Source organism: Taudactylus pleione, unplaced genomic scaffold (assembly GCF_031769625.1).
Source record: "Taudactylus pleione unplaced genomic scaffold, aTauple2 ptg000393l, whole genome shotgun sequence".
In the NCBI taxonomy this organism is placed as follows: domain Eukaryota; kingdom Metazoa; phylum Chordata; class Amphibia; order Anura; family Myobatrachidae; genus Taudactylus; species Taudactylus pleione.
The window spans coordinates 8,462,438-8,606,616 of NW_028284794.1; the positions used below are offsets into that span (position 1 = coordinate 8,462,438).

General features: G+C 48.3%; 1 protein-coding gene across 1 annotated transcript; it reads right to left on the reverse strand.

The window, feature by feature from the left end:
• Positions 1–53,785: 53,785 nt before the first annotated feature.
• On the reverse strand, positions 53,786–101,329 carry LOC148507448 (galactose-3-O-sulfotransferase 2-like). Its single transcript, XM_088446105.1, has 5 exons — positions 101,220–101,329; positions 95,531–95,716; positions 91,934–92,041; positions 64,331–64,625; positions 53,786–54,592 (listed from the first exon to the last, which is right to left on the reverse strand). The coding sequence occupies exons 1-5, from the start codon at positions 101,327–101,329 to the stop codon at positions 53,786–53,788; spliced, it is 1,506 nt and encodes a 501-aa protein (XP_088302231.1).
• Positions 101,330–144,179: the final 42,850 nt, after the last annotated feature.

Below are 144,179 nucleotides of genomic sequence, written 5' to 3' on the forward strand. Positions count from 1 at the left end.
CCCTCTGTCGCTTTCCCCACCTGTCCCTCTGTCGCTTTCCCCACCTGTCCCTGTCACTTTCCCCACCTGTCCCTCTGTCGTTTTCCCCACCTTTCCCTCTGTCACTATCCCCATCTGTCCCTCTGGCACTTTCCCCACCTGTCCCTCTGGCACTTTCCCCACCTGTACATCTGCCACTTTTCCCACCTGTCCCTCTGTCACTTTCCCCACCTGTCCCTCTGTCACTTTCCGCATCTCTCACTCTCACTTTCCCCACCTGTCCCTGTCGCTTTCCCCACCTGTCCCTTTGTCACTTTCCCCACCTGTTCCTGTCACTTTCCCCACCTGTCACTCTGTCACCTTCCCCATCTGTCCCTATCACTTTCCCCACCTGTCCCTCTGTTACTTTCCCCACCTGTCCCTCTTTCACTTTCCCCACCTGTCCCTGTCACTTTCCCACCTGTCCCTCTGTCACTTTCCTCATCTGTCCCTCTGTCACTTTCACCACCTGTCCTGCTGTCACTTACCCCACCTGTCACTCTGTCACTTTCCCCACCTGTCCCTCTGTCACTTTCCCCACCTGTCCCTGTCACTTTCCCCACCTGTCCCTCAGTCGCTCTCACCACCTTTCCCTCTGTCGCTTTCCCCACCTGTCCCTCTGTCGCTTTCCCCACCTGTCCCTGTCACTTTCCCCACCTGTCCCTCTGTCGCTTTCCCCACCTTTCCCTCTGAGGCTTTCCCCACCTGTCCCTCTGTCGCTTTCCTCAGCTGTCCCTGTCACTTTCCCCACCTGTTCCTCTGTTGCTTTCCTCAACTGTCCCTGTCACTTTCCCCACCTGTCCCTCTGGCACTTTCCCCACCTATCCCTCTGGCACTTTCCCCACCTGTCCCTGTCACTTTCCCCACCTGACCCTCTGTTGCTTTCCCCAGCTTTCCCTCTGTCACTTTCCTCACCTGTCCCTCTGTCACTTTCCCCACCTGTCCCTGTCACTTTCCTCACCTGTCCCTCTGTCGCTTTCCCCACCTTTCCCTCTGTTGCTTTCCCCAACTGTCCCTCTGGCACTTTCCCCACCTGTCCCTCTGTCTCTTTCCCCACCTGTCCCAGTCACTTTCCTCACCTGTCCCTCTATCGCTTTCCCCACCTTTCCCTCTGTCGCTTTCCCCACCTGTCCCTCTGTCGCTTTCTCCACCTGTCCCTGTCACTTTCCCCACCTGTCCCTCTGTCGTTTTCCCCACCTTTCCCTCTGTCACTTTCCCAACCTGTCCCTCTGGCACTTTCCCCACCTGTCCCTCTGGCACTTTCCCCACCTGTACATCTGCCACATTTTCCCACCTGTCCCTCTGTCACTTTCCCCACCTGTCCCTCTGTCACTTTCCGCATCTCTCACTCTCACTTTCCCCACCTGTCCCTGTCGCTTTCCCCACCTGTCCCTTTGTCACTTTCCCCACCTGTTCCTGTCACTTTCCCCACCTGTCACTCTGTCACCTTCCCCATCTGTCCCTATCACTTTCCCCACCTGTCCCTCTGTTACTTTCCCCACCTGTCCCTCTTTCACTTTCCCCACCTGTCCCTGTCACTTTCCCACCTGTCCCTCTGTCACTTTCCTCACCTGTCCCTGTCACTTCCCCACCTGTCCCTCTGTCACTTTCTCATGTGTACCTCTGTCACTTTCCCCTCCTGTCCCACTCTCACTTTCCCCACCTGTCCCTGTTACTTTCCCCACCTGTCCCTCTGTCACTTTCCCCACCTGTTCCTCTGTCACTTTCCCATCTGATCCTCTGTCACTTTGTCCCTCTGCCACTTTCCCCACCTGTCCCTCTGCCACTTTCCCCACCTGTCCCTCTGTCACTTTCCCCACCTGTCCCTATCACTTTCCCCACCTGTCCCTTTGTCACTTTCCCCACCTGTCCCTCTGTCCCTTTCCCCATCTGTCCCTATGTCACTTTCACCACCTGTCCAGCTGTCACTTACCCCACCTGTCCCTCTGTCACTTTCCACACCTGTCCCTCTGTCACTTTCCCCACCTGTCCCTGTCACTTTCCCCACCTGTCCCTCTGTCACTTTCCCCATCTGTCCCTCTGTCACTTTCCCCACCTGTCCCTCTGTCACTTTCTCCACCTGTCCCTATCACTTTCCCCACCTGTCCCTTTGTCACTTTCCCCACCTGTCCCTCTGTCACTTTCCCCATCTGTCCCTCTGTCACTTTCACCACCTGTCCTGCTGTCACTTACCCCACCTGTCACTCTGTCACTTTCCCCACCTGTCCCTCTGTCACTTTCCCCACCTGTCCCTGTCACTTTCCCCACCTGTCCCTCAGTCGCTCTCACCACCTTTCCCTCTGTCGCTTTCCCCACCTGTCCCTTTGTCGCTTTCCCCACCTGTCCCTGTCACTTTCCCCACCTGTCCCTCTGTCGCTTTCCCCACCTTTCCCTCTGAGGCTTTCCCCACCTGTCCCTCTGTCGCTTTCCTCAGCTGTCCCTGTCACTTTCCCCACCTGTTCCTCTGTTGCTTTCCTCAACTGTCCCTGTCACTTTCCCCACCTGTCCCTCTGGCACTTTCCCCACCTATCCCTCTGGCACTTTCCCCACCTGTCCCTGTCACTTTCCCCACCTGACCCTCTGTTGCTTTCCCCAGCTTTCCCTCTGTCACTTTCCTCACCTGTCCCTCTGTCACTTTCCCCACCTGTCCCTGTCACTTTCCTCACCTGTCCCTCTGTCGCTTTCCCCACCTGTCCCTCTGGCACTTTCCCCACCTGTCCCTCTGTCTCTTTCGACACCTGTCCCAGTCACTTTCAGCACCTGTCCCTCTATCGCTTTCCCCAGCTTTCCCTCTGTCGCTTTCCCCACCTGTCCCTCTGTCGCTTTTCCCACCTGTCCCTGTCACTTTCCCCACCTGTCCCTCTGTCGCTTTCCCCACCTTTCCCTCTGTCGCTTTCCCCACCTGTCCCTCTGTCACTTTCCCCACCTGTCCCTCTGGCACTTTCCCCACCTGTCCCTCTGGCACTTTCCCCACCTGTACCTCTGTCACTTTCCCCACCTGTCCCTCTGTCACTTTCCCCACCTGTCCCTGTCACTTTCCCCACCTGTACATCTGCCACTTTTCCCACCTGTCCCTCTGTCACTTTCCCCACCTGTCCCTCTGTCACTTTCCGCATCTCTCACTCTCACTTTCCCCACCTGTCCCTGTCGCTTTCCCCACCTGTCCCTTTGTCACTTTCCCCACCTGTTCCTGTCACTTTCCCCACCTGTCACTCTGTCACCTTCCCCATCTGTCCCTATCACTTTCCCCACCTGTCCCTCTGTTACTTTCCCCACCTGTCCCTCTTTCACTTTCCCCACCTGTCCCTGTCACTTTCCCACCTGTCCCTCTGTCACTTTCCTCACCTGTCCCTGTCACTTCCCCACCTGTCCCTCTGTCACTTTCTCATATGTACCTCTATCACTTTCCCCACCTGTCCCACTCTCACTTTCCCCACCTGTCCCTGTTACTTTCCCCACCTGTCCCTCTGTCACTTTCCCCACCTGTTCCTCTGTCACTTTCCCCATCTGATCCTCTGTCACTTTGTCCCTCTGCCACTTTCCCCACCTGTCCCTCTGCCACTTTCCCCACCTGTCCCTCTGTCACTTTCCCCACCTGTCCCTATCACTTTCCCCACCTGTCCCTTTGTCACTTTCCCCACCTGTCCCTCTGTCACTTTCCCCATCTGTCCCTCTGTCACTTTCACCACCTGTCCAGCTGTCACTTACCCCACCTGTCCCTCTGTCACTTTCCCCACCTGTCCCTCTGTCACTTTCCCTACCTGTCCCTGTCACTTTCCCCACCTGTCCCTCTGTCACTTTCCCCATCTGTCCCTCTGTCACTTTCACCACCTGTCCAGCTGTCACTTACCCCACCTGTCACTCTGTCGCTCTCACCACCTTTCCCTCTGTCGCTTTCCCCACCTGTCCCTCTGTCGCTATCCCCAGCTGTCCCTGTCACTTTCCTCACCTGTCCCTCTGTCGCTTTCCTCACCTTTCCCTCCTTCGCTTTCCCCACCTGTCCCTCTGTCGCTTTCCCCACCTGTCCCTGTCACTTTCCCCACCTGTCCCTCTGTCGCTTTCCCCAACTTTCCCTCTGTGGCTTTCCCTACCTGTCCCTCTGTCGCTTTCCTCAGCTGTCCCTGTCACTTTCCCCACCTGTCCCTCTGGCAGTTTCCCCACCTGTCCCTGTCACTTTCACCACCTGTCCCTCTGTCACTTTCCCCACCAGTTCATCTGGCACTTTCCCCACCTGTCCCTCTGGCACTTTCCCAACCTCTCCCTGTCACTGTCCCCACCTGTCCTTCTGTCACTTTCCCCACCTGTCCCTCTGGAACTTTCCCCACCTGCCCTTGTCACTTTCCCCACCTGTCCCTCTGTGACTTTCCCCAACCTGTACATCTGTCCCTTTCCCCACCTGTCACTTTCCCCACCTGTCCCTGTCACTTTCCCCACCTGTACCTATGCCACTTTCCCCTCCTGTCCGTCTGTAACTTTCCCCACCTGTCCCTGTCACTTTCCCCACCTGTCCCTTTGTCACTTTCCCCACCTGTCCCAGTCACTTTCCCCACCTGTCCCTACCTGTCAATCTATCAATTTCCCCACCTTTCCCTCTGTCGCTTTCCCCACTATTCCCTCTGTCGCTTTCCCCACCTGTCCCTGTCACTTTCCACACCTGTCCCTCTGTCGCTTTCCCCACCTTTCCCTCTGTCACTTTCCCCACCTGTCCCTCTGTCACTTTCCCCACCTGTCCCTCTGGCACTTTCCCCACCTGTACCTCTGTCACTTTCCCCACCTGTCCCTCTGTCACTTTCCCCACCTGTCCCTGTCACTTTTCCCACCTGTCGCTCTGTCACTTTCCCCAACTGTCCCTCTGTCACTTTCCTCACCTGTCCCTGTCACTTTCCCCACCTGTCCCTGTCACTTCCCCACCTGTCCCTCTGTCAGTTTCCCCACCTGTCCCCCTGTCACTTTCTCATGTGTACCTCTGTCACTTTCCCCACCTATCCCACTATTACTTTCCCCACATGTCCCTGTTACTTTCCCCACCTGTCCCTCTGTCACTTTCCCCACCTGTTCCTCTGTCACTTTCCCCATCTGTTCCTCTGTCACTTTGTCCCTCTGCCACTTTCCCCACCTGTCCCTATCACTTTCCCCACCTGTCCCTGTCACTTTCCCCATCTGTCCCTCTGTCGCTCTCCCCACCTTTCCCTCTGTCGCTTTCCCCACCTGTCCCTCTGTCGCTATCCCTAGATGCCCCTGTGACTTTCCTCACCTATCCCTCTATCGCTTTCCCCACCTTTCCCTCTATTGCTTTCCCCACCTGTCCCTCTTTCGCTATACCCAGCTGTCCCTGTCACTTTCCTCACCAGTCCCTCTGTCGCTTTCCCCACCTTTCCCTCTGTCGCTTTCCCCACCTGTCCCTCTGTCGCATTCCCCACCTGTCCATGTCACTTTCCCCACCTGTCCCTCTGTCGCTATCCCTAGTTGTCCCTGTCACTTTCCTCACCTGTCCCTCTGTAACTTTCCCCACCTTTCCCTCTGTCGCTTTCCCCACCAGTCCCTCTGTCACTTTCCCCAACTGTACCTGTCACTTTCCCCACTTGTCCCTATGTCACTTTCTCATGTGTAACTCTGACACTTTCCCCACCTGTCCCACTATCACTTTCCCCACCTGTCCCTGTTACTTTCCCCACCTGTCCCTCTGTCACTTTCCCCACATGTTCCTCTGTCACTTTACCCATCTGTTCCTCTGTCACTTTGTCCCTCTGACACTTTCCCCACCAGTCCCTCTGCCACTTTCCCCACCTTTCCTTCTGTCACTTTCCCCACCTGTCCCTCTGTCACTTTCCCAACCTGTCCCTATCACTTTCCCCACCTGTCCCTTTGTCACTTTCCCCACCTGTCCCTCTGTCACTTTCCCCTTCTGTCCCTCTGACACTTTCACCACCTGTCCCGCTGTCACTTTACCCACCTGTCCCTGTCACTTTCCCCACCTGTACATCTGCCACTTTCCCCACCTGTCCCTCTGTCACTTTCCCCACCTGTCCCTCTGTCACTTTCCGCATCTCTCACTCTCACTTTCCCCACCTGTACCTGTCACTTTCCCCACCTGTCCCTTTGTCACTTTCCCCACCTGTTCCTGTCACTTTCCCCACCTGTCACTCTGTCACCTTCCCCATCTGTCCCTATCACATTCCCCACCTGTCCCTCTGTTACTTTCCCCACCTGTCCCTCTGCAACTTTCCCCACCTGTCCCTCTGTCACTTTCCCCACCTGTCCCTATCACATTCCCCACCTGTCCCTTTGTCACTTTCCCCACCTGTCCCTCTGTCACTTTCCTCATCTGTCCCTCTGTCACTTTCACCACCTGTCCTGCTGTCACTTTCCCCACCTGTCCCTCTGTCACTTTCCCCACCTGTCCCTGTCACTTTCCCCACCTGTCCCTCTGTCGCTCTCACCACCTTTCCCTCTGTCGCTTTCCCCACCTGTCCCTCTGTCGCTTTCCCCACCTGTCCCTGTCACTTTCCCCACCTGTCCCTCTGTCGCTTTCCCCACCTTTCCCTCTGAGGCTTTCCCCACCTGTCCCTCTGTCGCTTTCCTCAGCTGTCCCTGTCACTTTCCCCACCTGTTCCTCTGTTGCTTTCCTCAACTGTCCCTGTCACTTTCCCCACCTGTCCCTCTGGCACTTTCCCCACATATCCCTCTGGCACTTTCCCCACCTGTCCCTGTCACTTTCCCCACCTGACCCTCTGTTGCTTTCCCCAGCTTTCCCTCTGTCACTTTCCTCACCTGTCCCTCTGTCACTTTCCCCACCTGTCCCTGTCACTTTCCTCACCTGTCCCTCTGTCGCTTTCCCCACCTTTCCCTCTGTTGCTTTCCCCACCTGTCCCTCTGGCACTTTCCCCACCTGTCCCTCTGTCTCTTTCCCCACCTGTCCCAGTCACTTTCCTCACCTGTCCCTCTATCGCTTTCCCCACCTTTCCCTCTGTCGCTTTCCCCACCTGTCCCTCTGTCGCTTTCCCCACCTGTACCTGTCACTTTCCCCACCTGTCCCTCTGTCGTTTTCCCCACCTTTCCCTCTGTCACTTTCCCCACCTGTCCCTCTGTCACTTTCCCCACCTGTCCCTCTGGCACTTTCCCCACCTGTCCCTCTGGCACTTTCCCCACCTGTACCTCTGTCACTTTCCCCACCTGTCCCTCTGTCACTTTCCCCACCTGTCCCTGTCACTTTCCCCACCTGTACATCTGCCACTTTTCCCACCTGTCCCTCTGTCACTTTCCCCACCTGTCCCTCTGTCACTTTCCGCATCTCTCACTCTCACTTTCCCCACCTGTCCCTGTCGCTTTCCCCACCTGTCCCTTTGTCACTTTCCCCACCTGTTCCTGTCACTTTCCCCACCTGTCACTCTGTCACCTTCCCCATCTGTCCCTATCACTTTCCCCACCTGTCCCTCTGTTACTTTCCCCACCTGTCCCTCTTTCACTTTCCCCACCTGTCCCTGTCACTTTCCCACCTGTCCCTCTGTCACTTTCCTCACCTGTCCCTGTCACTTCCCCACCTGTCCCTCTGTCACTTTCTCATGTGTACCTCTGTCACTTTCCCCACCTGTCCCACTCTCACTTTCCCCATCTGTCCCTGTTACTTTCCCCACCTGTCCCTCTGTCACTTTCCCCACCTGTTCCTCTGTCACTTTCCCATCTGATCCTCTGTCACTTTGTCCCTCTGCCACTTTCCCCACCTGTCCCTCTGCCACTTTCCCCACCTGTCCCTCTGTCACTTTCCCCACCTGTCCCTATCACTTTCCCCACCTGTCCCTTTGTCACTTTCCCCACCTGTCCCTCTGTCACTTTCCCCATCTGTCCCTCTGTCACTTTCACCACCTGTCCAGCTGTCAATTACCCCACCTGTCCCTCTGTCACTTTCCCCACCTGTCCCTCTGTCACTTTCCCCACCTGTCCCTGTCACTTTCCCCACCTGTCCCTCTGTCACTTTCTCCATCTGTCCCTCTGTCACTTTCACCACCTGTCCCTCTGTCACTTTCCCCACCTGTCCCTATCACTTTCCCCACCTGTCCCTTTGTCACTTTCCCCACCTGTCCCTCTGTCACTTTCCCCATCTGTCCCTCTGTCACTTTCACCACCTGTCCTGCTGTCACTTACCCCACCTGTCACTCTGTCACTTTCCCCACCTGTCCCTCTGTCACTTTCCCCACCTGTCCCTGTCACTTTCCCCACCTGTCCCACAGTCGCTCTCACCACCATTCCCTCTGTCGCTTTCCCCACCTGTCCCTCTGTCTATTTCCCCACCTGTCCCTGTCACTTTCCCCACCTGTCCCTCTGTCGCTTTCCCCACCTTTCCCTCTGAGGCTTTCCCCACCTGTCCCTCTGTCGCTTTCCTCAGCTGTCCCTGTCACTTTCCCCACCTGTTCCTCTGTTGTTTTCCTCAACTGTCACTTTCCCCACCTGTCCCTCTGGCACTTTCCCCACCTATCCCTCTGGCACTTTCCCCACCTGTCCCTGTCACTTTCCCCACCTGACCCTCTGTTGCTTTCCCCAGCTTTCCCTCTGTCACTTTCCTCACCTGTCCCTCTGTCACTTTCCCCACCTGTCCCTGTCACTTTCCTCACCTGTCCCTCTGACGCTTTCCCCACCTTTCCCTCTGTTGCTTTCCCCACCTGTCCCTCTGGCACTTTCCCCACCTGTCCCTCTGTCTCTTTCCCCACCTGTCCCAGTCACTTACAGCACCTGTCCCTCTATCGCTTTCCACACCTTTCCCTCTGTCGCTTTCCCCACCTGTCCCTCTGTCGCTTTTCCCACCTGTCCCTGTCACTTTCCCCACCTGTCCCTCTGTCGCTTTACCCACCTTTCCCTCTGTCACTTTCCCCACCTGTCCCTCTGTCACTTTCCCCACCTGTCCCTCTGGCACTTTCCCCACCTGTCCCTCTGGCACTTTCCCCACCTGTACCTCTGTCACTTTTCCCACCTGTCCCTCTGTCACTTTCCCCACCTGTCCCTCTGTCACTTTCCGCATCTCTCACTCTCACTTTCCCCACCTGTCCCTGTCGCTTTCCCCACCTGTCCCTTTGTCACTTTCCCCACCTGTTCCTCTGTCACTTTCCCATCTGATCCTCTGTCACTTTGTCCCTCTGCCACTTTCCCCACCTGTCCCTCTGCCACTTTCCCCACCTGTCCCTCTGTCACTTTCCCCACCTGTCCCTATCACTTTCCCCACCTGTCCCTTTGTCACTTTCCCCACCTGTCCCTCTGTCACTTTCCCCATCTGTCCCTCTGTCACTTTCACCACCTGTCCAGCTGTCACTTACCCCACCTGTCCCTCTGTCACTTTCCCCACCTGTCCCTCTGTCACTTTCCCCACCTGTCCCTGTCACTTTCCCCACCTGTCCCTCTGTCACTTTCCCCATCTGTCCCTCTGTCACTTTCACCACCTGTCCCTCTGTCACTTTCCCCACCTGTCCCTATCACTTTCCCCACCTGTCCCTTTGTCACTTTCCCCACCTGTCCCTCTGTCACTTTCCCCATCTGTCCCTCTGTCACTTTCACCACCTGTCCTGCTGTCACTTATCCCACCTGTCACTCTGTCACTTTCCCCACCTGTCCCTCTGTCACTTTCCCCACCTGTCCCTGTCACTTTCCCCACCTGTCCCTCAGTCGCTCTCACCACCTTTCCCTCTGTCGCTTTCCCCACCTGTCCCTCTGTCGCTTTCCCCACCTGTCCCTGTCACTTTCCCCACCTGTCCCTCTGTCGCTTTCCCCACCATTCCCTCTGAGGCTTTCCCCACCTGTCCCTCTGTCGCTTTCCTCAGCTGTCCCTGTCACTTTCCCCACCTGTTCCTCTGTTGCTTTCCTCAACTGTCCCTGTCACTTTCCCCACCTGTCCCTCTGGCACTTTCCCCACCTATCCCTCTGGCACTTTCCCCACCTGTCCCTGTCACTTTCCCCACCTGACCCTCTGTTGCTTTCCCCAGCTTTCCCTCTGTCACTTTCCTCACCTGTCCCTCTGTCACTTTCCCCACCTGTCCCTGTCACTTTCCTCACCTGTCCCTCTGTCGCTTTCCCCACCTTTCCCTCTGTTGCTTTCCCCACCTGTCCCTCTGGCACTTTCCCCACCTGTCCCTCTGTCTCTTTCCCCACCTGTCCCAGTCACTTTCAGCACCTGTCCCTCTATCGCTTTCCCCACCTTTCCCTCTGTCGCTTTCCCCACCTGTCCCTCTGTCGCTTTTCCCACCTGTCCCTGTCACTTTCCCCACCTGTCCCTCTGTCGCTTTCCCCACCTTTCCCTCTGTCACTTTCCCCACCTGTCCCTCTGTCACTTTCCCCACCTGTCCCTCTGGCACTTTCCCCACCTGTCCCTCTGGCACTTTCCCCACCTGTCCCTCTGTCACTTTCCCCACCTGTCCCTCTGTCACTTTCCCCACCTGTCCCTGTCACTTTCCCCACCTGTACATCTGCCACTTTTCCCACCTGTCCCTCTGTCACTTTTCCCACCTGTCCCTCTGTCACTTTCCCCACCTGTCCCTATCACTTTCCCCACCTGTCCCTTTGTCACTTTCCCCACCTGTCCCTCTGTCACTTTCCTCATCTGTCCCTCTGTCACTTTCACCACCTGTCCTGCTGTCACTTACCCCACCTGTCACTCTGTCACTTTCCCCACCTGTCCCTCTGTCACTTTCCCCACCTGTCCCTGTCACTTTCCCCACCTGTCCCTCAGTCGCTCTCACCACCTTTCCCTCTGTCGCTTTCCCCACCTGTCCCTCTGTCGCTTTCCCCACCTGTCCCTATCACTTTCCCCACCTGTCCCTCTGTCGCTTTCCCCACCTTTCCCTCTGAGGCTTTCCCCACCTGTCCCTCTGTCGCTTTCCTCAGCTGTCCCTGTCACTTTCCCCACCTGTTCCTCTGTTGCTTTCCTCAACTGTCCCTGTCACTTTCCCCACCTGTCCCTCTGGCACTTTCCCCACATATCCCTCTGGCACTTTCCCCACCTGTCCCTGTCACTTTCCCCACCTGACCCTCTGTTGCTTTCCCCAGCTTTCCCTCTGTCACTTTCCTCACCTGTCCCTCTGTCACTTTCCCCACCTGTCCCTGTCACTTTCCTCACCTGTCCCTCTGTCGCTTTCGCCACCTTTCCCTCTATTGCTTTCCCCACCTGTCCCTCTGGCACTTTCCCCACCTGTCCCTCTGTCTCTTTCCCCACCTGTCCCAGTCACTTTCCTCACCTGTCCCTCTATCGCTTTCCCCACCTTTCCCTCTGTCGCTTTCCCCACCTGTCCCTCTGTCGCTTTCCCCACCTGTCCCTGTCACTTTCCCCACCTGTCCCTCTGTCGTTTTCCCCACCTTTCCCTCTGTCACTTTCCCCACCTGTCCCTCTGTCACTTTCCCCACCTGTCCCTCTGGCACTTTCCCCACCTGTCCCTCTGGCACTTTCCCCACCTGTACCTCTGTCACTTTCCCCACCTGTCCCTCTGTCACTTTCCCCACCTGTCCCTGTCACTTTCCCCACCTGTACATCTGCCACTTTTCCCACCTGTCCCTCTGTCACTTTCCCCACCTGTCCCTTTGTCACTTTCCGCATCTCTCACTCTCACTTTCCCCACCTGTCCCTGTCGCTTTCCCCACCTGTCCCTTTGTCACTTTCCCCACCTGTTCCTGTCACTTTCCCCACCTGTCACTCTGTCACCTTCCCCATCTGTCCCTATCACTTTCCCCACCTGTCCCTCTGTTACTTTCCCCACCTGTCCCTCTTTCACTTTCCCCACCTGTCCCTGTCACTTTCCCACCTGTCCCTCTGTCACTTTCCTCACCTGTCCCTGTCACTTCCCCACCTGTCCCTCTGTCACTTTCTCATGTGTACCTCTGTCACTTTCCCCACCTGTCCCACTCTCACTTTCCCCACCTGTCCCTGTTACTTTCCCCACCTGTCCCTCTGTCACTTTCCCCACCTGTTCCTCTGTCACTTTCCCATATGATCCTCTGTCACTTTGTCCCTCTGCCACTTTCCCCACCTGTCCCTCTGCCACTTTCCCCACCTGTCCCTCTGTCACTTTCCCCACCTGTCCCTATCACTTTCCCCACCTGTCCCTTTGTCACTTTCCCCACCTGTCCCTCTGTCACTTTCCCCATCTGTCCCTCTGTCACTTTCACCACCTGTCCAGCTGTCACTTACCCCACCTGTCCCTCTGTCACTTTCCCCACCTGTCCCTCTGTCACTTTCCCCACCTGTCCCTGTCACTTTCCCCACCTGTCCCTCTGTCACTTTCCCCATCTGTCCCTCTGTCACTTTCACCACCTGTCCCTCTGTCACTTTCCCCACCTGTCCCTATCACTTTCCCCACCTGTCCCTTTGTCACTTTCCCCACCTGTCCCTCTGTCACTTTCCCCATCTGTCCCTCTGTCACTTTCACCACCTGTCCTGCTGTCACTTCCCCCACCTGTCACTCTGTCACTTTCCCCACCTGTCCCTCTGTCACTTTCCCCACCTGTCCCTGTCACTTTCCCCACCTGTCCCTCAGTCGCTCTCACCATCTTTCCCTCTGTCGCTTTCCCCACCTGTCCCTCTGTCGCTTTCCCCACCTGTCCCTGTCACTTTCCCCACCTGTCCCTCTGTCGATTTCCCCACCTTTCCCTCTGAGGCTTTCCCCACCTGTCCCTCTGTCGATTTCCTCAGCTGTCCCTGTCACTTTCCCCACCTGTTCCTCTGTTGCTTTCCTCAACTGTCCCTGTCACTTTCCCCACCTGTCCCTCTGGCACTTTCCCCACCTATCCCTCTGGCACTTTCCCCACCTGTCCCTGTCACTTTCCCCACCTGACCCTCTGTTGCTTTCCCCAGCTTTCCCTCTGTCACTTTCCTCACCTGTCCCTCTGTCACTTTCCCCACCTGTCCCTGTCACTTTCCTCACCTGTCCCTCTGTCGCTTTCCCCACCTTTCCCTCTGTTGCTTTCCCCACCTGTCCCTCTGGCACTTTCCCCACCTGTCCCTCTGTCTCTTTCCCCACCTGTCCCAGTCACTTACAGCACCTGTCCCTCTATCGCTTTCCACACCTTTCCCTCTGTCGCTTTCCCCACCTGACCCTCTGTCGCTTTTCCCACCTGTCCCTGTCACTTTCCCCACCTGTCCCTCTGTCGCTTTACCCACCTTTCCCTCTGTCACTTTCCCCACCTGTCCCTCTGTCACTTTCCCCACCTGTCCCTCTGGCACTTTCCCCACCTGTCCCTCTGGCACTTTCCCCACCTGTACCTCTGTCACTTTTCCCACCTGTCCCTCTGTCACTTTCCCCACCTGTCCCTCTGTCACTTTCCGCATCTCTCACTCTCACTTTCCCCACCTGTCCCTGTCGCTTTCCCCACCTGTCCCTTTGTCACTTTCCCCACCTGTTCCTCTGTCACTTTCCCATCTGATCCTCTGTCACTTTGTCCCTCTGCCACTTTCCCCACCTGTCCCTCTGCCACTTTCCCCACCTGTCCCTCTGTCACTTTCCCCACCTGTCCCTATCACTTTCCCCACCTGTCCCTTTGTCACTTTCCCCACCTGTCCCTCTGTCACTTTCCCCATCTGTCCCTCTGTCACTTTCACCACCTGTCCAGCTGTCACTTACCCCACCTGTCCCTCTGTCACTTTCCCCACCTGTCCCTCTGTCACTTTCCCCACCTGTCCCTGTCACTTTCCCCACCTGTCCCTCTGTCACTTTCCCCATCTGTCCCTCTGTCACTTTCACCACCTGTCCCTCTGTCACTTTCCCCACCTGTCCCTATCACTTTCCCCACCTGTCCCTTTGTCACTTTCCCCACCTGTCCCTCTGTCACTTTCCCCATCTGTCCCTCTGTCACTTTCACCACCTGTCCTGCTGTCACTTACCCAACCTGTCATTCTGTCACTTTCCCCACCTGTCCCTCTGTCACTTTCCCCACCTGTCCCTGTCACTTTCCCCACCTGTCCCTCAGTCGCTCTCACCACCTTTCCCTCTGTCGCTTTCCCCACCTGTCCCTCTGTCGCTTTCCCCACCTGTCCCTGTCACTTTCCCCACCTGTCCCTCTGTCGCTTTCCCCACCTTTCCCTCTGAGGCTTTCCCCACCTGTCCCTCTGTCGCTTTCCTCAGCTGTCCCTGTCACTTTCCCCACCTGTTCCTCTGTTGCTTTCCTCAACTGTCCCTGTCACTTTCCCCACCTGTCCCTCTGGCACTTTCCCCACCTATCCCTCTGGCACTTTCCCCACCTGTCCCTGTCACTTTCCCCACCTGACCCTCTGTTGCTTTCCCCAGCTTTCCCTCTGTCACTTTCCTCACCTGTCCCTCTGTCACTTTCCCCACCTGTCCCTGTCACTTTCCTCACCTGTCCCTCTGTCGCTTTCCCCACCTTTCCCTCTGTTGCTTTCCCCACCTGTCCCTCTGGCACTTTCCCCACCTGTCCCTCTGTCTCTTTCCCCACCTGTCCCAGTCACTTTCAGCACCTGTCCCTCTATCGCTTTCCCCACCTTTCCCTCTGTCGCTTTCCCCACCTGTCCCTCTGTCGCTTTTCCCACCTGTCCCTGTCACTTTCCCCACCTGTCCCTCTGTCGCTTTCCCCACCTTTCCCTCTGTCACTTTCCCCACCTGTCCCTCTGTCACTTTCCCCACCTGTCCCTCTGGCACTTTCCCCACCTGTCCCTCTGGCACTTTCCCCACCTGTACCTCTGTCACTTTCCCCACCTGTCCCTCTGTCACTTTCCCCACCTGTCCCTGTCACTTTCCCCACCTGTACATCTGCCACTTTTCCCACCTCTCCCTCTGTCACTTTCCCCACCTGTCCCTCTGTCACTTTCCGCATCTCTCACTCTCACTTTCCCCACCTGTCCCTGTCGCTTTCCCCACCTGTCCCTTTGTCACTTTCCCCACCTGTTCCTGTCACTTTCCCCACCTGTCACTCTGTCACCTTCCCCATCTGTCCCTATCACTTTCCCCACCTGTCCCTCTGTTACTTTCCCCACCTGTCCCTCTTTCACTTTCCCCACCTGTCCCTGTCACTTTCCCACCTGTCCCTCTGTCACTTTCCTCACCTGTCCCTGTCACTTCCCCACCTGTCCCTCTGTCACTTTCTCATGTGTACCTCTGTCACTTTCCCCACCTGTCCCACTCTCACTTTCCCCACCTGTCCCTGTTACTTTCCCCACCTGTCCCTCTGTCACTTTCCCCACCTGTTCCTCTGTCACTTTCCCCATCTGATCCTCTGTCACTTTGTCCCTCTGCCACTTTCCCCACCTGTCCCTCTGCCACTTTCCCCAACTGTCCCTCTGTCACTTTCCCCACCTGTCCCTATCACTTTCCCCACCTGTCCCTTTGTCACTTTCCCCACCTGTCCCTCTGTCACTTTCCCCATCTGTCCCTCTGTCACTTTCACCACCTGTCCAGCTGTCACTTACCCCACCTGTCCCTCTGTCACTTTCCCCACCTGTCCCTCTGTCACTTTCCCTACCTGTCCCTGTCACTTTCCCCACCTGTCCCTCTGTCACTTTCCCCATCTGTCCCTCTGTCACTTTCACCACCTGTCCAGCTGTCACTTACCCCACCTGTCACTCTGTCGCTCTCACCACCTTTCCCTCTGTCGCTTTCCCCACCTGTCCCTCTGTCGCTATCCCCAGCTGTCCCTGTCACTTTCCTCACCTGTCCCTCTGTCGCTTTCCTCACCTTTCCCTCCTTCGCTTTCCCCACCTGTCCCTCTGTCGCTTTCCCCACCTGTCCCTGTCACTTTCCCCACCTGTCCCTCTGTCACTTTCCCCAACTTTCCCTCTGTGGCTTTCCCCACCTGTCCCTCTGTCACTTTCCCCACCTGTCCCTCTGGCAGTTTCCCCACCTGTCCCTGTCACTTTCACCACCTGTCCCTCTGTCACTTTCCCCACCAGTTCATCTGGCACTTTCCCCACCTGTCCCTCTGGCACTTTCCCAACCTCTCCCTGTCACTGTCCCCACCTGTCCTTCTGTCACTTTCCCCACCTGTCCCTCTGGAACTTTCCCCACCTGCCCTTGTCACTTTCCCCACCTGTCCCTCTGTGACTTTCCCCAACCTGTACATCTGTCCCTTTCCCCACCTGTCACTTTCCCCACCTGTCCCTGTCACTTTACCCACCTGTACCTATGCCACTTTCCCCTCCTGTCCCTCTGTAACTTTCCCCACCTGTCCCTGTCACTTTCCCCACCTGTCCCTTTGTCACTTTCCCCACCTGTCCCAGTCACTTTCCCCACCTGTCCCTACCTGTCAATCTATCAATTTCCCCACCTTTCCCTCTGTCGCTTTCCCCACTTGTCCCTCTGTCGCTTTCCCCACCTGTCCCTGTCACTTTCCCCACCTGTCCCTCTGTCGCTTTCCCCACCTTTCCCTCTGTCACTTTCCCCACCTGTCCCTCTGTCACTTTCCCCACCTGTCCCTCTGGCACTTTCCCCACCTGTCCCTCTGGCACTTTCCCCACCTGTACCTCTGTCACTTTCCCCACCTGTCCCTCTGTCACTTTCCCCACCTGTCCCTGTCACTTTCCCCACCTGTCGCTCTGTCACTTTCCACAACTGTCCATCTGTCACTTTCCTCACCTGTCCCTGTCACTTTCCCCACCTGTCCCTGTCACTTCCCCACCTGTCCCTCTGTCAGTTTCCCCACCTGTCCCTGTCATTTTCCCCACCTGTCCCTCTGTCACTTTCTCATGTGTACCTCTGTCACTTTCCCCACCTATCCCACTATTACTTTCCCCACATGTCCCTGTTACTTTCCCCACCTGTCCCTCTGTCACTTTCCCCACCTGTTCCTCTGTCACTTTCCCCATCTGTTCCTCTGTCACTTTGTCCCTCTGCCACTTTCCCCACCTGTCCCTATCACTTTCCCCACCTGTCCCTGTCACTTTCCCCATCTGTCCCTCTGTCGCTCTCCCCACCTTTCCCTCTGTCACTTTCCCCATCTGTCCCTCTGTCGCTTTCCCCACCTTTCCCTCTGTCACTTTCCCCACCTGTCCCTCTGTCACTTTCCCCACCTGTACCTCTGGCACTTTCCCCACCTGTCCCTCTGGCACTTTCCCCACCTGTACCTCTGTCACTTTCCCCACCTGTCCCTCTGTCACTTTCCCCACCTGTCCCTGTCACTTTCCCCACCTGTCGCTCTGTCACTTTCCCCAACTGTCCCTCTGTCACTATCCTCACCTGTCCCTGTCACTTTCCCCACCTGTCCCTGTCACTTCCCCACCTGTCCCTCTGTCAGTTTCCCCACCTGTCCCTGTCATTTTCCCCACCTGTCCCTCTGTCACTTTCTCATGTGTACCTCTGTCACTTTCCCCACCTATCCCACTATTACTTTCCCCACATGTCCCTGTTACTTTCCCCACCTGTCCCTCTGTCACTTTCCCCACCTGTTCCTCTGTCACTTTCCCCATCTGTTCCTCTGTCACTTTGTCCCTCTGCCACTTTCCCCACCTGTCCCTATCACTTTCCCCACCTGTCCCTGTCACTTTCCCCATCTGTCCCTCTGTCGCTCTCCCCACCTTTCCCTCTGTCGCTTTCCCCACCTGTCCCTCTGTCGCTATCCCTAGATGCCCCTGTGACTTTCCTCACCTATCCCTCTATCGCTTTCCCCACCTTTCCCTCTATTGCTTTCCCCACCTGTCCCTCTTTCGCTATACCCAGCTGTCCCTGTCACTTTCCTCACCAGTCCCTCTGTCGCTTTCCCCACCTTTCCCTCTGTCGCTTTCCCCACCTGTCCCTCTGTCGCATTCCCCACCTGTCCATGTCACTTTCCCCACCTGTCCCTCTGTCGCTATCCCTAGTTGTCCCTGTCACTTTCCTCAACTGTCCCTCTGTCACTTTCCCCACCTTTCCCTCTGTCGCTTTCCCCACCAGTCCCTCTGTCACTTTCCCCACTTGTCCCTATGTCACTTTCTCATGTGTAACTCTGACACTTTCCCCACCTGTCCCACTATCACTTTCCCCACCTGTCCCTGTTACTTTCCCCACCTGTCCCTCTGTCACTTTCCCCACATGTTCCTCTGTCACTTTACCCATCTGTTCCTCTGTCACTTTGTCCCTCTGACACTTTCCCCACCAGTCCCTCTGCCACTTTCCCCACCTTTCCTTCTGTCACTTTCCCCACCTGTCGCTCTGTCACTTTCCCCACCTGTCCCTATCACTTTCCCCACCTGTCCCTTTGTCACTTTCCCCACCTGTCCCTCTGTCACTTTCCCCTTCTGTCCCTCTGACACTTTCACCACCTGTCCCGCTGTCACTTTCCCCACCTGTCCCTGTCACTTTCCCCACCTGTACATCTGCCACTTTCCCCACCTGTCCCTCTGTCACTTTCCCCACCTGTCCCTCTGTCACTTTCCGCATCTCTCACTCTCACTTTCCCCACCTGTACCTGTCACTTTCCCCACCTGTCCCTTTGTCACTTTCCCCACCTGTTCCTGTCACTTTCCCCACCTGTCACTCTGTCACCTTCCCCATCTGTCCCTATCACATTCCCCACCTGTCCCTCTGTTACTTTCCCCACCTGTCCCTCTGTCACTTTCCCCACCTGTCATTGTCACTTTCCCACCTGTCCCTCTGTCACTTTCCTCACCTGTCCCTGTCACTTCCCCACCTGTCCCTCTGTCACTTTCCCCACCTGTCCCTGTCACTTTCCTCACCTGTCCCTCTATCGCTTTCCCCACCTTTCCCTCTGTCGCTTTCCCCACCTGTCCCTCTGTCGCTTTCCCCACCTGTCCCTGTCACTTTCCCCACCTGTCCCTCTGTCGCTTTCGCCACCTTTCCCTCTGTCACTTTCCCCACCTGTCCCTCTGTCACTTTCCCCACCTGTCCCTCTGTCACTTTCCCCACCTGTCCCTCTGGCACTTTCCCCACCTGTACCTCTGTCACTTTCCCCACCTGTCCCTCTGTCACTTTCCCCACCTGTCCCTGTCACTTTCCCCACCTGTACATCTGCCACTTTTCCCACCTGTCCCTCTGTCACTTTCCACACCTGTCCCTCTGTCACTTTCCGCATCTTTCACTCTCCCTTTCCCAACCTGTCCCTGTCGCTTTCCCCACCTGTCCCTTTGTCACTTTCCCCACCTGTTCCTGTCACTTTCCCCACCTGTCACTCTGTCACCTTCCCCATCTGTCCCTATCACTTTCCCCACCTGTCCCTCTGTTACTTTCCACACCTGTCCCTCTTTCACTTTCCCCACCTGTCCCTGTCACTTTCCCACCTGTCCCTCTGTCACTTTCCTCACCTGTCCCTGTCACTTCCCCACCTGTCCCTCTGTCACTTTCTCATGTGTACCTCTGTCACTTTCCCCACCTGTCCCACTCTCACTTTCCCCACCTGTCCCTGTTACTTTCCCCACCTGTTCCTCTGTCACTTTCCCCACCTGTTCCTCTGTCACTTTCCCCATCTGATCCTCTGTCACTTTGTCCCTCTGCCACTTTCCCCACCTGTCCCTCTGCCACTTTCCCCACCTGTCCCTCTGTCACTTTCCCCACCTGTCCCTATCACTTTCCCCACCTGTCCCTTTGTCACTTTCCCCACCTGTCCCTCTGTCACTTTCCCCATCTGTCCCTCTGTCACTTTCACCACCTGTCCAGCTGTCACTTACCCCACCTGTCCCTCTGTCACTTTCCCCACCTGTCCCTCTGTCACTTTCCCTACCTGTCCCTGTCACTTTCCCCACCTGTCCCTCTGTCACTTTCCCCATCTGTCCCTCTGTCACTTTCACCACCTGTCACTCTGTCGCTCTCACCACCTTTCCCTCTGTCGCTTTCCCCACCTGTCCCTCTGTCGCTATCCCCAGCTGTCCCTGTCACTTTCCTCACCTGTCCCTCTGTCGCTTTCCTCACCTTTCCCTCTGTCGCTTTCCCCACCTGTCCCTCTGTCGCTTTTCCCACCTGTCCCTCTGTCGCTTTCCCCACCTGTCCCTGTCACTTTCCCCACCTGTCCCTCTGTCGCTTTCCCAACCTTTCCCTCTGTCGCTTTCCCCACCAGTCCCTCTGTCACTTTCCCCAACTGTACCTGTCACTTTCCCCACCTGTCCCTCTGTCACTTTCTCATGTGTAACTCTGACACTTTCCCCACCTGTCCCACTATCACTTTCCCCACCTGTCCCTGTTACTTTCCCCACCTGTCCCTCTGTCACTTTCCCCACATGTTCCTCTGTCACTTTACCCATCTGTTCCTCTGTCAATTTGTCCCTCTGACACTTTCCCCACCAGTCCCTCTGCCACTTTCCCCACCTTTCCTTCTGTCACTTTCCCCACCTGTCCCTCTGTCACTTTCCCCACCTGTCCCTATCACTTTCCCCACCTGTCCCTTTGTCACTTTCCCCACCTGTCCCTCTGTCACTTTCCCCTTCTGTCCCTCTGACACTTTCACCACCTGTCCCGCTGTCACTTTCCCCACCTGTTCCTGTCACTTTCCCCACCTGTACATCTGCCACTTTCCCCACCTGTCCCTCTGTCACTTTCCCCACCTGTCCCTCTGTCACTTTCCGCATCTCTCACTCTCACTTTCCCCACCTGTCCCTGTCACTTTCCCCACCTGTCCCTTTGTCACTTTCCCCACCTGTTCCTGTCACTTTCCCCACCTGTCACTCTGTCACCTTCCCCATCTGTCCCTATCACATTCCCCACCTGTCCCTCTGTTACTTTCCCCACCTGTCCCTCTGTCACTTTCCCCACCTGTCATTGTCACTTTCCCACCTGTCCCTCTGTCACTTTCCTCACCTGTCCCTCTCACTTCCCCACCTGTCCCTCTGTCACTTTCCCCACCTGTCCCTGTTACTTTCCTCACCTGTCCCTCTATCGCTTTCCCCACCTTTCCCTCTGTCGCTTTCCCCACCTGTCCCTCTGTCGCTTTCCCCACCTGTCCCTGTCACTTTCCCCACCTGTCCCTCTGTCGCTTTCCCCACCTTTCCCTCTGTCACTTTCCACACCTGTCCCTCTGTCACTTTCCCCACCTGTCCCTCTGGCACTTTCCCCACCTGTCCCTCTGGCACTTTCCCCACCTGTACCTCTGTCACTTTCCCCACCTGTCCCTCTGTCACTTTCCCCACCTGTCCCTGTCACTTTCCCCACCTGTACATCTGCCACTTTTCCCACCTGTCCCTCTGTCACTTTCCACACCTGTCCCTCTGTCACTTTCCGCATCTCTCACTCTCACTTTCCCCTCCTGTCCCTGTCGCTTTCCCCACCTGTCCCTTTGTCACTTTCCCCACCTGTTCCTGTCACTTTCCCCACCTGTCACTCTGTCACCTTCCCCATCTGTCCCTATCACTTTCCCCACCTGTCCCTCTGTTACTTTCCCCACCTGTCCCTCTTTCACTTTCCCCACCTGTCCCTGTCACTTTCCCACCTGTCCCTCTGTCACTTTCCTCACCTGTCCCTGTCACTTGCCCACCTGTCCCTCTGTCACTTTCTCATGTGTACCTCTGTCACTTTCCCCACCTGTCCCACTCTCACTTTCCCCACCTGTCCCTGTTACTTTCCCCAACAGTCCCTCTGTCACTTTCCCCACCTGTTCCTCTGTCACTTTCCCAATCTGATCCTCTGTCACTTTGTCCCTCTGCCACTTTCCCCACCTGTCCCTCTGCCACTTTCCCCACCTGTCCCTCTGTCACTTTCCCCACCTGTCCCTATCACTTTCCCCACCTGTCCCTTTGTCACTTTCCCCACCTGTCCCTCTGTCACTTTCCCCATCTGTCCCTCTGTCACTTTCACCACCTGTCCAGCTGTCACTTACCCCACCTGTCCCTCTGTCACTTTCCCCATCTGTCCCTCTGTCACTTTCACCACCTGTCCAGCTGTCACTTACCCCACCTGTCACTCTGTCGCTCTCACCACCTTTCCCTCTGTCGCTTTCCCCACCTGTCCCTCTGTCGCTATCCCCAGCTGTCCCTGTCACTTTCCTCACCTGTCCCTCTGTCGCTTTCCTCACCTTTCCCTCTATCGCTTTCCCCACCTGTCCCTCTGTCGCTTTCCCCACCTGTCCCTGTCACTTTCCCCACCTGTCCCTCTGTCACTTTCCGCATCTCTTACTCTCTCTTTCCCCACCTGTCCCTGTCGCTTTCCCCACCTGTCCCTTTGTCACTTTCCCCACCTGTTCCTGTCACTTTCCCCACCTGTCACTCTGTCACCTTCCCCATCTGTCCCTATCACTTTCCCCACCTGTCCCTCTGTTACTTTCCCCACCTGTCCCTCTTTCACTTTCCCCACCTGTCCCTGTCACTTTCCCACCTGTCCCTCTGTCACTTTCCTCACCTGTCCCTGTCACTTCCCACCTGTCCCTCTGTCACTTTCTCATGTGTACCTCTGTCACTTTCCCCACCTGTTCCTCTTTCACTTTCCCCATCTGATCCTCTGTCACTTTGTCCCTCTGCCACTTTCCCCACCTGTCCCTCTGCCACTTTCCCCACCTGTCCCTCTGTCACTTTCCCCACCTGTCCCTATCACTTTCCCCACCTGTCCCTTTGTCACTTTCCCCACCTGTCCCTCTGTCACTTGTCCCATCTGTCCCTCTGTCACTTTCACCACCTGTCCAGCTGTCACTTACCCCTCCTGTCCCTCTGTCACTTTCCCCACCTGTCCCTCTGTCACTTTCCCCACCTGTCCCTGTCACTTTCCCCACCTGTCCCTCTGTTGCTCTCACCACCTTTCCCTCTGTCGCTTTCCCCACCTGTCCCTCTGTCGCTATCCCCAGCTGTCCCTGTCACTTTCCTCACCTGTCCCTCTGTCGATTTCCCCACCTTTCCCTCTGTCGCTTTCCCCACCTGTCCCTCTGTCGCTTTCCCCACCTATCCCTGTCACTTTCCCCACCTGTCCCTCTGTGGCTTTCCCCACCTGTCCCTCTGTCGCTTTCCTCAGCTGCCCTGTCACATTCCCCACCTGTCCTTCTGGCAGTTTCCCCACCTGTCCCTGTCACTTTCCCCACCTGTCCCTCTGGCACTTTCCCCACCTGTCCCTCTGGCACTTTCCCAACCTCTCCCTGTCAATCTTCCCACCTGTCCCTCTGTCACTTTCCCCACCTGTCCCTCTGGAACTTTCCCCACCTGCCCCTGTCACTTTCCACACCTTTCCCTCTGTGACTTTCCCAACCTGTACATCTGTCCCTTTCCCCACCTGTCCCTTTCCCCACCTGTCCCTGTCACTTTCCCCACTTGTACCTATGCCACTTTCCCCTCCTGTCCCTCTGTAACTTTCCCCACCTGTCCCTGTCACTTTCCCCACATGTCCCTTTGTCACTTTCCCCTCCTGTCCCTGTCACTTTCCCCACCTGTCCCTACCTGTCAATCTATCAATTTCCCCACCTGTCCCTCTGTCACTTTCCCCACCTGTCCCTGTCACTTTCCCCACCTGTCGCTCTGTCACTTTCCCCACCTGTCCCTCTGTCACTTTCCTCACCTGTCCCTGTCGCTTTCCCCACCAGTCCCTGTCACTTCCCCTCCTGTCCCTCTGTCAGTTTCCCCACCTGTCCCTGTCATTTTCCCCACCTGTCCCTCTGTCACTTTCTCATGTGTACCTCTGTCACTTTCCCCACCTGTCCCACTATCACTTTCCCCACATGTCCCTGTTACTTTCCCCACCTGTCGCTCTGTCACTTTCCCCACCTGTTCCTCAGTCACTTTCCCCATCTGTTCCTCTGTCACTTTGTCCCTCTGCCACTTTCCCCACCTGTCCCTCTGCCACTTTCCCCACCTGTCCCTCTGTGACTTTCCCCACCTTTTGCTATCACTTTCCCCACCTGTCTCTTTGTCACTTTCCCCACCTGTCCCTCTGCCACTTTCCACATCTGTCCCTCTGTCACTTTCACCACCTGTCCCGCTGTCACTTACCCCACCTGTGCCTCTGTCACTTTCCCCACCTGTCCCTCTGTCACTTTTCTCACCTGTCCCTGTCTTTTTCCCCACCTGTCCCTGTCACTTCCCCACCAGTCCCTCTGTCAGTTTCCCCACCTGTCCCTTTCATTTTCCCCACCTGTCCCTCTGTCACTTTCTCATGTGTACCTCTGTCACTTTCCCCACCTGTCCCACTATCACTTTCCCCACATGTCCCTGTTACTTTCCCCACCTGTCCCTCTGTCACTTTCCCCACCTGTTCCTCTCTCACTTTCCCCATCTGTTCCTCTGTTACTTTGTCCCTCTGCCACTTTCCCCACCTGTCCCTCTGCCACTTTTCCCACCTGTCCCTCTGTGACTTTCCCCACCTGTCCCTATCACTTTCCCCACCTGTCCCTTTGTCACTTTCCCCACCTGTCCCTCTGTCACTTTCCACATCTGTCCCTTTGTCACTTTCACCACCTGTCCCGCTGTCAATTACCCCACCTGTGCCTCTTTCACTTTCCCCACCTGTCCCTCTGTCAATTTCCCCACGTGTCCCTGTCACTTTCCCCACCTGTCCCTCTGTCGCTCTCCCCACCTTTCCCTCTATCGCTTTCCCCACCTGTCCCTCTGTCGCTATCTCCAGCTGTCCCTGTGACTTTCCTCACCTGTCCCTCTGTCGCTATCCCCACCTTTCCCTCTGTCGCTTTCCCCACCTGTCCCTCTGTCACTTTCCCCACCTGTCCCTGTCACTTTCCCCACCTGTCCCTCTGTCTCTTTCCCCACCTGTCCCTCTGGCAGTTTCCCCACCTGTCCCTGTCACTTTCCCCACCTGTCCCTCTTTCACTTTCCCCACCTGTCCATCTGGCACTTTCCCCACCTATCCCTCTGGCACTTTCCCAACCTCTCCCTGTCACTTTCCCCACCTGTCCCTCCATCACTTTCCCCACCTGTCCCACTGGCACTTTCCCCACCTGTCCCTGTCACTTTCCCCACCTGTCCCTCTGTGACTTTCCCCACCTGTACATCTGTCCCTTTCCCCACCTGTCCCTTTCCCCACCTGTCCCTGTCACTTTCCCCACCTGTACCTATGCCACTTTCCCCTCCTGTCCCTCTGTAACTTTCCCCACCTGTCCATGTCACTTTCCCCACCTGTCCCTTTGTCACTTTCCCCACCTGTCCCTGTCACTTTCCCCACCTTTCCCTACCTGTCAATCTATCTATTTCCCCACCTGTCCCTCTGTCACTTTCCCCACCTGTCCCTGTCACTTTCCCCACCTTTCGCTCTGTCACTTTCCCCAACTGTCCCTCTGTCACTTTCCTCACCTGTCCCTGTCACTTTCCCCACCTGTCCCTGTCACTTCCCCACCTGTCCCTCTGTCAGTTTCCCCACCTGTCCCTGTCATATTCCCCACCTGTCCCTCTGTCACTTTCTCATGTGTACCTCTGTCACTTTCCCCAGCTGTCCCACTATAACTTTCCCCACATGTCCCGGTTACTTTCCCCACCTGTCCCTCTGTCACTTTCCCTACCTGTTCCTCTGTCACTTTCCCCATCTGTTCCTCTGTCACTTTGTCCCTCTGCCACTTTCCCCACCTGTCACGCTGCCACTTTTCCCACCTGTCCCTCTGTGACTTTCCCCACCTGTCCCTGTCACTTTCCCCACCTGTCCCTCTGTCGCTCTCCCCACCTTTCCCTCTATCATTTTCCCCACCTGTCCCTCTGTCGCTATCCCCAGCTGTCCCTGTCACTTTCCTCACCTGTCCCTCTGTCGCTATCCCCACCTTTCCTTCTGTCGCTTTCCCCACCTGTCCCTCTGTCACTTTCCCCACCTGTCCCTGTCACTTTCCCCACCTGTCCCTCTGTCGCTTTCCCCACCTGTCCCTCTGGCAGTTTCCCCACCTGTCCCTGTCACTTTCCCCACCTGTCCCTCTTTCACTTTCCCCACCTGTCCATCTGGCACTTTCCCCACCTATCCCTCTGGCACTTTCCCAACCTCTCCCTGTCACTTTCCCCACCTGTCCCTCCATCCCTTTCCCCACCTGTCCCTCTGGCACTTTCCCCACCTGTCCCTGTCACTTTCCCCACCTGTCCCTCTGTGACTTTCCCCACCTGTACATCTGTCACTTTCCCCACCTGTCCCTTTCCCCACCTGTCCCTCTGGCACTTTCCCCACCTTTACCTATGCCACTTTCCCCTCCTGTCCCTCTGTAACTTTCCCCACCTGTCCCTTTGTCACTTTCCCCACCTGTCCCTGTCACTTTCCCCACCTGTCCCTATCACTTTCCCCACCTGTCAATCTATCACTTTCACCACCTGTCCCTCTGTCACTTTCCACACCTGTCCCTGTCACTTTCCCCACCTGTACCACTGTCACTTTCACCACCTGTCCCTCTGTCACTTTCCCCACCTGTCCCTGTCACTTTCCTCACCTGTCCCTCTGTCACTTTCCTCACCTGTCCCTGTCACTTTCCCCACCTGTCCCTGTCATATTCCCCACCTGTCCCTCTGTCACTTTCTCATGTGTACCTCTGTCACTTTCCCCAGCTGTCCCACTATAACTTTCCCCACATGTCCCGGTTACTTTCCCCACCTGTCCCTCTGTCACTTTCCCTACCTGTTCCTCTGTCACTTTCCCCATCTGTTCCTCTGTCACTTTGTCCCTCTGCCACTTTCCCCACCTGTCACGCTGCCACTTTTCCCACCTGTCCCTCTGTGACTTTCCCCACCTGTCCCTGTCACTTTCCCCACCTGTCCCTCTGTCGCTCTCCCCACCTTTCCCTCTATCATTTTCCCCACCTGTCCCTCTGTCGCTATCCCCAGCTGTCCCTGTCACTTTCCTCACCTGTCCCTCTGTCGCTATCCCCACCTTTCCTTCTGTCGCTTTCCCCACCTGTCCCTCTGTCACTTTCCCCACCTGTCCCTGTCACTTTCCCCACCTGTCCCTCTGTCGCTTTCCCCACCTGTCCCTCTGGCAGTTTCCCCACCTGTCCCTGTCACTTTCCCCACCTGTCCCTCTTTCACTTTCCCCACCTGTCCATCTGGCACTTTCCCCACCTATCCCTCTGGCACTTTCCCAACCTCTCCCTGTCACTTTCCCCACCTGTCCCTCCATCCCTTTCCCCACCTGTCCCTCTGGCACTTTCCCCACCTGTCCCTGTCACTTTCCCCACCTGTCCCTCTGTGACTTTCCCCACCTGTACATCTGTCACTTTCCCCACCTGTCCCTTTCCCCACCTGTCCCTCTGGCACTTTCCCCACCTTTACCTATGCCACTTTCCCCTCCTGTCCCTCTGTAACTTTCCCCACCTGTCCCTTTGTCACTTTCCCCACCTGTCCCTGTCACTTTCCCCACCTGTCCCTATCACTTTCCCCACCTGTCAATCTATCACTTTCACCACCTGTCCCTCTGTCACTTTCCACACCTGTCCCTGTCACTTTCCCCACCTGTACCACTGTCACTTTCACCACCTGTCCCTCTGTCACTTTCCCCACCTGTCCCTGTCACTTTCCTCACCTGTCCCTCTGTCACTTTCCTCACCTGTCCCTGTCACTTTCCCAACCTGTCCCTGTCACTTCCTCACCTGTCCCTCTGTCACTTTCCCCTCCTGTCCCTGTCACTTTCCCCACCTGTCCCTCTGTCACTTTCTCATGTGTACCTATGTCACTTTCCCCACCTGTCCCTCTATCACTTTCCCCTCCTGTCCCTGTTACTTTCCCCACCTGTCCCTCTGTCACTTTCCCCACCTGTTCCTCTGTCACTTTCCCCATCTGTTCCTCTGTCACTTTGTCCCTCTGCCACTTTCCCCACCTGTCCCTCTGTCACTTTCCCCACCTGTCCCTGTCACTTTCCCCACCTGTCCCACTGTCACTTTCTCATGTGTACCTCTGTCACTTTCCCCACCTGTCCCTCTATCACTTTCCCCACCAGTCCCTGTTTCTTTCCCCACCTGTCCCTATGTCACTTTCCCCACCTGTCCCTCTGTCACTTTCCCCATCTGTCCCTATCTCTTTCCCCACCTGTCCCAATGTCACTTTCCCCACCTGACCCTCTGTCAATTTCACCACCTGTCCCGCTGTCACTAACCCCACCTGTCCCTCTGTCACTTTCCCCACCTGTCCCTGTCACTTTCCCCATCTGTACCTCTGTCGATCTCCCCACCTTTCCCTCTGTCGCTTTCCCCACCTGTCCCTCTGTCGCTATCCCTAGTTTCCCCTGTGACTTTCCGCACCTGTCCTTCTATCGCTTTCACCACCTTTCCCTCTATTGCTTTCCCCACCTGTCCCTCTATCGCTATCCCCAGCTGTCCCTGTCACTTTCCTCACCAGTCCCTCTGTCGCATTCCCCACCTTTCCCTCTGTCGCTTTCCCCACCTGTCCCTCTGTCGCATTTCCCACCTGTCCATGTCACTTTCCCCACCTGTCCCTCTGTCGCTATCCCTTGTTGTCCCTGTCACTTTCCTCACCTGTCCCTCTGTCACTTTCCCCACCTTTCCCTCTGTCGCTTTCCCCACCAGTCCCTCTGTCACTTTCCCCAACTGTACCTGTCACTTTCCCAACCTGTCCCTCTGTCACTTTCTCATGTGTACCTCTGACACTTTCCCCACCTGTCCCACTATCACTTTCCCCACCTGTCCCTGTTACTTTCCCCAACTGTCCCTCTGTCACTTTCCCCACATGTTCCTCTGTCACTTTACCCATCTGTTCCTCTGTCACTTTGTCCCTCTGACACTTTCCCCACCTGTCCCTCTGCCACTTTCCCCACCTTTCCTTCTGTCACTTTCCCCACCTGTCCCTCTGTCACTTTCCCCACCTGTCCCTATCACTTTCCCCACATGTCCCTTTGTCACTTTCCCCACCTGTCCCTCTGTCACTTTCCCCTTCTGTCACTCTGACACTTTCACCACCTGTCCCGCTGTCACTTTCCCCACCCGTCCCTGTCACTTTCCCCACCTGTACATCTGCCACTTTCCACACCTGTCCCTCTGTCACTTTCCCCACCTGTCCCTCTGTCACTTTCCGCATCTCTCACTCTCACTTTCCCCACCTGTCCCTGTCACTTTCCCCACCTGTCCCTTTGTCACTTTCCCCACCTGTTCCTGTCACTTTCCCCACCTGTCACTCTGTCACCTTCCCCATCTGTCCCTATCACTTTCCCCACCTGTCCCTCTGTTACTTTCCCCACCTGTCCCTCTGTCACTTTCCCCACCTGTCCCTGTCACTTTCATACCTGTCCCTCTGTCACTTTCCTCACCTGTCCCTGTCACTTCCCCACCTGTCCCTCTGTCACTTTCCCCACCTGTCCCTGTCATTTTCACCACCTGTCCCTCTCTCACTTTCTCATGTGTACCTCTGTCACTTTCCCCACCTGTCCCACTATCACTTTCCCCACCTGTTCCTGTTACTTTCCCCACCTGTCCCTCTGTCACTTTCCCCACCTGTTCCTCTGTCACTTTCCCCATCTGATCCTCTGTCACTTTGTCCCTCTGCCACTTTCCCCACCTGTCCCTCTGCCACTTTCCCCACCTGTCCCTCTGTCACTTTCCCCACCTGTCCCTATCACTTTCCCCACCTGTCCCTTTGTCACTTTCCCCACCTGTCCCTCTGTCACTTTCCCCATCTATCCCTCTGTCACTTTCACCACCTGTCCAGCTGTCACTTACCCCTCCTGTCCCTCTGTCACTTTCCCCACCTGTCCCTCTGTCACTTTCCCCACCTGTCCCTGTCACTTTCCCCACCTGTCCCTCTGTCGCTCTCACCACCTTTCCCTCTGTCGCTTTCCCCACCTGTCCCTCTGTCGCTATTCCCAGCTGTCCCTGTCACTTTCCTCACCTGTCCCTATGTCGCTTTCCCCACATTTCCCTCTGTCGCTTTCCCCACCTGTCCCTCTGTCGCTTTCCCCACCTGTCCTTTCACTTTCCCCACCTGTCCCTCTGTCGCTTTCCCCACCTTTCCCTCTGTCACTTTCCCCACCTGTCCCTCTGTCACTTTCCTCACCTGTCCCTGTCACTTTCCCCACCTGTCCCTGTCACTTCCCCACCTGTCCCTCTGTCAGTTTCCCCACCTGTCCCTGTCATTTTCCCCACCTGTCCCTCTGTCACTTTCTCATGTGTACCTCTGTCACTTTCCCCACCTGTCCCACTATCACTTTCCCCACATGTCCCTGTTACTTTCCCCACCTGTCCCTCTGTCACTTTCCCCTCCTGTTCCTCTGTCACTTTCCCCATCTGTTCCTCTGTCACTTTCCACATCTGTCCCTCTGTCACTTTCCCCACCTGTCCCTCTGTCACTTTCCCCACCTGTCCCTCTGGCACTTTCCCCACCTGTCCCTCTGGCACTTTCCCAACCTCTCCCTGTCACTGTCCCCACCTGTCCCACTGTCACTTTCCCCACCTGTCCCTCTGGAACTTTCCCCACCTGACCCTGTCACTTTCCCCACCTGTCCCTCTGTGACTTTCCCAACCTGTACATCTGTCCCTTTCCCCACCTGTCCCTTTCCCCACCTGTCCCTGTCACTTTCCCCACCTGTACCTATGCCACTTTCCCCTCCTGTTGCTCTGTAACTATCCCCAGCTGTCCCTGTCACTTTCCTCACCTGTCCCTCTGTCGCTATCCCCAACTTTCCCTCTGTCGCTTTCCCCACCTGTCCCTCTGTCACTTTCCCCACCTGTCCCTGTCACTTTCCCCACCTGTCCCACTGTCACTTTCCCCACCTGTCCCACTGTCGCTTTCCCCACCTGTCCCTCTGGCAGTTTCCCCACCTGTCCCTGTCACTTTCCCCACCTGTCCCTCTTTCACTTTCCTCACCTGTCCATCTTGCACTTTCCCCACCTATCCCTCTGGCACTTTCCCAACCTCTCCCTGTCACTTTCCCCACCTGTCCCTCCATCCCTTTCCCCACCTGTCCCTCTTGCACTTTCCCCACCTGTCCCTGTCACTTTCCCCACCTGTCCCTCTGTGACTTTCCCCACCTGTACATCTGTCACTTTCCCCACCTGTCCCTTTCCCCACCTGTCCCTGTCACTTTCCCCACCTGTACCTATGCCACTTTCCCCTCCTGTCCCTCTGTAACTTTCCCCACCTCTACCTTTGTCACTTTCCCCACCTGTCCCTGTCACTTTCCCCACCTGTCCCTATCACTTTCCCCACCTGTCAATCTATCACTTTCCCCACCTGTCCCTCTGTCACTTTCCACACCTGTCCAAGTCACTTTCCCCACCTGTCCCACTGTCACTTTCCCCACCTGTACCTCTGTCACTTTCCCCACCTGTCCCTGTCACTTTCCTCACCTGTCCCTCTGTCACTTTCCTCACCTGTCCCTGTCACTTTCCCAACCTGTCCCTGTCACTTCCCCGCCTGTCCCTCTGTCACTTTCCCCTCCTGTCCCTGTCACTTTCCCCACCTGTCCCTCTGTCACTTTCCCCACCTGTTCCTCTGTCACTTTCCCCATCTGTTCCTCTGTCACTTTGTCCCTCTGCCACTTTCCCCACCTGTCCCTCTGTCACTTTCCCCACCTGTCCCTGTCACTTTCCCCCCCGTCCCACTGTCACTTTCTCATGTGTACCTCTGTCACTTTCCCCTCCTGTCCCTCTATCACTTTCCCCACCAGTCCCTGTTTCTTTCCCCACCTGTCCCTCTGTCACTTTCCCCACCTGTCCCTCTGTCACTTTCCCCACCTGTCCCTATCACTTTCCCCACCTGTCCCTATGTCACTTTCCCCACCTGACCCTCTGTCAATTTCACCACCTGTCCCGCTGTCACTAACCCCACCTGTCCCTCTGTCACTTTCCCCATCTGTCCCTGTCACTTTCCCCATCTGTCCCTCTGTCGCTTTCCCCACCTTTCCCTCTATTGCTTTCCCCACCTGTCCCTATGTCGCTAACCCCAGCTGTCCCTGTCACTTTCCTCACCAGTCCCTCTGTCGCTTTCCCCACCTTTCCCTCTGTCGCTTTCCCCACCTGTCCCTCTGTCGCATTCCCCACCTGTCCATGTCACTTTCCCCACCTGTCCCTCTGTCGCTATCCCTAGTTGTCCCTGTCACTTTCCTCACCTGTCCCTCTGTCACTTTCCCCACCTTTCCCTTTGTCGCTTTCCCCACCAGTCCCTCTGTCACTTTCCCCAACTGTACCTGTCACTTTCCCCACCTGTCCCTCTGTCACTTTCTCATGTGTACCTCTGACACTTTCCCCACCTGTCCCACTATCACTTTCCCCACCTGTCCCTGTTACTTTCCCCACCTGTCCCTCTGTCACTTTCCCCACATGTTCCTCTGTCACTTTACCCATCTGTTCCTCTGTCACTTTGTCCCTCTGACACTTTCCCCACCTGTCCCTCTGCCACTTTCCCCACCTTTCCTTCTGTCACTTTCCCCACCTGTCCCTCTGTCACTTTCCACACCTGTCCCTATCACTTTCCCCACCTGTCCCTTTGTCACTTTCCCCACCTGTCCCTCTGTCACTTTCCCCTTCTGTCCCTCTGACACTTTCACCACCTGTCGCGCTGTCACTTTCCCCACCTGTCCCTGTCACTTTCCCCACCTGTACATCTGCCACTTTCCCCTGCTGTCCCTCTGTCACTTTCCCCACCTGTCCCTCTGTCACTTTCCGCATCTCTCACTCTCACTTTCCCCACCTGTCCCTGTCACTTTCCCCACCTGTCCCTTTGTCACTTTCCCCACCTGTTCCTGTCACTTTCCCCACCTGTCACTCTGTCACCTTCCCCATCTGTCCCTATCACTTTCCCTACCTGTCCCTCTGTTACTTTCACCACCTGTCCCTCTGTCACTTTCCCCACCTGTCCCTGTCACTTTCCCACCTGTCCCTCTGTCACTTTCCTCACCTGTCCCTGTCACTTCCCCACCTGTCCCTCTGTCACTTTCCCCACCTGTCCTTGTCATTTTCACCACCTGTCCCTCTGTCACTTTCTCATGTGTACCTCTGGCACTTTCCCCACCTGTCCCACTATCACTTTCCCCACCTGTCCCTGTTACTTTTCCCACCTGTCCCTCTGTCACTTTCCTCACCTGTTCCTCTGTCACTTTCCCCATCGGATCCTCTGTCACTTTGTCCCTCTGCCACTTTCCCCACCTGTCCCTCTGCCACTTTCCCCACCTGTCCCTCTGTCACTTTCCCCACCTGTCCCTATCACTTTCCCTACCTGTCCCTTTGTCACTTTCCCCACCTGTCCCTCTGTCACTTTCCCCATCTATCCCTCTGTCACTTTCACCACCTGTCCAGCTGTCACTTACCCCTCCTGTCCCTCTGTCATTTTCCCCACCTGTCCCTCTGTCACTTTCCCCACCTGTCCCTGTCACTTTCCCCACCTGTCCCTCTGTCGCTCTCACCACCTTTCCCTCTGTCGCTTTCCCCACCTGTCCCTCTGTCGCTATCCCCAGCTGTCCCTGTCACTTTCCTCACCTGTCCCTCTGTCGCTTTCCCCACGTTTCCCTCTGTCGCTTTCCCCACCTGTCCCTCTGTCGCGTTCCCCACCGGTCCCTCTCACTTTCCCCACCTGTCCCTCTGTCACTTTCCCCACCTGTCCCTCTGGCACTTTCCCCACCTGTCCCTCTGGCACTTTCCCAACCTCTCCCTGTCTCTGTCCCCACCTGTCCCTCTGTCACTTTCCCCACCTGTCCCTCTGGAACTTTCCCCACCTGACCCTGTCACTTTCCCCACCTCTCCCTCTGTGACTTTCCCAACCTGTACATCTGTCCCTTTCCCCACCTGTCCCTTTCCCCACCTGTACCTGTCACTTTCCCCACCTGTACCTATGCCACTTTCCCCTCCTGTCCCTCTTTAACTTTCCCCACCTGTCCCTGTCACTTTCCCCACCTGTCCCTTTGTCACTTTCCCCACCTGTCCCTGTCACTTTCCCCACCTGTCCCTACCTATCAATCTATCAATTTCCCCATCTGTCCCTCTGTCACTTTCCCCACCTGTCCCTGTCGCTTTCCCCACCTGTCGCTCTGTCACTTTCCCCACCTGTCCCTCTGTCACTTTCCTAACCTGTCCCTGTCACTTTCCCCACCTGTCCCTGTCACTTCCCCACCTGTCCCTCTGGAAGTTTCCCCACCTGTCCCTGTCATTTTCCCCACCTGTCCCTCTGTCACTTTCTCATGTGTACCTCTGTCACTTTCCCCACCTGTCCCACTATCACTTTCCCCACATGTCCCTGTTACTTTCCCCACCTGTCCCTCTGTCACTTTCCCCACCTGTTCCTCTGTCTCTTTCCCCATCTGTTCCTCTGACACTTTGTCCCTCTGCCACTTTCCCCACCTGTCCCTCTGCCACTTTCCCCACCTGTCCCTCTGTGACTTTCCCCACCTGGCCCTATCACTTTCCCCACCTGTCCCTTTGTCACTTTCCCCACCTGTCCCTCTGTCACTTTCCACATCTGTCCCTCTGTCACTTTCACCACCTGTCCCGCTGTCACTTACCCCACCTGTGCCTCTGTCACTTTCCCCACCTGTCCCTCTGTCACTTTCCCCACCTGTCCCTGTCACTTTCCCCACCTGTCCCTCTGTCGCTCTCCCCACCTTTCCCTCTATCGCTTTCCCCACCTGTCCCTCTGTCGCTATCCCCAGCTGTCCCTGTCACTTTCCTCACCTGTTCCTCTGTCGCTATCCCCACCTTTCCCTCTGTCGCTTTTCCCACCTGTCCCTCTGTCACTTTCCCCACCTGTCCCTGTCACTTTCCCCACCTGTCCCTCTGTCGCTTTCCCCACCTGTCCCTCTGGCAGTTTCCCCACCTGTCCCTGTCACTTTCCCCACCTGTCTCTCTTTCACTTTCCCCACCTGTCCATCTGGCACTTTCCCCACCTATCCCTCTGGCACTTTCCCAACCTCTCCCTGTCACTTTCCCCACCTGTCCCTCCATCACTTTCCCCACCTGTCCCTCTGGCACTTTCCCCACCTGTCCCTCTGGCACTTTCCCCACCTGTCCCTCTGTGACTTTCCCCACCTGTACATCTGTCACTTTCCCCACCTGTCCCTTTCCCCACCTGTCCCTGTCACTTTCCCCACCTGTACCTATGCCACTTTCCCCTCCTGTCCCTCTGTAACTTTCCCCACCTGTCCCTTTGTCACTTTCCCCACCTGTCCCTGTCACTTTCCCCACCTGTCCCTATCACTTTCCCCACCTGTCAATCTATCACTTTCCCCACCTGTCCCTCTGTGACTTTCCACACCTGTCCCTGTCACTTTCCCCACCTGTCCCACTGTCACTTTCCCCACCTGTCCCTCTGTCACTTTCCCCACCTGTCCCTGTCACTTTCCTCACCTGTCCCTCTGTCACTTTCCTCACCTGTCCCTGTCACTTTCCCAACCTGTCCCTGTCACTTCCCCACCTGTCCCCCTGTCACTTTCCTCTCCTGTCCCTGTCACTTATCCCTCCTGTCCCTCTGTCACTTTCTCATGTGTACCTCTGTCACTTTCCCCACCTGTCCCTCTATCACTTTCCCCACCTGTCCCTGTTACTTTCCCCACCTGTCCCTCTGTCACTTTCCCCACCTGTTCCTCTGTCACTTTCCCCATCTGTTCCTCTGTCACTTTGTCCCTCTGCCACTTTCCCCACCTGTCCCTCTGTCACTTTCCCCACCTTTCCCTGTCACTTTCCCCACCTGTCCCACTGTCACTTTCTCATGTGTACCTCTGTCACTTTCCCCACCTGTCCCACTATCACTTTCCCCACCAGTCCCTGTTTCTTTCCCCACCTGTCCCTCTGTCACTTTCCCCACCTGTCCCTCTGTCACTTTCCCCACCTGTCCCTATCACTTTCCACACCTGTCCCTTTGTCACTTTTCCCACCTGACCCTCTGTCAATTTCACCACCTGTCCCGCTGTCACTTACCCCACCTGTCCCTCTGTCACTTTCCCCACCTGTCCCTGTCACTTTCCCCATCTGTCCCTCTGTCACTCTCTTACCACCTTTCCCTCTGTCTCTTTCCCCACCTGTCCCTCTGTTGCTATCCCTAGTTGCCCCTGTGACTTTCCTCACCTGTCCCTCTATCGCTTTCCCCACCTTTCCCTCTATTGCTTTCCCCACCTGTCCCTCTGTCGCTATCCCCAGCTGTCCCTGTCACTTTCTTCACCTGTCCCTCTGTCGCTTTCCCCACCTTTCCCTCTGTCGCTTTCCCCACCTGTCCCTCTGTCGCATTCCCCACCTGTCCCTGTCACTTTCCCCACCTGTCCCTCTGTCGCTCTCCCCACCTTTCCCTCTATCGCTTTCCCCACCTGTCCCTCTGTCGCTATCCCCAGCTGTCCCTGTCACTTTCCTCACCTGTCCCTCTGTCGCTATCCCCACCTTTCCCTCTGTCGCTTCCCCCACCTGTCCCTCTGTCACTTTCCCCACCTGTCCCTGTCACTTTCCCCACCTGTCCCTCTGTCGCTTTCCCCACCTGTCCCTCTGGCAGTTTCCCCACCTGTCCCTGTCACTTTCCCCACCTGTCCCTCTTTCACTTTCCCCACCTGTCCATCTGGCACTTTCCCCACCTATCCCTCTGGCACTTTCCCAACCTCTCCCTGTCACTTTCCCCACCTGTCCCTCCATCACTTTCCCCACCTGTCCCTCTGGCACTTTCCCCACCTGTCCCTGTCACTTTCCCCACCTGTCCCTCTGTGACTTTCCCCACCTGTACATCTGTCACTTTTCCCACCTGTCCCTTTCCCCACCTGTCCCTGTCACTTTCCCCACCTGTACCTATGCCACTTTCCCCTCTTGTCCCTCTGTAACTTTCCCCACCTGTCCCTTTGTCACTTTCCCCACTTGTCCCTGTCACTTTCCCCACCTGTCCCTATCACGTTCCCCACCTGTCAATCTATCACTTTCCCCACCTGTCCCTCTGTGACTTTCCACACCTGTCCCTGTCACTTTCCCCACCAGTCCCACTGTCACTTTCCCCACCTGTCCCTCTGTCACTTTCCCCACCTGTCCCTGTCACTTTCCTCACCTGTCCCTCTGTCACTTTTCTCACCTGTCCCTGTCACTTTCCCAACCTGTCCCTGTCACTTCCCCACCTGTCCCCCTGTCACTTACCCCTCCTGTCCCTGTCACTTTCCCCTCCTGTCCCTCTGTCACTTTCTCTTGTGTACCTCTGTCACTTTCCCCACCTGTCCCTCTATCACTTTCCCCACCTGTCCCTGTTACTTTCCCCACCTGTCCCTCTGTCACTTTCCCCACCTGTTCCTCTGTCACTTTCCCCATCTGTTCCTCTGTCACTTTGTCCCTCTGCCACTTTCCCCACCTGTCCCTCTGTCACTTTCCCCACCTTTCCCTGTCACTTTCCCCACCTGTCCCACTGTCACTTTCTCATGTGTACCTCTGTCACTTTCCCCACCTGTCCCTCTATCACTTTCCCCACCAGTCCCTGTTTCTTTCCCCACCTGTCCCTCTGTCACTTTCCCCACCTGTCCCTCTGTCACTTTCCCCACCTGTCCCTATCACTTTCCACACCTGTCCCTTTGTCACTTTCCCCACCTGACCCTCTGTCAATTTCACCACCTGTCCCTCTGTCACTTACCCCACCTGTCCCTCTGTCACTTTCCCCACCTGTCCCTGTCACTTTCCCCATCTGTCCCTCTGTCGCTCTCTTACCACCTTTCCCTCTGTCGCTTTCCCCACCTGTCCCTCTGTCACTATCCCCAGCTGTCCCCTGTCACTTTCCTCACCTGTCCCTCTGTCGCTTTCCCCACCTTTCCCTCTGTCGCTTTCCCCACCTGTCCCTCTGTCGCATTCCCCACCTGTCCATGTCACTTTCCCCACCTGTCCCTCTGTCGCTATCCCTAGTTGTCCCTGTCACTTTCCTCACCTGTCCCTCTGTCACCTTCCCCACCTTTCCCTCTGTCGCATTCCCCACCTGTCACTCTGTCGCTTTCCCCACCTGTCCCTGTCACTTTCCCCACCTGTCCCTCTGTCGCTATCCCCACCATTCCCTCTGTCGCTTTCCCCAGCCGTCCCTCTGTCGCTTTCCTCAGCTGTCCCTGTCACTTTCCTTACCTGTCCCTCTGGCAGTTTCCCCACCTGTCCCTGTCACTTGCCCCACCTGTCCCACTGTCACTTTCCCCTCCTGTCCCTCTGGCACTTTCCCCACCTGTCCCTCTGACACTTTCCCAACCTCTCCCTGTCACTTTCCCCACCTGTCCCTCTGTCACTTTCCCCACCTGTCCCTCTGGCACTTTCCCCACCTGTCCCTCTGTCACTTTCCCCACCTGTCCCTCTGTGACTTTCCCCACCTGTACATCTGTCACTTTCCCCACCTGTCCCTTTCCCCACCTGTCCCTGTCACTTTCCCCAACTGTACCTATGCCACTTTCCCCTCCTGTCCCTCTGTAACTTTCCCCACCTGTCCCTGTGACTTTCCCCACCTGTCCCTTTGTCACTTTCCCCACCGGTCCCTGTCACTTTCCCCACCTGTCCCTATCACTTTCCCCACCTGTCAATCTATCACTTTCCCCACCTGTCCCTCGGTTACTTTCCCCACTTGTCCCTGTCTCTTTCCCCACCTGTCCCTCTGTCACTTTCCCCACCTGTCCCTCTGTCACTTTCCCCACCTGTCCTTTTCACTTTCGCCACCTGTCCCTCTGTCACTTTCCTCACCTGTCCCTGTCACTTTCCCCACCTGTCCCTGTCACTTCCCCACCTGTCCCTCTGTCACTTTCCCCACCTGTCCCTGTCACTTTCCCCACCTGTCCCTCTGTCACTTTCTCATGTGTACCTCTGTCACTTTCCCCACCTGTCCCTCTGTCACTTTCCTCACCTGTCCCTGTCACTTTCCCCACCTGTCCCTGTCACTTCCCCACCTGTCCCTCTGTCACTTTCCCCACCTGTCCCTGTCATTTTCCCCACCTGTCCCTCTGTCACTTTCTCATGTGTACCTCTGTCACTTTCCCCACCTGTCCCTCTATCACTTTCCCCACCAGTCCCTGTTTCTTTCCCCACCTGTCCCTCTGTCACTTTCCCCACCTGTCCCTCTGTCACTTTCCCCACCTGTCCCTATCACTTTCCACACCTGTCCCTTTGTCACTTTCCCCACCTGACCCTCTGTCAATTTCACCACCTGTCCCTCTGTCACTTACCCCACCTGTCCCTCTGTCACTTTCCCCACAGGTCCCTGTCACTTTCCCCATCTGTCCGTCTGTCGCTCTCTTACCACCTTTCCCTCTGTCGCTTTCCCCACCTGTCCCTCTGTCACTATCCCTAGTTGCCCCTGTGACTTTCCTCACCTGTCCCTCTATCGCTTTCCCCACCTTTCCCTCTATTGCTTTCCCCACCTGTCCCTCTGTCGCTATCCCCAGCTGTCCCTGTCACTTTCCTCACCTGTCCCTCTGTCGCTTTCCCCACCTTTCCCTCTGTCGCTTTCCCCACCTGTCCCTCTGTCGCATTCCCCACCTGTCCATGTCACTTTCCCCACCTGTCCCTCTGTCGCTATCCCTAGTTGTCCCTGTCACTTTCCTCACCTGTCCCTTTGTCACTTTCCCCACCTTTCCCTCTGTCGCTTTCCCCACCTGTCACTCTGTCGCTTTCCCCACCTGTCCCTGTCACTTTCCCCACCTGTCCCTCTGTCGCTATCCACACCATTCCCTCTGTCGCTTTCCCCAGCCGTCCCTCTGTCGCTTTCCTCAGCTGTCCCTGTCACTTTCCTTACCTGTCCCTCTGGCAGTTTCCCCACCTGTCCCTGTCACTTGCCCCACCTGTCCCTCTGTCACTTTCCCCTCCTGTCCCTCTGGCACTTTCCCCACCTGTCCCTCTGACACTTTCCCAACCTCTCCCTGTCACTTTCCCCACCTGTCCCTCTGTCACTTTCCCCACCTGTCCCTCTGGCACTTTCCCCACCTGTCCCTCTGTCACTTTCCCCACCTGTCCCTCTGTGACTTTCCCCACCTGTACATCTGTCACTTTCCCCACCTGTCCCTTTCCCCACCTGTCCCTGTCACTTTCCCCAACTGTACCTATGCCACTTTCCCCTCCTGTCCCTCTGTAACTTTCCCCACCTGTCCCTGTGACTTTCCCCACCTGTCCCTTTGTCACTTTCCCCACCGTTCCCTGTCACTTTCCCCACCTGTCCCTATCACTTTCCCCACCTGTCAATCTATCACTTTCCCCTCCTGTCCCTCGGTTACTTTCCCCACTTGTCCCTGTCTCTTTCCCCACCTGTCCCTCTGTCACTTTCCCCACCTGTCCCTCTGTCACTTTCCCCACCTGTCCCTGTCACTTTCGCCACCTGTCCCTCTGTCACTTTCCTCACCTGTCCCTGTCACTTTCCCCACCTGTCCCTATCACTTTCCCCACCTGTCAATCTATCACTTTCCCCACCTGTCCCTCGGTTACTTTCCCCACTTGTCCCTGTCTCTTTCCCCACCTGTCCCTCTGTCACTTTCCCCACCTGTCCCTCTGTCACTTTCCCCACCTGTCCCTGTCACTTTCCCCACCTGTACCTATGCCACTTTCCCCTCCTGTCCCTCTGTAACTTTCCCCACCTGTCCCTTTGTCACTTTCCCCACCTGTCCCTGTCACTTTCCCCACCTGTCCCTATCACTTTCCCCACCTGTCAATCTATCACTTTCCCCACCTGTCCCTCTGTGACTTCCACACCTGTCCCTGTCACTTTCCCCACCTGTCCCACTGTCACTTTCCCCACCTGTCCCTCTGTCACTTTCCCCACCTGTCCCTGTCACTTTCCTCACCTGTCCCTCTGTCACTTTCCTCACCTGTCCCTGTCACTTTCCCAACCTGTCCCTGTCACTTCCCCACCTGTCCCCCTGTCACTTTCCCCTCCTGTCCCTGTCACTTTCCCCTCCTGTCCCTCTGTCACTTTCTCATGTGTACCTCTGTCACTTTCCCCACCTGTCCCTCTATCACTTTCCCCACCTGTCCCTGTTACTTTCCCCACCTGTCCCTCTGTCACTTTCCCCACCTGTTCCTCTGTCACTTTCCCCATCTGTTCCTCTGTCACTTTGTCCCTCTGCCACTTTCCCCACCTGTCCCTCTGTCACTTTCCCCACCTTTCCCTGTCACTTTCCCCACCTGTCCCACTGTCACTTTCTCATGTGTACCTCTGTCACTTTCCCCACCTGTCCCTCTATCACTTTCGCCACCAGTCCCTGTTTCTTTCCCCACCTGTCCCTCTGTCACTTTCCCCACCTGTCCCTCTGTCACTTTCCCCACCTGTCCCTATCACTTTCCACACCTGTCCCTTTGTCACTTTCCCCACCTGACCCTCTGTCAATTTCACCACATGTCCCTCTGTCACTTACCCCACCTGTCCCTCTGTCACTTTCCCCACCTGTCCCTGTCACTTTCCCCATCTGTCCCTCTGTCGCTCTCTTACTACCTTTCCCTCTGTCGCTTTCCCCACCTGTCCCTCTGTCACTATCCCTAGTTGCCCCTGTGACTTTCCTCACCTGTCCCTCTATCGCTTTCCCCACCTTTCCCTCTATTGCTTTCCCCACCTGTCCCTCTGTCGCTATCCCCAGCTGTCCCTGTCACTTTCCTCACCTGTCCCTCTGTCGCTTTCCCCACCTTTCCCTCTGTTGCTTTCCCCACCTGTCCCTCTGTCGCATTCCCCACCTGTCCATGTCACTTTCCCCACCTGTCCCTCTGTCGCTATCCCTAGTTGTCCCTGTCACTTTCCTCACCTGTCCCTCTGTCACTTTCCCCACCTTTTCCTCTGTCGCTTTCCCCACCTGTCCCTGTCACTTTCCCCACCTGTCCCTCTGTCGCTATCCCCACCATTCCCTCTGTCGCTTTCCCCAGCCGTCCCTCTGTCGCTTTCCTCAGCTGTCCCTGTCACTTTCCTTACCTGTCCCTCTGGCAGTTTCCCCACCTGTCCCTGTCACTTGCCCCACCTGTCCCTCTGTCACTTTCCCCTCCTGTCCCTCTGGCACTTTCCCCACCTGTCCCTCTGACACTTTCCCAACCTCTCCCTGTCACTTTCCCCACCTGTCCCTCTGTCACTTTCCCCACCTGTCCCTCTGGCACTTTCCCCACCTGTCCCTCTGTCACTTTCCCCACCTGTCCCTCTGTGACTTTCCCCACCTGTACATCTGTCACTTTCCCCACCTGTCCCTTTCCCCACCTGTCCCTGTCACTTTCCCCAACTGTACCTATGCCACTTTCCCCTCCTGTCCCTCTGTAACTTTCCCCACCTGTCCCTGTGACTTTCCCCACCTGTCCCTTTGTCACTTTCCCCACCGGTCCCTGTCACTTTCCCCACCTGTCCCTATCACTTTCCACACCTGTCAATCTATCACTTTCCCCACCTGTCCCTCGGTTACTTTCCCCACTTGTCCCTGTCTCTTTCCCCACCTGTCCCTCTGTCACTTTCCCCACCTGTCCCTCTGTCACTTTCCCCACCTGTCCCTGTCACTTTCGCCACCTGTCCCTCTGTCACTTTCCTCACCTGTCCCTGTCACTTTCCCCACCTGTCCCTGTCACTTCCCCACCTGTCCCTCTGTCACTTTCCCCACCTGTCCCTGTCACTTTCCCCACCTGTCCCTCTGTCACTTTCTCATGTGTACCTCTGTCACTTTCCCCACCTGTCCCTCTGTCACTTTCCTCACCTGTCCCTGTCACTTTCCCCACCTGTCCCTGTCACTTCCCCACCTGTCCCTCTGTCAGTTTCCCCACCTGTCCCTGTCATTTTCCCCACCTGTCCCTCTGTCACTTTCTCATGTGTACCTCTGTCACTTTCCCCACCTGTCCCTCTATCACTTTCCCCACCAGTCCCTGTTTCTTTCCCCACCTGTCCCTCTGTCACTTTCCCCACCTGTCCCTCTGTCACTTTCCCCACCTGTCCCTATCACTTTCCACACCTGTCCCTTTGTCACTTTCCCCACCTGACCCTCTGTCAATTTCACCACCTGTCCCTCTGTCACTTACCCCACCTGTCCCTCTGTCACTTTCCCCACCTGTCCCTGTCACTTTCCCCATCTGTCCCTCTGTCGCTCTCTTACCACCTTTCCCTCTGTCGCTTTCCCCACCTGTCCCTCTGTCACTATCCCTAGTTGCCCCTGTGACTTTCCTCACCTGTCCCTCTATCGCTTTCCCCACCTTTCCCTCTATTGCTTTCCCCACCTGTCCCTCTTTCGCTATCCCCAGCTGTCCCTGTCACTTTCCTCACCTGTCCCTCTGTCGCTTTCCCCACCATTCCCTCTGTCGCTTTCCCCACTTGTCCCTCTGTCGCATTCCCCACCTGTCCATGTCACTTTCCCCACCTGTCCCTCTGTCGCTATCCCTAGTTGTCCCTGTCACTTTCCTCACCTGTCCCTCTGTCACTTTCCCCACCTTTCCCTCTGTCGCTTTCCCCACCTGTCACTCTGTCGCTTTCCCCACCTGTCCCTGTCACTTTCCCCACCTGTCCCTCTGTCGCTATCCCCACCATTCCCTCTGTCGCTTTCCCCAGCCGACCCTCTGTTGCTTTCCTCAGCTGTCCCTGTCACTTTCCTTACCTGTCCCTCTGGCAGTTTCCCCACCTGTCCCTGTCACTTGCCCCACCTGTCCCTCTGTCACTTTCCCCTCCTGTCCCTCTGGCACTTTCCCCACCTGTCCCTCTGACACTTTCCCAACCTCTCCCTGTCACTTTCCCCACCTGTCCCTCTGTCACTTTCCCCACCTGTCCCTCTGGCACTTTCCCCACCTGTCCCTCTGTCACTTTCCCCACCTGTCCCTCTGTGACTTTCCCCACCTGTAGATCTGTCACTTTCCCCACCTGTCCCTTTCCCCACCTGTCCAGGTCACTTTCCCCAACTGTACCTATGCCACTTTCCCCTCCTGTCCCTCTGTAACTTTCCCCACCTCTCCCTGTGACTTTCCCCACCTGTCCCTTTGTCACTTTCCCCACCGGTCCCTGTCACTTTCCCCACCTGACCCTATCACTTTCCCCACCTGTCAATCTATCACTTTCCCCACCTGTCCCTCGGTTACTTTCCCCACTTGTCCCTGTCTCTTTCCCCACCTGTCCCTCTGTCACTTTCCCCACCTGTCCCTCTGTCACTTTCCCCACCTGTCCCTGTCACTTTCGCCACCTGTCCCTCTGTCACTTTCCTCACCTGTCCCTGTCACTTTCCCCACCTGTCCCTGTCACTTCCCCACCTGTCCCTCTGTCACTTTCCCCACCTGTCCCTGTCACTTTCCCCACCTGTCCCTCTGTCACTTTCTCATGTGTACCTCTGTCACTTTCCCCGCCTGTCCCTCTGTCACTTTCCTCACCTGTCCCTGTCACTTTCCCCACCTGTCCCTGTCACTTCCCCACCTGTCCCTCTGTCAGTTTCCCCACCTGTCCCTGTCATTTTCCCCACCTGTCCCTCTGTCACTTTCTCATGTGTACCTCTGTCACTTTCCCCACCTGTCCCACTATCACTTTCCCCACATGTCCCTGTTACTTTCCCCACCTGTCCCTCTGTCACTTTTCCCACCTGTCCCTCTGTCACTTTTCCCACCTGTCCCTGTCACTTTCCACACCTGTCCCTCTGTCACTTTCCTTAAATGTACCTCTGTCACTTTTCCCACCTGTCCCTCTGTCACTTTTCCCACCTGTCCATCTTTCACTTTCCCCACCTGTCCCTCTGTCACTTTTCTCACCTGTCCATCTTTCACTTTCCCCAACTGTCCCTCTGTCACTTTCCCCACCTGTCCCTCTGTTACTTTTCCCACCTGTCCCTCTGTCACTTTTCTCACCTGTCCCTCTGTCACTTTTCTCACCTGTCCCTCTGTCACTTTAGCCACCTGTCCCTCTGTCACTTTCCCCACCTGTCCCTCTATCACTTTCCCCACCTGTCCCTGTCACTTTCCTCACCTGTACCTCTGAAGCATATAGAGGGTTGAGTTCGACCGCGTCACAATTCTTGCTTCAGGTAATGGCGGGGCAGGTTCAAGAGTGTTTGCTGGCGCTCCTGTCTTCGGCACGCAGTCGCTGAATGGCGAAAGTGGCCAGAAATTTTTCGGGCCACCCAAAGCGTCTCCTGCACGCCCCTGTCGCTTTTCAGAAAATTCTGCACCACCAAGTTTATTGTGTGAGCAAAACATGGGATGTGCTGGAATTTGCCCAGATGTAATGCCCGCACAATATTGTTGGCATTGTCAGATATCACAAATCCCCAAGAGAGTCTAAGTGGCGTAAGCCATTGGGAGATGATTTCCCTCAGTTTCTCTAAGAGGTTGTCGGTGGTGTGCCTCTTACTGAAACCGGTGATTCCAAGGCAGGCGTAGCCTGCCTTGGAATGAGCTGGCATTTCTAAGATGCTGCTACTGGTGACGCTGCTGTTGTTGCTGCTTAAGGCGATACATCTACCCAGTGGGCTGTCAGTGTCATATAGTCCTTAGTCTGCCCTGTTCAACTTGTCTACATGTCCATATACATTGGGTACAACTGCATTTTTTAGGAAACTTGGAACACTTTTTCTGACATCTCTGAACATTCTCGGTATCGCCTGCCCAGTGAAGTAGAATCTAGATGGGATTTGGTACCGGAGACACACTACCTCCATCAATTGTCTAAGGTCCTCATTCAGAGCCGCTCGTTAGCGGCAGTACGCTCGTTCCGAGCGATGTTTGCACATCTGCGCATGCGTACGCTTTTTAGTACGCATGCGCGATCCAGTCAGTGCGACCGAAAATCGTTTGTACGCTATATAGCGAGTGCCTGCTATTTTGAGTGACAGAATGAGGCGTATGTGGGTGGTAACAGGGGAAGGTGCTTGAAAATGGGGAGTGGAGATCCGAACGCAGGCGTGCTTAAAGGTCAAAACGGGCGTTTTATGGGTGTGTATATTTAAAACAGCAGCGTCATTGATCACGTCACTGGGTTATTTTAGAGCCAGAACTGCTCGCAAATTTGTGGTAGCAAACACCAACCACAAGAATAGCGAGCAGTTCATACCCTTGTCGATGTACTCGATTAATCTAATAAATAGCGGACATGACGTAGGATGCGAGCGGCCAGGGGGCGTTTTTAACAAATAAACGAGCGTATGTTTTGCTCGTTCGTTCAGACTTAGAGGTGTGAACAGACTGCAATGTGCGTACGGATCATTTGAATAGCCACCCCTTGTTTTTAAACGAACGACCGCAAATAGCGAACGGCTCTGAATGAGGGCCTAAATTCCTCTGCACAAATGGCGGATACCGGACACATGTCTTACACCAACATAGCCGTCAAGGCCTCAGTTATCTGCTTTGCAACTGGATGACTGCTGTCGTACTTCATCCTCCACGCAAAGGACTGTTGGACGGTCAATTGCTTAGTAAAAAAAAAGTGGTATTCCAACTTCCTCTCTGGGATGATGAACAACTCCCAGCAGCAACGGCAGCAGCGGCAGCAGTAGGCGTAGCAATGCAGGATCCTCCAGAGGAATCCCAGATAGGAGAGGAGTCAGGCATGCCAGTGACATGGCCTGCAGGACTACTTCTGATCCTGATTGAAGAGGAAATTGATGAGGAGGGAGTTACTGGTGTGGTTTGCAGGCACTTGGATACAACATGATAACTGGAATTTAGGTGTCCCTGGACTGCTTACGGTCTTAGCCACAGTTTCTGAACTTGACAGTAACTTTTTATGAACACGCTGCAGGTGACATATAAAGGAGGATGTTCCTAGGTGGTTAACGTCCTTACCCCAATTTATAACACCTTTACATAAGGTACATATGGCAAAACAGTTGTTGGCCAGATTTGGATAGAAATATTGCCAGACCAAAGAGGTGGAATGTTTGGTCTTCCCCCAGGCATGACCGTGATGGGGTTTTTCATCCCACAGACAACAATTCTTTCCCTTGGTGCCTAATTTAAACAAACCACATCACCATCAGAATCCTCCTCATCAACGTCCTCCTCAGTGCCAGCTACACCAGTATCCTCATCCTGTTGTTCTTCAACAGTGACATCTTCAATTTGAATATCAGCAACTGGACTATGGGTACTCCTTCCAGCACTTGCAGACGGCGTGCAAATGGTGGAAGGAGCCACCTCTTCCCGTCCAGTGTTGGGAAGGTCAGGCATCGCAACCACCACCACACTTCGACTCTCCTTGGGGATTTGTGATATCTTATTAGAATGCACAGTTCTTTGCTGTGCTTTTGCCAGCCAAACATTTTTCTACCGGGAGGAGGAGGGCAAAGGCAAATGCAGGGGGGGTTTCTAGTTGCCTGGAAACCCCTCCCTAACCCACACCATGATGACCTTATTAGTAAGAAACAACATATAATACTAAAGTTGCATGTTTTTAAGATCCCCTCGGTGTCACAGATGAAATAATTAGCACCACCTGATGATCTTTTAAAATGAGTCAGCCAGTAATGAATACACTTGAACTAGGAGATCTGGAAAACATGCACTGTTAGGAGGGTACTGATATAGACCATCTATAGGGTCAATTATTAATACCATATACCAGGGCTCGACAAAACCCGGGGGCCAGGTCACCATGGTGACTAGATTTGGCTGCCTGGCGACCAGGTTTTCAGCAACCCCCGGGCCCTGTAGTGCAGACCGCGAGCGCGGTCCACACTACAGAGTAACCAACTTACAGTCATCAGCGGCGGCTGTGTTTGTTATAGCAGCTGATGAGATTCTGTCAGACTCTCATTGGCTGCTGCATCATTCACAGAGTGACCTGGCTGGAGCTCATTCATGAGCTTCACGTTCCGGCGCACCCCACAGCAGGTTGGGAGAGACAACATTACATCTCTCCCATAGTGCAGAGCGGCCAGGAGGAGCGGACAGTGGCAGTTATCGGCAGGGGCGGGGATCAGGTAAGTTGCATTTTCTTTTTTTTAAGGGGCACTGCATAGGGGGGATGGCCGCTTCTGTAGGGACACTGCATTGGGGGGATGGCCGCTACTGTAGGGACACTGCATAGGTGGGGGTGGCAGCTACTGTAGGGACACTGCGTAGGGGGAATGGCCACTACTATAGGGACACTGCATAGGTGGGGGAGGCCGCTACTGTAGGGACACTGTATTGGGGGGGATGGCCGCTACTATAGGGACACTGCATAGGTGGGGGTGGCCGCTACTGTAGGGACACTGCGTAGGGGGAATGGCCGCTACTATAGGGACACTGCATAGGTGGGGGTGGCCGCTACTGTAGGGGCACTGAATAGGTGAGGGTGGCCGCTACTGTAGGGACACTGCATAGGTGAGGGTGGCCGCTACTGTAGGGACACAGCATAGGAGGGGGTGGCCGCTACTGTAGGGACACTGCATAGGTGAGGGTGGCCGCTACAGTAGGGAAACTGCATAGGTGGGGGTGGCCACTACTGTAGGGAAACTGCATAGGTGGGGGTGGCCGCTACTGTAGGGACACTGCATAGGTGGGGGTGACCGCTACTGTAGGGAAACTGCATAGGTGGGGGTGGCCGCTACTGTAGGGACACTGCATAGGTGGGGGTGACCGCTACTGTAGGGACACTGCATAGGTGGGGGTGGCCGCTACTGTAGGGATACTGTATAGGTGAGGGTGGCCACTACTGTAGGGACAATGCATAGGTGGGGGTGGCCGCTACTGTGGGGGCACTGCATAGGGGGGGTGACCGCTACTGGGGACAATATGGGGGGTCACTACTGGGGTCACTGCATAGGGGGGACTACTACTGGGGTCACTGCATAGGGGGGACTACTACTGGGGGCACTGCATAGGGGGACTACTACTGGGGGCAATGCATATGGGGGTACACTTCTGGGGGCATTGCAGAGGGAGGATTACTACTGGGGGCACTGCAGAGGGGGGATTACTACTGGGGGCACTGCAGAGGGGGGATTACTACTGGGGCACTGCAGAGTGGGGATTACTACTGGGGGAACTGCAGAGGGGGGACTACTACTGGGGGCACTGCAGAGGGGAGGTTACTACTGGGGCACCCCGTTAGTGGTGTGGCCATGGAGGTTGGTTGTCAGGGGCGTATGTGCTCAGTAATGCTTCCTGGGCGGAAGGGGGGGTCTGGCTCCTACACTTTCATCCTGGTTTCTAAGTTTTAGAAAAATTTGTCAAGCCCTGCCATATAGTGTAATAATACTCTATTCAGTACATAAGGAAACCAATCTGTCCAGGGCACTGCAAGATTATTTTTCTCTCTACCCCCCCACCAGATTCCTGAACTTGCTCAAATGATCTTTAATGGAGCCCACATCTGAAATGAAAACATTCAGCGCAGGCAGGATGGCCCTACTTCCACATACTGTATAATGGCTTACTGTGATTTCTGGCCTGGTAATGTCAGAATTATTACATACCTTCGTATGACGTATATTATACCTGGTTAAGTGCTGATTATGCCATCTTCATGGACTGGGCACACTTGCTTTAAAATCAAGCATTTGGAAACCCCTCTCTAGAAATCCTGCATTTGCCACTGGAGGGCTTCCATTATCATGTGAAGCTGAACCACTAGTCATGAATATAGGCCTGGACCTTAGCCGTTCCTTGCCACTCCATGTCGTAAATGGCATACTGGCAATTTTACGTTTCTCCTCAGACGATTTACATTTTTTTGGGTGGACATTTTAATGAACTTTGGGTTTTTGGATTTTACATGCCCTCTACTATGACATTGGGCATCGGCCTTGGCAGACGATGTTGATGGCATTTCATCATCTATGTCATGATTAGTGGCAGCAGCTTCAGCACTAGGAGGAAGTGGTTCTTGATATTTCCCTATTTTATCCTCCAAATTTTTGTCCTCCATTATTTTTATGGAGTGAATAACCCCTATGAAAATTATTTGTTTGAAGAAGGGCAGCTTACTTCTACACCACAGAGGGCGGCGACTGTAAAAATGATTTGGATGAAGGACAGCTTACACCACACAGGACAGCCCCTGTAAAAATATTTGGATGAAGGGCAGCTTACACTACACAGGAAGAAAAAAAATCTATAATAATATATAGTGTATTAAATAATATATTAAATATTCAATGCCCATAATGTGATGCAAAATAGTAACTAGGGGAAAAAAATAATAATAAATAAATATAAATATAGTGTATATGTGATTAAATCATAAAATATATCGGACATCCCAATATATCACATTCAAGTAAACCAGTGCCATTCATCAGTAAATATGTGGTTTTCCCATACAGAGATCTTATATATTAAAACATGTGAATAGCAGATATAGGGCCTGATTTAGCAAGGATCGCTGATGCAATTGCGGCTGCAATCTTGTACGCAGTTCTGCTGCGAGAGTATACTAATATGTGCAATCGCAAAGCACTCGCACAACATGTAGACGCCCACTTCCCCTCTCGCACATCCGTAATACCTTGCAATACATCTATAACATCGGTAACATTGAGGTACATTGGAGCCACTCGCAGTTTTACAACAGGTCAGACCCTACTTACAGTATATATTGCTAACTCCCTGTACGCAGCGAGCACTCAAGCTGCGTGTGCCATCGTAGTGGCTAATTTATGGACACCCATCTAACGATGTTCAAACGTAGTCGCACAACCCCCCCCCCCGTCACCACCCCCAGATGCCACTTCCTGTCAATCACTCTGCTCTGCGTGGTCTCTGTGATCGAAGTGTAATCGTAGTCAGGCATTCGCACACATGCGCGGTGCCCAACAATCGTCCATCTGCGTACATGATCACATCAGCGATCTTTGCTGAATCAGGCCCACAATCCATAATAATGACAATCCAAATTACTGAAGGAATACCCCATAATTTGTATATGCATTTTAAACCCCTTGGTTGTAGTGCACCCATCAAAATGGTCCAGTGGCTAGCTCTTTTTTAGCAACTTCTGGGTAACATTTCCACCTCTGATTTCCAAGTGTATTTTTTCTATTTCAAAGGCTGTCAGTCCACTAGGATTGCTAGAGCGATGGTCATGAAAATGTTTTACTATTGAGGTTAGTTGTTTAAATTTACTCTGATTGACTTTGGAGTTGCTAATGGAACAGACATGATGAAATATTCTTTGCATGAGAGGCCTGGTAGAGATACCAATATACCTATTTTCACAGGGACACGTAACACAGTACACCATACCTGTGGTGTTACAATGAATGTAATCACATGTATTGTATTTCCTATTAAAGATTTAAACAAGATGCTGCGCTTATAAAACAATTGGAAAATGGCAGATAAAGTAATAGTCGGGAGGCTCCTATAGATTAATATTAATATTTAATCTCCTCAAATATACATACAATGTCATTGAAAAAAGTAATCTCAAAATATAAATACATAAAAGCACAGTAAACATAAAAATAAAAAAAGTATCACATCTTATACATGCACTGATGGAAAGGCTATATTAGGCACATAAAACTCTCTTGTTAGATGTTCTGCTGGCAGATAATATATAGTCTCTCTTATATATATGAGAGTATGGCCAGTTTATTGTGGATCCAAGTAGCAACCACATAAAACAGTCACTTAAATTTACTTGGTAAAGAGCAGCAAATCTAACTGCTAATTAGAAAAAAAGTATTCTGCTTAACTTTGGAAATAAAATCTTTGGATAGTTACCAAGTCTTCTGCTGATTATTTAACTCCCAATATGGGTCCTGCTGCAGCCAGGACCTTCCCTAGACTGCAATTGTGTGTGTGTTGTCAGGATCGCAGGAGACCCCTTAGGTTGATGATACGTCCATGATTGATATAGTGCCAATAGTGTTGGTATCCCTGTCAGTTGCTGGATGCATTCACAGACCAGGTGTATGGGTATCGGATGTTCACTGATGATTTTTGCCCCTCCAATATGTGGGGGCTTTTTCAAAGACTCTTTGAAAACTCCCCCACACACTGGAAGGGCAAAAGGCGTCAGAAAAAAGCTCCTATGATCCTGATTGCTGTAGTTGGAACACCACACACAATTGCAGCCGGCATAGCGGTATGCAGTCGGGAAGCCAATGGCCCTAATCCCGACTGCTGGCTTCCCAACTGTCTAATCCTGGCAAGGGTCTAAAGACAGGCATCGAGATGCCGACGCCTGTTAATAGACCTACGCCAGGAGCCCGACACCCGATGTCCAGCATCCCGATCGAAGGTACACCAGGCGCCGGCTAGCCGCAAAGGGGATAGGGATAGGGTTAGGGATCCCGGAGGGGACTTAAGGTTAGGCACCCCCCCGGGAGGTTAGGGTTAGGCTAGGGAAATGGGGGGTTTGGTTTAGGCACTCCCAGGGGGAGGTTAGGGTTAGGCACCCCTCCGGGAGACTTCGGTTTAGGCAGCAGGGAATGGGGTGGTTAGGTCTAGGCACTTAGAGTGGGGATTAGGGTTAGGCACTGTGGGGAGGTTAAAGTTAGAAACATCTAAGGGAGGGTTAGGGTTAGGGGGGAATTAGGTTAGTCAATACTTACCTTAGGACGATAGGGATTTTCAGCCCTGTCGGCCTCATGCGGCCGGCGGTAAAGCATACCGATCCCGGCATAATTGTACCACTCACTTGCAAAAATAATTTGTTATTAAAGACAAAAATATTTTTGGTTAATACAGAAGTCAATAATTCCACCAAAAGATGGGCAAAATCCATTACCCTTTCTTTTTCCAAGTAGACCTTGATGGAATGTGTACCTCTCTCATGTTGAATACTTCTAAACAATAATTCACCATCCCATGTAGTGAGTAGAACCTCCTTATCAATATGGATTCCTACAGTATTTACGTAATACATCCATAAAGTCTTTATATAAATTATGAGGGTAAATTGACAACATATTTCCTCAAATGAGTGTCCAGGAATTTGCTCGCCTTCTCCATAAGACTCTTAATTCCCGGCACTATTGGCCATCCCGGTGGTAATTTTTCATTCTTATGAATTTTTGGTAGCATATGAAAGGTGGTAACCACTCGGTCCACAACCTCTAAAAAATTAAGTTTTAGTAATAATGCCCTGTTGATGAGCTGATGTGATAATGTTGTCATATTGGGGTCTATGAACTAAGCCTTGGAGAGAGATAAAGTGAACGCAGATAAAGTACCAACCAATCAGCTCCTAGATGTCACCTTTCAAATATGGCCTGTAAAGTGACAGTTAGGAGCTGATTGGTTGGTATTTTAGTTCCATCCACTTTATCTCTCTACAAGGTTTAGTACACAGACCCCATTGTCTTTTATAACAATCCGATGGATTGAACACTCCAATGAACTGAACACGCCAATGGATGAAACATTTGTAGCAGGTCACATGTTTTAACGGTTTCATAGTCTCCACTACATATTGATCTTTTGCCCAAAGTACAACATTGCCCTCTTTATCTGAGGGTTTCACTACAATGTCGTCCCACAATTGAATATCCTTAACAGCCTTACTTTCTCCTTTATTAAGATGAATTACAGGTCTTTGTAGATTTGAACCTAGATGAACTATGGAACGATGGTTTTAAATCTCAAACAGCTCTAGAGAAGAAATATGGAGCTGTATGCATCTGATATATAAAGAACTTGATAACATTTGGTGGTCATAAATGTCAAATAACTATAAATGTTGGATTAACCCACTAGGAGCATGATATGGGATAATGTTATCCTTTGCATAATGGAGTCTTTTGTACCTTAGATGGAATTATAATGTGTACCAAGGTATAGAAATAACTCAGAATTAATACAAAAATTTTACAAATATGCAGTTACCCACAAAATACATAGGGGTAAATATTTACTAAAGTGAGAGTTTTTAGAAGTGGAGAGGTTGCCCATAGCAACCAATCAGATTATACTTAACATTTATCTAGCACTTTCTAGCTTTAATCTGATTGGTTGTTATGGGCAACATCTCCACTTTTAAAAACTCTCACCTTAGTAAATTTACCCCATAGTGGCTGTGATATTACTCTATTGTGACCAAATCTAAGAGCATCCTGTCGAGAGACAATATCAGATTGGAAGGTTGTGGTTTAAATATATATAGTATGATTAAATAAAAACACAGACTTGATCTTTTCCTGAATATAGTACTGTAAGTGAAATATGCACTTTAAAGTGGTCTTATGCTGTGCCCCAAGAGTACGTTGCTTTCATAGCTTATCTGGTCCTCTCACTGACCTGTAGCCCTTGTATTATTTTGTCCCCCTACTAGAAATTGACGTGCATGTAAGAGTTCCAGGTATTGCAGCTCTGGGGTCACCATTTTAACACAACGTAAATGGTCTTGGAGCGGAATGTTTGTCCTAAGATCCCATCCTAGGATCTTATGCTGTCCAGCTTGAAAGGGCATACTAGCTTTTTCTTTAATGTCTTCTGGTTTAACAGGCTTCAAGTCCGCAAGACAAAGTTCAGCCAACTGCTGTCTCCTGTCTCTCAATTTCCTCACCTCATTGTCCATCTTTGCCCTCCCAAAACGTCTCACCTTCCCCCAGAATGTACGGTTAAAGTGGGAATAGAGGTACCAGTCCAGCGCATTCCAAGCCCTCGATTTCTCTACTTCTATTTGCTTCAGTGGAATTGAGGCCTCACGCATGTTCAGTTTAAAGGCCACCACATCATCAAGTTCCCAACACAGCTCCTCTTTCAGGAGGATCATGGATTCATCAAAGTGCTCAGCTAGAAGGACCAAGTTAAAAGTCCCCTCCACTGCTTGGACACGTGTACTTGCCAGATCTTCTGTAAATGGGGCTTCTGGGTTAAATCCTAGATCAAACCACAATAAGTTGAGTGCAAGATGATTGTACTCTTCTCCCTGGTTATAGTAGCGTGATGGATTGGAAATAAATGCACTAAAATTATCGGCCTTCTTGAAAGCAGGTGATATAAAATGATTGTAGGAGAAGGAGGACTCGGCCATTGTAGCTGGATCCCGAAGAATTGTGAAGTAGAAGGAGTCTGATGGCATGACCTTCCGTACCTGAAACATATACAAACTATGTTTTATTTACATTTTAGCGTAATTATTCCATGATTTATGTGCACAGTGACTAGCAGCAGCCATGGCTCATGTCTATGCCAGCCAGGGGGGACTGTAATTGTGTGCATGGGCAGATTTGCTATTCCATACAGTGCACAAATTAACAAGTCACTCAGATTCTAGGGACTGCATCAGCTGCACCCATTAAAAAGCCAGTAAGGGCTGCCCTGATAGCATTGGAGTAACTTCCCTTGGGAGGCATTCTCTGCTATCACAGTCCAGACTGGCAGTCCCAGGGAGAGAAAACACCTTCCCTTAGGACTGACTGTCCATCATGTGATTAGCAGGGAGTGCTTCCAATGGCCACAGCCAGGGCCGGATTTACCGCTAGGCAACCCAGGCGTCCGCCTAGGGCCCGGCAGATCCCAGGGTCCCGCGACACTCAGGAATCCGGCCCTGACTAAGGCAGGCTTCTCTCATCACAAACTGAGGCTCCACGGTGCTTAGCGCAGTAATAACACTAACACCGCGCTGGGCGGCTAGGCTCTGTTAGCCTTTGCAAAATCTCTCCCAGCAGAGCACCGCGCGCACCGCATGACGTCATGCACACGAGAGGGAGGTACGGAGGGAGACTGTGCTGTGTGAAAGAGGCCAGGTTAGGGATAGAGATGGTCTCATATGATGGGCCATATTTAAGAAAGGAGAGTATACATATATATATATATATATATATACACACACACATGTGTATGTATGCATGTATATATAGATATATATATATATATATATATATTAGGGGTGAGCGGGTTCGGATTTCTGAAATCCGAACCCCCCCGAGCCCCCCCGATCCGAGTCCGATCCGAATCAGGCTCGACTTTTCCCGCCTGACTCGGATCTGAAATCGAGGCAAAACGTCATCATCCCGCCTTCCGAGTCTCGCGGGTTTTGGATCCTATATAAGGTACCCGCGTCGGCGCCATTTTCTCACTCGGCTGTGGACAGTGAAGAGGGAGGGTGGGAGTTAGGGCTGTGTAGTGTAGTGTAGTGTAGTGCTGCTGTTGTCCACTACTTCAAAGTCCATAGGGGCTGGCTGTGTTGTGTTGTGCAGTCAGTTCTCCATAGGGGCTGTGTCCACTCCAAAGTCCTGTGCAGTGTCCCAGTCCTAAAGGGGTGCTGTAGTGTTGTCCAGGGGGTGCTCTGTCCATCAGGGGTGCTCCCCTCAAGTGCTAAAAAAATAATATATTTTCTGTGTTTGTGAATTGTGTGCGCAGTAGCCGCACGTGCATCAACAAAGTAGTGCCAAGCGTGCGCCTGTGTCATAAGTAAAGGGCCGGCTGGCTTGACCGTTAAAGGGTGCTGTAACCCCCAAAGTACACTCCAGTCCAAACCGAAAAAAAATTATTTTCTGTGTTTGTGAATTGTGTGCGCAGTAGCCGCACGTGCATCAACAAAGTAGTGCCAAGTGTGCGCCTGTGTCATAAGTAAAGGGCCGGCTGGCTTGACCGTTAAAGGGTGCTGTAACCCCCGAAAGTACACTCCAGTCCAAACCAAAAAAAAAATTATTTTCTGTGTTTGTGAATTGTGTGCGCAGTAGCCGCACGTGCATCAACAAAGTAGTGCCAAGCGTGCGCCTGTGTCATAAGTAAAGGGCCGGCTGGCTTGACCGTTAAGGGTGCTGTAACCCCCGAAAGTACACTCCAGTCCAAACCAAAAAAAAATTATTTTCTGTGTTTGTGAATTGTGTGCGCAGTAGCCGCACGTGCATCAACAAAGTAGTGCCAAGCGTGCGCCTGTGTCATAAGTAAAGGGCCGGCTGGCTTGACCGTTAAGGGTGCTGTAACCCCCGAAAGTACACTCCAGTCCAAACCAAAAAAAAAATTATTTTCTGTGTTTGTGAATTGTGTGCGCAGTAGCTGCACGTGCATCAACAAAGTAGTGCCAAGCGTGCGCCTGTGTCATAAGTAAAGGGCCGGCTGGCTTGACCGTTAATGGTGCTGTAACCCCCGAAAGTACACTCCAGTCCAAACCAAAAAAAAAATTATTTTCTGTGTTTGTGAATTGTGTGCGCAGTAGCCGCACGTGCATCAACAAAGTAGTGCCAAGCGTGCGCCTGTGTCATAAGTAAAGGGCCGGCTGGCTTGACCGTTAAAGGGTGCTGTAACCCCCGAAAGTACACTCCAGTCCAAACCAAAAAAAAAAATATTTTCTGTGTTTGTGAATTGTGTGCGCAGTAGCCGCACGTGCATCAACAAAGTAGTGCCAAGCGTGCGCCTGTGTCATAAGTAAAGGGCCGGCTGGCTTGACCGTTAAGGGTGCTGTAACCCCCGAAAGTACACTCCAGTCCAAACCAAAAAAAAAATTATTTTCTGTGTTTGTGAATTGTGTGCGCAGTAGCCGCACGTGCATCAACAAAGTAGTGCCAAGCGTGCGCCTGTGTCATAAGTAAAGGGCCGGCTGGCTTGACCGTTAAAGGGTGCTGTAACCCCCGAAAGTACACTCCAGTCCAAACCAAAAAAAAAATTATTTTCTGTGTTTGTGAATTGTGTGCGCAGTAGCCGCACGTGCATCAACAAAGTAGTGCCAAGCGTGCGCCTGTGTCATAAGTAAAGGGCCGGCTGGCTTGACCGTTAAAGGGTGCTGTAACCCCCAAAGTACACTCCAGTCCAAACCAAAAAAAAAATTATTTTCTGTGTTTGTGAATTGTGTGCGCAGTAGCCGCATGTGCATCAACAAAGTAGTGCCAAGCGTGCGCCTGTGTCATAAGTAAAGGGCCGGCTGGCTTGACCGTTAAAGGGTGCTGTAACCCCCAAAGTACACTCCAGTCCAAACCAAAAAAAAAAATATTTTCTGTGTTTGTGAATTGTGTGCGCAGTAGCCGCACGTGCATCAACAAAGTAGTGCCAAGCGTGCGCCTGTGTCATAAGTAAAGGGCCGGCTGGCTTGACCGTTAAAGGGTGCTGTAACCCCCGAAAGTACACTCCAGTCCAAACCAAAAAAAAAATTATTTTCTGTGTTTGTGAATTGTGTGCGCAGTAGCCGCACGTGCATCAACAAAGTAGTGCCAAGCGTGCGCCTGTGTCATAAGTAAAGGGCCGGCTGGCTTGACCGTTAAAGGGTGCTGTAACCCCCGAAAGTACACTCCAGTCCAAACCAAAAAAAAAATTATTTTCTGTGTTTGTGAATTGTGTGTGCAGTAGCCGCACGTGCATCAACAAAGTAGTGCCAAGCGTGCGCCTGTGTCATAAGTAAAGGGCCGGCTGGCTTGACCGTTAAAGGGTGCTGTAACCCCCAAAGTACACTCCAGTCCAAACCGATAAAAAATTATTTTCTGTGTTTGTGAATTGTGTGCGCAGTAGCCGCACGTGCATCAACAAAGTAGTGCCAAGTGTGCGCCTGTGTCATAAGTAAAGGGCCGGCTGGCTTGACCGTTAAAGGGTGCTGTAACCCCCGAAAGTACACTCCAGTCCAAACCAAAAAAAAAATTATTTTCTGTGTTTGTGAATTGTGTGCGCAGTAGCCGCACGTGCATCAACAAAGTAGTGCCAAGCGTGCGCCTGTGTCATAAGTAAAGGGCCGGCTGGCTTGACCGTTAAGGGTGCTGTAACCCCGGAAAGTACACTCCAGTCCAAACCAAAGAAAAATTATTTTCTGTGTTTGTGAATTGTGTGCGCAGTAGCCGCACGTGCATCAACAAAGTAGTGCCAAGCGTGCGCCTGTGTCATAAGTAAAGGGCCGGCTGGCTTGACCGTTAAGGGTGCTGTAACCCCCGAAAGTACACTCCAGTCCAAACCAAAAAAAAAATTATTTTCTGTGTTTGTGAATTGTGTGCGCAGTAGCCGCACGTGCATCAACAAAGTAGTGCCAAGCGTGCGCCTGTGTCATAAGTAAAGGGCCGGCTGGCTTGACCGTTAAAGGGTGCTGTAACCCCCGAAAGTACACTCCAGTCCAAACCAAAAAAAAAATTATTTTCTGTGTTTGTGAATTGTGTGCGCAGTAGCCGCACGTGCATCAACAAAGTAGTGCCAAGCGTGCGCCTGTGTCATAAGTAAAGGGCCGGCTGGCTTGACCGTTAAAGGGTGCTGTAACCCCCGAAAGTACACTCCAGTCCAAACCAAAAAAAAAATTATTTTCTGTGTTTGTGAATTGTGTGCGCAGTAGCCGCACGTGCATCAACAAAGTAGTGCCAAGCGTGCGCCTGTGTCATAAGTAAAGGGCCGGCTGGCTTGACCGTTAAAGGGTGCTGTAACCCCCGAAAGTACACTCCAGTCCAAACCGAAAAAAAATTATTTTCTGTGTTTGTGAATTGTGTGCGCAGTAGCCGCACGTGCATCAACAAAGTAGTGCCAAGTGTGCACCTGTGTCATAAGTAAAGGGCCGGCTGGCTTGACCGTTAAAGGGTGCTGTAACCCCCGAAAGTACACTCCAGTCCAAACCAAAAAAAAAATTATTTTCTGTGTTTGTGAATTGTGTGCGCAGTAGCCGCACGTGCATCAACAAAGTAGTGCCAAGCGTGCGCCTGTGTCATAAGTAAAGGGCCGGCTGGCTTGACCGTTAAGGGTGCTGTAACCCCCGAAAGTACACTCCAGTCCAAACCAAAAAAAAAATTATTTTCTGTGTTTGTGAATTGTGTGCGCAGTAGCCGCACGTGCATCAACAAAGTAGTGCCAAGCGTGCGCCTGTGTCATAAGTAAAGGGCCGGCTGGCTTGACCGTTAAAGGGTGCTGTAACCCCCGAAAGTACACTCCAGTCCAAACCAAAAAAAAAATTATTTTCTGTGTTTGTGAATTGTGTGCGCAGTAGCCGCACGTGCATCAACAAAGTAGTGCCAAGTGTGCGCCTGTGTCATAAGTAAAGGGCTGGCTGGCTTGACCGTTAAAGGGTGCTGTAACCCCCAAAGTACACTCCAGTCCAAACCGAAAAAAAATTATTTTCTGTGTTTGTGAATTGTGTGCGCAGTAGCCGCACGCGCATCAACAAAGTAGTGCCAAGTGTGCGCCTGTGTCATAAGTAAAGGGCCGGCTGGCTTGACCGTTAAAGGGTGCTGTAACCCCCGAAAGTACACTCCAGTCCAAACCAAAAAAAAAATTATTTTCTGTGTTTGTGAATTGTGTGCGCAGTAGCCGCACGTGCATCAACAAAGTAGTGCCAAGCGTGCGCCTGTGTCATAAGTAAAGGGCCGGCTGGCTTGACCGTTAAAGGGTTCTGTAACCCCCAAAGTACACTCCAAACCAAAAAAATATATATTTTCTGTGTTTGTGACTTGTGTGCACTGTGGCTGCACGTGCATCAACAAAGGAGCAGCGCCAAGCGTGCGCCTGTGTCCCATAAGTAAAGAGCCGGCTGGCTCATTTCTTAAAGGGTGGTGTAACCCACAAAGTGCACTACTCTCCAGCAAAAATAAAAAAATATTTTCTGTGTTTGTGTGCGCTTTAGCCGCACGTATATATATCAATATAACATAAATGGAGGACCAAACTTTCTCTGATAAAAATAAAATAGGGAAAGATCAAGAACCACTTCCTACTAGTGCTGTTGCTGCTGCTGGGAGTTGTTCATCATCCCAGAGAGGAAGTAGGAACATCACTACTTTTACTAAACAATTGACCCTCCAACAGTCCCTAGCGATGAGGATGAAGTACGACAGCAGTCATCCTGAAGCAAAACGTATAACTGAGGCCTTGACTGCTATGTTGGTGTTAGACGTGCGTCCGGTATCCCACATTAGTGCAGTGGGATTTAGACAATTGATGGAGGTAGTGTGTCCTCGGTTCCAAATCCCGTCTAGATTCCACCTGCATCCTCAAAGCAGCAGCGACAAGCGTGCGTCTGTCTGTTAAAGGGTGGTGACACCCTCAAAGTGTGCTACACAAACAATTAAAATATTGTTCTTTTTTTTTCTGTCTTTGTGAAATGTGTGGGCTGTAGCCGCACCTGCATCCTTAAAGCAGCAGCGACAAGCGTGCGTCTGTCTGTTAAAGGGTGGTGACACCCTCAAAGTGTGCTACACAAACAATAAAAATATTCTTCTTCTTTTTTCTGTCTTTGTGAATTGTGTGGGCTGTAGCCGCACTTGCATCCTCAAAGCAGCAGCGTCAAGCGTGCGTCTGTCTGTTAAAGGGTGGTGTAACCCTCAAAGTGTGCTCCACAAACAATAAAAATATTCTTTTTTTATTTTCTGTCTTTGTGAATTGTGTGGGCTGTAGCCGCACTTGAATCCTCAAAGCAGCAGCGACAAGCGTGCGTCTGTCTGTTAAAGGATTACATCGGTGACAGCATCCAAGTAGGCATGTCAGACAGTCCGTACCTGTACTGGCAGGAAAAAGAAGCAATTTGGAGGTCCCTGTACAAACTGGCTCTATTTTACCTGAGTTGCCCCCCCTCCAGTGTGTACTCCGAAAGAGTGTTTAGTGCAGCCGGGAACCTTGTCAGCGAAAGGCGTAGGAGGTTGCTTCCACAAAATGTGGAGAAGATGATGTTTATAAAATGAATTATCAACTCTTCCAGGGAGACCAGCCTCCAGAACGTACAGAGGGACCTGTGGTTCCAGCAGGGACAAATTAATACTCTGTGAGGATGAGGATGTACACACTGAAGAGGGTGAGGAATCGGTGGATGAGGAGGATGAGGATGACATCTTGCCTCCGTAGAGCCAGTTTGTGCAGGGACAGATAAATTGCCAGCTTGTTTTGTGGGGGCCCAAACGAACCAATCATTTCAGCCACAGTTGTGTGGCAGACCCTGGCGCTGAAATGATTGGTTTGTTAAAGTGTGCATGTCCTGTTTATACAACATAAGGGTGGGTGGGAGGGCCCAAGGACAATTCCATCTTGCACCTCTTTTTTTTCTTTGCATTATGTACAGTTTGGGGCCTAGTTTTTCAATGCCATCCTGTCTGCCACTGCAGTTTCACGCCTAGATGGGTCACGTGTTTGTGCCGCCCACTCGTGTCGCTTAGCATAGTCATCCAGCTACCTCGGTGCAACCTTTTGGACATAAAAACACTATTGTGAGGTGTGAGGTATTCAGAATAGACTGGAAATGAGTGGAAATTAAGGTTATTGAGGTTAATAATAGCATAGGAGCAGAAAAACCTACAAATTCTGTGATTTTAGCTGTTTTTATGCTTTTTTTCAAAAAAATACAGATCCAAAACACAAAACCCAGAACCCAAAACACGGAAGGGTGGTTTTGGCAAAACCAATCCAGATCCAAAACACGAAGAAAGATCCAGATCCAAAACCAAAACACAAAACACGAAAAGTGGCCGGTGCACACCCCTAATATATATATATATGTATAATCTAGGACTCCTACTGTGATAACTAGGCAGTAAATGTAGGGTATTCACACTTTGGTTGGAGCAAGGTACACACAAATATACTGTGTATATATATATATATATATATATATATAAATATATATATATATCATATGTGTGTACCTCCAGCAACGCCTACTACAATATGTGCATAGTTATTACAGTAGGTGTTACTAGATCACTATATATATATAATATGTACATGTAGTATTGTTTGAGGGACCGGGGCCCCGAACCGGTATCTTGCCTAGGGCCCCATGGGGTCTAAATCTGGCTCTGGCCACAGCCACTGCTAGGCTGTCACTGGGGTGGTAGATTTTACTGGAAAAGTTGCAGTCCTGCAGCTTCTAGGTAAAATCCACCACTGACTAGCAGCAAGTACATGAAATATAAAAGTCACAGGGTAGATAATAATGGTAACCAGTGGCATTACTATGCATGGTATCACCTGGTGCTGTAGTGTGTAGCCTTCACATGTGAAAGGGGGCATGCCCTAGAGCTTGCAAAGCCACATCCTCTGGTTTGCAACACTTTTGGGGCGTGACAACCATTCTCGTCATGCTGGGGGCTTGTCCACCACTCTGGCAGCTCCCAGCCTTTCCGGGTACAGTGTGTGAATGACGTGTGCATCCACCACCATTGCCCGGTAACACCATCTGTGGGTACATGTACATTTCTAATTAATCAGATGGGGGCTCATGCCCAGACACTCAGATATCTCTTACACCGGAGTGGGCTGATACTATTATAAGTGGTAAGCAGCAGACAATTGCACCACTTCACCCCTGGCCTTTCAATTATATTTGGGTGGGCTACAGGTGCACTGATGCCAAGGGTAGACGGAGGCAGTGTGTCTGTGTTCCACCAGTGTGGGCCAGGGTCAGAGTGGAGGGGGAGACACAAGATCCTTCCTCTGTCTTGGTTGATGTCTAGTGGCTCCTATCAGGGAGGTCATTAAGCTGGTTGACACTCTATACGTCAGCTCAGAGTATAGGTTGTTTTAACCCTGGTCTATAAAGTTCTGGAAGGCTGGAGGAACAATAAGAAGTAATGATGATGACTATAGGCAGCACGGTCTAGGCTCTTCTGCTTGTCTGATTGCATGTAGATCGCCCTTTATGATAGTACTTAAATCATTAATGTCTCAGCCTTATTATATTAAGTTTTTGCTGTTTTTTCATTACTTTGTGTGATGTAAGAATTTATTGCCAATACTGCAGTCTTATCTCCATGGTATGGGTAGACATTGGTGTATCTGTAATGAGTGCAGAGTGTGCTCTGCACAAGGGTCACATTGATTACCTTCCACCCATATAATTGTACTTACCTCTCTGGAGTCCCAACCTAGCCGGCGCTGCAGGTCAGCAGAATAAATGGGTAAATGGCACAGCCAGATTTTCGCATGCACAGTAGAGAAGTCATCGGAAACATGACTGTAGGTGCCATTTTCCCAGAGACCCTGACTATGGCACATGGGTTCTTTCCTCTCTTAAACCGCCCCTGTGGTCAGGTATATGTAAACACACTTGTACAATGGGTATGCGTTTATGATGCCGGCGGTCGCTATGCTGACCGCTGGCATCTCCACTACAGAATCCCAGTGAGGGTTAATTAACTTACGCTGGGAGACCGGGCCCGGCATCCTGATCGAAGGGATGCCGGGTGCCGGGCGCGGACAGCCGCGGGGGGGGAGGGTAAGGTTTAGGGTTCCGGGGGGGACTTAGGGTTAGGCAATCCCCCCCGGAAGTTAGGTTTAGGCTAGGGGGAGGGAGGGTCAGGGTTTGGCAACCCCCGGGGGACTTAGGTTTAGATGGCAGAGAAAGGGGGGGTTAGGTTTAGGCACTTAGAGGGGGGATTAGGGTTAGGCACAGGGGGGGAGGTTAGGGTTAGGCACCCTAAAGGAGGGTTAGGGGGTAGATTAGGTTAGATCATACTTACCTTTTGCACAATCGGGATTTCCTTCCACGTCGGGCTGGCACTGCCGGGATTTGAACCATGCGGCCAGCAGTGTAACATATGTATTCCGTACAATGACACACGACATACTAAATAGTCAAATATTTAAAAGGAGCTTTCAAATACAAGCTAGAAAAATTAGGACTTATTCTGAATTTGATAAAAACAAAACAAAAAAAAAAGCAAGTAACTTTGTGTCTGGAACAAACCATGCTACAGTGCAAGGTGTGCAATTTTTTTTTTTTTGCATGCCGGGTAAATATTGCCTGCTTTTGCATGTAGCCCACTGATGTTAGACAGCTTTATGTTACACTGTCCCTCCCACATTTATATCTCTCGCACATGTTAAATCTCCCTAACGTGGTTTTGCCAAGGTATAAAGTTACTGCTTGGTTTGCTTTGCTCCCACTATGTTTAGCACAGTGGACAAATATTTATATTAGAACACAAGACTGAGGCATTACCTCTGGCAGGTTGAAGCGCATGTGGTGACACATTATGTCATACTTCTGCATCATGGAGACATCGAACCCCTTTACCATGTGAGAGTGGAAGAGATTGGGAAAACTGAAATGACTTCTTGAAGGTAATGCGAAGAGTAATCTGTTACTGTCTCCATAACGGTGCAGTAGGTTCAATACGGTGCTCGAAGCGGTTTTGTGCGTCTTTAGAAACATAATGTGTCTTTTAGCCTGGCATGTCCGAGAAGATGACGGAGGCTCAGCAATAACCAGGCGCAGATCAGCTGTCTGAGGGGACCTGACAAAGGAGTACAGACATTTACATCTCATTACACAGTACAGAGCATATATTTCTATTTGCACAGACTCCCAAAGATATGCATAGCATGGCCCTAGCAGCAATAATACAATTTATTTGTTGTCATAATGAAATCAAAGAGCATGTTTGGGAATTTTTAACACTGATCAACACAAAATGAATAGCTATGTCAATAAAAAATAAAATAAACTTAAAAAAATTGAATTTCAAACAAAAACAGACAAGAATTGAATACATATAGCAGCAAAATGAACTCTGAACAAAGTATCACCTCCCATAGCGACTTCCCCTCCTCCTATTCCCTTCTCCACAGTATATTTCACATTCTACCATTACCTTTTTCTTATACTTTTCTGATTATATAAATATGTATGTATACATAAAATGAAGACCGACGGCACTCTGTGTAAAATGCGACAAGAGGCAGCGCACCGCAGGTCTCTGACGGTCAAACGTGACTACTGGCGAAATCCTGTGGGACCCAGCACTGTCAGTATCCCAGCAAGTCATGTAAACAATCAAAAATATGCAAAGTAGGGCATAATAAACAAAACAAAGGATAACAACCCAATCCCCAAAAACCAAATACAGTATAGTGCCTGATTCATTATGGATCGCTATTGCGATCGCAGCTCTGTAATTGCACGCAGACCCACTTCGAAAATATGCTAAATGTTTCAATCGCAATTCCATCGCAGTCTAACATAAGGACGCCCACTTCCCCTTACTCACATCCGTAATATTTAGCAAGTATGCAAAAACATCGGTTCCAACAAGTAACATCGGAGCCTCACACACAATTGCTACAGGTCTGACCTTACTCAAAATTTGCCAACCTCATCGCATGCAGTGAAAGCTCAAGCTGCGTATGGCATTGCGGTGGCTAATTTATGTAAGCCCCTGGCACGGCTTCATTTCTCCAACCCCCCCCGTCACCGCCCCCAAACGGTCTCTTCCTGTCAATCACCCAGCGATGGGTCTGCATAGTCACTGCGATCATAGTGAGACCTTTGTACATGTTCACTGCGATGCTTACGTATGTGCAGAACATAATAATCAGCTATCAGCATGCGTAGTCACAGTTGCGATCTGTGATTACTCAGGCCTCTAGTGTAAAGGCATACATATCAAGGAGCATCCTGCCATGCAGAACACACTAAAGTGCATAATATGAAAATTGCAACCTGTCCTATAAAATACAACAAAGTGCTTACAATGTGTAAAAATGACCATGCCTCTTAAACAGATATGCAGAAGGAATTAAAAATTAAAAAAAAAAAAAAATTGATTTAAAACCATACAAACTCAGTACTTTGCAGGAAAATTAACTGGTACCTACTAGAATCTATATGACCAGAATGCTAAATATACCTAGAATATAAATCTAAATTTCATACTTATGTATATGATACACATGGTCCATAATATCTATGCAATTGCAGACTACACCCAAAAGACCAGAAAGTATATATATATATATATTAGGGGTGAGCGGGTTCGGATTTCTGAAATCCGAACCCCCCCGGGCCCCCCTGATCCGAGGCCGATCCGAGTCGGGCTCAACATTTCCCGCCTGACTCGGATCTGAAATCGAGGCAAAACGTCATCATCCCGCCTTCCGGGTCTCGCGGGTTTTGGATTCTATATAAGGTACCCGTGTCGGCGCCATTTTCTGTGGACAGTGAAGAGGGAGGGTGGGAGTTAGGGCTGGCTGGGCTGTGTAGTGTAGTGTAGTGCAGTGTAGTGTTGTGCTGTGCTGCTGTTGTCCATAGGTGCTGTGTCCACTATTCCAAAGTCCATAGGGGCTGGCTGTGTTGTGCTGTACTGCTGTTTTCCATAGGGGCTGTGTCCACTCCTCCAAAGTCCATAGGGGCTGGCTGTGTTGTGCTGTACTGCTGTTGTCCATAGGGGCTGTGTCCACTCCTCCAAAGTCCATAGGGGTTGGCTGTGTTGTGCTGTGCTGCTGTTGTCCATAGGGGCTGTGTCCACTACTCCAAAGTCCATAGGGGCTGGCTGTGTTGTGCTGTGCTGCTGTTGTCCATAGGGGATGTGTCCACTCCTTCAAAGTCCATAGGGGCTGGCTGGACTGTGTTGTGCAGTCAGTTGTCCATAGGGGCTGTGTCCACTCCAAAGTCCTGTGCAGTGTCTCAGTCCTAAAGGGGTGCTGTAGTGTTGTCCAGGGGGTGCTCTGTCCATCAGGGGTGCTACCCCAAGTGTAAAAAAATAAATATTTTTTCTGTTTGTGAATTGTGTGCGCAGTAGCCGTACATGCATCAACAAAGTAGCGCCAAGCGTGCGCCTGTGTCATAAGTAAAGGGCCAGCTGGCTTGACCGTTAAAAGGTGCTGTAACCCCCAAAGTGCACTCCAAACAAAATAAAAAAATATTTTCTGTGTTTGTGAATTGTGTGCACTGTGGCCGCACGGTTATCAACAAAGTAGCGCCAAGCGTGCGCCTGTGTCATAAGTAAAGGGCGGGCTGGCTCATCTGTTAAAGGGTTGTGTAACCCCCAAAGTGCACTCCAAACAAAATAAAAAATTATTTTCTGTGTTTTTGAATTGTGTGCACTGTGGCCGCACGGTTATCAACAAAGTAGCGCCAAGTGTGCGTCTGTCTGTTAAAGGGTGGTGTAACCCCCAAAGTGCACTCCAACAAAAATAAAATATTTTCTTCTGTGTTTGTGAATTGTCTGCACTGTATGTGCATCCTCAAAGCAGCAGCGCCAAGCATGCATCTGTCTGTTAAAGGGTGGTGTAACCCTCAAAGTGCACTCCACAAAAAATAAAAAATACATTTTTTTTCTGTCTTTGTGAATTCTGTGTACTGTAGCTACACGTGCATCAGCAAAGGAGCAGTGCCAAGCGTGCACCTGTGTCCCATAAGTAAAGAGCCGGCTGGCTCATTTCTTAAAGGGTGGTGTAACCCACAAAGTGCACTAGTCTCCAACAATAATTAAAAATAATGTTCTGTGTATGTGTGCGCCTTAGCCGCACGTATATATCAATATAACATAAATGGAGGACCAAACTTTCTCCGATAAAAATAAAATAGGGAAAGATCAAGAGTGCTGAAGCTGCTGCCACTAGTCATGACATAGATGATAACATGCCATCAACGTCGTCTGCCAAGGCCGATGCCCAATGTCATAGTAGAGGGCATATACAATCCCAAATGACAAAGTTCAGGAAAATGACCTTAAAAAAAAAATCTAAATCATCTGAGGAGAAACGTAAACTTGCCAATATGCCATTTACGACATGGAGTGGCAAGGAACGGCTAAGGTCTATCCCTATGTTCATGACTAGTGGTTCAGCTTCACATGATGATGGAAGCCCTCATGCCGCTAAAAAAATCAAATGAGTTAAGCTGGCAAAAGCACAGCGAAGAACTGTGCGTTCTAAGGAGATATCACAAATCCCAAAAGAGAGTCCAAGTGTGGTGGCGGTTGCGATGCCTGACCTTCCCAACACTGGACGGGAAGAGGTGGTACTTTCCACCATTTGCACACCCTCTGCAAGTGCTGAAAGGAGCACCCACAGTACACATGCTGATATGCAAATTGAAGATGTCACAGTTGAAGTACAACAGGATGAGGATACTGGTTTAGCTGGCACTGAGGAGGTAGTTCGCGAGGAGGATTCTGATGGTGATGTGGTTTGTTAAAATCAGGCTCCTGTGGTGACAGTTGTTGTCCGTGGGATGAAAAAGCCCATCACGGTCATGCCTGGGCAGAAGACCAAACATTCCACCTCTTTGGTCTGGCAATATTTCTATCCAAATCCGTACAACAACTGTCTTGCCATATGTACCATATGTAAAGGTGAAATAAGTAGGGGTAGGGACGTTAACCACCTAGAAACATCCTCCTTTATATGGCACCTGCAGCGCGTTCATAAAAAGTTACTGCCAAGTTCAGAAACTTTGGCTAAGACCGTAAGCAGTCCAGGGACACCTAAATCCCATTGTCCTGTTGTATCCAAGCACCTGCAAACCACACCATCAACTACCTCCTCGTCAATTTCCTCCTTAGTCAGGACCGGAAGTAGTCCTGCAGGCCATGTCACTGGCATGACTGACTCTCCTATCCGGGATTCCTCCGGAGGATCCTGCATTGCTACGCCTACTGCTGCCGCTGCTGCTGGAAGTCATTCATCATCCCAGAGAGGAAGTAGGAACACCACTACTTTTACTAAACAATTGACTCTCCAACAGTCGTTAGCGAGGAGAATGAAGTATGACAGCAGTCATCCTGAAGCAAAACATATAACTGAGGCCTTGACTGCTATGTTGGTGTTAGACTTGCATCCGGTATCCGCCATTAGTGCAGTGGGATTTAGACATTTGATGGAGGTAGGGTGTCCCCGGTTCCAATTCCATCTAGATTCCACTTCACTAGGCAGGCGATACCGAGACTGTACAGAGATGTCAGAAAAAGTGTCCTCAGTGTCCTGAAAAATGCAGTTGGACCCAATGTCCACTTAAACACGGACATGTGGACAAGTGGAACAGGGCAGACTAAGGACTATATGACTGTGACAGCCCACTGGGTAGATGCATCACCTTACACAGCAACAACAGCAGCGTCACCAGTAGCAGCATCTCAGAAACGCCAGCTCGTTCCAAGGCAGGCTACGCTGTGTATCACTGGTTTCAGTAAGAGGCACACCACCGACAACCTCTTAGAGAAACTGAGGGAAATCACCGCCCAGTGGCTTACCCCACTTAGACTCTCCTTGGGATTTGTGATATCTGACAACGCCACCATTATTGTGCGGGCATTACATCTGTGCAAATTCCAGCATGTCCCATGTTTTGCTCACACAATAAACTTGGTGGTGCAGAATTTTCTGAAAAGCAACAGGGGCGTGCAGGAGACGCTTTGGGTGGCCCGAAAAATTTCTGGCCACTTTCACCATTCAGCGACTGCGTGCCGAAGACTGGAGCGCCAGCAAACACTCTTGAACCTGCCCCACCATCACCTGAAGCAAGAGGTTGTGATGCGGTGGAACTCAACCCTCTATATGCTTCAGAGGATGGAGGAGCAGCAAAAGGCCATTCAAGCCTATAGATCCACCTATGACATAGGCAAAAGAGGGGGTATGCACCTGACTCAAGCACAGTGGAGAATGATTTCCATGTTGTGCAAGGTTCTCCAGCCCTTCGAACTTGCCACACGTGAAGTTAGTTCAGACACTGCCAGCTTGAGTCAGGTCATTCCCCTCATCAGGCTTTTGCAGAAGCAGCTGGAGAAAGTGAAGGAGGAGCTAAGATGGAGCGATTCTGCTTGGAATTTGGGACTTGTGGATGAAGCCCTTCATTCGCTTTGCCAGGATTCTAGGTTGGTCAATCTGTTGAAATCAGACCACTACATTTTGGCAACCATGCTCAAGTCTAGGTTTAAAGCCTATGTGGTGTCTCTCTTTCAAGCCGACACAAGCCTGCAGAGGTGCAAAGACCAGCTGGTGAAAACACTGTCAGCTGAAGCGGAACGTGACACGTCAGCAGCTCCTTCTTCATTTTCTCCTGCAACTGGGGCTGCCAGGAAAAAACTTAGGTATCCTAAGCAACCTGCTGGCAGTGATGCAGGGCAGGCAGGACCAAGTTTGGACATCTGGTCCGGACTGTAGGACCTGGCAACAATTTCTGACATGTCTACTGTCACTGCATATGATACTGACAGAATGGTGGAGGATTACATCGGTGACAGCATCCAAGTAGGCATGTCAGACAGTCCGTACCTGTACTGGCAGGAAAGAGAGGCAAATTGGAGGCCCCTGTACAAACTGGCTCTATTTTACATGAGTTGCCCCCCCTCCAGTGTGTACTCCGAAAGAGTGTTTAGTGCAGCCGGGAACCTTGTCAGTGAAAGGCATAGGAGGTTGCTTACACAAAATGTGGAGAAGATGATGTTCATAAAAATGATTTATCAACTTTTCCAGGGAGACCAGCCTCCAGAATGTACTGAGGGACCTGTGGTGGTGGATTAGAGCAGGGACTAATTAATACTCTGTGAGGATGAGGATGTACACAACACTGAAGAGGATGAGGAATCGGTGGATGAGGAGGATGAGGATGACATCTTGCCTCCGTAGAGCCAGTTTGTGCAGGGACAGATTAATTGCCAGCTTGTTTTGTGGGGGCCCAAATGAACCAATCATTTTAGCCACAGTCATGTGGCAGACCCTGGTGCTGAAATGATTGGTTTGTTAAAGTGTGCATGTCCTGTTTATACAACATAAGGGTGGGTGGGAGGGCCCAAGGACAATTCCATCTTGCACCTCTTTTTTTTCATTGCATTATGTACTGTTTGGGGCCTAGATTTTCAAACTGCCATCTTGTCTGCCACTGCAGTGTCACTCCTAGATGGACCACGTGTTTGTGCCGCCCACTCGTATCGCTTAGCATAGTCATCCAGCTACCTCGATGCAACCTTTTGGACATAAAAAACTATTGTGAGGTGTGAGGTGTTCAGAATAGACTGTAAATGAGTGGAAATTGAGGTTTTTGAGGTTAATAATAGCATAGGAGCAGAAAAACCCACAAATTCTGTGATTTTAGCTGTTTTTATGCTTTTTTAAAAAAAAATACAGATCCAAAACACAAAACCCAGAACCCAAAACACGGAAGGGTGGTTTTGGCAAAACCAATCCAGATCCAAACCACGAAGAGAGATCTAGAGCCAAAACCAAAACACAAATTTCATTCCGCCCCACCCCTATATGCTTCAGCGGATGGAGGAGCAGAAAAAGGCCATCCAAGGCTACACTACGGCCTATGACAGAGGGAGAGGAGTGGGAATGCACCTTAGTCAAGTGCAGTGGAGAATAATTTCCATGTTGTGCAAGGTTCTCAAACTCTTTGAACTTGTCACACGTGAAGTTAGTTTAGACGCTGCCAGCTTGAGTCAGATCATTCCCCTCATCAGATTTTTTCAAAAACAGCTGGAGAAACTGAAGGAGGAGCTGAAACAGAGTGATTCCGCTAAGTATGTTGGACTTGTAGATCAAGCCCTTCATTCACTTGACAGGATCCAAGGGTCGTCAATCTCTTGAAATTAGATCACTATATTTTGGTGACCATACTTGATCCTAGGTTTAAGTCATACCTTGTGTCTTTCTTTCCAATGGACATAAATCTGAAAAGATACAAAGAGCTGGTGGTGAAAAAATTGTCAGCTCAAGTGGAATGTGACATGGCAGCATCTCCTCCTTCAGTTACTACAGCTGCCAGGAAAAAACTACATTTTCCTAAGAGACCCACTGCTGGTGGTGATGCAGATCAGTCAGCAAAATCTAATGACATCTGGTTGGGTCTGAACTGCCTACAATGACTGACATGTCTACCGTGACTTTGCCTGAGATGATCACCATTCAGAGAATGATGGATGACTATTTTTGGGATAGCATCCAAATGTTAGACAGTACATTACACTACTGGCAGGCAATTTGGAGTCCCTTACACAAACTGGCTTTGCTGTACTGAAGTTGCCCACCCTCCAGTGTGTACTCTGAAAGATTTTTCAGCACAGCCAGGAACCTTGTCAGTGATTGTCGTAGGAGGTTACTTCCCCAAAATGTGGAAAAGATGAGGTTCATTAAAATGAATTACAAATTCCATGAGGAAGACCTTTACTAGCACTTAAGTCCAAAAAATACAGAAGCGTCTGACTCTGTAATGGTGGATTCCAGCGGGGACAAATTCATATTGTGTGAAGAAGAGGAGTATGCACACACTGATGAGGATGATGATGATGATGATGGTGATGACATCTAATGTACGGTAAAGCCAGTTTGTGTATGGGATCATTGCCACCAATGTCTACTGCGCATTGCGCAAAACACGAGGGTTAGTGCACATCTCTAATATACACACACAAAGGCTGATTGCAAAGTAATGAGACTGCCTCTTTTTTTCTGTCCCATAGGTAGACGTGGCAATGCTACAGTATGCTGGTTATTGTGAAGCTCATACATCAATGTGTCTGAACCTGCATTTGGACTGCCGTAGTCTTCTTTGTTTGGTCACAGCGAGTGGAAGATCTTCATATGTTAATTCATGGCAGATGAGGAAGACATATCTATGAGAATACATCAGAGCTGTTTGATTGAATTTTGTGTTAAACTTGGAAAAAGTAAACATGAAACTCATGAAATGTTACGGCAAGCATACGGTGGAGAAACAATTAGCCATGCTGCAGTATTTCGGTGGTGGAAGTACATCAAAGAGGGTAATACATGAGTGACTGATGAATTGCCTTCTGGGAGATGCGGTTACAGGTGTCAACATTGGCAAAGCTGCGGAGATGTTGCAATATGACAGAAGGTTAACTTTACACAAACTTTCGGCTTCCTTTGTCACAATATATAAAAATAGTTATGGGTTTCGCGCTATAGAGTAGTACCTCTAGCGGCTGAGCACCAAGAAGGTAACCCCACCTTCTTTAATAGATTAATAATAGTAGTACGATATGGTGTCTGCGCTCTGAGGTGCTTATTACGTCATGTGTTGTTGTTAAACTTCAGGGTGTTTATGGGATATATCTGTTGTAATCCGTGAGTGGGTTACTGTAAAGTTGTTGTAATAATTATTTTGAAGTTCTTAAATAATAGTTGACGTGTATGTGGTAGATGTAACCTCCCCTCTCCAAATGGTCTCTGTCCTGGATAACAGCCACTCCACCTCAGGAATTCACAAAAAAACACAAACGTAGTATCAGGTGCTGGTGGGCACTATGTTGCAGAGGTAAGTGAATATAGGGACTTACCTGGGTCCCGACGTACTCCTGCTGGTCCACCAGGTGTACCTCCTTCCGCGTAGTGAGAAAGTGATGGGTGTAAAGGGCAAAAAGTTGCTAGCCAATGTGTATGGACAGATCACTAGATATGTGGATAGGGGGTAAAAAATCTAATTTATTAATCTGCACCTAGCCCAATTGGGCAACAATCGGTGTCAGATAGTAAAATTACATTACACTGGAGAAAATCAGAACATGTAATGCATATGGTCTAGGATTAAAGTCAAAAGCATATCAATCAGTAATGTAATGTATATACACAGATGAAAATTCCGCCCAAAGTTTTTGCCCACCAATAAACACCACCAGGATTGCTGTTTTTAAGAACTACTACCCTACAGCTTCCATGAGGTGGATTACACCAGGACATTCCAAGTAAAGTCTTGAATTTGGGGAGCCCTCAAATCAAACACAGACATTGCTAACATCTACAACCCACTCACGGATTACAACAGATATATCCCATAAACACCCTGAAGTTTAACAACAACACATGACGTAATAAGCACCTCAGAGCGCAGACACCATATTGTACTACCTTTGTCACAATATGCTGAATCCATTCGAATGAGATGTCAAAGGAACTGTAAATGCATGGCGTATGTGCCTGGTGGATACCCAGAAATCTCACAGAAAAACAGATGCAATGATGGGTTGAATCGTGCAAGAACACCGCTCGAATATCGGAGAGGATATCTGATTTCCTGACATTAATTGTGACATGTGAAGAATCGTGAATTCCTCATTATGATCCAGAATCCAAACAACAGTTCAATGTATGGAAACATGTAAATTCGTCTCCACCCAAAAATATCTGTGTGATTACTTCAACTTGTAAAGTCATGCTTCTGCTGTTCTATGATGTGCAAGGTATGATCCTACAGCACTGGGTTACCCGTGGACAGACAATGGTGACTACTATGCAAATGTCCTGAAAACCCATTTGCGTGGAGCCATGAGGCAGAAAAGTCCACATTAGCTGAAGTTAGAGTGGTTTTTGCTCCAAGACAATGCCCGACCACATGTTGCTTAGGAATTGGTATGAATTACCGCCGGACTTGCGTCACCCTCCATATAGCCATGACTTAGCGCCCTGTGATTTCTGGGCATTCCCAACCCTGAAGAAACAAATGCATGGAAAGTAGTTCTCAACAGATGAAGTGAAAAATGCCACAGCTGTAACACTGAAAGTGATGTCACAAAACAGAAAAACTTTTGCTATCGGTGCTAACAATAATATGCTGCAAATTTATGAGTGTGCAGCAAATAAAACAAAGGGGATTTTGTCATGATTTGCTCAAAGCATTTAAGCCTGCAGTCCAGCATCAAGGGACCCCATTTTTCTGCAGGTCCCTAACACTAGCATATATGCCTAGCACATCATTACATTGCAGTTAAATGTAGTCACCTCCTAGATACAGAGGGACACATCTATACAGGGGCAGGCTGTTAGCCACACCCAACTAGGCTTTTTGTCACAAAAAAGTCTACTGTATGTCTTTGAATTGTTGTTGAAACACTGCAAAAAATTTATTGAATGTAAAGGACACTACTTTAAAAAATAAAAATGTTCAGATCCTGTAGAGTCATCTGATTCTGAATAAAAAAATCAATCTCATTACTTTTCAATTAGCCCTCGTATACAGCTATAGATAGTGTTTTATTTTTTATGTGTTTATATTTATTTTTTATTATATCTAATTTAATATTTTTTCCTATATATATTTTTTATTTATTATTTCTATGATTCTTGTTTTAATTCACCCATTGTTTAGTTATGGACCTGATTCAGATGGCCGATTGTAGCGTACTGCACATCACATGCGTATACATTACATTTCGCGAGTTAGCATTGCGATCGCTCTGCGTTCACCTATGCAGATACAAAGCCATCACAGACAGAGGGATGGGATGTCAGCATTTGGGGGTGGTGACGGGGGAGTGGTAGGAGAAACACAAGTGTGCCTGTCCATTTGAACGCCATTGAATGAGCGTGCATAAAATAGCCACTGCGATGGCATACGCAGCTTGTGTACTCACTGCGTGCGACGAGGTTATCAATTTCTGAGTAAGGTCAGACCTGTTGTAATTGTGCGTGATGGGCCGACGTTACTCCATGTTCCCAATGTATACACAGGATTACAAAATATTACTGATGTGCGAAAGCAGTAGTGGGCGTCTCTATGCTGGCTTTGGGCGTCTCTATAAATAGCTTTGCGATTGCAGTCATTAGCATATTTTTTCAGCAGACCTGCATGCGTAATTGCCGCTGTGATCGCAATAGCGATCCGTAATGAATCAGGCCCTTAGTTTTCAATAGCCTTTACACTTAAAAAATGTTTATTTAGCAGTTTGGTCTGCACATGTGTTCTGTAGAATGGGTTCTGCAATTGACATGCTGTCACGTATGGGGTAGAGGGGACGTGCCTGGGCTGTTTCCCGGAAATGGGGGTGTGCCATCCCCATTTTCTGGGAGTGTAGAGGCCAGGGTCAGGGGTGGAAGATACAGAATTCCTGACCTTGCAAGGTTACTGAGACTGCGATGGTCACAATGGTGATCTGATGCAGCATCCACAGACTATGTACTCAGATCGCAATGCTGTCCGGAGGCGTCTGCTTCCTATAGATGCCTCCTGCAGCATTTAAATATATGCTGGATGGTACTGCACAGTGGTGGCTCTAGGCACAGGCTAGCAGGGTCGTCGCCCGGAGTGCCATAGCATAAATGCCCTCATTCAGAGCCGTACGCTCTGAGCAGAGTGCACGCTCTGAATGAGGGCCGCCCTCCATAATTCTGGAGCGTCCACTTGGACGCTCGTATAGCTGTGGGTCACCACCCACAGCCTATACGAGCGTGCAGCTTGATGGCCGCGATGGTCGTGACCATCGCGACCATCGCCACTGCGAGCCGGAGCCTGCGGTTGAGGTTTTCAACCGCAAGGCCCGAAGTGATTTTGGCTCTATCAGAGCCAAAATCACTCCCACTGACATCACTAGTGATGTCAGTGGGCCGGCTTCTGATGGTAGGCGTTCCCTTGGGAACGCCCCCGTCAGGGAGGCATGCCCCCGGCACGCCCACCAAAGGGGGCATGCTGTCAATCAACATCGACAGCACGCCCCCTTTGATCAGACACAATGAGCGAAGGACTTTCCTTCACTCGTCGCGTCTGGCGCATGTGCACGACGGAGCTCCCGCCGTCGTGCTCATGCGCAGTGCACAACATCGACCCACTTGTGAGCGGACAGCCACTTGCGAGTGGGTCTGAATCAGGCCCAAAGGGCGCAGCCGTGCCTAAACTCACCATTGCCCGGCTCTGGAGAAAAATCCTGCTCCCCATCCTCCTGCTGGTGTTATTGGGTAGGGGGAGGGAAGGAGCATGGCAGTACAGCACAGGAGAAGCCTAGTGCTAGCCCTGGTATTGCACAACCATCTCCTTGCCGCTGTGCAAATACTGCCCACATCTGAATCAGGACCTATATTTTTTTACTGGCACCTTTTTATTTTATTTATCTTTGATTATTTGTAACACAGATACTATGTATTCATTGGGCTTTTGTTCAACACCTCTAAATATTCTTATACTAAATACTACATATACTGTATTCTCTAGATGGTTTTCCCACCACTGGTTTTACGTTTATGTGGCATAGGATGATTTTATTAATGTGGAACTTCTGTTTATATATTGTGATAGGATCACTGGTAAAGTGGTCTGTGGCAGGTACATTTGTCCCAGATTCCTGTCTTTTGTGTTTTAAACCCCCAGGAGAAAGTCTGCAGTGTAGCAGGCTTGAGTTTCGGCTTTTTGAAAAGCCGGTTTGGGACCTGGGGGTTGTGGGTGAGAGGAGAGGGAGGGCTCCAACCACGGCCACTCCAGGTTTTGGTTCTTGCAGCCTGGTAACAGGCTTGTTAGTTTTCCAAGTGGCCAATATAAGCCTAGTGTGTTTAGGGCTGATTGTCTCACCTGGGAGAGCAGGCAGGGAGTTTGCTCAGAGACACTTGAAAAACCTATCTGTGAGTACTGTGCTGTGCTTTGTTGCTGGCGAGGGCATTAGGCCCTGCCAGGTTCTGGTAGTGAGGGAACTACCTGTGAAGTTAGTGCCCCGACAGGGCTAGGATTTATATTTATGTTTTCTTTATATTTCTGTCATTGTACAATAAAGACTGGCGCCGACCAGCTTGTACTTGCATCCAGACTGGTGTGCTGCTTCCCTGCTGCTGTGTGTGTGTGTAAGAAAGGAGTCCTCTACCCAGGAGAGGGACCCCCTAACCTAACTGTGTCACAATATGGTGGAGAATGCGAGCACCCACACACACTGAAGTTGCAGCAAGAGGAAAGCTTTCTGTTTAAAAATTAAAGGGACAGACACCCAATTTGTGAGTGTGGAAATAACGCTGTGTCCTTGGAGTCCCATAGAGGAGGCGTCAGCCCATGCTCAGAGAGGCAAGGTTCAGCTTTCAACCTACACCCCAGGACAAAATGGAGGACATTATTAAAGCCCTGCTCCAAGCTAAAGCAGCTCAGCAGGAATCTACCAGAGCTCAGCAGGAATCTACCAGTGCTATGCAGGAATCCACCAGGGTGCAACTGTCGGCCTTGGAGACAGCCCAGGGGCAACAACAGGTTGCCATCGAGGAAACCCACCGGGCCTTAGCAGAAAACAGCCAGGCCATAAAAGAGGTGGTATAGCACCTGATCACCCGGCCCAGAGATGTTGGTACTGGTCCTCCCACCACCACTCACTCCGTACGAGCCAGTCACTTCCTCCAGAAGATGACTTCGGGCGATGATGTGGAGGCCTATCTCACCGCATTTGAAAGAACGGCCGAAAGGGAGAGTTGGCCCAAGGAGCAGTGGGCAAGTCTGGTGGCACCTTTTTTGTCTGGGGAGCCACAAAAGGCCTATTTTGACTTATGCCTGGCTGATACCAAGGACTATAAAAAACTAAAACAGGAGATCCTAACTCGCTTGGAAGTCACCACCTTTGTTCATGCCCAACGGGTCCACCGCTGGGAGTTCCATATGGACAAGCCTCCACGTTCACAGATGCATGACCTCGTCCATCTGTCCTCAAAATGGCTACAGCCCGAGACGCTGACGGGACCACAGATCGTGGAAAGGGTCATGATGGACCGGTACCTGCGATCATTACCTGCGACTCTGCGCAAGTGGGTGAGCCATGCAGACCCTAAGTCCACGGACCAGTTGGTCGAGCTGGTGGAGAGGTACGTGGTGGCTGAGGAGCTGATGAGTATGCCCCACCGAGCCCCAATGGTGCACCAGCGAACTCCAACAGGCACTAGAAAGACTGTTCCAGGGGAGAAGGGTGCTGGGCGGTGGAATGTACCTTAGACTGAGGGTGTAGAACCTGGAGACAGGCCTGCCAGGCCGGGAAGGTTTTTGCCCCGTAAACGACTAGACATTAATATGGCTCAGTGTTTCCGATGTGGTGGCTTCGGCCATATTGCCGCTAATTGTGCACTTACAACTGAACCTATGCAATGTGATACTGCTCATGTCTACCACAGGGGGTCTTTCTTTGCACAGATAGCCTGTACGGCTGACCGGCAGGCTGTGACTGATAAGCACATGTGTGTACTCACTGTAGATGGCAACCGAGTAGAGGCACTGTTAGACTCTGGTAGCTTGGTGACACTTATAAAAGCTGAGCTGGTGAACCCCTTACGGCGTGAGGGGAAAACTGTTGGTGTGACCTGCATACATGGGGATACTCGATATTATGTTACTGCCGAGGTGAACATTGAGACACCATGTGGTTCTGCTATAGTTTCTGTAGGTTTGGTACATGGTCTTATGCACGATGCAATATTGGGGAGAGACTTTGCTCACTTCTGGAAGTTGTGGGAAAGCCGTTTTGTTCCAGAGGTGAACAACCCTGATCCATTTGAGAAGGTTGTCGATGTAGTGGAGGAGGGAGTTTCTTCTGAGTCAGAGTTATTCCCTTTTTCTACTATGATTGGCGAACTAGAGAATGTGGAGAGTGACGGTGGCCCGCCAACTGATGTGCCTCCCATTGAGGTGGGAAGTGTTGTTGGGCCAGGTGATCGTCTGCCTGATTTAGAGGTCAGAAGAGAGGTCTTTGCCGTGGAGCAGTTGAATGACCCCACTTTGGTAAAAGCCAGGGAGAATGCAAAAGTAGTTGATGGGAAACCCGTAGACCCTGATAGTCCTTTGTCCTTTCCCCACATGGCAATGTGGCAGGATTTGTTATATCAGGTGACTAAGAAGGGGGAAGATGTTATGGAACAACTAATAGTTTCCAAAGCCTACAGAAGAACAGTGTTGGATCTGGCCCATGGTCATAAAACGGCAGGCCATCTAGGGGTAGAGAAAACCACTGAGTGAATAATGCAGAGGTTTTTCTGGCCCGGGCTTCATAAAGAGGTATCTGACTTTTGCGTATCCTGCCCTGAGTGTCAGTATCATGCTCCCAGGCCACATTTTAAGGGTCCACTAGTTCCATTGCCTATCATAGAGGTGCCGTTTGAAAGAATAGTGATGGATTTGGTTGGACCCTTAATGAAGTCTGCCAGGGGACACCAGTATATTCTGGTCATAATGGATTACGCTACCAGGTACCCGGAAGCGATCCCGTTGTGCAATACGTCAACCAAGACCATTGCCAGAGAGCTAGTTCATGTCTTTAGCAGGTTGGGTATACCTAAGGAGATACTAACTGACCAGGGTACACCGTTTATGTCCAAAGTCATGAAAGAGTTATGCCGCCTGTTCAAAATCGAACAGTTAAGAACTTCGGTTTATCACCCCCAAACCGATGGGCTGGTCGAGAGGTTTAACAAGACGTTAAAACACATGCTTAGGAAAGTGGTCGACAAGGATGGTAGGGATTGGGACTACTTATTGCCGTATTTATTGTTGGCCATAAGAGAAGTTCCCCAGTCCTCCACCGGGTTTTCACCCTTCGACTTGTTGTATGGGAGACACCCAAGGGGGTTACTAGACATTGCCAAAGAGACATGGGAGGGGCAGTCTAGTCCTTACAAAACGGTTATTGAGTATGTTTCTCAAATGCAGGAGAGAATTGCTGCGGTAGTGCCGATAGTGAGAGAGCACCTGGAACAGGCTCAACAGGCACAGCAGAGGGTATACAACCACAATTCTCAGTTACGCAGCTTTGCTCCTGTGGACAGAGTGTTAGTATTGGTTCCCACTGTGGAAAATAAACTTTTGGCTAAATGGCAAGGGCCCTTTGAAATCTTAGAAAGAGTGGGGCAGGTCAATTACAAAGTTTACCAGCCGGGGAAAAGAAAGCCGGAACAGATATACCATATAAATCTGTTAAAGCCCTGGAAAGATAGAACGGTACTGTCGGCCGTCCGAGACCCTCGAGTAAGTCCAGGGCCCTTAGTTCCCGAAGTGACAGTGGCAAAAACCCTGTCGGCAATTCAACAACAAGAGGTCAAGGAGTTTCTGATTAGAAATAGGGTGCTGTTCTCTGACGTACCTGGGAAAACCTCGGTCATTAAACATGACATCATCACTGACCCAGGGGTTGAAGTTAATCTAAAGCCCTATAGGTTACCAGAAGCACAAAGAGAATCGGTGTCGAAAGAAATTAAAAATATGCTAGAGTTAGGGGTTATTGAAGAATCACATAGTGAATGGTCAAGTCCCATTGTGTTGATTCCAAAGCCCGACGGGAGTGTGCGTTTCTGCAATGACTTCCGAAAGTTGAACAGTGTTTCAAAATTCGATGTCTACCCGATGCCAAGAGTGGATGAACTGATTGAGAGACTAGGGACGGCAAGGTATTTAACCACTCTTGACCTAACCAAAGGGTATTGGCAAGTACCGTTAACCGAGAGCGCCAAACAAAAGACTGCTTTTTCAGCGCCAGAGGGCTTGTTTCAGATCAAGATGTTGCCCTTCGGGGTACATGGGGCACCTGCTACCTTCCAAAGAATGATGGACAGGATTCTAAGGCCCAATAGACGGTATGCGGCTGCTTATCTGGATGACGTGGTCGTTCATAGTCCTGATTGGCAGTCTCACTTACCCAGGGTACAAGCAGTGTTGGACTCCATCTATAAGGCAGGTTTGACAGCCAACCCAAAAAAGTGTTGTCTAGGCATGGAGGAAGTAAAATATCTGGGATACACCATTGGCAGAGGCCTGATAAAGCCTCAGCTCAATAAAGTTGATGCCATACAAAACTGGCCACGGCCTCTGAATAAGAAGCAGGTGAGAGCCTTCTTGGGAATTACGGGGTACTACAGGAGGTTTATACCCAACTTTGCCACCATGGCAGTTCCACTGACTGACCTGACCAAAGGCAAACAAAAAGTCATGGTAGAATGGAGTCCTGAGGCAGAGAAAGCTTTTCAGGAGTTGAAAGTAGCGTTGTGTTCCCAACCAGTCCTGATGACTCCTAATTTTGAAAGGGAATTCATAGTACAAACCGATGCATCAGAAGTAGGTATAGGAGCGGTCCTGTCCCAGAACAAGGAGGGTGAGGAACACCCTATTTTCTATCTTAGCAGAAAGTTGAATGTACATGAGAGAAACTATGCCACAGTGGAGAAGGAGGCATTGGCCATAAAGTGGGCGTTAGAGGCTCTCAGGTACTACTTGGTCGGAAGAAAGTTCAAATTGATCACTGACCATGCCCCTCTGAAGTGGATGTCTGAAAATAAGGACAGTAATGCGAGAATTACAAGATGGTTCTTGGCGTTACAAACTTTTAAATTTTCAGTGGAATACAGGCCAGGAAGCCAGCTGGCCAATGCTGACGCATTGTCACGCATTCATTGTTTGGGGGCTTCAGTTGTTTCGCCCCACAGCTCGAAACAAAGGGGGGGAATATGTGATAGGATCACTGGTAAAGTGGTCTGTGGCAGGTACATTTGTCCAAGATTCCTGTCTTTTGTGTTTTAAACCCCCAGGAGAAAGTCTGCAGTGTAGCAGGCTTCAGTTTCGGCTTTTTGAAAAGCCGGTTTGGGACCTGGGGGTTGTGGGTGAGAGGAGAGGGAGGGCTCCACCCACGGTCACTCCAGGTTTTGGTTCTCACAGCCTGGTAACAGGCTTGTTAGTTTTCCACCTGAGAGTGGCCAATATAAGCCTAGTGTGTTTAGGGCTGATTGTCTCACCTGGGAGAGCAGGCAGGGAGTTTGCTCAGAGACACTTGAAAAACTATCTGTGAGTACTGTGCTGTGCTTTGTTGCTGGCGAGGGCATTAGGCCCTGCCTGGTTCTGGTAGTGAGGGAACTACCTGTGAAGTTAGTGCCCCGACAGGGCTAGGATTTATATTTATGTTTTCTTTATATTTCTGTCATTGTACAATAAAGACTGGCGCCGACCAGCTTGTACTTGCATCCAGACTGGTGTGCTGCTTCCCTGCTGCTGTGTGTGTGTAAGGAAGGAGTCCTCTACCCAGGAGAGGGACCCCCTAACCTAACTGTGTCACAATATACAGATAGTACTGTTACAATTTGATGATCAGTGCTGCTGTTTTGTACTAGCTCCATCCAGTTACCTAGCAACACATAGACGCTATAATGACCACACATAGCCGAGCTCTCTACTGTCAGATAGGGATCAGTGTGGAGTTCCGGTAATCCAGCACACACATTGGGAGACGATAAATGGTATTATTTATGGTGAGTCTTTAGCAGCGATCACTATTGCTGTATTTTACTCTCCCTTCCAGCCTTGATTAAAGGGCACACAGCTGTCCTGAAATGTTGGTCAGTGGGTGGTAAGATGTGACTCTTATGTTTAGTGATGTGATATTTATGGCACCATTAGTTATACACTGTGATTGCTTTGAGAAGCTGCATTATAAAGAGACACTGTGGAGCTTACTGTAAAGGAGCATACACACTAGACGATATGCTCCCTGAGCAATATCGTCTAGTGTGTCCACGGCAGGGTGTGCTCAATGTCGTTCATGACATTGAGCACACCCACTGAACGATATCATTAATGATATCGTTCAGCACCGGGCTCTCTCCCCCATTCCCCAACATGCAGCAACCTGACAATATTGTCAGGTTGGCCTGCATGTTTACCTGATGAACGTCATTATCGTTCATCGTTTTGGTGTCAAAAATGGACGATAAAGTGGACGACTGAACGATAACGATATTGTTATCATTCAGTCATCCACTTTAATCGCCCAGTATGTGCGCACCTTAACACATTTATTTATTGTCCGCAGTCTTGATTGAAAACAAAATAAACTGTATTTTGGTTTAAAATATTATATACAGGATCTGGCGGACTTCAAGGAGCTCTTACACCAATGGTAAATGAATGACCACAGCCTACTAAGACTTTCTACTATAGAAGTCTCTCATGCTAGCACTGATGGTGGGAGAAGAGGCCGAGGATGACGTGGGAGAGCCTGGAGGACAGGGGAACAGATATAAGAAGAGGGAATGGTCAATCTGGCTGAGGTACAGAGGAGATCTGTATTGTGATGTCCATTGCAGCTCTGGGTGACAAAGGTGTGCCTGCATCCTAGTTCAGACTTTGACAGACAGACTGTCCAGTCCTTTATAATGTCTCCTGAGCCATAGGAGGAGCTGGGGGTTTGTGTGACTAGTGCCAGAGAAGGAGTGTCTGATGAAAGAGACAACCTTCAGGTGGTTCCAGATCCGGGGGAGGAAATAGTACGAAGGTCTCCAAAACAAAAACCAGATCAAGTGACTACCCTCAGCTGGTGCCCTAGCCAGGGGGAAAATGGATTACCTAAAAATCATTTTTAGAATAATGTCACAATACAATGGAGCAGATTTTGAAATGTTTTTATTTTTTACACACATTTTCAGTTTTTCATGTGCATTTGCCATTTTTCAGTTCTGGCTAACGTCAAAAATTATTAAAGAAAAAATACAAACACAACAATAGTGGCATTTGCCCAAAAGAAAATAACACACATTAAAAACAATTCACAAGAAAGGAGAGGGAAGTTTTGGCCCTTAAGGAATATGGGGCAAGCACAGAAGGAATGTGGGAAAATTAGCCAGTGCTGTCATCGCTTTTTGCCCCATTTGGCTGGGGTAGGGTGGGAGCCTGACCGGGTGCGGGATGTCCTTTGGCTGGCCTCTCCAGAGGCAGATGTTGGGGCCTCTGGACTAGGCAGAGGGCTAGGCACATTTGGAGGGATGGCTGTTGTTGTGCCAGAGATAGAGGATCCTGATGTTCTGGCAGAAAGGGAGGGCGGCTCCACCATGTGCTGGCGAACGAGCTGCTCCAGGGAATTGGCAATTCGGATGTTGGCCCTGGTATTTTCGGCCAGGGCCTGAACAATGGTCACGTTGGCTGCAGCATTTTGCTCCATGGCCTCCGCCACCCGTAGCAGACTGGCGTCCATCCTCAGCAGAATCTCCGTGTGGTGATCCGATTTAAAATTGAGATCCGTGAGGAGGGCCACCGCCTGTGAGGGGGATTGCCCTGGACTGGCTTCTGCAGGGTCCCCAGCTGGATCTACTGCTTCCTCCCCTGCAGAGCCAGCAGAAATTCTGCGGCCAAGGCTCCCCTCTGGAGCAGACTCATCCGCCTGTGTCTCTGTGCGAAAAATTAGAAAAGAGTAACATTAGAATCTACATATTGTCACAAACACATTTCAGAGTTGGTAACATAACAACATTTACCTGGGACAACATGAGGAGCCGCAAAGTCTGGCATGTCCGTATCCATGTTGGACACGCCAAACACCTCCTCATACTGCACACACCCCTGTGCCAGCTCTTCAAAGTCATTAAGCTCCAATGACACAGGGGTGGGACCCCCACCTGTCCCCCTTGCATGCCTAGCCCTCTCTGCCAGTTTTTGTTTCAGCCACTATTTAAAATCGGTTCATCTGTGGGTGAAAAAGTTTGCATTATTCCTGCAGTATTTGGCCCTGTAACCACTTTTTATTAAAATGTAGTTTTTACGTACCGGCGTTTGACATCCCGGGGTAGACGTTCAAACTCTCCCACCCTATTGACAGCACTGGCTATCTCCTCCCACATTTTCCACTTCTGGCTTGCACCCATATTCCGATCTGCCTGTGGCAGGGTGTCAACACACATTTGTACCAAAACCTCCATCTCCTTTCTTGTGAATTGTGGCTGCCTTTTTTTTTGGTTTCTTTTGTTGGCCTACTCGGCCCAGCAGCTTCTTCCATGGCATCCTCAACACCTTTTTGCAAAAACATTGTTTAAATTTTGATGTCAAACTTTCTCTAAATTCGGGTTCTAAATAATCCTTTAATCCAAAAGAGACAAATACTTACCGGGCGCCTCTTGGCCATTGTTTTGCTGGTCTGTAGCCATTTTGAGCACAAAAACTTGAACTACAGCAGACCGTTTGTGAATTTCCGTGACGTATTTATACATGCGTCCTTATTATTCGTCCGCATCATTGATTGTGCGCTCCTATGATCCGTCCTTAATTTGAGCGGGAAAATAAAGACTATGGCTTTTGGCGACTCGAGTCGAGGTGGCGGGTGATGATTGTTGGAGGTTTCGTTAGTAGGAGTGGATTGTTGGCGGGATTAGTGGATTGAGGCGGATTGTTGGAGTTTGTTGGAGTTGGTTCTTTTTTTGGGGGGGGATTTTCCGTTCGCTTTTTTTGGGGGCGGTTATTTTCTTTGTTGGTTATTTTTTGAGTAAGTATTTTTTACAACTCCTTGAATAAATAAGGGATCTACAAACCAAATGATCTTATTTTTTTTTTACAGTTATTTTGGCTGGGCCACATTGAAGTTTTTGGACTGTGATCTATTTGTTGAATTTCGGTAAGTTTTTCTTTTTTCATGATTTTAAAATTTTGATATCGCATATGTTTTGGCCAGTAATGTTTTATTTGTAATTTTATCAATCATGTATTAACACTAAATATAGCGTAATGTTTAGCCAAATATATTTCCTTTGTTTTTCCCTAAAAAAGCAAACTATTTAGCGCACTAATGTGTCCTTATTCACCATGTAAAACTGCGAACTATTTAGTGCACTAATGTGTCCTTATTCCCCATGTAAAACTGCAAACTATTTAGCGCACTAATGTGTCCTTATTCCCCATGTAAAAAAGCAAACTATTTAGCGCACTAATGTGTCCTTATTCCCCATGTAAAAAAGCAAACTATTTAGCGCACTAATTTTTTTTTTTGTATAAATTTGGGCATTCTTGTTTGTCCACTCAATGTAGGGTGCATTTTCAAAATAATGTATGCTCCACCCTATCTTTTAATGCATTTGCCAAATTTTTAAGATTACAATCTGTCCCCCAAAAATTCTAACACAAATTTCTAATTTGGAAATGTAGGTTGTTGCACTCATGACAATACCCCGGCATGTAAGCATCTTTGGATTTTGCGGCAAAGATAAGTATATTTTTGATTTTATATTTTCATCAAACATTAACTACCTGGCTTACCATTTCAGGTTGATGTTGGTCGCATTATTTTGGCCATGCTTCCGGAACCCGACCAACCTCAACCTCATCCCAGGCATAGGCATCATAGGCATGCAAGGCCCCAGATATATAGAACACGTGTCACCCTTTTTGGAATGACCGATGATGAGGTTTTAAGACGATACCGTTTTCCTCCACAAATCATCATAGACACTCTCTCATTAATAGAGAGTGATCTGGAGCGGCAAATTGTATGTCCTACAGCAATACCACCACTTACGCAATTAATGGCGGTGTTACATTTCTGTGCCTCAGGATCCTTTCAAACCACGGTGGGAATAGTGGCCGGAATCTCCCAATCCTCCTTTTCAAGGATCCTGAGGGCAGTGATGGAAGCCCTTTTCAAGCACCTCCATCATTTTATTAAAATGCCATTGGATATGGGTTCCCTTAGTGTGATGAAGGCCAATTTTTACCAAATAGCTGGCTTCCCACACATCATAGGGGTTGTGGATGGTACTCACATACCACTTCAGCCTCCAGCACGGCTGGAGGCAATTTTTAGGAACCGCAAGCACTATCACTCACTGAATGTAATGGTGGTATGTGATGCCTCCCTCCAGATCCTGTCCCTGAATGCCAAATTACCCGGGAGTGCACATGACTCATTCGTCATCCGGCAATCAGGGATTTGGCATAACTTAGACAATTTACAAGATGGTGATGCGTGGCTTCTGGGTTAGTGGAGACATTTAGTTGAAACCAATGCAAAGCTTGATACACAGTGATCCTGATTGTTGTATTTGTTTTTTCACAGGAGACAGTGGCTACCCTTGCAAGCCCTGGCTGCTCACTCCTTATTTGGCTCCCACACCAGGGCCACAAAGTGAGTATAATTCCGCACTTACAGCCACCAGGCAGGTGGTGGAGCACTGTATCGGCCTTTTAAAAGGCTGATTCAGATGCCTCCACCGCTCTGGTGCCGAACTCATGTATTTGCCAGCTATGGTTTCGAAAATTGTGGTCCTGTGTGGGATCTTTCACAACATCGCCATAAGGAGTGGTGTCCCAATGCAGCCAGAGGATGCCTTGCCTCAGGATGGCCCCCCCGAGGTTGGTCGGAGGTCAGTATGTGGAGGGGCCATACGCGATGATGTGGTGGCCAGATTTTTCAGGTAATTATTGTCAAACATTTACTTAATTGACACAATGTCGACATGTACCATTGTAATGTTCTTTTTTGAAATTATTAATTTATTTTTAACTTTTCTTGTCTTCCTTTACACACCTCGACTAAACGATGCCTACTACTTGCTCCACTAAATTGTGTACATGTGGCCACATTGGATCTAACTTTGGAATCAATTATTTAATCGCCTCATTTGTGGCTTTATGTTGGCCTGCTACTTATTTCATCAGTTCTTGATTGTTTCTTTTGTTGTTTGGTTTTGGTGTTGGTTGTTTTTTGGAGTGTCTTTTCACTGTGTGAATTGCTTGTCACAATTGACTTTCTGTATGTGTTTGGTGTGTATTAAATTTTTGTTTGACGTTAAAAAGACTGTTTTTTTCTAAATTCGAATCACGTGTAACCTGGCACAAAAAAGGCCAACTTTCGTAATGCCTAATCCTGTAATGTGTGAAATTTTTAAGTCTTTGAACATGCTTTGTGGCTTAACAAAAACATCAAAGGTATTATGTTGATTCAGTAGGTTTGCCAAACTAGGCCTAAGCTGCTTTTTTTTTAAAATTTACATTACCCACCCAAAGAAAAACAAGAAAATGTTTGATTTGGTAATAATTGAGGTATGTTGGTATGTTGAGGTGTTTAATGTGGCAGCTTACATACTTACTAGCGCTTTGTACAATATAATTTACCTTACTTTAAAGAACATGATCAAATAGTGGATTTATGGAAGGTTAAACAATGTAATTGTTTCAGACAATGAATGAGACTCGTTAAAATACAAAGAAATTTTCAATTGCCAAACAATAATTTGAAAAAAACAAACCAGGCAAATAAAAAATCATTGCCGAAGGGCCGCCGCCATGTGGTCAAGGACCACTAACATCGAAATCATGTGGCCACGCAAGGCGGCCAAACCTTCCTGTATACAATGCATCCGCCTCTGGTTCTCTGTTGGAAAAAAAAAGAGAAAAAAACAAAAACCTTACATTGTAACTTTAAAAAAACAATTCCTAAAAAAAAAATTGTGTAAACAAAGATCCAGTTGTGATGAAAAAAACAAAGTACTGGCAAATGCAAAGATGGCAGAAATACTAAATTACAAATGAACACACAAAAAGGCGACCACAAAAAATAAGAAGTACCCTTGTTAGGGTAAACAATAACTACCCAAGTATGAGTGTTTGGACATGTGTGATATGTATCATTGGTAAAAATCCAATACATTGTCTATCAAAATAAAAATGTCAACAATACAAATTTTCAAATTTATAAAAGGGAAACCTACCGGTCATAGGGATTTGGGGGTTTGTAGGCCCTCCATCCTCCTCCTCCTCGGAGGTGGTACAGTGCTGTAGGCTCCACGGAGGGGAGATCTGGGAGCTGCTTGATGGTAATGAAAAGCACCGGGGGGGGAGGGGAGAGTGAAGAAAAGAGAAGTGGGGGTGGAGTGGAGGGTGAAATTTGTTGTGGGCTCAAATTTCCAGAGGGAGGGGCCTCAGGTAGTGGCCGGTCAGGGGTGGAGGGGGAATTGGGGGAAAGTTGGAGAGTTGCTGCTGGGCTTTGCGTCGGACTGAGGGACCGAGCCCGGCGTCTATGCCTGCGGCGAGGGCGGATTCTGCGTTCAGCCCCTAAATGAGTTGAGAAAATGTTTAGTCTTTTTTTGGGGTGGGGGGGTTTGGCCCCAAATTAACAACTACACAAATGTTCTAACATTTAAAAAATGTAAAACATGCACACGCAGGCCTGTCCAAAAACTACCAACAGGGCTATACTGAAAACATGCACACGCAGGCCTGTCCAAAAAATACCAACAGGGCTATAGTGAAAACATGCACACGCAGATAGGGCCGCAAAAAAATTAAATGAAAATAAACAAACAAATACTTACTTTCAGCTATTCGCTGCTGAAAACAGGCCAGCAAGCGTGGCGTGCGGCGGCGCAGATCCGACCACCTGCGCTCTAGCTGCCCAATCTATCGGCGTGAGCCGAAGAAGCGTAGGCGGCGGAGAACCTCCGAATAGGCGGATCGCTTCTGGCGGTTGCTGATGGGGGGAGGCTGGCTGGTGATCCGCCGGTCCATCACCTCCGTTAGGACCAAAAGCTCCTGCCTGGTAAACGCGGAGGCTCTCATGATGGCAATGCTTTTTTTACAACAAACAGTTTTAATAAAGGCCAGAGAAAAAATTTGATTGGCTAATGTAGTTGGTAAATTAACAGGAACCATTCTATTGGTTATTGTATGAGTCATGTGTCCTCCAGCCTAAAAAATATAATGTGAGTTATGATAGGCTTGATGCAGTGACATTCGTAAGGTAATTTAAATAAAGAAATGAAAAAACTAAAATATGCCTGTCACAAACACATGAAAACAATAGGATCATTGGCTCAAACATGTATTTTTTATAAAGTTAAACATTGTTGAAACCGTACGTATTCTGCGGGAAAAATGACACACGGACAAGAATAAAGTTTATTGAAAATGAAAAAAAAACGGATTGCAAACATGTGAAGAGCAATTAAGCTAATTAATATATTGATTGGCATGAAACGATTAAAGTATGTATGCAGAATGAACGAGCAGGTAATCGAAATCTGACAGGCCCACTTCCGGTTTGGACTTGTGCGAGCGTTCTCTGCAACCAAATTTGGAGATGGATGGTCGCAATTTTGCTCATTCGTTAGCTAGAGGAGGGGTTGGGAGACTTTGGGGCGGAAGATTAGCTACGATCGAACTTACGAGCGAGCGCTTGAATTTACATTTTCTCGCTCGTTCGTCGAACGAGCGATCAGCCACTTGCGTACCGCTCTGAATCAGGCCCATATTGCGAGTTATGTTTTTGTTTTATGTAGTTTAAAGTCTGCTAGAGATCCATGGAATGTTTATTCCAATATTGATCAATGGACAACTAAATAGATGAATTGGTGCCTGTGACTCTAAAGCTGGCCACACACTAGACCAACTTTCCACCAACCATCCAACTGGTTGATTGATTGGAATGACAATCTGGTAAGGTATGGGAGTAACTGATGATCAGCAATTTGCTCCTAAATGCCAGAAAACAGATGAAAATGGTCGTTCAGACAAGTTTGTTAAATGTTTGATCTAAACAATTTGTTCAAACAACAGTTTTTGTCCATTTTCTGGTGTTTGGGAGCAAATTGCTGATTGTCATTTGCTTTCATACCTTACCAGATTTTCATTCCAACCAATCAACTAGTTGGATGGTTGGATGAAAGTTGGCCTAGTGTGTGGCCAGCTTAAGTCAGGGGGCAGGTAACCTGAACACCCTTTGTTATGTTCTTTTGATGTTGTGTTATAATTCTGCCCACACAGATAAATGGGATGATTCAATCACTCAGGGCACCCTAAAGTGATCATGTGCAAGTTCATTAGAATGTATATATCTAAAGGGCATTTGGTGACCAAGAACCCAATTGACTGACCAGAAGTATGTAAACCCAGCCTATGGTCTTTGAGCCAAATATTGATTACTTAAATTGGTAAAGCTGTCTCCTAAACACAGTGTGAGGTAACAAATAACGGTCTATCAAAAGGTATATTCAGTCTGGTCATGATTCTTAGTAGATATATCCTTAAGTCTCATTTATTATTGTATACTATGCGGATATAAAAGAAGGCCGGAAGTGAAAAGTATTTAAAGGAGATATCAAGAAATAGTAGTTTAACAATAAAATATGTCTAGAAAAAAGTTTAATACTTACCTTAAAGGTGTTCCCGAGTTGACTTCTAGGGGTTGGAGTACATAATAGGCTTGGGTGACGACTATAAGATAACCTTAGTAACCAGTGTATATTTTATAACAGCTACATTATACGAGGTGCCAAAAATTGTGTCCAGCCTCATGAACTAGCAATCTGTCTTCTTTCTCAATGTAACAGAGAAATTTAGATATTCACTCACCAATTTAGGAGATAGTTATAATGAAACTGCGATGTAAATCCAATGGTCAAAGAAATAAAGCTTAAAACCAGGATCCATACTCTGTAGTTTTTAGGGAACCCCATTCTCCTGTTAAAATAAAAAATTAGCAAATTTTATAACACAAATGGCTGCATTAATTCCAATATTTTTCAAAGTTGGCCGCACTAATGATTTAATAACATCCAGGGGATGGTGGCACTTAATCCACATCCTCACAGAGGTGTCTGGCCTAATGATAGGATGAGACCATAGCACTGGCTGCACCAATGATGTAATGTTACCCAGGGGGTGTTAGAACTAACTCCACAACCTCACAGAGGTGTCTGGCCTAATGATAGGATGAGACCATAGCACTGGATGCAACAAAGATGTAATGTTACCCAGGGGGTGTTAGAACTAACTCCACAACCTCACAGAGGTGTCTGGCCTAATGATAGGATGAGACTATAGCACTGGCTGCACCAATGATGTAATGTTACCCAGGGGGTGGTGGCACTAACTCCACAACCTCTCAGAGGTGTCTGGCCTAATGATAGGATGAGGCCACATCAGTGGCTGCACTAATGTCAGGATTTCCTGCGACATGGAATCTGCACTAATGGTAGAACGATATGCAATCAGGAAGTTGGCGGACGTAATCCCGACGGCCGGATTCCCGACTGCTTTATCCCGGTGAGGGTTAAATGACAGGCATCTAAATGTCATTTTACCAACGCCGGGAAACCGGCGCCCCTCATTCCGATCGAAGGAACGCCGGGCACCGAGCGCGGACAGCAGCAGGGGAGGAAGGGTCAGGTTTAGGGCTCCCGAGGGGGACTTAGGGTTAGGCACCCCCCAGGAGGGTTAGGGTTAGGCTAGGGGGAGGGAGGGTTAGGGTTAGGCACCCCCCCGAGGGACTTAGGTTTAGGCAGCGGGGAAGGGGGTGGTTAGGGTTAGGCACTTAGAGGGGGGATTAGGGTTAGGCACTTGGGGTGGAAGTTAGGGTTAGGCACCTCAAAGTAGGGTTAGGGTTAGGGAGGTTAGGTTAGTAGATACTCACCTATCCACGATCGCGATTTCCAGCGCTGTCGGGCTTCCGCTGCTCGGAACTCTGCTGATGTCGGGCTGCCGCTGACGGGAATCATACCGCCATGCGGCCGGCGGTATTTCATACCCATTCCGATAGATCAGTGTGTCAGGATACATGCAGAGAAAAAGATGGCTAATAGATCATAGAGCAAACTGATTTACATCTGACTACATTTACTAAGACTGCTCTTTTAGGAACTTATACATGTGTTAACGGAGAAAAGTAAAAGTATACAATTATTATTATTATTATTATTAATTATTATTATAGTGATCTGCGCATGAGTATGAGTCGCACTGCGCATGCATCAAGCTTGCGTCAACGGAAGAGTGGCGGCTCATACACAGGGGTGTCACAAACTTTTCCGGTGTGTGTGGCAGAGTGTGATGGGGATCCCGAAGTCTCCTAAGTTATGCCGGCATCTTAGCTCCCATGGCCATTCTGTGCTGCTATAATATTGATCAGACGGCAGATTACCGTACTACACAGAGAGCATTGCGGTGACTGTCGTACTACACAGAGAGCATTGCGGTGACAGCCGTACTACACAGAGAGCATTGCGGTGACAGCCGTACTACACAGAGAGCATTGCGGTGACAGCCATACTACACAGAGAGCATTGCGGTGACTGCCGTACTACACAGAGAGCATTGCGGTGACTGCCGTACTGCACAGAGAGCATTGCGGGGACTGCCGTACAACACAGAGAGCATTGCGGTGACTGCCGTACTACACAGAGAGCATTGCGGTGACTACCTTACTACACAGAGAGCATTGCGGTGACTACCTTACTACACAGAGAGCATTGCGGTGACAGCCATACAACACAGAGAGCATTGCGGTGACAGCCATACTACACAGAGAGCATTGTGGTGACTGCCGTACTACACAGAGAGCATTGCGGTGACAGCCATTCTACACAGAGAGCATTGCGGTGACTGCCGTACTACACAGAGAGCATTGCGGTGACTGCCGTACTACACAGAGAGCATTGCGGTGACAGCCATACTACACAGAGAGCATTGCGGTGACTGCCGTACTACACAGAGAGCATTGCGGTGACAGCCATACTACACAGAGAGCATTGCGGTGACTGCCGTACTACACATAGAGCATTGCGGTGACTGTCGTACTACACAGAGAGCATTTCAGTGACTGTCGTTCTACACAGATCATTGCGGTGACTGCCGTACTACAAAGAGAGCATTGCATTGACTGCCGTACTACACAGAGAGCATTGCATTGACTGCCGTACTACACAGAGAGCATTGCGGTGACTGCCGTATTACACAGAGAGCATTGCGGTGACTGCCGTACTACACAGAGAGCATTGCGGTGACTGCCGTACTACACAGAGAGCATTGCGGTGACTGCTGTACTACACAGAGAGCATTGCGGTGACTGCTGTACTACACAGAGAGCATTGTGGTGACTACCGTACTACACAGAGTATTGCATTGACTGCCGTACTACATGGAGGGCCTGATTCAGAGCCGCTCGTAAGTGGCCGCTCGTTCGCTCCTAGCGATGTTTGCACATCTGCGCATGCATATGGGTTGAAATGCGCATGCGCCAACCAGTCATTGCAGTCAGAAATCGAGCGCTCACAAAATAGTGAGTGCCTGCTAATTTGAGCAACAGGATGAGGCGTTTGTGGGTGGTAACAGGGGAAGGTGCTTGAAAACGGGGAGTGGTGATCCGAACGCAGGCGTGCCAAACGGTCAAAACTGGCATTTTAAGGGTGTGCATAATTAACAAAGCAGCGTCATCGACCACGTCACTTGGTTGTTTCTTAGCCTGAACTGTTTGCATGATTGTGGTAGGATAAACCTACCACAAGCACTGCGAGCAGTTCAGATGCCTTTCGATGTACTCAATTAATCAAATAAATAGCGGAGATGACGTAGGATGTGAGCGGCCAGGGGGCGTCTTTACAAAATAGCGAGCGCATGTTTCATTTGCTCGCTCAGACATAGAGGCGTCAACAGACCGCAAAGAGCGAGCGCTCAATTTAAATAGTCAACCCCTTTTTCTGAACGAGCGAGCGCAAATAGCATCCGGCTCTGAATCAGGCCCAGAGAGCATTGCGATGACTGCCGTACTACACAGAGAGCATTGCGGTGACTGCCGTACTACACAGAGAGCATTGCGATGACTGCTGTACTACACAGAGAGCATTGCGATGACTGCCGTACTACACAGAGAGCATTGCGGTGACTGCCGTACTACACAGAGATAATTGCAGTGACCATCATTTTTTTAAGCATTCACTTTTTATTAAAGAAAAAATTACAGTGGCAGCAAATATAACAAATAACAATGTCAGGCCTGCAAGAAACAAGTCAGAGTTCCAACTAATGACGCATAGTAACAGCTGCTTAGCCTAGAACACTTTTAAAATGGTTATAAAATTTACAGAATTATAAATGAGCATGACAAAAAAGGAAAATGGAGAACATAGAGAAAGAGGTGAAGAAATTTTAGGAAGGAAATGTCATAACATGTACTGAGGCATATTAAGGGGAAGGGTTGCGAAGTGAGCAGAATAATCTGTAGACTCCTTAAATTCCAGCCAATCGAACCAGGTGTCAGTGAAGGCAGAAGATGCCTGGTTTGAGGAAGACTTAAGGTCTTCCATGGTCATGTAAAGGTCGATCCTCTGGAGCTGGACAGAAGACCTCCAATTGCTCTTGCTGCATTCATGAGATGACAGAGTAGGGAATTCTTATATTGGGATATGGATATATCCATTAAATTCTAAAGACAAAAAAATTCAGGTGTCTCAGAGAGACCAGTGATTTTTTCAGAGCTCTCACGGACCATCCACCAGAAGCCCTCATTTAAAAGGCATAGTTACCTAATATGGAGTGGTGTACCAGGCACCTGACCACATCTTCAGCAGAGGTCAGAGGGACCTGGAAATATCTGATGGAGAGGTATAGGACAGGGCTGAGCTGAGAGGTGTAGCCATGCCCCCAAAGTTGTGAGACCATGGCCCCTACAGTGTCGCATCTGATAAGCACAATGAGGTGTGGCCTTGCTCCCTGATTGGCCACACCCCCTTAAAGTACTGCTCTGCAACTGGTTACCATCTAAATGCAAAACTATCGTGTTGAATGTTCCTCATTAATATTATTGCATACAGATCTGTTCTCAAATATGTACCGCTCTTTAGTAAAATCTTCAGCGCTGTTTGCCATAATATGGAATCTTTATTTTTTTTTTCAGTCCCTGCAAGGAGGTTGAATGTGACATTTACTAGTAACAGTAGAGTTGGGCTATTTTAGATATTTATTTCATTGCAAACATTCTATTTTATAATAAATTATATCATTTATGTTATTGGTGTGCACTTTATTGCTTATTCTTTGGATTTTGGTTTGGGAGTCCACAGGTTCCCTAAGCAGCTACATACACTGTTGGGAGCCAGAACTAAAGCATTTTTTGTTTCTCTTTAAGAATTACACTTTTTTGCCTGACCCTGAGTGGGTGGGGGTGCCACATAGTCAGGGCCAGATTAAGGTTTGTGGGGGCCCCAGGGCAACTGAGTTGTGCAGGCCGAATCTATAAAATTACCTCACGCAGCAGCTACTATTCCCCTTAAGCCGGGAACACGCTAGACGATATGATGTCCAATCCGGCCTATCGGACAACATATCGTCCACATCAGCAAGTGTGTACCCACTATGTCGCTGACATCGCCCGTCGGAACTGCAAGCAGGTCCAACAAGCAAATACCATCAGCAGGGCCATGCTGTTGCACCGTCGCTCCCGACATGGGCAAGTGTGTGTATGTACTCAATGTTGGGACCTGCCGCACAAGACATTGCGCTGGGTACACATCGTTTAATGTGTACCCAGCCTTACCTTCTGTGGACTCTCCAGTGACTGGCAAAGTCGCAGCATACTACAGTACATCATGTCCGTGACACTGCTGGGAACTGACTCCCGCCAGCATAGCGGCCATGATCATATATACTGCCTGGGAAAAATGCAGGATTTTGAGTGGGGAATATAAATATATAGATAGGCTAGACAGGTAGCTAGAGATAATGTTAGATAGATAGATAGATAGATAGATAGATAGATAGATAGATAGATAGATAGATAAATAGATATGAGATAGAAAGATAGATAAATAGATATGAGATAGAAAGATAAATAGATATGAGATAGATAGATAGATAGATAGATAGATAGATAGATAGATAGATAGATAGATAGATAGATAGATGGGAGGCAATCGGGAAGCCGACTGCCTAAATACCGGCAGCCGGCTTCCCGACTGCCATTTCCCGGCAAGGGTGAAATGCCGGGTGTCTAGATGTAGTCGCCCGCATTTCCCCGAAGCCGGGAGACCGGTGCCCGGCATCCCGATCGTCGGGATGCTGGGCGCCGCGAGCGGACAGCCGCGGGGGGGAGGGTTAGGTTTAGGGCTCCCGGGGGGGACTTAGGGTTAGGCACCCCCCCGGGAGGGTTAGAGGTAGCCTAGGGGTAGGGAGGGTTAGGGTTAGGCACCCCTGGGGGGGACTTAGGGTTAGGCACCCCCCCGGGGGACTTAGGTTTAGGCAGTGGGGAAGGGGGTGGTTAGGGTTAGGCACTTAGAGGGGGGATTAGGGTTAGGCACTTGGGGGGAAGTTAGGGTTAGGCACCCCTAAGGAGGGTTAGGGTTAGGGGGGTTAGGTTAGGTTAGTAAATACTTACCTATCCACGATTGGGATTTCCAGCGCTGTCGGGCTTCCGCTGCATTGCACTCTGCTCCTGTCAGGCTGCCGCTGACGGGCCGGCGGTATTTCATACCAATTCCAGATAGATAGATAGATATGAGATAGATAGATATGAGATAGATAGATAGATATGAGATAGATAGATAGATAGATAGATATGAGATAGATATGAGAGATAGAACCGTAACTAGACTTTTTGGTGCCCTGTGCCAGAGAGTGCATTGACGCCCCCCCTTCCCCCATTTTTCAAATAGGGACATAAGATAGTGCACCTGAAAAAGGGCAATGGGGAAGGGCCAGGGAAGAGATAGGGGAGGCCAGGAGATGCTGGCAATAATAGAAGAGGAAACTACAAGTGAGAATGATAATAAACAAGAAAATTGACAGGCCCAAACAGCGCCCCCTGCCCTGCGGTGCCCTGTGCCATGGCACTGGTCGCACTACACTAGTTGTGGCCCTGGATAGACAGACAGAGATATATTTATAGCTAGAGAAAGATAGAAATATAGACAGATTATACAGTCAGGTGCATAAATATTGGGACATTGACAGAATTTTCATATTTTGGCCTCTATTCACCACCGCAATGACTTTGAAATGAAACAAACAAGATGTGCTTTAACTGCAGACTTTCAGATTTAATTTGAGGGTAATTACATCCAAATCAGGTGAACGGTGTAGGAATTACAATGGTTTCTATATGTGCCTCCCACTTTTTAAGGGGTCAAAAGTAATGGGACAAACTAAACAATCCTAAATCTAACTTTCACTTTTTAATACTTTGTTGCAAATCCTTTGCAGGCAATTACAGCCTGAAGTCTGGAACGCATAGGCATCACCAGACGCTGGGTTTCATCCCTGTTGATGCTTTGCCAGGCCTCTACTGCAAATGTCTTCAGTTCCTGCTTGTTCTTGGGACATTTTCCCTTCAGTTTTGTCTTCATCAAGTGAAATGCATGCTCAATCGGATTCAGGTCAGGGGATTGACTTGGCCATTGCATAACATTCCACTTTTTAGCCTTAAAAAACTATTTGGTTGCTTTTGCAGTATGCTTCGGGTCATTGTCCATCTGCACTGTGAAGCACCGTCCAAAGAGTTCTGAAGCATTTGACTGAATATGAGCATATAATATTGCCCAAAACACTTCAGATTTCATTCTGCTGCTTTTGTCAGCAGTCACATCATCAATAAATACAAGGGAACCAGTTCCATTGGCAGCCATGCATGCCCACGACATGACACAACCACCACCATGCTTCACTGATGAGGTGGTATGTTTTGGATCATGAGCAGTTCCTTTCCTTCTCCAAACTCTTCTCTTCCCATCACTCTGGTACAAGTTGATCTTTGTCACATCTGTCCATAGGATGTTGTTCCAGAACTGTAATGGCTTTTTTAGATGTTGTTTTGCAAACTCTAATCTGGTCTTCCTGTTTTTGTGGCTCACCAATGGTTTACATCTTGTGGTGAACCCTCTATATTCACTCTTGTGAAGTCTTCTCTTGATTGTTGACTTTGACACATATACACCTACCTTCTGGAGAGTGTTCTTGATTTGGCCAACTGTCATCCACCACAGTTGTTTTCCGTGGTCTTCCAAGTCTTTTGATGTTGCTGAGTTCTCCGATGCGTTCTTTCTTTTTAAGAATGTTCAAAACAGTTGATTTGGCCACACCTAATGTTTTTGCTATCTCTCTGATGGGTTTGTTTTGATTTTTCAGCCTAATGATGGCTTGCTTCACTGATAGTGACAGCTCTTTGGTTCTCATATTGAGAGTCGACAGCAACTGATTCCAAATGCAAATGTCACACCTAGAATCAATGCCAGACCTTTTACCTGCTTAATTGATAATGAAATAATGAGGGAATAGCCTACACCGGTTCATGAAATAGCTTTTGAGTTGATAGTCCCATTACTTTTGGCCCCTTAAAAAGTGGGAGGCACATATAGAAACCATTGTAATTCCTACACCGTTCACCTGATTTGGATGTAATTACCCTCAAATTAAATCTGAAAGTCTGCAGTTAAAGCACATCTTGTTTGTTTCATTTCAAAACCATTGTGGTGGTGAGTAGAGGCCAAAATATGAAAATTCTGTCAATGTCCCAATATTTATGCACCTGACTGTATATATATATATATATATTAAATTAGTGGTGTAGACTTCATTTTGTGGAAATGGATTCTGCCTTCCATATGTGAAAAACTGTCAGCCATCCCTTCTGAAGCATGGCTAGGGCAAGATTTCCATTTAGGTAAGAGAATTTGTAGCTATATATACTGTACACATAATTTTATATATATATATATATATATATATATATATATACACATACATACATACACAGTAGAGAGGGGTGGAGGAGAGGGAGGACAGGGAGGGAGGAAGAGAGACAGAGAGAGGTAAAAGAGAGAGAGGGGGAAGAGGGACAGGGAATAGAGAGAGTGAGAGGGATGGAGGAGAGAGACAGAGAGGGACTAAGGGGATGGAGGGTGAGAGTGGAAGGAAGGGACAGAGGGGGAGAGTGATAGAATGAGGGAGCAGGAGAGAGAGGGGACTGAGAGCCCACACACATACCTGTTGCAGCTGCAGGAGCCATCAGCTTTCTTATGGGGGTGGGCACTTCACTACATTAGGCCCCGCCCCCTACACATGCACCCGCAAATTGCGGCACTATGTCAACAAGGGGGCAGGGCTTCTAGAGGCAGCCACTAGAGGTCCATCAAGCAGTCCGTGCTGTCTGTGTGATTCTGCCAGGAGCCAGCCAGGGTGAGTGGACAGCTTCCGGTCAATATCTGCGACAGTGTGGAGGCCCACAAGGTGTGGGGACCCCTGGACGACCGCCCCATCCATCCTATAATCCGGCCCTGCACATAGTAATGATGTCATCCTACCTGCTTACTGTTATGGAACCAATATGATCATCTAAAATGCATAATCTTTCAGCGGCAGCATGTTAGCGGGAACAGCCCGTATGAGAGGAGAATAAAAAATAGCATATACAAAATGACAAGCTAATCTCTCTCTCAGCACTAACATGATTATTGCTGTGATTCAGTGCTAACTCAGTATTTGTATCAGAGGCCAGATAAGATCCCATATTTTACACCCTTTTAGTGGCAGCATGCTAATGGGAATGGTCCGAAATAAATAATACAATTCTATGCGAATGGACTTGCTAAAATTCTCTTTATGGGCTTATAATATCCAGTCTTTAATGTAAGGGTATAATGGAGTGCTTGATGCCTCTACACATATATGTAACATATTTAATTGGTGGCACCAGGGCCATCTCTTCCATTGGGCTTATTGGGCAGTTGCCCAAGGGCCCGAAGCTTGTAGGGGCCCCGGCAGCCGCGGCTAGTTGGAAAATTTGTGATATTTTTATAAGCCGGCCGATGGTGCACTGTATTCTGATCTAACCTCCCCCACTCCACCCCCCCTCCCCCCGGTGATGAGTACTCACCTCCGTCGCAGTTTAACTTCATCCACCAGCTTCAGGCCAGTCAGACAGAGTCTCTCTGCATGTGTGGGAGGTGTGATGGGCAAGCACGAGGGTTTAATTTTATTGACCATTTAAATTTTTTTTCCTGTGAATTGGTGGGTATGGGGCCCCAGTGCATTGCTTTGCCCAGGGCCCACACTGCTGTTAAGACAACCCTGGGTGGCACTGGACACTGGGGCAGCGGCTGCAGGAACCTGCTCATGGGTGGAAAGTTCTAGCAGTCCACGCGCCTGCTGCACAGGGTCCCGCGGTCCCAGCGGGAGACATCCAGGCACTGGGGCAAAGTTTATATATAGACCCACCCCCTTTAGTGAGTAACAGCAGCCGGAGGTGTTCCTGGGTGGAGCCACAGTTAGATGACAGTGACTGGAGGCGGTCCTGGGTGGAGCCAGAGCAGAGAGACAGGCAGTTTGATGAGACAGCTATGACTGGAAGGGAACTCGCACTGCTGCAGTGATGGCAGAGCAAGAGAGCCAGCGCCGTAATTATGGTAAGAGGAGATTACCAAGCACCTTCCACAAAAGCAGTCACAGACATTTACAAGCAGCTCAAACAAGTGGTGCACCGTCTATCACACTCACCCCTTCCATCATCCCGGCTAGCTGTTCTCTCCAGTAATAAAAGTTGAGATCAGAAAGTTAAGGACCCCATACATCAGCAATCGTGCAATTTGCAATCGATAGTGTATAAAAATCTTTCCCTTTTTCAATCGATTGCAGATTTGCCACAGTCGATTGATAAAGGGAAAGATTTTTATACACAATCGATTGCTGCAATCAATCTGATGTTAGTCATCTGTTACTTAGACAATATTATGTCACTCACCTTCAGAGAATAACAACACAGCAGACTAAAGTGTTCACAGATAGAGGCAGGGCTACAGAAATGATACACAAGTGTGGATTGTAAGCAGTCAGCCCTTTGAGTCAGCAGTCTAGGAAAACTACCACCTTTAGCTACAGGATCATACAGTACCAGCAGGGTGAATTGAACGGCCTCAGCAGTCTGTTAAACTCAATGTATTACCTTAACAGGAGTACCTGTAATTAGGGAGGAATTCAGCCAAGTCCAGTGAGACAGGATCCTGTTTGAATAGACAGAGATAATGTGATCTCTCATTGCTACAGTGCTGTTACATATTACAATCTACCAAGTCTGCTACAGTTGCAGTATAAGTTGTAACAAGTCATCATTAGGATAATTCAGTTAAAGGAAACTGTAATTAAAATGGAGCAAAGCCATAGACTGGTGCGCAGGATAAATCTCAGCAACAAAGCAGACTAGTACCCCTTTTACACCGGAGCTAAAACCCGGGTTTTTGCTGGGTCTACCCGGGTCGCAGCTCAGTGTAAAAGGGTCTCTGAAAAATAACCTGGGTCAAGTGACCCTGCAATCCAACCCAGGTAGCTACCAGGGTTGGACCCCGGATGGACCCAGGTAATGGTGCAGTGTAAACGGTGCAACCCAGGTTATCTGACCTGGATCATACCTAAAATGAGAGGATTGGTGGTTGTGGAGCATTCACCTCCCACTTTTTATGACCTCACAGGTTTAGCAGGGCAGACCTGAGTTCAGTGTGAACAGGGCTGACCTGGGAGTAACCAGATCAAAGGTGCAGTGTAAATGGGTCTGACCTGGGTCTGACCAGGGTTGGAACCATGTCCCAAAACCCAGGTCGGACCTGGGTTTTTGGTGGAAAAGAGGTATAAATGGATAGTGTACACCCTGGTCTAGTTTACCTTAAATCACCCAGGCAACAAGTTGTGCACCAACAGTAAATACAGCGTGGAACTTTTAAACTTGGACATCATTTTCTAACTAGTGGGAACTGGTAATAAGTTATAAGGGAAGTTAGACTTCCTTTAAGGGGTGGAAACTACAAATTAATTGGGAGTAATTTGCATACCTTTGTTACTGTTTTGGTGTTCTTTATGCTCTTAGTTGATGACAGTGATGCTGGCCACACACACAGCGATATTTTACCCGATCTGGCCGATTCCGACACATTGGAACGACAGATCGTGTAAAATATGGCCAAATCCTGAGTAAATTGTGAGTCCCCACTCACGATGCGATACGCGTCCCTGCTGGTCGCACATCGTATCTTCAGATCTGCCATGCAGTAGGGTTGATCTGACAATCTAGGAGGCGATGCACTGTGATAGTCTGACTGCAGGAGAGATCGTATGAAGATTGGACACCAAATCGTGTGCAGATCGTGTGGAGATTGTGTGCAGAGCTGCCGTGGTGAGTTTCAAGGGAAATCGTACACATCGGCTGATCGTGTGCACATCGCCATGTGTGTGGCCAGCTTAAGTCAATCTGCTAATGTGATGTATTAAATGCACTAACCTTTAAAACTTACAGTGTTCTAGTCAAGTATTGCGGTTTTGGTCGACATTGAGTTCCAGTGTAATAAAGTAAATGTCATCTTGTTCACCGTGTTCATCACTTATAGATGAATTGTAAAACTATTATCTATTGACATTGCAAGATCTTGTTTGTCTCACGTTATACATGAATAAAGAGCGAACACAGTTCATTACAGATCATATATTTTTATAATCAAAGCCCTTACCTCTCTGCAGGGGCGTACCTACCCATTGGCCAGGATGGCACTCGCCAAGGGCACTGACCAAAGGGGGGCGCAACCTGGCAGTGCCACCAGCAGCCAAGGGGTGGATTAGTCCCCCGGCCTCACGAGTGTAGGGCAAACCGCAGTGAGAGCGGTCTACCCTTCACAGTTTACAAACACAGCTGCCAGTGGACTACTAGCATTGAAGGAGTGCCATTATCTCATTGAAGAAGCAAATTTTCCAGTAATTATCTACACAGACCACCGGAATCTATTATTTCTGAAGAATATCCAATGTCTACATACCAGATTGGCTCGATGGGCTATGTTTTTACATGATTTATTTTCACTATGACCTTTTGTCCAGGATCCCAGAATCAGAAGGCTGATGCTCTGTCTTGCTCGATCATCCCAGATAATCCTAATAAAACCAAAATAGAACATCCTGTCCTAGAACCCAGGGTTTTTGCTGCCAAAAAACTTACTCCACCTATTGGTAAAGCCTTTGTTGCTCCAGAACTACGTAAGCAATTATTGATATGAGCCCATGCATCCCACTTCACCAGACACACTAGTAGCCATAAAACCATAGAATTCTTACAACATTCTTATTGGTGGCTATCTATGAAGTCTGATGTAGTGGAATTCATATTATCTTGCACTAAACCTTATACCTTTATCAATTTCTACCCATCCATATACACATTTAGCAATGTACAGTACTTCGTAACAGCCCTTCCGACTTCCAGAGGATATACCACGATTTGGGTGGTTATAGACCGATTTTACAAAAATAGTCCATTTTGTCCCTCTTAAAAAAGTGCCTTCTGCTCCTGAATTGGCTCAGCATTTTATTTCTGAAATCTTTTGCTTACATGGGCTACCCTCTGAAATTGTCTCCAATCATGGAGTTCAATTTGTAGCAAAATTTTGGAGAGCTCTGTGTTCAGCATTACAAATTAAGTTGAATGGCTTATCATCCTCAGACAAACAGAGTTACGGAATGTGTTAACCAGGATCTTGAAATATTTCTTCGTATTCATCTATCCTCCTTGCAAGATAACAGGTTAGATCTTCTGCCTTGGGCAGAATTCGCACACAATAGTTCTTACCACTCCTCCACCAGTCATACTCCGTTCTTTACTGTTTATGGCACACATCCATGGGTACCACAGTTTCAAAGTTTACAAACTTTCGATCTGCCAGCAGTCCTCCTTACAGTACAGCTCCAAGATTTAGAAAAAAGTCCAATCTACATTGAAGAAAACTTCTCATCATTACAAACATGGGGCTGATAAAATAAGAAGTTCAGTTCCAAGTTTGAAAGTAGATGACCTAGTATAGCTGTCTACTCAAAATCTACATGCCATTGATGAAATTTGCCCTCCTTTTTTTTGGCCTGTTTCCAGTGGAAGGAGTTATCAACCCAGTTGCTTATAAGCTTAAACTGCCTTCTTACTTCAAGATTCCCAATACTTTTTACATCTCATTACTAAAGCCCTTGGTTCTGAATTGGTCTCAAAACTCTGCCTTGTTCTCCTAAGGTACTCTCCGAAAAGGAATTGAATTTGAAATTAAAAAGATCCTTGATTCCTGTCTTTGTTATGGTCACCTCCAGTATTTGGTAGACTGGAAGGGTTATGGTCCAGAGGATCATTGCTGGGTGAACTCTTCCGATGTCTAGCCTTATTGGTCCATAGGTTTTACTCTGAGAACCCAAGAAAACCCAAAGAGTGTCCAGAGGCCACTCCAAAAGGAGGGGACAATGTCATGGCCCACTCTAAAGGACTGCAGGGAGTTTGGGACTTGCCTATCAAGGCTATCAGGTGGGGTCCATCTGGTGGGGGTGCAGACTGCTGGCGGTTAGCGTAGTGTGCGGGCAGGTCCCTGAAAAGCAGTGCCAGGTCTCTGGTATGTTGGAGCTGCTATGGCTGGGAGTCTGTGCAAACATTGCTGGGTGCTGGGCGTTGCCATCTTGGATTTTGTCACATGTCAGGAAAGAGCCAATCCAGTCTGAATGATTCACATGGGCTCTGACAATCCACGGCCAGCCTTGGGTACCTAAGGGCTTTCTGGGAGTTCTCCAGATGTAAGCTGTTGCCAGTGCAACATCTTACACAGCTAGTCTGTGTGCTAGTTCTCTGTGCTCCTTGTCTCGTTTACCTCCAGTGTCCCATTTGCATTGCTCAGTTGGTGAATTTGTTTGCTGCCAGTTCCAGTTCATAGAGCTACTACCAGTGCTCTGCTCTTCTCAGTTTCGGTAATCTGCTGCTATCTGCGCTACATTACAGAGCTTCCTCCAGCTGCATTCCCAGTCAGCATTGGTACCAGGTTTCTATACCTCAGCATCTCTTGAGCAGTGCTCTGCATACCTGGTGGGGTTTAGCTCCCTTTTTCCTGTAATCTCTGATCTCCGCATCATCTATCAAAGGCAGAGAAATTAATGAGCAAGTACTCCCAGCGTCCAGCCACTTTTCAATATCAGGAAACTGCTGACAAGGACTTACCTGCACTCAGTTCGGATCCACTTCTCACTTCGGATATGACAGTAGTTTGGCAGTAGTTTACTCATTCACAGATTTACTAAGGCCAAAACTGCTGCAAAGCCACCGTCAAAACAAATTTTAGAATAGAATAGAACAGGGCTGTCATTTAGAAATCACAACCAAACCCCCGGGGTATAGAACCCACCGTTAACTCACCAAGGTTGGAACCCACCACTTTATAAAGTTTGCCCAAAGAGAGGATCCTGCAGGTGGATTGTTGGTAGGGGTAAAAACTTTTCCTGCAGACTTATCTCCTTTACAGCTGGCAGAACCACGCCTTCCTAGCGGCTGGTGCATAGTGGGTGGCATGTGTATCTGCGGAATCGGTATGAAACACCGCCGGCCAACCAAAGCAGAGTTCCTGGCAGCGGAAGCCCGACAGCACTGGAAACCCCGATTGTCGATAGGTAAGTATTGACTAACCTAACCCCCTAACCCTCCTTAGGGGTGCCTAACCCTAACCTCCCCAACTGCCTAACCCTAATCCCCCCTCTAAGTTCCTAACCCTAACCCCTCCCCTTCCCCGCTGCCTAAACCTAAGTCCCCTGGGGGGATGCCTAACCCTAAGTCCCCCCCGGGTGCCCTAAACCTAACCCTCCCCCCTGCGGCTGTCCGCTCATGGCGCCTGGCATCGGGGAAATGTCAGGCATCTACATCTAGATGCCCATCAATTCACCCTCGCCGGGATATGAGTCAGGAAGCCGGCTGCCGGTATTAAGGCAGCCGGCTTCCTGATTGTATACCGTATCTGTTATCTGGACAGGCTTGGCCAAAGTCACAATTAAGTACACACTGCCTCACTTCAACAGGGCAATCATTCAGGAATTGGTCTTTGATCATTAAGTTGTTCAGACCTTCAAAAGGTTTTACAGCCAGTCCTTCCAGCCACTGCTGCAGTGTGGACAGCAAATTATCCACAACATCAGTATATACAGTCGTAATTAGCTCCATGGTGCAAAGTCTTCTATCTTTGTTGGTAATCTCTGACGTTAGATTAAATTTCATAACTAAAGAATGCTTTATAGACTTATAATAACCATTGCTCTCCTGAAGGGAGTGCTGCAAAAACTTCCAGCCCATTGACTTTCATTCCAGTGACAAGATACCTATTCTGCTGTGGGTAACTGATATTGCCAGGAAGTTTTTTAAAATCCCTCCAGGATAATTATATACAAGTTCCCATTCTCAGACATAGGGCCGTATTCAATTACCGACGATATTATCGCACTCGCAATAATATCACTGATTTGTCAGCGATATTGTCGCCATCGGACAGCCGATTCACAAACGACGGTGAAAACGTCCGATTTCGCATCTAATGGAATATAGCCCTTAGCAGGGAAATATTCCATATGAGGCTTAACTGTTACCTCCCTGGGCTCATTGTGCTATGATGAACAGTGGTGTCCTTCACTGAGGTGACACCTGGTGTAGGTAGTGATGGGAAGGATGTTGCGCCGGCAAAAAGGGGGCATGGCTTTGCAGGTAGGGGGTGTGGCCTTGCTGCCTGAATCCCCATTTTAGTCACTTCAGGGGTCCGGGAGAAGCGAGCTGCCCAAGGGAACATGTCTGTTTCAAAGTAACTGCTCCCTAACTCTGTCAGGAGCCAAGAGCTGCATATAATTATACAGTGCAGCACCTGGCTGCTGTCACTGAGGAGTTGGTACTTTGCTGTCACCCCTCGGTGGGTGACACCGGGGTGCAGCCCACACCCCCCTTGTGATGCCACTGGTGTGGAATCAGTCCCCCTTTGCAGCTGGGCCATCTGTTGCTGAAACTCTCTCTTGTAGTTGATGAACCAGGTCCAATTTTGTAGCAACATCCATACGTCCCACATGCTTGGCAACAGAATACAGATAAATGTCCAAATTGTATTCCAAATTTGCTTTTGTCAGTGTGACGTCAGCCCAGCCGTAGCATGTAGGTATTGAGTAGCTTTAATAAAGATTACAGAATAGGAGCAGAACATGTCAGAGGAATAAGACTTCATTGCTTCTATTGTGTGGACTGATTTAAAAGGACCCCGTCTACATTTCTATGGACATGCTAAAGAGTTTACTACTCAATACCTGCATACTACGGCAGTACTGACATCACTCTGATAAAGCCCATAAACAACAGATGGCTGGAGACTTCAGCTGAACACTGTTACCTGGCTCTCCGGAGCTAAAGGCAGTGTGTGCCAATTAGCGGCCAGCCTGTTAATGAATGCCATTTACTTACTAATAGCTGAGCCCTCTATATGTTGGGACAATTCCTATTTATGTACACATCATTGCAGCTCCATAGATCGTGGACTGTGGATATCATATTGTTTGTCCCAGGAGCACCTTTTTACCACATTAAAGAGAGAATTAATATATTGAAAACCATTTATCACATCTTATGGATCGTTCATAAATAAAGGATTATCCCTTTTATACATCATTTTTCTGGATAATTAATTCTTATGGAACTCTTATTTCATTAATTCCCTGGTGGAATATTAAAATGTGTATTGTACTGTCTTTTTGGAATATAGAAATTGATTATTTGAAAAATGAATGTGCAATCTTTTGTATATATGCATTAGATTTATATAATATATTTTTAGATGGAATAAGATTGTTCCTTATTTACATACATACATGTGTCTTGGTGTTGTTAATTTCTGCTATAGTAGAATGTTATTATAAGCGCAGTACCAATTTTTATTTTTGGAATAGTTTGTTCTCCATTAGTAAGTCTCCACAGATTTCACAGGTGACTTCAGCTAATATAAATTGCTTTCTTGATATGTCAAAATGGATTCCATCCAGTAATATCTCAGTGTCTAAACTCTGTAAAGACACCGTAATGAAGGCGAACATATATAGAGTATTTATTCAGGCATAATCTTCTAAACTGCAAATGACCTATAATATATGGTGGTATAAGTGTCAAAAAATGACAAAAGAAATAGTATGGTTAAAAAGAACTGCTCAGATCGCGGAATGAGATACTGCTGTTAATTCATCTGCTAAATAGTATCAATTGATCTTAATGAGTGTTCCCCTCCTTGGTGGCAGTTATAACAGTGAGACAAAATATAGATGAGTAGCAGGTATTGTGAAAAGAGAGAATAAATAAAGTCATGCATCTGCTTTCAAATCTCATTGCTTCTAATCATCATGCAGAGGAGAATTTGATGAGAGTACATATAAACGACAGTAGTTACTTCTCTTATAACAGTGCATCTGCTTTCAGACTGTCCTGGCTCCTGCAGGTCAGTAGCGATGAGAGTACGAAGAAAGAAAATTCACAACACCACAGGTCTGATGCAGTTATGAATGATCATACAAAAAATAATTTATTTATTCTCTTTTCACAATACCTGCTACTCATCTATATTTTTACTCATCTCTATGGTTGTAAGATGTCATTATTATCCTCATCCTCATTAGTGTTATTATCATCATCACACAATATTAGCTCATCCACACTGGAATCCACCATTTCTCTGTACTTTGTTGCATTGGTGGCAAAGGTCTTCCTCATTGAATTTGTAGTTTATTTTTATGAACATCAGTTTTTCCAAATTTTGAGGAATAAGCCTCCTATGCCGATCACTTACAAAGTTCCTAGCTGTGCTAAACACTCTTTCTAGTATTGTATGCTAGATGCTGTTGCTGCTAAAGATGATACACCCACCCATGACCAGTACCAGTGTCCTGTTGTCTATAGTTAAGTGGATACTCAGCACAATGGCATTTTCTAGGGCGAGAATATGTTTTTTTAACGTAGTGGTACAAGCGAGTAATTGCTGTTCTGGTAAAATGAAACAGAGATTAAATTTGGTAGCAGTGACATAAGACCTCAATTATCTGTCTAAAACCAGATGCATCGATGGTGGATATTGGATGCTGATCTAATGCTAGCATACACATCATGGCATCGGTGATCTGCTGTGCACCTGGATGGTAGCTTTCATACTGTACTTACTTTGTCTTGCAAAGGATTGTTTCACAGTCACTGGTTTGATATGACAATTTTAATACAGGAGGACTACCTCAAATTATTAATGAGCAGATTGATGATGTAGGCGTTTGCGGTAGAAATTGCTGATGTGATGGGATCTATCCATGCTGCTGGCAGCTGATGCTGGACTGCTTGTTATTTTTTACAATATTTTTTAGATTTTTCCAAATAATTTGCATGAACCTGCTGCAAATTACGTAACAGGGAGGAGATTCCTAGATGGTTGATGTTCGTACAGTAAATCTACTTACTTTAGCTTCAGAAATTGTACAGATGGCTTGACAAATGTTGTCCAGAATTGGGTAAAAATAATTCCACACAAAAGAAGTGGCTGTTTTGGTCTTTATGCCAGGCATAACAATGGCTTTCTCTTTTTATGTGCAAAAATTGCTGCCACTGGTGGCTGATTTACTTTGAAACAAACAACATCCTCCTCCTGAATTTTATCAACTTTTTGTCCAACACATTCATCATCAACATCCATTGTACCATTGGATACATAAATATCTCCCTTATCCTGTTGCCCTTTCACAGTAGCATCCTCAATTTCTATGTCACCACCTTCAGTTTTACTGCTGCTCATCCTCACATTTGCAGGGGGTGCAGAAATGGGGGAAGGAGGCATCTCTAGGATTACAGTGTCAGAATTGACATACTCGCACAGCACTCGAGAACACCCTTAGACTCTCCACAGGGACTTGTGAACATACAGTGTGTTTTTCAGCCTTAGGGCATATTCAATTGGTATCAAGGTTTAAACTATAAAAAACCTTGTTGACATCGAGCCCAATTTTGGATTAACATAGGTATGCGCACTCCTGAAACCCATGGTATATATTTAAAAAAATACTTTCTGCTTAGAAAAGCCCAAGAGTGAAAAAAAAGATACTTACTGATCTTGGTGTCTCTGGTGGTTTCGGCAGCTCCCGGTCATCTCCCCTCCATCTTTACACTTGGGAGAGGGCTGATGTGAGGCAAAGTTGGTGAGGGGGCTGCTGGGAGGGGAGGGGGATGTTTGGATATCTTGTTCTCCCTGCTACTTACTCCAGGGGGGGCTACACATACCCAGATGTTACACACTCATGCTTACACACACTCAGACATACTTACACACACCACTGCTGCAGAAGACTGGATCCCAACACTGGAGAAAGAAGACACCCTTCAGGAGGTGAGTAATTACTGACTAATTAAGCTAAGTAGAAACTTCCAATTGCTTAATTAGTATTTGGGGGAGTTTGCAGGGATCCCAGAGCAATTCTCAACCATTTGTTTTTAAAATATGGATTTTAGAAGACACTGGAAGGATAACACACTATGCAAATATAATTAGAAAAGACAGCAGGATTTTTGTTTTAAAACAGGAAAACTATATATTTTTTTGATATTTTTTATATGTAAGTGGGGGAAAAACTGAAAACAAAGAGGTCTTCTTGGAGTGCAGCAGCCTTTTTTGGACATATATACAATAAGTATTTGCAGAAAAAAAGGTACAGGTTCACTCTAAGAAACAAAAAGCAACCTCACCAGCAGTAAGCAACACAGACAGTAGCTAGCCAATTTGTTTGTGCTGCAGTGTGTGAGTGTGCAGTGTGTGTGACAGACACACATACACTGACAAGAATGACCAATGACAATGGTGCCTGCAGTTACACTTCACAGACACCTGCTCCTGTCTCTACTCACTAGATTTATTAAACTCGTAGGAGTAAATTTTCTAAGAATCGAGATTGGTTGATATGCCAATCTCGGGTGATTTAAGGCTTGATTTTCATCTTCCAAATTTACTAAAGGCAAAGTCGGATGAGCTAGAGAGAGATTTCCCTCATCTCACTCATAAAACTCGGGTGAGATTGCAATCTTGAATCAAATCACCATCGGGCAAAATTGGACGTACTCTTCACCTAAAATATACATCTCTCAAATGTACCAAGAATCGGGATGACAAGCTCGAGTGAGATCGGAGCAAACTCTCCTGCAATTTCACTTTTCAATCTCTCAACCCCCTGATCTGCGAGATGGTCAGAAACATACACAAATCATTGTGATGTGTATGTTTCTGGCTGTAAATAGTTAATAGTTTTTTTTTTTTTAATGAGGTAGGGTCCTCCCCCAAAAGCCTAACCAGCTCCGGACTTCTCAGCCAGGCCTGGTTCCAAAAATTATGGGGAACAAAATGAGTAGGGTTCCACCGTAATTTAGGAACCAGCACCAGGCTGCAGGGCTAGTCCTGGTTTTAATTATAAGGGGAGGAATTGTGGAGGTGTCCCCCTATAATTAAAACCAGCACCGTTGGCGAGGTGGGATGCGGAGGTATGCTGCATCTCACTGCTTCTGTTTCCAATGATGTGTGTGCATCTCTGACCTTAGAGAAGTCTCCTGAAGTCAAGGCTTTAGGACTCACCAAATTTTCACCACTCCAAACAGAGTTCTAAACTTCCTGACACACCACGACTAGGTAAGCTGATTTCACAAATCCTAGCCATCCAAAAGAAGAAGACACAGCCCACAAACCAAACTATAACCCTGAAAGTAACAACACCAACAAACAAAATAACACTGAAAAAAACCAAGGCACACTCAGAAAATGCAGGAAAAGAAGAAATGGGGAACCTAGCTGAAGCAAAACCAAAAAATCTCCAGGGACAAAATCAGGCCCATATTTTATATATTGTGTATAGTTATATAAATATGCATAAGAAAAAAAAGGGGAGAATGTGGGTAGAAGAGGAAAAGCAATAAGCAGGCAGGACATAGACAGGGATGAAACACTCTTGCGCAGGAATCGGTATGAATGAATGCCTGACGAGTACCTGCAGTCGAAATCCTGATGCCGGCAGGCCAAACAGTGCAGAACCTGATGGAGGTAGGTAAACTACCTAATCTCCTTTAGGAGTGCCTAACCCTAACCTCCACCCCTAGTGCCTAACCCAAACCTACCCCTAGGGGAGCCAAAGCATAACCCCCCTCCCCACACCCTTAATCTAACCCTCCCAGAAGGGTGCCTTACCCTAACCTCCCCTGGGGGTGCATAATCCTCCCTTCCCCTAGCCTAACCCTCCCAGGGGGGGTGCCTAACCATAAGTCCCCCTGGAGTCCCCTAAACCTAACTTTTCCCCTCCGCAGCTGTCCGCTCGTGACACCCGGCTTACCTTCATTTGGTAGGCCGGGCGTCAGGATTTCGGCGGGTGGATAATGATAGGCGTTATGATTTCGACACCTACCATTAGTCCCATGCTGGGATTTTAGAGTCGGGAAGCAGGAGGTCAGGATTTCGACCGCCGGCTTCTTGACCGCATACCCTTGAGCAATAACTGCAGATAATGCCCAAAATACAATTTATGGGATTTGGGACATTGGAGCAGACTACAAAGAGAAATACACTGCACCCAAAACAAATGGGTGTGCAGAAGGGGAAGAAAGACACTTTAGACAAGTCAGCTAAAACTACCAAATCCAGTAAATCAGGGCTGAGTGAAGGTGGGGATAAACAGGCATGTAGGTCAAAAAGGAAAACCAGTAAGAACCAAGGCACTCCAGTAGCACAGAAAAGGGTAAGCACATGATACAGGAAAAAGGGGGCATCCCATGAAAACCACGAATGCAGTAATGATCACGTGACACCACACAGAACAACAAAAAAGGAAGTCAAATATCCCCAAAGTATCTCCAGGAAGTAGACCTGATGGCAAAGGGGAGACAGGGCACATAATACCTGATTGCAAACAAATAGAAAACTGGCAGTGTGAAGAGGAGCACAATGCAGAAACCCACAGTGAAAGGAAGGTAAATATCCATATCCCTAAAACATACTATGTCACCCCAGGAAACCCAGCAAGCAGGCCCAAAGGAGAACAAGGCACCCAAACTGCCCAAGAGCCCAAAACTACTCAAACAGAAACAGAAAAGTGTGCGTGCAGTGCAACATCAAAAAAAGAACAAATCAACTCAGATGGGCAGGCTACTATTGGAACCACCTAGCATAGCATCAGTCACCAGAGAACCATCGAAAAAAGAGGGTTAACTACAGTAAATAACAGAAGTGAGCAAACCAGAGATAGGAGTAAAAATATAAGATCACTTCTGCCGCTGCAAACACAGCAGAGAAACCACAGTCAGACTGACAGATACAAGGATTAGCCACCCCGCAGAAACCATGAGAGAAGCAGGGCAAATAGCAGGAGAGAAAGCACAATGCCAAAAAAGCCATGTAGAGAAGCAGTGGAAGAGAAAACACAGCAGCCCATATCAGGACATTCATCACCACAGCAGATGCCACAAATGGCAAGACAGTAGTAGATCTACAGAAAACTACCGATCCCTACCAGAGCTACAGCCAAAAAGGTCACGGGAAAGAAGAAGCAGCAAACAAAGGCCAGGTGACGGAGGTAAAAACACAAACCACTGAAGCACACTATGAAAGCAAAAAATATAGGGAACGAAGGATAGCACCCACGGGACAGAAACACAAAGGAGAAAACAGTGGACAACTTCTCTTGTAATGCCAGAAAAAGGAAGAAGCGTCATAGGGAAGACAGGAGACCAAACACTCAAAAGAAGGTCAGACCGAAAAAAGGGAAAATTAAGAGATGACAGAAAACCCACGTAAGCAAGCACAAATGTCCACACCCACTACTGCAGGACTGGAGTCAACAGAATTCCTATGGGACTCCGAGACCACTGTAGGACCACAGAAACACCCTGCAATGGGCCACATAAAAGATAAAGGAACTCACACACCTAGTACTACTGGTAAAAGTAAATGCTAAAGAATAAACAAACACCAAGCAAGAGAAACAATGACACCACAAAGAGGACTCCCAGGAGGCCAAGAACAAGTCAATCCAGCTAGAAGACCCCAGACAGGAAATGGACAGGATGAAATGAGTAGAAACATAGGTGGTGAAAAAAGGCCACCAGAAAGTAGAAATAGGCAAACCAACTCCACAAACTCACCATGGAACTGGAACAAGGGCCCAAACTAGAACAAAGGTCCGTCCCAGAGCAAAAGTAAACTCCACATGAAGCTTCTATATCTTATACCAGGTTAAAGTATATGATTAATTTGTAAGTACTTATATTTCTGTATTAGGTCTGAAGTGTATATTGTTATTCTCAAGTAAGATCAATTGTACATCCTCCCTTGTCTCCTTTAGCCAAGAATTTAATATAGTTAGAAAGTCAGTTTGATATATGTATTTTTTATTCATAATGTATTGTTTCAATATTTGTAAATGAAGATGTTACATTTGTACCTTTTCTCTTTCTTTTTGTTTCAAAGGTAAGTCTGACATAATAAATATACATGAATTTATTTATTTTATTATCGATTATCAATGATAATATTCCATCATATTAAAACAAATTTAGTTTTTTGTATGGAACAGTTATTCCATAAGCCATTTATTAAAAAAAAGTATTACATTTTAATGTATAAATAAAAATGGTTTCTTTCTCCAAGGGAAAAAATGAATTCAATTTAAAAGAATTACATTTGTTATATTTAAATCCCGAATAAATATACAGAGCACTTATAGCTACAAGAATGTCTGACAAAAGGCCATATTATTTAATTATAGGGTTTTGGACCCAGTAATTATAATTTTTTGTCACCACTTACAACATCAATAAGAAATTATGGATGCCAGGGGCGTGGCTTAGAAGCCATCTTGAGTGGACGCACATCAGAGGAGCTCTGCCTCATTAAGGTAAGAAGTGCTTCTTTACCTGTTTTTACCTGTCCAGCTGATCACTATTAGGTCCAGTGCTGGTCCCTGCCACCTGTTGACCCTTTTGGAGGATAAGAGTTGCCCCAGGACATCTTCCAGGCTCGGGCCTGCAGCTGCATCTGAGCTGGTGTCTAGATTTTTTGAGCCTTCCTATCCTAGTGACCTACTCCATCGCATTGGTCATAACAGCTCTAAGGGAGAGAACCCCTAAAAACACAGCCAAATGAGCCCATACTTACCATTGTAGGCTCCCGGGGGAATCAGCAAGCCACTGCACTCCGATTGCATGGACTGCAGTTGCGGGAAAATATCAAGTCCATTTGCAACAGCCCATATTAAATCACCTGACTGTCTCTCCTGTAAGTGCCTGCAGCAGGCCACATACTAACTTTACAGTGGATCAGTATTTTTTTAGTTGCAGGTGAGACCTTTCATTTTGAAGACAAGTTGAAGATAAACAAGGATGTAACAGTGAAATACAGGCCCCATACAGGACATATATTTATAGTAAATCTGATGGTCCTGTAGTTGTGAGCCTGGGTGTTGTGCTCTACTATTACTTTACCTGTCAATTTGCAACAAGGTTTGCAAGAGAGAATAGTTGTAAGCCAATAGTATAAACCAAGTTTCCTGCATTTCTACACAAATTGTGGGTTTTCTATTTTTTTTTCCTCTCTTATGGTTCACTTTGTATAGAACTATGTTAACTGGGTCAACATGTTATTTTGTTCCAGCAATATTTACAGTGAACTATGATATAGGAAGAGGAGGTGGAATGCTAAGTGGAAAATACTTTCTTTGTTGTGCAAAGTTCTGAAACCTTTTGAAGTAGTCAACTGTGAAGCACGTTCAAATATTCCATCTTGAATAAGGTACTTCCCCTAATTAGACAGTGGGAAAAGCAACTTGAGAAACTGAAGGAGGAGCTGTAACAAAGCAAAGTATGTTGGACTTCTATATAAAGTTCTTTATTTGCTTCACCAGGAACCAAGGATTGTCAGGACCTTCCAATCAGATCAATATATTTGGGCGGCCATGCTTGATCCTAGTTTTAAGTCATATGTCGGGTCTTTCTTCCCAATGGATACAGATCTGAAGAGATGCAAAGAACTGCTGGTAAGCAAATGGTCAGCTCAAGTGGCACATGATGCCATGATAGCCCCTCCTTCAGTTTCTCCAGCAAGTGTGGCTGCCAAGAAAAAACTAAACTTTCCCAAAAAAATACCCACTGGTGATGCAGATGAGTCAACACAACCAAGTTTTGACATCTGGTTGGGTCTTAAAGAATTGCCTACAATTAAATTAATGAGACCTCTACCGTGACTCCATCTGATATGGTCACCATTCAAAGAATGGTTGAGGACTATTTTTAATGATAGCATCCAAATAGGCATGTTAGACAGTCCATTTGACTACTAGCAGGAAAAAAAGGCAATTTGGAAGCCTTTGCTCAAACTGGCTTTGCTTTACTTGAGCTTCCCACCATCCAGTGTAAACTCCAAAATATTTTCAGCACAGTCGGGAACTTTGTCAGCAATCGGCGTAGAATGCTACTTCCTCAAAATGTTTAAAAGATTATGTTCATCAACATGAACTACAAATACCACAAAGTAGACCTTTACCACCAATTACGTCCAAAAATTACAGAGGCACCTGTAATGGTGGATTCCAGCGGGGATGAATTGTCAGGTTTGCTGTTCTGGAATCCCCTACAAGGGGATTGTGGTCTTGGTTTGGGAAGAATTCGGGGTGACAGGCCTGGATGTCAAAACATCTCATCCACAGGTTTTGGATGTTGATGAGACCTGGTCAAAGGTGCGGAGTCTAACCTGCAGGGAGGTGTTCGCCAGTGACCCCTCCAAGTGGGATATAGGCTTAGTTGCACCCTGCAGGCAGGACATGGTCCTTTGACAAGGTATCCAAGCCCTGTGGGAATAGAGACTCAAATATCAGTGACCCTGGGGAAGTGCCTAACAAAGGCACTACTACACAATGAGTTACACCAGGAGATGGTACTTGAGAGATGCTTTTGAATTGGCACTTGAGAGGTACACTAGAATTGGCACTTGAGAGGTACTTGAGAAACCACAGGTAATGGCGTGCAGATGAACTTTTACACCACGGGGTGGCACTAGAGGAAATCACAGGAAATGGCGTGTGGACATACTTTTGCACAACGGAATGGCACACAAGGAATACACAAGGAGTGGCATGTGGATGCACTTTGGCACAGCTGGATGGCACTTGAGAGAAATATACTGAGTGAAGTGTGGACGCACTATTGCACCACGGCGTGGCACTCGAGGGAATCACAGGTAATGGCGTGTGGAAGCACTTTTGCACCATGGGGTGGCACTCGAAGGAATCACAGGTAATGGCATGTGGACTCACTTTGCACCATGGGATGGCATACAAGGAATACACAAGGAGTGGTGTGCAGATGCACTTTTGCACCGCAGAATGGCACAGACAGTGCACACTGGTAGAGTAGTAATAGCACTGTCGCTGGAGGTGAAGCACTCAGGCAGAAGATGTTTAATTGCACCGCTGCTCTGGTAGACACTTGTAGGCAGAGATGTAAATGCACTGTTGCTCAAAGGAACACTGGAGAATAGGCACATAGGCAGGGATGTTAGTCGCACTGTTTCTCGAAGGAAACACTGGAGACTCTGGAAACAAATGAGAGAACCAAGGGAACCTGGAAATAGACTCTACTAGCTCACTAGTAGTGCCAATTGTTGATCAGGCAACTTCCTGGATTTCTGGAACCGGTTATATACCTAGGGGTAGCAGATGATTGGAGCACAGTGTCAGATAACCAAGATAATGCTACCATTGGTTGGGATACTGTCACATGATAGGAACTGTCATGGCAGTACCCATGCTGGGAACTCCGATCCCTGACACACACAGGTGACCATGGAAGTCCACAAGAACCTAAGGCAGAATGCTCAGCACCTCACCCATAACTGCACCAGACGTCTGACCGGATGAGAAGTCAGGGGAAACCGGCACGGAGGTAAGATATGTCTGATCCTAGGCTGAACACTGACAGAACCCCCCCCCTTTCAGGATGGACATCGGACACCTAGGAAGGCTAGGCTGGAATGTCTCAGAAGGAGAGAACATCAACTATCCACCACGAAAAGTGAATATCTCCAGATAATCCTTCTTGGGCTTAAGCTTCCAAAAAACCTTGAAGAGATCTTCACTAGGTATACACAAAAACAAATTACTTGTAAACATCAAAAAATCTTGCTTGAAAACATAAGAAAAGTTGGGTTCTACAAGACTTGAAACAAATATTTCAGATATCTCCCCAATTCTCATAATCAGTTTTAGAGTCTGAAGGTTCTGCAAGGCTTGGAAATGAAATAGTCATAGCAGGATTGGACCAAAGATTCAAGGAACTCAGCGAAACTTCTTTCTTCTACGAAATTGTTTAGGACTATTCGAAGGAGAAGACTTAGTTTGGGAAAAAATTTGGTGGGATCTACAGAAAATGATACTTCATCATGATCTGGGTCATAATCCGAATCTGTGTTATAATTGTACATTCTAATAGATTTCCTATTATTCACATGACTCATCTCTCGAGATTCACCAACAAACATGGAAGTAGAAGAACCAATACATATCGAAGGCAACCCAGGACTGGAGGGGTGAGTAGGAGTGAGATGAACATAAGCCATAGGTATAATCTTGTTCCTGTTGTCTAATTGTAACTGAGGTTGAACTTGCTTGGAAATGTTGTGGGATGGAAGCAAAGAAGTGACATTCTTACTATGCAGATTCCTAGGCACTTGTTTTTTCTTAGATCAAGAAAACTTGGAGGAATGAGGAGTAACTGTATTCTTGGTAGAATCAAAAAGACACTTGGAAAGAACATCAGAAGTAGACACTCTATTTGAAAAAGTGTCCAAAGGTGGATTTGTAGGGGCAAACTTTTCCACCACAGCAGTACTGAATGCTTCTAAATTCAAAAGTATAGGATCCCGGGACTCTATGAATGGTGTCACTCATGTTAAAGCCTCTCCTCTATAGCTTGTAAGAATGAAGTTAACTATGTTAGTAGGGGTGATTCCACATGTTGGGTCTTCTTTCATAATAGCACAAAAATATTTAAACAGCGCAAAGAACTGTGACAAATCTCCATCAAAGAGAATAAATTCAGAAGAGTTCTGAATGGTAGGAACTGGTAATGCTTGTTTAGAAGTGGATAGTCGGGCTCTTTAGCTGGAACAGAAAGGTAACGTAGAGCTTCCTCTTAAGGTATTACTTTAGATAATTCCTCTGGCGATGAAAAATGTGAAAGCTCATCCTGGGCTAAGACACCTGAAATCCCCTTCAGGGGAATGAGACTTGAATCATGGACCCACTCCTGGGGCAAGGAACCTGTAACCCCCTATTGGGGTAAAAGGCTTGAGATCCCCTACAGGGGTGCAAGATTTGAAACCACCTCTTGGAGTGCAAACTAAAAATTGAAGCCTCCTCTTAGGGTGAAAAACTAAAAGCTGAGTCCCCTTCTTGAGGATTGAAACTTGAAACATAAACCCCCTCTTGGGGTGAGAGACTTGAGACCCCCTCCTGGGGTACAACATCAGAAAACCCCTGTTAGGGTACATCCCTTGACCCTCTGCCTGGGAATGGCGATTAGAGACCCCCTCATGCGGTATAAAATTTGAATTGGAGACTTCATCCTGAGGTGAGAAACTTGTAATCGCCTTCTGGGGTGAAGAACTCAAAACAAAGACCCCCTTCTGGGGCATGAAACTCGAATTGGAAACCCCCTCTTAGGGAATGTAACTTGAAATGAAGGCCCCCTCCTGGGGCATGAAACTCAAAATGAAGACCCCCCTCCTGGGGTGTGAAACTTGTGACCCCTCCTTGGGGAATGTAACTCAAAATGAATGCCCCCTCCTGGTGCATGAAACTCAAAAAGAATGCCCTCTCCTGGGGCGTGAGACTTGAAATTGAAGCCCCTTCCTGGGGTACGGTACTTGGAATCCCTTCTTGGGTTAAGAGACTTGTAACCCTCTCTTGGGGTGTGAGACTTGAAATTAAAGTCCCTTCCTGGGGTACAATACTTGGATCCCCTTCTTGGGGTAAGAGACTTGTAACCCCTCTTGGGGTGTGAGACATGAAATTGAAGCCCCCTCCTGGGGCATTATACTTGTAACCCTCTCTTGGGGTGAAAAACTTGAGGTTGAAGCCCCCTCTTGGGACACAGCACTTGGAAGCCCCTTCTGGGATAGGTCACCAGAAAACCCCTCCTGGGATATGGCACATGATTCTCCCTCTTGGAGAGAGTAACTTGAAACTCTCATTTGAGCAGATACCCTTGAGGCCCCTTCACAGACTAAATGACTTGTTACAGGGCCCCCATGGAAAAGTTGAATCTTCTTTAATATGGTAGATCTTATTCCCTTGCCTGGAACTGAGGGAGGTTAATTTTCCAACGAGGAACGAAGTGAACTAGGAACAGGATCCCTGAAGCGCAGGCCTTTGGTATCAGAGTTGAAGCTCCCACAATATAGACATAAAAAAAATTCTTTATGCCGTTGGCGCTTGGCTTCAGAAAGCTTGAGATGTGGAAAACGTCATTCAGTGCAGAGGAGGAACCAGAGGAATTTAAGGCAAAACCTAGAAGCTCGGGAATAAATTTAAATTTTTTTAGGATGGAATCCTGAACCTGCTCTAGTAATTGCTGGAACGTAGCCAGATGTCCAGAGTTAAAGACACTAGAAAGCGGGAGGAGTTTGAAGGTAGAGAATTGTTTAGCTAGTTGCTGAAATTTCTGTGTAAGTTGTAGTTGTGCTACTTCCTGGTTTTTTAAACAAGAGGCAAAATCCTGAAGCTCCAATATCCAGAGAACCACCGACTCCATATTTCTTTTGGCCTGATCATACTGTTAGGTTTGCTGTTCTGGAATCCCCTATGAGGGGGTTGTGATCTTGGTTTGGAATAATTCAGGGTGACAGTCCTGGATATTAAAACTCCTCATCCATGGGTCTTGGATGTTGACGAGACCTGGTAAAAGGTGTGGAGTCTAACCTGCAGGGAGGTGTTCGCCAGTGACCCCTCCAAGCAGAATATGGGCTTAGCTACACCCTGCAGGCAGGTCATGGTCTTTTGACAAGGTATCCAAGCCCTGTGAGAATAGAGTCTCAAATATCAGTGGCCCTGGGGAAGTGCCTAACAAAGGTACTACTACACAAGGAATTACACCATGAGATGGAACTTTAGAATTGGCACTCCAGAGGTACACTTGAATTGGCACTTGAGAGGTACAGTACTTGAAAAATCACAGGTAATGGCGTGTGGATGCACTTTGCAGAACAGAATGGCACACAAGGAATACACAAGGAGTAGCTTGCAGGCACACTTTAGCACAGCCGGATGGCACTTGAGAGAAATATGCTGAGTGGAGTGTGGATGCACTTTTGCACCACAGGGTAGCACTCAAGGGAATCACAGGTAATGGTGTGTGGAAGCACTTTTCCACCATGGGGTGGCACTCGAGGGAATCACAGGTAGCACTGTCGCTGGAGGTGAAGCACTCAGGCAGAAGATCTTTAATCGCACTGCTGCATCGGGAGACACTGGTAATAAGACACAGGCAGAGATGTAAATGCACTGTTGCTTAATGGAACACTGGAGACTAGGCACACAGGCAGGGATGTTAGTTGAACTGTTGTGAGAAGGCAACACTGGAGACTCTGGAAGCAAACAAGAGTACCAAGGGAACCTGGAACAAGACTCTACTAGCTCACTAGGAGTGACAATTGTTGATCAGGCAACTTCCTGGAGTTCTGGGGCCGGTTATATACCCAAGGGTAGCAGATGATTGGAGCACAGCGTCAGCTGACCGAGTTCAGGCTACTATTGGTTGGGACACAGTCACATGATTGGAACGATCATGGCAGTGCCCATGCTGGAAACTCCGATCCCTGACACACACAGCTGACCATGGAAGTCCACAAGAACCTAAGGCAGAATGCTCAGCACCTCACTCATCACTGCACCAGATGTCTGACCAGATGAGAAGTCAGGGGAAGCCGGCACAGAGGTAAGAGATGGCTGATCCTAGGCTGAACCCCGACATTAATATTGTGTGAAGATGATGTACACACTGATGAGGGTGAGGAGTCAGATGATGATGGTGACAACATCTTGTATCTGTAAAGCTAGTTTATGCATGTAGAGATCATTACCAGCAATGTCAGCTGCCCATTGGTAGCATGTTTTGTGGAGGCCCAAACAAACCAATCACTTCATGATTGATATTGTTGATGAAAGTGTTGGTGGCGAAGATGGCAGGTGCTTGGATTTAGCAAAGAGAAGGGAGTTAGCTGACACTGGGCTGATTGTTGGTACTTTTTTAGCCAAAGTTTCCGAATTTTGAAAAAACTTTTTGGATGGAAGCGCTTCAGATGGCGTAACAGGGATGAGGTTTGTATATGGTCTACCTCTACTTAATCTGGCTTTACAAAGGGTACAGATGGCTTGACAATTTTTGTCTGGTTTTGGATAGAAGTAATTCCACACATAAGAAGTGGATTTTTTTGTCTTGTGCCCACACATGACAATGGGCTTTTCCTTATCATGGGCAACAACTGTTTCTTTCACTGGTGCCTGATTTACACAAACAACATGCTCATCATCAACATCCTCATCATCAACATTCTTATTAGCATCAGCTACACAAATATCCTGCTCATCCTGGTGCACTTCCGCAGAAGCATCCTCGATTTGTATGTCAGCATGTTCACTTGTGCTTACATCATCATAAGAGGCAGAACAACATGTCATAAATAAAGGCCAAGGACTTAGTCTTTCCTTGCCACTTCCTAGACTGTCGACCATAGGTCCAGCAGGGGTGACGTGCAAGGTCACTGAACCGCATGGGAAGGAGCCCCCTAAAAGGGTCCACCTACCTCCCCAGTCTCATCACCAGTCATCACTGAACCCCACCCACCTGCCCGGGATCTGAACAGAGCAGCATTGTGACTACTCAATAAAAGATTTTGACCCAAATTACTGTGTCTCGCTGGCCTCATTTTGATCCTATTCCATTCCCCTTTTCACATTACTCTAAACTACACTCCATACCCAATCACACCCTCCTTCTCACTCCCAAAACACCACCACCACCAGAAGAAACATTCCAATTAACATCATGCACAAACACACACAAGTCATCACCATCACCACTACTAGCAGGAAGAGCGCACCATACCCCCCATACCCCCATACGTTTTCAGTGCGGGACAGGTACTCTCACACAAAGGTGCAGCACCCCGAAACCACAACACACCACCCCCTGGTCAACGAGAGCGCAGTTCTACTGCCCATCTGCACAACATCCTCATCAACAACATCCTTATTAGCGTCAGCTACACAGTATCCTGCTCATCCTGGTGCACTTCCACATAAGCATCCTCAATTTCTATGTCAGCATGTTCACTTGTGCTTAAATCATCATAAGAGGCAGAACCACCAGTCACACTTTGTGTGGTGAAAGGCATAATGCCAATGTTATGTCTTTCTGCAGCTAACTTTCCTTTTGATGTTTTTTTCTTTACTACTGTAAAAGATTGCTTCTTTAATTTTAGATGCCCTGACTTAAGTCCTGTATACCCTTGGGCATCAGCTTTAGTAGATGACGTAGACAGACTAGTATTGTCATGACTTGTGGCACTGGCAGCAGCTCCAGCTCTAGTATGTCGTTCCTCTTCTCAACTGATCATTCTCCATATCAACAAACACAAATTTGTGGGGTATAGCACACAATTTGTACCAATTTTAAATATTACACTGCGGTATCAATGACCTGCAGTGTCAAAATATATTTTAGGAATAAGAAAAGAATAACACACTGTGCTACCACTTACAGTGTCACAAGATTTTTTATGAATGAGAATAACACACTGTGCTACGACTTATAGTGTCACAATATGGGGATAATAGACTGCTGTCTGGCTGGCAGTGTCAAACAATAATTTTTTCTACACTGGGGAAGAGCACCCCTGGATGAGGCAGCAGCCCTTTGATGAACAACAGAGCACCCCTTTATGGACAAAAAAGCACCCCTGCGGAGTGCAGATGGACCATCTGCAGAGTCACAAATACGTGGATGATAAACTGCAGTCTTTCTGGCAATGTCACCAAACAATAATAGCGTAGCTAGCACACACTGAAAAAAAATATATTTTTATTTTTTGTGGAATGATAATTATTAATTTTAATTAACTTTTTGTTATATTTTTACACTGAGGAAGAGCACCCCTGGATTGACACAGCCCCCTGGATGACACAGCACCCCTTTATGTACTACAGCCCTAGCCCCTTGATGGACAGGACAACACAGCAGCATCCCTTTATGTAATGCAGCCCCATTTTATGTACTGCAGCCCTAGGCATTTATGGACAACACAGCAGCAGGCCTTTATGTACTGCAGCCCCTTGATTGACAGAACAACAGTGACACAGCAGCCCCCCTCCCCTGATATCACTGCACACTTGAACAGACAGAGCAGCACAGAGTATGATTGTTCTCTACACCATCCACAGTGAAAATGGCGCAGATCACCGGGACCTTTATAGAATCTAAAACCCGTGAGAATCCAACAGCAAGATGATGACATTTTGCCTCGTTTTGGATTTAGAGTTAGGTGGGAAAACCCGAGCCGGACTCGGATCTGACTCGGAATTGCAATGTTTGGGTGGGATTGGTTCTCGGAGAACTGGACCCGCTCCTCTCTAATATTTTGACATTACTCCACTGCCATCTTGTGGATTCAATATAACACTACACCTACTGTAGCATATCAGCAATTACTGATTCCTGCTGCACCACTCACCGGCCTCTGAATTGCCTCCTTTGTGAATTACTAGAAGGGACACTGTGGCACATTATGTTCTGAAGTTTCTACTCTTCTATCCACCCAGAATTATTATTGCTTTTCCATGCTCTCTAAAGCATCACTAATATATTCACAATATGCATAGGTACACTGCTAGAGAGAGGAAAAGTATTCAACAGGGAATCATGCAACAAAAGACTCCATTGGCACAGACTTGACTGATGGCAATTCCTTTGCAACTAAAAATGACAACCAAGCTCTGATTGGCGAATTAAATAGGACCCTTACATCATATTTCCAGCAATTATCTGTAAACTTGCCTCTCTCACCAGTCACACTGCCGCAGTGGAAACTGCGATAGAATATAACTCAAAGGTGGTATATTTACTAAAGGCCGTTTTTGATCGATTTAAAATCGTTAAAAAAAAAACTATCAACATCAATGTTGTGTTCCTGGGGCTGAATCACGAATTAACTAATAGACAATTTGATTTTTTATTAAGTATCAGTAAATGTGCCCCAGAAACACAACATCGATGTTAATCGATTTTAAATTGGTTAAAATCAACTTTTAGTACGTATACCCCAAGGGGTTTACAAAAGGTTTTCCATGATATCAATTTCCTGTATGAAAAAGTCGAGTTTTATAGAGAAAAATCTGAGGATCTAGAAAATAGGAAGAGGAGGCATAATCTAAGAATCTGAAACATTCCAGAATCAGTAACCCCCTAAAGCATTTGAAACATTTCTTTCAGATGCTAGTTCCCAATTACAGAACACTTCCTACTTATTGAACGTACTCATGTGGCCCTCAGGCCAAAGTCTAAAGTTGCTGACCCGCCAAGGAATGTCGTTATTAACTTTTTGTCATTTAAAAACAAAATACCAAATAGGTAATTCTAGCAGATTAACACCTCACATCTTGTTTGAGGGAACCTACAGTACTTGCAGATTTTCCAGGACTTGGCCCCATCCACCATTCTCAAGTGCATGGACCTTCAGAAAACTTGCGCATGCAATAAAAGGGAATGCGGGGAAAAGGAAATACGTCGCACAGGCTATTTATTAGTATAGTATTATATTAGACAATGAATTTTGAAGCCACTAAGTACGCTGTAATATTAACTAAAGTACTGATCTAATAGATAAAGTGGCGGTGCTCACTAGAGTTAAATGCAATAAAGTATAAACAAAAAGAAGAAAAAGAGACTCTTTTGTGAGCACTCTTGATAAATAAGAATAGAGGGGCAGCTAAAAATATATATGCCCCTAAAATATAACTTTTAATAAGAGCAATTAAAACGATAGGTCATTATTACTTGATGACCATATCTGACCCAACAAAGACACTTGAATTATGACATACAAAAACACATACAACATATAACACGATAACATTAGCATTAAATCAATACTGTAATGTTCTCTAGTAGAGATAAAGAAGCAAATATGATATCCTCCTCAGTGGCAAAATATGAAAAATGTAATGCAATCAATATTTACATAAAGAATGAATGAATCTACTACATACTAGTTTGTGTCCTTTTATTACATTATTCATCTGACTTCTACGTATGGAATCTAAATAGAAAAAGTCAGAGCATAGGACTGCTACTCCTCATTCTACTGCTCTTCACCTCTGCTAAAAGCTATCTATGAAGAGTGAGAGATTGCCGGAGAGCAGGTTGCCCTTAGAAACAACAGATAAACGGGGACTTTACTCACATTTCATTTCTACTTTTAGGTGTCATACTGTCGCATTGGACACCTAATGAGAGAACTACTCTAATGAGATTGCCCGCAGTTTAATGGAGTGGAAGAAGCAATAATAAACAGTAATGTTTACATATAAATTCAATAATAGAAAACATGTAAAACACCCTATATAATTCTCGGGTCTCTCTGATAAATACTAAATATACTGTGGGAATTCTGTATATATATATCTCTGTTACCTATTTATCCATCTTATAAATAATCATCTGTGAATACAGAGTAATACCATCAAAAAAATATGAACACAATCATTTACATACTAACTACCTATTTAGGCTGTCAGCAGTGTTACATTACAACATGAGTTCTGCGGTTTAGTACAGTCGTATATGAACACAGAAAAAGCACATATATATCATAATTCATCCCACGGACAGGGTGAGAGATCTAAAGGCATATAATTATCTTATGCCGTCATGTGGTCACTTAATTATTGGCACAAAGTCTAATATCCGGAAGTATAATAACACAGTAGCTTTTATCTACGTATCACCTAGACATCAGTAGCTATACCTATAAATTAGCAGATCTCATACAAAGGCCAATGAACTACTCAGATGAGATTTATCATAGTACATCAAAGTGCAAGAAATTTTAACAAACAGAAACATACATATATAGATATGAAATTCAATATAAGAATATTCTCACACATCCTATATTGCTCTCAGGTCTCTCTGAAAAACATAGTGTAGGAAATTCCGCGTGTACAAATCTCTATCACTTAATTATGCAACTTCTAAAAAAACTCATCTGTGAATACTGCTAGCTACCTATTCAGGCAGTTGATATTATTATGACAAGAATTCTATGGGTTAATATAATTGGTGAGATGAATATCAGAGGCAAATATGTGAATACAAAAGATGTATGTCATATGTAGGTATACAGCAAATTAATCCTTGCTGTCCGGATAATCTCACCGCACGAGACTGATGCTCGCGAGCTGCTAACTCCGGGTTCCGATAGAAGGTCCTATGCTGAGTGCGGGAGAATCCCCGCAGGGCAGAAACTAGTAGTTTGGATGCCTCGTGCCGTAGAGCTGCGGGCACCCGTTGTTCCCCGACGTGCGTTTCGCCGTATGCTTGATCACAAGTGATGTCAGTGGGAGTGCTCTCGGCTCTGATAGAGCCGAAAGCACTCCAGGGCTTGCGGCAATGAGACCCTACCACAAGGGTCTCGTCGCAAGCCCGATGGTCGTGATGGTCTTGACCATCGCAACCATCTTCCTGGCCACTCGCTATAGCTGTGGGTGGTCACCCACAGCTATATGGACGACCAGGATGCCGCTCTAAAAATGAAGAAGGACGGCCCTGATTCAGAGCGAGCGCTCTGTCAGAGCATCCGGCTCAGAATCAGGGCCAGAGTCTCTCTGCATGTGTGGGAGGTCAGATGGGCATGCAGGAGTGTTTAATTTTATTGACCATTTACATTTTTTTCCCTGTGAATGGGTGGGTAGAGGTCCCAGTGCATTGCTTTGCCCAGGGCCCACACTGCTGTTAAGATGACCCTGCTGCTATCCACTAAATATGATACTGAAGGGAGATTGAATATTTTCGTATGTCAACTGGGCCATCAAGTGATAACTTTTGTGAATTTATAGGACCTAATGATGTCAAGCTGGATACGTAGAGGTATTGAACTGGTTTGAGGGGACTTTAATACAATTGTGTCCATAGACCTTTCCTGCCCCATTTTCTCCATCACTTTGATTTACATGGGAAGCTTCAAAAATACATGACCGAGGTTGGTCTCTGACACATGCACGGCAAAGTATCTGACATCTAGGGATTACACTTTCTAGTCAAACTCACATGGATCATACTCTTGCATTGATATGATTCTGGGTTGTAGTAGCATATTGAATATCTTGAAAAAAGTTGGCATTATCAGCAACATCTGGTCACATCTCTCTATTGACCCAATGCACTCCCACAGAGGTCGTCCCACGTGGATATTAAATCTGAGATCGGAGATGATCCTTCGTATTCCCCAATTTAAGGATCATCCACGATCTCAGATTTAATATTATTTTGATACTAATGTCACTGAAGATGCATCATATCCTTCAATATGGGAGGCCCATAGGGCATATATAAGAGATGCAATGATTATATATGCTATACAGGGAAAGAGACAACAGACTAAAAGAGTAGCCAAAATTAATAAACAGCTGGAGCAGCTTGAGCAAATTCATAAGCAAACACGTTTGCTACACACACAAACAGCTCCAGGGTGTTAGATGGGAGCTTTAGTGCTTACTAGTTGAACAAACAGAAGAATCTCTTTGATGGTTAAATCAAACATTTTATGAGAAGAGGAACAAATTCAACACAATGTAAGTATCAAGATTAAGAGCCAAGAAACCATAACAAACCTTCTCCGCCTTTATGGGCAACACTGGTCCTCTTAGCTATGATCCAGCGATTATTCATAAAACTTTTTAGGATTATTATAAATCTTTATATAACCTTGGAGAGAATGGAGCAGGGCCCAGTCCACCCTCATCGGTTTTTCAGGCTTACTCAGACTCCCTAAACTATCTCGCTTGGCAATCACTGAATTAAACTCATCTATCTCAGATGAGGAATTACATTTGGCTTTAAAGTCACAGAAGCCATCTAAATCTTCGGGCCCAGGTGATCTTCCTCCTTCATACTTTAAGACATTTTCTGGTCAATGTATTCAATAAAATATTACAGGGGTAATGCTGTCAAATAGTCTCTTTAAAGTCTGTAGATTTAGTGATACCCAAATTTCAGAAAGACTCCACCTTCTGTACAAAATACAGAAGGTGGATATACAAGCCAGCCGACTAAGGACATTCAGCCTGATTCAGACCCGGACGCTAAGCCGTGGACGCACGCTATGGGCGATTGTCAACAATCATGCGCATACGTATGCGTCAAAATATGCATGCACGAACCAGTCATTGCGTACGGGAATCGTGCGCTTGTAGTACACAAACTGGACGCTACTTTGAGTGACAGATAGCGCCATTTGTGGGTGGTAACAGGAGAAGGTGCTTGTGAACGGGAGAGTGATGCTACGAACGCAGGCGTGTCTGGGCATCAAAACAGCATCTTATGAGTGTGCATAATTAGCATGGAAGCGTCATTGTACACATCACTTGGTTGTATTTCAGCCTGCAGTGATCACAGTGCTTGCGGTGGGGTAGGGTCTACTTCAAGCACTAAGTGCTTCTCCGATAGCTCTCGATGGTTCTGATTAATCATACACTTCCTGGAGATGACATGTGCTGAGAAATAAAAGTGGGCGTCTTTATACCGGCATGCGCTCACTCTGCCGTCGCTCTCTAAGACATAGATGGCGTCCTTACACCAGACAGTACGATCACGGAATTTGCATACCCGGCCCCTTTTGGCTGTGAGAAAGCGCAGCTTAGCATCTGGGTCTGAATAGACCCCTTTGAGTATAGTGGAGAAACTGGGCTCCCAACACTTCTTGTAACATTATTTTCCTTACTTGCTACAACATTGCAATAATCTCAATATTGGATACTTTCCATGTTACAAAGTTATTCACAACAAGCACTGACTGAACTCAATGGATACGATTCTAAGTAATCTGTTAACAGAGAACAGCGTGATATTATTTAAACTCTCCAGGTGATTGCCAGTGATCAATTTTCCATATTGGTTTACATTATTATAGTAAATAATAGACTTATATTGGTGAAGTTCTAATATATGTTCTATGTGCACTTATTCATAGGATTCTATATTCATTTTTATTGTTATGTGATTCTTATACTAATTAAAAAGGAGATTTTATCCCTTTTTTGAGTGTTGTCCTGTGTGATAAGCGCCACCTATTATGGTCTTTGTGACAATTCCACTGTGCACCACTTTTCTGGGACATTGTTGACAGACTTCTGGTTTGCAAGGCCCATATTTCTGTTTTTATTTTCTTTATAATTATAACCACTTTTCTGTTCATATAATCATTATTTTGTATTGTGGCTGCTCTCCTGCACTGTGCTGTGGATGCTGCCTGTGGGCCTTATTCCGGTTCGATCGCACGGCTGCAATAATATTCTAATGAATGCAATCGCACGACAACCGCAGCACTGTCCCAAGATGCCCATCACTGTATAAAGCCGCCCACTTCCCATGACATGCATCCGCAAGTCAGCAAAAACATCAGTAACATCTGAACCATACGCACAGTTGTGATTGACCTGACCCTACCTCACAAACTGCTAAACTTCCTGTCGCCAATCTAGACCTCTGCCAGCATATACAATTGCTGGCATGTAATGGTGTTCAAACTCACAGGCACGCAAACCTCTCCACCCTCAAATGATCACTTCACGTCAATTACTCTGCGAAGACTCTTCGTGCTCACTGATCGCTTCCCAATAGCAGCGGCTGGTTTGAGCATGCGCACTGTGATGCCTATGCATGTGCAGAATGCAAACATCCAACCTGAATAAGGCACTGTGGGCCTGATTCAGACCTACTCGCAAGCGGGTCAATGGTGGCCCAGTGCATACGCGAGCCCCGGAGCGAGCGCAAACAGTACTCGCTCCGTGGCTCACTACAAAAGGGGAGGCTGTCGATGTTGATCGACAGCTCGCCCCATTTTGTAGGAGTGGCAGGGAGGTGGCTTCACAAACGGTGGCGTTCCCATGCGAATGCCTGCCGTTTGTGGGCGGCCCCACTGACATCACCAGTGATGTCAGCGGGAGAGCTTCCAGCTCTATTTGAGCCAGAAGCTCTCTGGGGTTTGCAGCCATGAGACCCTACCACAATGGTCTCGTCACAAGCCCGATGGTCGTGATGATCTTGACCATCGTGACCATCATCCTGGCCGCTTGCAATAGCTGTGGGTGGTCACCCACAGCTATGCGAGTGGCCAGGAGGCCGCAAATAAAACAACAAGTGCCCGCCCTGATTCAGAGCCCGAGTGCCTCTGAATCAGGCCCTGTGTGTGGTGTCTGTGCAGAAAGCTGGAGGCAGGCCGTGAAGGGTCTGGAGACGGAGCCATCAGTGATGATTGACAGCCTCGGGCTCCTCAAAGGCATGTGGGAGGAGATGCTGCAGCTTTTGCTTCACTAAGCTTCTGCACATGCGCAGAAGCTGTACAGCTGCCCAATCTAAGCCAAGCTCTTATCGCAGGAGCAGGATGGGGGAGCAGAAGCCCAGGGTGGGAGTGTCAGTGAAGGATGGACCACCAAAGGGTCTGGTTCAATCCACCCCTGGCAATCACTGAAGCTTTTTGTAGTGTATATAATCACTTCTGCTCTTTATTATATGGTGGTCACTGTGATGCCCCCTGAATTTTATGGTGGTGGTCACTGTGATGCTCCCTGTATGATATGGCAGTTACTATGAGGCTTTCTATATTATATGGTGGTCACTGTGATGTTCCCTGTATTAAATGGCAGTTACTACGTTACTTCTATGTATTAAATTTTATATATTCGCTGAAAAACCGCCAAACACATAGAAGAGGAGAAACACATAAAGTATGACCACCGATATCTATTTATGAATTGCACTTTTTATCCATCTGTGATTCACACCAGAGTTTTTTTTAATAGTACAGTATGATAGATAAGATGCTGTATATTGTTAATTAGCAATTCCAGCACATGAACTGGCTTGTTAATTATCTTGGAAATGCCAGTGTTCCTAACCACCTGTTTGCATAATAGCATAAAACTTGTTTAACAGCACATGAACTGACCTGCTAAGTACTCTGGAAACAGTATACAATCAGGAACCCGGCTGCCTTAATACCGGCAGCCGGCTTCCCGACTGTCATATCCCGGCGAGGGTGAAATGCCGGGCGTCTATATCTATCTCCCGGTGTCGGGGAAATGACAGGCGCCCGGCATCCCGATCGAAGGCACCGCGAGCGGACAGCCGCCAGGGGTGGGGTTAGGTTTAGGGCACCCGGGGGAAACTTAGGTTTAGGCACCCCCCGGGAGGGTTAGGCTAGGGGGAGGGAGGGTTAGGCACCCCCGGGGGAGGTTAGGGTTAGGCACCCCCCCGGGGGACTTAGGTTTAGGCAGCGGGGAAGGGGGGGGTTAGGGTTAGGCACCCCTAAGGAGGGTTAGGGTTAGGGGGGTTAGGTTAGTAGATACTTACCTTCCGACGATCGGGATTTCCAGTGCTGTCGGGCTTCCGCTGCCGGGCTCTGCTGGTTTGTTGGGCTGCCGCTGCTGGGATTCGAACTCCCGGCCATGCGGCCACCAGGATATCATACCGATTCCCTGGAAACACCTGCTGTACTAAATATCTGCTTATACAAAAGCATTAGAGCTGGCTGATTAACTTGATATTCAATTGTGATTGCTAACATGGGGCCCGATTCAGATTTGGGAATAGAGGGCATGGTTCACTACAGATCGCAACTGCAATAGCAATTAAGCAAGCAGTCTCACTGCGATAGTATGCTAATCCACTGCGATCGCTATGTCATCGCAGCACAACATAAGGACGCCCACCTTACGTTACACACATCCATAATCCTTAGCAAGACTGTAAAACCATTGGTAAGATCAAGTACTATAGCCAAGGACTGGCTGGCAACTTTTAGTCTGGGGGGCAAATGCATGCAGGTGGCCCTGGCAGAGGAGTAGCATGTAGTCAGGGTGCCCGGAGCACGTGCATGCTTAGGCGCCCCTCCCCCCCCAAAAGTGTTCTATGGAGGAGGTGGGTCCAAATGGAATTAATATAAAGTAAAAGTAAAGATATGGGGCAGCCCCCTGTAGTGGTGCCCATATGCAGTGCCCCCTGTGCACCAGGAGAGGACCCCCTTATACATGCCACCAGTAGTAATCCTCCTATGCAGTGCCCCTTATACAGTGCCCCCAGTAGTGGTCACCCCTGTGCAGTGCCCCTTGTGCCCCAGTAGTAAACTTCTTATATAGTGCCCCCAGTAGTGGTCCCCCCTGTGCAGTGCCCCTTGTGCCCCCAGTAGTAAGCCCCTTATATAGTGCCCCCAGTAGTGGTACCCCCTATGCAGTGCCCCCAGTAGTAGACCCCCCTCGTAGTGCCCCCAGTAGTAGTCCCCCCGTGGTAGTGTCCCCAGTAGTAGTCCCCCCCTTGTAGTGCCCCCAGTAGTGCTCTCCACCTTGTAGTGCCCCCAGTAGTAGTCCCCCTTTGTATTTCCCCCAGTAGTAGCCCCCCCTTGTTGTGCCCTCAGTAGTAATCCCCCTTGTAGAGCCCCCAGTAGTCCTCTCCCCCTTGTAGTGCCCCCAGTAGCAGTCCCCCCCCTTGTAGTGCCCCCAGTAGTGCTCTCCCCCTTGTAGTGCTCTCTCCCTTGTAGTGCCCCCAGTAGTAGCCCCCCTTGTTGTGCCTCCAGTAGTAACCCCCCTTGTAGAGCCACCTCTCCCCCTTGTTTTGCCCCCAGTAGTAGTCCCGCCCCTTGTAGTGCCCCCAGTAGTAGTCTCCCCCCCTTGTAGTTCCCCAAGTAGCAGCCCCCCGCTTGTAGTGCCCCAGTAGTGCTCTCACCCGTGTAGTGCCCCCAGTAGTGCTCTCCCCCTTGTAGTGTCCCCAGTAGTAGTCCCCCCTTGTAATGCCCCCAGTAGTAATCCCCCCTTGTAATGCCCCCCGTAGTAGCCCTCCCTTGTTGTGCCCCAAGTAGTAATCCCCCTTGTAGTGTCCCCAGTAGTGCTTTCCACCTTGTAGTGCCCCCAGTAGCGTTCTCCCCCTTGTAGTGCCCCCAGTTGTGGTCCCCCCCTCCAACAGTACACACACACACACGTAATTAATAATAAAAAAAACACCTGAATCCCCGCTCCCGCCGCCGCCATCCGCTTCTCCTTCCCGGGCTGGGACGCTCTGCATTATGGGAGAGACATCATATGACGTCATTATGTCTCTCCCATTACCAACTGCAGGAGCCAGAAGATGGAGCGGCTCCTGATGTGGACGCAGCAGCAGTCAGTGAGAGTCTGACAGACTCTCATTGGCTGCTACTTAAAACAAACACACAGCTGCCGGAGCTGGCGGCTGTGTGTTTGTAACTGTGTAGCGCTGACCGAACTCCATCCGGTCAGCGCTACACGCGCGGTGCAGCTGTGTCACAGAGACACAGACTGCCCGTGGCCCAGGGGGCACATGGCACCCTGCCCCCCTGCCCAGCCCGCCACTGACTATAGCAGCTTCTCACACACTTGCACAAGTTCTAAACTTACTCAGGAATTGCTAACCTCAGCACATGCAGTGAAAGCCCAAGCTGAGTATGGCATCACAGTGGTTAATTAATGGACGCCCCTGCAACGGAGTTCTAACGCACTGGCATGCCTGAGTTTCACTGACCACCCCCCCGTCACCACCCACAAATGGTACTTCCTGTCAATTGCTCTGCAATGAGTCTGCATAGCTTCTGCGATCGCTGTCCCGATTGCAATGACTGCTTCACGCATGTGCACTGCAATTGTGATCCTTACTGAATCATGCCCAGAGTCAGAAAGAGCAAGGACTGCAACTGTGCACCTGGGCAAAACCATCCTCCACTGCAGGTGGGGCAGATTTAAGACGAGCAGAGAGATTTAGTTTTGGGAATGTCCAAACTGATCTATTAATTGCAGTGTAAAAATAAAGCTGTCCCTCATTTGTAGGCTGCATGCAAAAGCAGCCAGTATTTTCCCAACATGCAAAAAATTTGTGTATTTGCTCCCCTAGTATTGCAACATGGTACAGTATGTCCAGGGCCTGATTAACTATGGAACACAATATTGCATAGGCATGCAGTTTCACTGTGATAGTATGCTAATCCTTTGCGATCGCCATGCAGTCGCAGCACTACATGAGGATGCCCACTTTACCTTACACACATCCGTAATGTTTAGCACAACTGCAAAAACATTGGTACAATCGAGTACCATCGCAGCCTCATGCACAGTTAAGGCAGGTCAGACCTTACTCAGGAATTGCTAACTTCGTTGCACACTATGAATCCTCAGGCTGCGTAGGGCATCGCAGTGGATAATTTATGCACGCCCATGCAACACCATTCAAATGCACTGGCGAACCTGCATTTGGTCATCGCACCCCCTCCCCCCCATCGCCACCCCCAATAAGTACTTCTTGTCAATCACTCTGCGATGGGTCTGCTTAGTCACTGTAATCACAGTCCCGATCGCAGTGGCTTGCTTGCGCAACAATCGGCCGATTGCGTGCGTACAAGCAACTGCATTCCTGAGTCAGGCCCACAGTTCCTTGCTCATTCTTGCTTTATTCCCAAAATGCAATCCCATGGATACGTGGTACTAATTATGGATAATATCACTACTTATTGTGTCATACATCAAAATAACCGCTTGCTTATTGCCTTAAACATTTAACCCAGATTATTTGGAATTCTTCATTGATAACTGTGGGGAAAGCTCTGGGCTGGAAATTTTAGATGAATTAGACTTATAGTCATTTATATTAGCTAAATGCAAGTAGCAATACAGTAGCTGATTAATATATATTTGAGACCTGTTTTATTATGGTATCAGTTACAGTTTTTATGGAATGTTTATTGTGCTAGTATGTCTATACAGATTCTGATTCACAGGTGGATGCAAACATGTCTCTTGGCAGTCACCTGTCTGCGACTTTGAGCACATGATGCTACAAAGTCCTTCCCTGGTGTACAGCAATGCGGATGAATGTGCAACGAGATTAAACTAAGTGATTCTACTAAGTATGCTGAATTTGTAGATCAAGTTCTTTAATTATGTCACAAGGACTAGAGGTTTTGCAACTTCTTTCAGTGGGATCACTACATTATGGCAACCATACTTGATCCTAAGTTTAAGTCCAATGTAATATCTTTTTTTTCCACTAACGCAGATCTTCAGAGATACAAAGTGCTCCTGCGAGCAAGTTTCCAGCTCAAGTAGCACCTGACATGATGAAATCTCCTGCTTTAGTTTCTCCTGCAAATGCCACTGCAAGTAAAAAACTGACCTTTTCCAAGAGACCCTGGTTGCACCAGTGTGAAACATTTTGACATCTGGTAAGGCTTAAGAGAATTGCCCTGAAATACTAGCCCCTCTACTATGTCTTAATCTGATATAGTAAGCCTCAATAGAATGGTGGAGGATAATGATAATGTACAAATTAGCATGTCACCCAGCCCCTTTTAATACTGGAAGTAAAAAGGGCAATTTGGAATACCTTGTACATATTTGCTATAGTTTACTAAAGCTACCCACCCTCCAGTGTGCACTTTGAAAGAGTGTTTAGCACAGCCGGGAACCTTGAGAACATTCAGCGTACGAGACTATCTTCAAAAATGTGGTAAAACTGATGTTCATCAAAATTCTATTTGGAAGACCTTTGTACAAACAGACTGTAATGGTGAATTCCACTGGGGATGAGCTAATATTGTGTGATAATGATATTAACAGTGATGAGGGTGATGATGAGGATGGTAATGCCATTTTCCAACTGTGACAATAATGAACAACATTTAGCTGCTTTAAGTCCATTGGTAGCTTGATTTAACCACACCACAAAGATGTTTTATATTCTAGGGTCCCAAACAAACCAAGCACTTCAGCCACAAAAGTGGCAGTTATTGTTGCTGAAAGTGCTTGGTTTGTTAAACTGTGCTTGTCCTTTTTAATATACAACATAAGGGTGGGTGGGAGGACTAAAGGACAATTCCTTTATTCACCATTTTTCATTATGGGCTTTGCCAAGATTATGTGTGTTTGCCAGGCATTGTATATTACTGTACTTAACTGAGGCATTCGTGTTATTTTGTATCTTGCAATGTTGTCCATCACCAGCTTCTCATCCAGGCATATAAGTCGTTTCTAGGGTAATGGGCCATAACTAGAAATGTTTGCAACTTGGCCAGAGAAAGTTCAGGTGTCTCCAAAAAAACTTGCGCACACACCGCCTGCCCCTATCTCCTGCATTGCAACAAAAAATTGCAGCCTCTGATTATCTTCTCAGTAATGAGATTTTATGATGTTGTGATGTCTCATTCCCTGGCTGTCACACTCCCAGTGCTACTCACCTATCCACTGGGTGACAATGACTGTGAGTCGAGGACAGGACATCACAACTTTCAATGGGACCACTATAACTGGGTGCATGGATCATGAGTTAGCCTGTGAGACAGGCATCTGGCTCCCCATTACATTCCAGAGCAGCTGTTAGTTCCCAGGGGCACTTGTGCATTGCCCCAGTTGCACCACTAGGAGTTCCACCCCTGAATGCACTGTACTATTACCCAAGACCAGTAATGGCACACACAACACCAGAAACATTTGTGGAGTAATACAATATGTAGTAGCACCATCTATTATCCATGGAAGATTGCACAAGAAAATATTTAGTTTTTATTGTCCAAAAACAATTAGCAAGATCAAATAATGAATTCATTTCCTTAGCTACCTACATTAATATGTACAGACCACACTTTTAATTACAGAATAATTTATATGCATTTTATAAAATGTCCCCTTAATCTATATAATATAGCAGTGGATCCCAGACTGGGTTCCGCTGCACCATTGGCATGCTGTGGGGCACGTGCTGGGGTACCATTGATTGGTGGTCCAGTATCAAATTAAATTACTTATGGTCAATGTGATAGGTAAAATCAGTCCTGGTGCCTGCCTATAATAAAACATGCAGAAGTGTAACCCTGTCCACTACATTACTGGACTTAAGGATGATGGGTATGCACAATTTACTGTACTTAATTCAATAGGTTTCTTATTGAGAAATTCTGCAAAACTTATCACCATGAAAACATTTTGATACCCTAGGGCACCATGATACAATAAAGTTTAGGAACCACTGACATATAGGACATCCAGCTAATATTCTACCAAACTCACACCTAGGGGTAAATTTATTAAAGTGAGAGTTTTTAGAAGTGAGTTTTAAAAGTGATATTGCCCATAGCAAATAATCAGATTCTACTTACCACTTAACTAGCACCTTCAAGAAGATAATAGCTAGAATCTGATTGGTTGCTATGGGCAACATCACTTTTAAAACTCACTGCTAAAAACTCTCACTTTAGTAAATTTACCCCATTGTATTTCATTTATAAAAATCCAGTGATATCGTCAGGCTGATACTGATGTGTGAAATAATATAAACATCGGTGTTGAAACATAAAGATGAAATCACATAATTGCAATTGGCTTAGAAATGTCTACTTTACAAATAGCTATGATAGAGAAAGACATAATTACATCACACTTATCCCGACTTTCTTTCACTCATTTCCGGGAGCAGTTCGCCCCCTTTACAGGAAACCCCCCAGGATGGGGGAGATCTGCCTACTATTCTGGGGGTGCGGGGGGATTACCCGAAAAATTGAGAGCCTCCTACTTCTGCTTTCTTGCTGTGCACTATAATGAATCATTCTGCAGATGAAAGAGAGCTAGGAGTCTTTGCTGACAGAAATAAAAGGTGAGAGCAGGTTCTTCTAGTGTCACCCTCCCAACTCCTTCCTCCCTTCCCCCCTTGTATCAGAGACATTGCAGGGAGGAGATGCTACCTGCATGAGAGAGCGTACTGCTACAAAGAAGAATATAGTACCTGATGAGGAGAGGTCAGGCAATGGCAGTGTTTATGCCAGGTGAGGTGGCTGTCCAATGCACGTTTCGCCTGGTGGCTTGCTCACATCATAGCCTGACTGGTATGCAATTATATTCACTGATTCCACCAATAGGAGGAAATTGGTGTCTGGATAGACAGGTCCATATGCCAGTAAGAAGTTCTAACCTTTAAATTGCACATTAATATCAATGGAATCACTACTGAGGGTGTGGTACATTTCATTAGTAGAGAAGTATGTTAATTTTGAACCTGTCAGTTTTCTTGGGAAGTTTATTTTGGTTTTAATTAATTCATTATTGTCTATTAAAGTGTATTATTCTACAGCAACACTAGTCAATAAGGTTTAGGCAACATGGATGAAAACTGTCATTTTCTCTTAACTTTCATGAGCTGATTCTGAACATAACACTAATAATGTCAGTGTTAATCACATCTCATTTTTACAGTATATACAAGCAAAAATATGTTAAAAATACATGAAGATATTTACAAATGTATGATACCGTAGAAGTCTCCTTTCTTATTGTTACTTCAGTCACGCCAAATAGCCCCACATGGCGCCAGGTCCCATGTGACTCAGCTGTGCCGAGCATCAAAACGTGCGTCTTATTAGCATAAATAAAACACATCGAAGCAACAAAAATACATTGCTGGCTGACACTGATCAAGTTGATGCATGACATTTGTACCTCTGTGTGCTATAGAGGGCCTGATTTATCATGGATTGCAACTGCAACAGTGTATGCAGATCGGTCGATAGTGCGCTCTGCGCACGCGGATGCATCGCAGTGCGTGAGTTAGCATTGCGATCACCCTGTGATCACTCACGAAGAAAGAAAGCCATCGCAGAGTGAGTGACGGGAGGTCAGCATTTGGGGGTGGGGGATGGGGGAGTGGTCAGAGAAATGCAGACGTGCCTGTATGTTTGTACGCCATTGCATGGGCATGCGTAAATTAGCCAACGTGATGGCATACGCAGCTTGAGTACTCACTGCATGCAACGAGATTAGCAATTTCTGAGTAACGTCAGACCTGCTGTAATTCTTCGTGAGGGGCCGATGTTCCCGATGTGTACGCAGGATTGCAAGGTATTACGGATGTGAGATAACGGTAGGGGGCGTCTCTATGTTGGCTGTATGATGGCATTGATATTGCATTCATCAGCATATTTTTGCAGCAGACCTGCGTTTATAATAGCGATCCGTAGTAAATCAAGCCCTGAATCTGTGTAAACACTGAAGAGGTGATAACTTTTCATGGGTAAAAAAAAGGTAGGTACTGTAGCCTTGGCCTTTATTGCCTAGGGCTATCCAATCCCATTTTACCCGAGCCCCTTTTTGACGAGTGTTAAAATGGGACGTTAAAAGGAGTTACCAGGTGTTAATTCATAGAGTCTATGAAATGTTCACTGACCTTTGCGTTATCTGGGTGTTTTTACCCGTTAAATGTACACTTATTGGGGATTTCCAGAAAATAAATACTCTGTTAAGTTGGGCTAAGTAAATAGGCGTCGGTGATCAATTAGCACCTTTTAACCTAACAGGGCTAATTGAATCCTGCCCTTTGTACGTGGGTAAAAGCAATTCCTGTGCCGTTAGTCACTGCCCAGCATCTCTCATAGACTGTGAGTGGTGTTTTGCTGCGTCTGCTATGCGACTAATGTAAAGAAAAATATGGTGCGCTGCTCCTCTTGGAGCGGTTCAGTGGCACCGCGCGTCTTGCGCCGTATTGCCTACAGACACCCAGTAAGTGAGGATACAGGGCCTGATTCTGAGCCGGATGCTATTTGCGCTCGCTCGTCCAGAAAAAGGGGCTGGCTATTTAAATTAACCGTTCACTTTTTGCGGTCTGTTCACGCCTCTATGTCTGAACGAGCGAACAAAACATGCGAACGTAATTTGAAAAAAACGCCCCCTGGCCGTTCGCATCATACGTCATGTCCACTATTTATTAGATTAATCGAGTACATCGGACGGCGTATGAACTGCTCGCTATTCTTGTGGTTGGTTTTTCCTACCACAATCATGCGAGCAGTTCTAACTATAAAATAACCAAGTGACGTGGTTGATGACGCTGTTTTAGTAATTATGCACACCCTTAAAACGCCCATTTTGACCTTTAAGCACGCCTGCGTTCTGATCTCCACTCCCCGTTTTCAAGCACCTTCCCGTTACCACCCACAAACGCCTCATTCTGTCACTCAAAATAGCAGGCATTCGCTATTTAGCGAGCACACGATTTTCGGCTGCACTGACTGGTTCGCGCATGCGTATTAAAATCCGTATGCATGCGCAGATGTGCGAACATCGGTCGGAACGAACGAGCGTCTGCTTACGAGCGGCTCTGAATCAGGCCCACAATCTTTCTGGTTTACAGGTAGAGAGAAAGTGATTGCAAACAAAATGTATTATTACAATCCTTGTTATAAGAGAACACATAATATTTCTGACCCATCCTCATGTATTAACTACTTACCTGACAATTTTTTTCTAAAAACTGCTCAGAAATTGTCGTTTTTTATTATTTATTTAATTAGGTTTAAAAAGCGTTTTTTAAAGTATATTGAAATATTTTATTTAAAAAGAAATATACCTGACTTCTGGTTCCGGCGATAATGGAGTAGGACGCTTCACTGCCTAGCTCCGTTACCCACCCTCCAAATACCATTGCTAAAGTCGCTCGCGGCTTACAGTTTACAGCCTCTCTATCAGCCCTCACCTGTAGGAGACTTGTCTCCTACTGGATGGAGAAATACATCTCCTCTGCATTGTCGGGGAAGCCACCGAGAGCAAGAGAAGGTGATGCGGAGCCACGCCCAAGATGGCCGCCGCTAATGCTGCAGACACCGGACAACAAACACCAATGCTTGAGACAGCAGAGCAAGGTATCTTCTCAGGCAGCAACCTCTGCCCCACCAGGTACTGTGATCGCTCCCCTCACCTATCAGGACATTATGCAGGCAGTGAGAGAAACTCCTCAGCCTTTACTAGCTGATCAAGAAATCAGATTCCCAGGTGTGGGCAAAATTAGATGATCTGGAAAACAGATCCCGCAGGAATAATCTGAGAATAGTCTGCATTCCTGGATCTATAAAAGGCCCTGCCTTCTAACACTTACTGAAGCAATCTCTCCCAAAGCTACTATATATAGAAGAGGTATGTGATGACTTAATTATTGAAAGGGCGCACAGAACATGTATACAGAAACTGTTACTTACTTGGACATTATTCATATGATATCATCAGACGCTATATGGTGTTGTCTGTTATAAGGAATACCCTTTACTGCTATCCATTACAAGGAACACCCTTTTAGTGTACTATTTGATGGACATATAATTTCCCTTTTTTTCTTTGGATGTGGTTTATGTATATTACGATCTGCCATATCACATCAGATTTGAACCTTTAAAAACACAGCGCAGCAGAGTCTACCACGGTGTATTGCACCATTTGCATAGTAGTGATTATCTACACCCAGCTGTCGGGTGGTAGTGGTAGAAGCACCAGCAGTGTGAAGCGCTCTATTGATAATTCTTTGTATATCTTACAGGTGTAATGAATGTCTCTGTTGACTATTAAATGAATCATCCAGCAATTACTTCTGTAAGAGCACTTAAGTTTGATGAATTACTATTTCCTTTGTTTCACTTCCATATGAGTTTTATGTAGAGTAAGATCAAGGGCTGTGTTCTATTTGCATACTTGAGCAATATTTCCCTTTTGCAAAGGTGAATAGTCTCACTGCCTTAGCTTCTGCATTAATGTACTGTGAAAGGTCAGTCTACTTTCTTCCTAAGCAGGCTTTTTCCTTAGCTTAATATACTGATGCTCTTATTAAAGGTCCGTAGACAGGCTGCTCCCTGTGTATAAGTGA

What these genes read in the sequence shown, in the direction of transcription:
- LOC148507448 (XM_088446105.1), bottom strand. Translation starts at nt 101,329, where the DNA reads ATGGTCAATAAAATTAAACCCTCGTGCTTGCCCATCACACCTCCCACA. An exon ending in CTTCCCCTTAATATGCCTCA is followed by an intron (nt 92,042 to 95,530) that starts GTACATGTTATG and finishes TTATTTTAACAG; the next exon opens with GAGAATGGGGTTCCCTAAAA. An exon ending in TATAACTATCTCCTAAATTG is followed by an intron (nt 64,626 to 91,933) that starts GTGAGTGAATAT and finishes CTCCTTTGTCAG; the next exon opens with GTCCCCTCAGACAGCTGATC.